The sequence below is a fragment of the Xenopus laevis genome, chromosome 8S (assembly GCF_017654675.1).
Source record: "Xenopus laevis strain J_2021 chromosome 8S, Xenopus_laevis_v10.1, whole genome shotgun sequence".
In the NCBI taxonomy this organism is placed as follows: domain Eukaryota; kingdom Metazoa; phylum Chordata; class Amphibia; order Anura; family Pipidae; genus Xenopus; species Xenopus laevis.
Window position 1 is genome coordinate 66,820,584 of NC_054386.1, and position 121,896 is coordinate 66,942,479.

The 121,896-nt window shown below is 37.4% G+C and overlaps 1 protein-coding gene across 1 annotated transcript; it reads left to right on the forward strand.

Annotated features, from left to right (window-relative positions):
- Positions 1-54,953: 54,953 nt before the first annotated feature.
- pasd1.S (PAS domain containing 1 S homeolog) lies at positions 54,954-121,060 on the forward strand. Its single transcript, XM_041574986.1, has 20 exons — positions 54,954-55,466; positions 83,088-83,144; positions 85,604-85,758; positions 85,950-86,041; positions 91,975-92,064; positions 93,785-93,905; positions 94,323-94,436; positions 97,105-97,223; positions 97,514-97,596; positions 105,598-105,704; positions 107,350-107,497; positions 108,436-108,517; positions 110,995-111,112; positions 111,269-111,375; positions 111,531-111,617; positions 112,999-113,163; positions 115,122-115,313; positions 115,947-116,443; positions 118,302-118,512; positions 120,086-121,060. Exons 2-20 carry the CDS (start codon positions 83,113-83,115, stop codon positions 120,239-120,241), a joined length of 2,676 nt encoding a protein of 891 aa, XP_041430920.1. The 5' UTR covers positions 54,954-55,466; positions 83,088-83,112; the 3' UTR covers positions 120,242-121,060.
- Positions 121,061-121,896: the final 836 nt, after the last annotated feature.

Here is a 121,896-nt window from a genome sequence, read left to right on the forward strand (position 1 = left end):
TTTCAGGTGGCGCTGTGACATCCAGGAGGAGACAGCAGAGAGACAGTCTGTGACTTGGGAAAGGACAGAATTAGAAAGATCAGGAGTAGACAAGTAGAGTTGGGTGTCATCAGCATAAAGGTGATACTGAAGTCCAAATGACTGAATGAGTTTTCCTAATGAAGTTGTATAGAGCGAGAACAGCAGGGGGCCAAGAACAGAGCCTTGAGGAACTCCAACAGAGAGTGAGAAAGTAGTAGAAGTAGAGTTAGAGAAGGAAACTTTAAAGGAACGGTCAGACAGATAAGATGTAAACAATGAAAGAGCAGTGTCCCGAATGCCAGATGAGTGTAGAATGTCAAGGAGGAGTGTGTGGTCAACTGTGTCAAAGGCTGCAGAGAGATCTAGAAGGATTAGAATGGAATAATGACCTTTAGACTTTGCCAATAGAAGATCATTGGTTACTTTGGTGAGTGCAGTTTCAGTCGAGTGTGATGGGCGGAAGCCAGTTTGCAAGGGGTCGAGGAGGGAGTTGTGAGTGAGATGCTGGATCAGGCGTTTGTAAACAAGCCTTTCTAGTAATTTGGATGTGAATGGAAGAAGGGAGACCGGTCGATAATTAGTGGGAGAGCTGGGATCAAGGGAAGGTTTTTTGAGGATAGGAGTGATTAGTGCTTGTTTGTATAATGATGGAAAGGTACCAGTAGAGAGTGAAAGATTGAATAGGTGGGTAAGTGCAGGAGATAGTGTATCAGAGATTGGGTGGAGAAGGCGAGAGGGTATGGGGTCAAGGGAGCAGGTGGTGGGTTTTGAGCTAGCTAGAAGTTTGCTAACTTCATCTAGAGTTGCAGGGGTGAAGGAGTGCAAAGTAGATGTGAGTGGACTGCACGTTGGTCTGAGATTGTTGTCGGACGGTATGCTCAGCCTAATGAGATTGATTTTTTCATTAAAGAAATGAGCAAGGTCTTGGGCGGTAACATTAATAGGTGGAGGAGGTGGAGGGGGGCATAGAAGTGAGTTAAATGTGGCAAACAGCTGCTGTGGTTTGGAGGACATAGTAGATATTAGATAAGAGAAGTAATGTTCTTTGGCTAATGATAGAGCTTGGTTATAGCAGGAGAGCATGAATTTGAAGTGGATGAAGTCAGGATCAGTTCGTGACTTTCTCCACCGTCGTTCAGCTGATCTACTACATCTTCTGAGGTACCGTGTTACACTAGTGTGCCAGGGTTGGGGTTTAGCTGGCCGGCTGTGACGGGTGCTGTTGAAAGGGCATCGTTGTAGCGAGAAGCTGCCATATTGGGACAGGAGAGAGTATTAATATGAAATATGGATTGTGCTGATACTGTTGATAATTGTTGTGGTTCAAAGGCATTAAGGTTTCTGTATGTGTGGGTAGAGAGAGATGGTTGTGAAGGTGCAGGTGAAAGCAGTATCTGAAAGGAGAGTAGATGATGGTCAGACAGAGGGTAGGGAGAGTTAATTAAGTTGGATGGGCAGCATGATATTTTACTCTACTTTACAAAGATCAGAAAAGCATCCCAGCAGAGGAGTTATATGGTACCTTGCCATGCACAAAATATTCTTCCATAATCATTATTTCAGACTTGCCAGTGTTCTGTTCCATTAAAGTAAAATCTGTACATTGTAACGAAGAAAGTCAGAGCTGTTTTGTTTTGCAGTAGGCCTATCACCTTTCTCTTTAAATCTATATCATTGCTTTCTTTGTCCTGTTTTTCCCTACAACCATTTACATTTTTACATTATCTATTAAAAACCTCTTGTTCCTAGCTTGGGTACATCCCATCTCTGTCAATCTAGTGCAACACTATAAAACTCCACATTGTTTTAAAAAATGCCCCCTACTGTTCAAGCACTCTAGTCTCCCATATATATATGGTATATATAAATATATATATATATAACAAACAAGGGAAATGGGATGACTTTGACGTAGTTGGCCAGCTTAAATATATTGCAATATATGGACAAACAATCCCTGTTTTGTTTAAAGGGTAAGGCATTTTTAAGTAGCAGTATGCACAAAATGTCGCTGTCTTAAATATATTGATAATGGGTTGAGTGCAGAGGACTCTTGTATTTGACTATATATATATATATATCATTAAGGTCCAATTAATCATTAAGGTCCACGTGTGGTTCAGTTAGATACTCTTTGGCCCGGTTGCCTCATGAGCCGGACCCCTCGTTTGAATCTTGAAGTCGGCACTAGTGATGAGCGAATTTATTAGCCAGGCGCGAATTTGCGGTGAATTCCCGCGATTCATGAAACCGTGTGAAAATTCACCGGCATCAAAAAAAATGGACGAGGGCGTTGAAAAACCAGACGTCGGCGCCAAAACCGGATGCCGGTGTCAAAAACGAGATGCCAGCACTGTTTCGTGAATTTTTTGCCGTTTCGCAGGAAATTCAGGAGTTTTTTGGCAAAGTGAAACGTCCCACCATCACTAGTCGGCACAGTGTCCCCGATCTCCCCACATACAGGTATGTATATAAAGAGGTATACAGATCAAAAAAAGTCTTACCCCGATATTGCTGTGACCCGGGTGCTGCCGCCCGAGTCTGTCACTAAGAAGAACGTAATCAGCACATCAATTGTTTGAGCAGCGCAATCAAAATAAAGACTGTCTGCTTTTACAGGTGATCTGAAGTAGTTTGATTCTTCAAAGCGGTTCCGGGGTGCGCTACTCAAACAATTGATGTCCTACTGTGCCGCCGTGTTGGCAGGACAGCTATTCTAGAAAAGTGCATGGCAAGGTACCATATAACTCCTCTGCTGGGATGCTTTTCTGATCTTTGTAAAGTAGAGTAAAATATCAGTTAAATATAATATTGTAGGATGGAAATGAGAGATAATGGAAGCGAATATGGATGTAGAAAAGATAATAACAAGGAAAAATGCATGATGTGTCAGTGGCATCTTGTGCCAAGCAAGGTCACATTTTGAAGACACTTCACACATAAAAGCAGCTTTAATGTAAATATGACAGAAGATAGGAAATTAATGACTCATGAGAAGGCAGGATCCATCTCAGCTGACAAATAGACAGGGATCCTTAGATGTCAGACTAATAGTGGAATGAACATGAATTTTTTAAGGAGGAATAATAAGGGGTGCCTTTTTAATAATAGAATAAATAAGGGTTATCTGCATAATGAAGGAATTGAAATCCATAAATGATATTCTCCTATCAAGGAAAGATGGGATAGCATCATACTAAGCTATACATTTTTAAAATAAGTAAATGTTTAAAGGATTTTTAGCTGACATAAAATATGGTGATCCAGTTTACAGAAAGATCCTTTACCTGAAACACCTGGTCCTAAACATTCCAGAAAATAAATCATATATAACTGTAACAACTGTATATTCGCCAGGGTGCCCCAGAGAAGGACAAGTCAAAGGTTGAAATGCACAATTTATATTGTTACTGACACAGGAGCAGTTTTATATGCACCTAAATTAAGCCTATACGTGATTTGTGCATGCCCAGTACTATTCATTTATGTAATTAGCAACTTTAACAGCTGCAGAATTTTGAGCACCCGTCACCCATGTGTTGTCAACCATGTGCATTACAGTTTCACTTGTCTGTGCTTTCAAATGCAAGTTACACACTAAATGGCGTGTGTTGGGAGTTTCCTTAAATGAGAAGGATCTAGGGGTTGTTGTGGATAACAAGTTTTTTAATTCTCGCCTCGTCTTTCTGGCGACTAATCTCCCGGAATGCCTTCCCTCTGTCTTGCGCCGGCTATAATGAAAAGTTGCCTGCGGCATGGCACACGCGGCGCTTCGTGTTCCGAAGTCGCCCGAAGTTTCCTCGTGAGGCAACTGATGATCTGTAAGCTGCATGTACTGAGGAAGTATTCGTTTAAAGGGGATCCATCACCTAAAACAATTATTCCAAATCCAATTTTATCACATTAGTCAAGCAAAATGAACTTTAATTACATAATATAAATTATTTGAATCCTGTTTCCTTCAGTCTGGAAATTCATAATTATAGCTGTTATTCAGGCAAACTTTGCATCATCTCAGAATCTTGCTTGTGCGCCAGAATAGGGGACCCCATGTTTATCCCCATGCCCTGGTTACACAATTAAATGGTAAAGAGAACTGGGGGAATGTAGGGAGAGCAGTGACATCTAGGAAGTGCTAAATGGAAAGTGAAAGTAATTGTTTGCCCCACCTCTATGCCTAAGGCATAAAGGAGGGACAGACAATATTTGATTGACAGCTGTGATATTCTAATGAATGTACAACAGCTAAGAATGCTTTAATAAAAAATAGAAATTGAATTTAATTTTACTTTTATTATACAGATTTTTGTCTGGGTGACAGGTCCACCTTAAAAAACCAGTAAATATAATGTCAAGTTAATGACAGGTTATTAAGCACTAGCAGACTATCACCAAGAGAATATATATTTCCCCGAATCATATTTATACAAATTACTCAAAACCACAAAAAATACAAAACTTCACCATCTAAAAGCTGACGAGGTCATGTAGAAGTCAATGGGAGCTGTCTTTTTCCAGCTGTAAAACCTTACTTTGCTTCATTGTTTTAGAGGTTTTTGTTATTTTGATGTTTGTAATAATATGGAAATTCTTAGAGGTATTTGTATTCACATTTTATATTAGGATCATTTATTAAATTACAACGTTTGTGTTTTTTTAAAAAGTTATTTTGTGGTTTCAAAAACCAGATAGATATGAATTTTGATGAATGGGCCTTTTTCTGAACTGCCAAAAATAAATGTATATTGTTTCAAGGAAATATATTATTACAAAGATTAACAGACAAATTTTAATAGTCCGCCTGCTTAATACTGTTCTGAGTACTCTGGTTTCCTCTTAGGGTCCCACAGCAGACAGGAAGCTTAAATGGCTACTGATGAAATTGACCACTGTGTGAATGTCAAGGACCACATGGGGAAATGTAATAACAGATGCAAAGTTTGCTCTAGTACCGCAACAGGTGACCAAAAATGCTGCATTCTGATTGGTTGCTTTGGGTTACAGACTTGGTGCAAACTTTGCCACATTTTAACATTAAACCAATAGACTGTACGCTTCAATGGGGCATGACTGTTGTGAATAATAAACACTCTCTTTGCAGTGCAACATAAAAAATATAAAAATATTAAAAAAAGCATGATAATTATAAAATAAACATTTTTATAGTCTATTCCCCTAGGCTTTAAAATCAGTTGTGAAACTTGACCTCTGCCTATCCACTAACCTGTCTGAAATATCTGGATTGAAGCTTAATCCCATCTTTTCTTTTTAAGGAAGGCCATTAATGGGATTCAGTACAAATTTAAATGACACCAAAAAACGCACTCACCCCTTCAGGCACAGCTTTGTACCTTACACCTGAGTGTCAGCTTTTAAATGCAAACACTAAAGTTTACATGTAGAGTAAACTGAAAGGGGTTGTTCACCTTCAAACACCTTTTTCAGTTCCGTTGGTTTCAGATAGATCACAAGAAATAAAGACTTTTCCCAATAACTTTCTATTTTCTATTTGTGACTGTTTTTTTAATATTGAAGTGTAAAGTTTAATTTCTTACCTTCTAAAACAGTTCTGGGAGGGGGGTCGCTGACTCTTTAACTGTTTTAAATTGATTTGGTTGATACATTTGTTATTATATATTATATCTTTGTCCCTGCTGAGCAGAATCCCTGAGTTTCATTAAAGACAGCTATTCGAATTGATACAATAGTTGCTAATATTCCACAGATACTGCTAAGAAATGTATCAACTAAATGTCTCAACTAAATGTAGCAAATTGTAATAATTCAGAATGCTGCTGGCTCACTAAGCTGCCAGTCTAAAACACTAGCGACACAAACATAAGGGGCAGATTTATCAAAGGTCGAGGTGAATTTTCGAATGAAAAAAAATTTGAATTTCAAGCTATTTTTAGTGGACTTCGACTAGGGAATAGTCCAAATTCGATTCGAAATGGAAAAAAAAATTCTACAATTCGAACATCGAAATTTATCATGTACTGTCTCTTTAAAAATTAGACTTCGACTATCCGCCATCTAAAAGCCGAATTGCTGTTTTAGCCTATGGGGGACCTCCTAGAACCTATATGGAGTCAATTGGTGGACTTTGAAAAATCAAATTCGATCGAATGTGCTATTTCCTTGGCAGAATACGGACCTATTTGACCCAAAAAACACTTCGACTTCATTTTGGTTGGTTTTTTTGAATTCGAATTTTGAAGTTTTTTCAATTCGAAATTCAACCCTTGATAAATATGCCCCCAGACTTCAATTTCAGTAAAACTGTAAAAAAATAAAAGATGCAAAGCAATTGAAAAAAAGTCTTTGTTTATGATGAACAATCTGAAAACAACTGGACTGAATAAAGTGTTTAGAAGGTGAACAACCCTTTTAAATAATTCCAACTCATTGGATTAAATTGTAATAACAAAGCATATAATAAATAATCAAATAAAATTCATTAGAAAAAAACAGGGGATAAACAAATCCATATAGTGTGCAGATAATAAGCAGTACATTAAAATATGGTAAGTAGCTGGCAGGGTTAATGCAGAGGGGCTACTGACCTACCAATAGAGAAAAATGAGCATAGATAAGACATCTGCTACTATTTCTCACAAGGTGATTGCAACAAAACAAATATAGATGGCGCTCTTTCCTCATTTTACAACTTTGTACCTTGCCAGCAAAGCACAAGAAGCCTTTAAATTAGCTGAGTCTTGTTGTGCTTGGAGACATTTTATTTTAAAAATTATTTATTTTTCTCTGTAATAATAAAACAGTTGATTGTACTTAATCCAAACCAAGATATAATTAATTCGTATTGGAAGCAATACCATCTTATTGGGTTTATTTAATGTTTACATGATTTTCCAGTAGACTTAAGATCAAAAGATCCGTTATCCAGAAAATCACAAGTCCTGAGCATTCTGGATAACAGGTCCCATACCTGTATTATAACATTGTATTTGCATGAGCTGTATCATTTTGCTATAAAAAATACTTCCTGATGCTTTTTCTTTAGTGAGGGGCTGTGTTAGAAATTCAAACTGACAGGTTGAAAAGAGACAGCCAGGTTGGAAAAACAGTTTGGTTTAGGAACTTTAAGTGACAATTACTTATTAAAGTAGACCTATTGTCAGAAAATAATCAACATGACCTATAGGTAGCATTTTATGCAGGAAATAGATCCACTCTATCAGATCCTCCAGGTAAAGTCAACAGTTCTATAGAGAAACACATAAAAACAAGCCATATCTTCAATGAAGTAAATAAAAGTGCAGATGTGCCTATATTATTGCTTCATTTCCTTAAAAGTGTAATGGCTCAAATGTTTTCAATACAAACATGTGTAGGTATAAGGTGATCTAAATACCACACTCTGGCTGAATAACCTACTCACCAGATGCATGTATAGCCAGGCCAAACATCAATCATGTCATCATCAGCGCCGATTCAGACCTAAGCGCCGCCTGAGGCGGCTCCTGCAATGCCGCCCCCCCTCGCTGACTTACTTGTCGGGAGGGGAGGCAGGAACACTAATGCGGAGAGCGCAATTGCGCTCTCTCGCATTAGTAAAGCCGAATTTCCGGTTTAAAAACCGGAAATTCGGCTCTTAAAGGTGCAGGAGCGGCTTTTTGCCGCCCCTGGAAACCGCTTTGGCGTTGCCGCCTGAGGCGAGCGTCTCAGCTCGCCTCATTGGCGGCGCGCCCCTGGTCATCATCACCTGATAAGGGGGAACGCCCCCGAAATGTTGTGACGCAATAAACGCACAAGGGGCTAGTCCCCTGTTTGAATAACCTTCTGTGCTGTTCCTATCTTCTTGCTCTGGTGCTGTGATCCATTTCATGGAAAAAAGATCTCCCACTATCTGTCTATTATACCCTCTAATGTACTTATAAAGAGTAAATAGGTATTCATAATAAACCCCCGGTGTGGTTAAAAGTACAACTATGCCACTCTATCAGTGCTATTTGAGTAGGTACAGTACATTCAGCCTCGCATGCACAGGCAATACATTAGAATTTAAGTTATTGTGATAAGGGCCTTATTTACCAACTACATTGTTTGTCTTTCGGTTAATTGTTAAGTTGTTATGTACAGCACTCAGGAATATGTTGCCAATTTATAATGACTATAATAAGAATCATTCCTGGGTGACTCAGCAGGGGCAGAACATGCATTCCTGTGTATATAGTTTCTGTACCTTTACCCTATTAGCACAGCCACAGTCCTAATTCAGTGCAGCATAGCAAGAGTTTATTTATCCTTTATAAAATGTATGGTTACAATGCACTGAACTGAGCAAATGTATAGTACTGAACTCAACTCACTTCTTTCTCCCACTCTTTTCTTGTTCTTTTTTATATAGCACCATGGTCAGAACAGAGGATTTAGGAAATGTATTAATTTATTTAACAGAAACAAAAATAAAGATTTATGTTGCTTTACTCTACTAAGGAAAATGGCGGATTACCTTACAAGGAGTGTCTGCTAAATTACCTAGGCATAATTTCATCTTTCTGAACAAGGCAGACTTAAATATGAACTTTTACAAATAACTAAACAAACGTTAAACTGTAATTACATCCAAACTGCTGGGTGCAAGTCTGTAGCGCATATTGACACAAGTTAAAATGCAGAAGTAAGCGGTTTAGTTTCTTCTGCATTCAAAATTTTTATAAGTCTTTGTGGGTACTTATATGAGAATATGTAGGACAATGAAAAAGTGTGGAATACTCATCTTATAATACATAATAATAATACATAAACTTAAGAGGCACTAGAGGTGCTGTTATTCGTTTTTCTACCTTGCAGCACTGGATTCCTGGGTTTGACTTTAGAAAGCTCACTGTCTGCCATGGGTTTATATATACTTTCTGCTTCTGATGCGCCAAAAATATGCAGCCAGCTAACTGTCTCCAGATGACATCTACCCTGGTGTGTTTTGCACATGCTGTAGGGACGTTACATGAAATAGATGACTAACATGCTTTTCCATAAAAGTAAACCTGTTAACAATTTCAGAAGAAGTTCATCAGAGGTAGAATGGTTTCATGGCCAGAGAAGTCAGGTAGTCCCACTGGAAAACTATACAATGCAACTTAAAGCTGACAACAGGGTGTATTAGTTGATTTTTTCTCAGCTAGATAACAAATATCCAGTATATTGTAAAAAATAATTGATAAATTGTGCACATGCAGATAGCTAAATATTTAATAACCTTACTGTTGTAAAATGTAGTAGTAGTTTAGACTAGCAGCACACATGATGTTTTGTCACCTGCGCTAAAGTGTCTCTATCATGGGCAACAAAATAGCCAAAAATACCTTTGTATTGAAGTGGAATTATAGCATGTATTGGCTTCAATACAAAAATTTATCCTATGTGACATTAACCTTCTTATATAGTTATTTATCCAAAGGTGTAACCTATAAAGGCTGGAGTGACCGAATGTCTAACATAATAGCCAGAACCATCTTCCTGCTTTTCAGCTCTAAGTCAGCAACTTTAAAGGGGGCCATATTGGACATAATTGTTCAGTGAGTTTACTATTTACGATCCTTAGCATGCAGCTCAGATTCAAAAGCAAACGGATATGACCCATATGGCTCCCGAAAATCATTGATTGGTTACTCACTGGTAAACAATAAGAGAGCTAAAAAGCAGGAAGTAGTATTCTGGCTATTATGTTAGACATCCAGTCACTCCAGCCTTTATACATTACATTTTTGGCAAACTAACTATATTAGTAACATGTTTTATTTTGCACAGCCTATTTATATACCCAGTTTTTATTTTTTACACTGAACAATTCATTGAAAAGAAACACTTCTATTGGAATGTGGTGCTACTGTACGTATGGTGCTTTAAACACTGCATTTTCTTCTACCACCAAAATGTGGCAACAAAATGCCCAAAACAGCCCCCATAGACTTGAATGGAATCCACTTGACTAGCTCTTGCATGAGCAACTGTTGGGCAAAAGTAACTTGGATAAGTGTAATGGTGCTTTGCAGGTTACTATCACCTGACAAATGTTGGCATGTTTTCTATTTTTTTTTTAACACAGCAAGTTGCAGTGCAGCACAGAAAATCTCATGGGTGCAAGTGTTCTGTACTTGGAGGGTTCCAGCAAGTAGTATAACTAACATACAGAAGACCCTGGGACATAGGGTTTGGTAGTGCCCCTCCTAGGGTTGCCATCTGGCTGATATTTTACTGGCCTGGTCGGTAAAAATGATGGTTGATGCCAATGTTATTAATAGGGAAAAAAAGATAAATATATAGGAAGGCCGGTTGTAACCCTAGCCCCTTCCCTTTATGGGCATCCAGGATTTTTTTTAGAGGACTGACCAGTAACATTTCTGCAATCCTAAAAGGTGAACCTAAGATTAGGGGGGGTTACTGTATCTTTGTACTGATACCTTGTCTGATAAGTGTAGATTCTAGAAAAGTCCAGCAGTCTCTAATCTAATCACAGCTGTTACAGAGCAAAAGGTTGGTTTCAGGGCCAGAGCTAGGGGTAGGCAGAAGAGGCACGTGCCTAGGGTGTTTAGTCAAAGGGGCGCCAGGCACAGTACCTCTTCTGCTGAATTCCCCCTAGTTCAAAACCCTTTCCTTAAAGGTGCACATGCCTGCAGAAAGAACCTGCAGAGATTTAATACACTTGGTATGGGCTGTCTAATGTATTAGCATCCCCCAGTAAATGTGCCTTTCCTTGTCTTTTAATTACAGATGGAAGAGGATAGCCAAATGTGAGTCATTCACACCAGCATTACATTGATTTCAGTGCAGTAACTGCGACGAGATAAAACTGAATTAAGTTCAGAAGGGTGGTGCATCTTCTTGCATCAGTTAGGCCACTGTCTTTAAAGGAGTTTAAAACCAGTTATAGTATTGCTTTATGAATTAATCTCCGGTTGTTTCATCATATATTAACTTTAATATACCTGAAGTTATAGTACAGCAACAGTTAGATTGTGCATGACTGGTATGGAAGGTATATGTCCTCTTTTAAACTGGCGAAACTTAAGTGTATTTCACATACAAGCAAGAATACACTTTCATACTTGGTTCATATTTCTAAAATAGGAGATGATGTGACCATTTGTGCACATAAAAAAGAAAATATAGTTTTCCATTAAAAAAGAGTGAAGATATTTAAAATGTATTTAACCAGGCCAAACATATTCTAACAAAGGGGTCCCCATCCTATTTTACCCATGAGCCAGATTCAAATGTAAAAAGAGTTGGGGAGCAACACTAGCATGAAAAAAGTATCTGGGGATTGCGAATAAGGGCTGTGATTGGCTATTTAGAAGTCCCCATGTGTCCTGGCAGCCTGTTTGGTAGTGCACCTGGTATTTATGAAACCAAAGCTTTCCTGCAAGCCAATACTTTAAAAATAAGCACCTGCTTTGAGGTCACTGAGAGCAACATCCATCATGTTGCTCATGAGCCACTGGTTGGGTGGGGATGACTGTTCCTACCCTATGAGTGTATCATAAATCTTAATTGAATGCTTCATTTTAATGTTGTTTTTTGTGTTTGCACAAAAAAATGAAGGTTCATTGGTGGCTTCTTTAAAGACTCTTCTCTTCTTTACCGTCTTAATGATAATGGTGCCAATAGGCCTCTACTTTTCATCAAAGGTCTATGTGTTTGAAAGTCAGTGTACTGGAAGCAGATTTTTCTGTGGTAACTTAAAATCCTCTCTTGGATCTAACTTGACATCAGTCAGTAATATGGTGCGCCCCCTATATTTTTAGAAAACTACAATTCCCAGCATCCCCATTGGTTAATGTTAGAGGGCCACAGGTTGTTCATGCCACTTTAAAAGTGGTACGCTCACTGAAAAATCTCATAAAGTGGATAGTGTATTTTCTACTAGTTATGGTAGTGCTAGATATGGTACCTCCACACTAGCGTGTATAAAAGTACTGCTCTCAAAGGACTTAAAAAATAATTCCTAAAAAAATATTTTGTCTGGAATCTTTTTTGTCTTTCTCAACTTGGGAAAGTCAGTTCTTCCTCCAATAAATATTTTTTCACACTTTAAGTCTTGTGAGAGCAGCACTTTTACTCTGGATATATATTATTAACATGTCTTATTCATTAATTGACTCATCGCAAACCACTGCTAGCATGTATAAATGGAATATGGGCCTTATACTGTTATTTCTGCTGGGACAGGGGCTGATGTGATAGTTGAGCAAATTATATATATTATTAACAAAACAATGTGGGATACATAAAAAATATTGGTTATAGTGCCCATGAAAATGCCTTTTCCATAGCCATTATGGTCTTCTTCCCTCTTACTCAATGCCCTGCTACTGGTATCAAATTTGATCTGTTAACAGTCAGTGAATTATACATTTCAAAGGTATTTCTATACATTTTACCCAATATGTTTACTGTGCAGTAATTCTGTATATAAAAGGAACAGCATCATGAAAATGTTGTAGTGACGTCCAGCATTTGCTGGGGCATATATTTTTTCCATCTTTTCTTTAATTTGCAGTATTTCTTTATCTATTGAACTTTGAAAAGTGTAAAAATGAATTCTCTACAAAAGTCAATTTATTCATTATTCGGTTTTTTTCCATCTTAGGTACATATGGCATGTCTAACAGAGACAGTTTTTATGCAGCAATTGTGGCAGTGGTGGGCGTGCACGTGGCCTTGGCTATGTTTGTATATGTGGCATGGTATGATGGCTCTTAACAGTGGCGTGAAGGAAAACAAGACTAATGTCTCCTTCTTCACAGAAAACTTGGAAGTTTTCACATTTTTCAGGTAATGCTATGACGTTCATTATTATATGTTCTGGAGTTGTACACACTGTGAAAAGGGACTTTGTTGTGCATATTTTTTTGCGATATGCATTCTTTTACTTTCCTAAAATATTACTGTGTAGAAACATTCTTATAAATTGTCTGAATATCGGTTATTGTTGTTGGTACTATTTCAGAGTTTTGCTTTATTAGCAAGCACTGCCTAGCTAAAGTCATTCCTAGAGTATGAGCCCTGTCCATACTTGTCAGTATGTAAAGCAGAAAAATGTTGGTCTATATACAGGCAACTGTAATATGTTGGTGCCTAATTTGCTGTAGTTATTTTATTCACTGAAGTTGGAAATGTTAGAACAATATTCCTAAATACAGTTTTTCATGTTTTAAAGCTTTCCTTTTAACCCAGCAGGGCCATAGGTTTCCCCATTGATGATTTTCTCTTTTCATTTACCCAGTATAAAAAATAATGAGGGGTATGTGCTTTATATTTTGCTTTTTTGTAGTTTTCCCTTCTTACTCCTATGAAGGTATTACTGGCTTACAATTTTACCCTACCTAAATTGCTGCTGCTACAAATGCCATGCCATTCAATAATGGAGGGTTACTCACTGCTCCAGATCCCTGGTGCAGCGCCCCAAACCTGCATTTTTGAATGCATTTGAACTGAATGCATTTGGATGTCTAGTGTTAAAAGAGACTGGTTTGGGGCATTCGCACCCAGATCCACCTTAGTTAAGGGTGATCATGTGGGGTATAAAGCTTGCAAATTGAATATTAGATTATAAGCTAAGTAGGGTTTGAGCGCACCCAATTTGGTTCGGAATTTTAATTGATATTAAAGCTGCAGGAGTGTGCCCACCCATAAACTATTACAATGGAGTCTAGTCTTGATAATTACACCCAAGAAATAGTGAGGGTAAGTACTGAGAGGGATCCTTTGGGTAGTATGATATTGAAACAGAGAGACTAAAACGGCTCCAGGTTTTAATTCATCTACTTTTCAACAACCATTACATAAAATTTTCCAAACACTGGAAAGGTTGCTAGTTAAAGGGATCCTGTCATCGGAAAACATGTTTTTTTCAAAACGCATCAGTTAAGAGCTACTCCAGCAGAATTCTGCACTGAAATTCATTTATCAAAAGAGCAAACAGACTTTTTTATATTCAATTTTGAAATCTGACATGGGGCTAGACATTTTGTCAATTTCCCAGCTGCCCCTGGTCATGTGTTAAACACGTATTACTTATTTATTTATTTACACTGATTATGTAAAGGAGTCTAAACGGCAATTAGGAGAAGTGGAGTCATATCAAGTTCTAACTAAAGACCTTACCCCTATGTACAAGAAAGAATTGATCGGAATAGTGGAAAAGGGCTATCAAATGGGAATCTATAGTGCTGAGATAAAATCAGTGTTAGTACCAGAATTTTGTGGTGTTTATACAAATGACCTGCAGGTGTCACTGTTCACATGAGTTATACTTAGTGACTTACTGAAACAGCCAAAAATTTGCAATACACGAATTTTGACGCCAGTGACAATTCCGACGCCGACGACAATTTAGACACTGACGACAATTCTGACGCCCATTAAAGTCAATGGGCGCCTAGAATTGTCGCCGGCATCAGAATTGTCTGTCTTCAGCGTCAAATATATTTTGACACCACAGAATTTTCGCAAATCTTTGATAAATTTAAATGGGAATCTGTATATATTTGGGCAACTGCCAATGTGACAAGCCTTTACTTCCCTCATTCAAAAGGATTGCATGCAGTAAAATATCATTTGGAGACATATAGCAATTATGACATGAACACAAAGTTGTTTATACTGAATGCAATTAAATTTTTAATGGAGCAAAATTTTTCTCAATTTGATTCCATTTTCTACCTCCAGAGATGTGGTACCTCAATGAGTGTGAAATTTCATGCCCACCTACGCAAACCTGTACATGGGTTGGTGGGAGGAAATGCACATATATGGAGGTACATAGAAAATCAATTTTAAAGGGTGTTTTAATAAATTATAAAATTCATAAATTCATAATTTATAATTAATAACTAATAATGCACTTTTAAATTAATTTTAACAAGTTAATAATACATTGATTAATGTAATAAGGTCCCATACCAATTTAAGTGAATACATGCATTGTGCTGTGAGTTACAGTTGCAGTTAATGCTGCAGGCAAAAGATTTGTTGCACCCAAAAAATGTTGCAGCCAAAAAAGACAAATGAGGCAGCTTCTTTCTCTAACTAAACTCAATTCAAATGTCTGTAAATGTCATCTATTGTTACACGAAAGCTATTTTGTTTGTCATTAATGATTATCTGATGTTATACAATGTTATACCTATTGGATATACAACTAGCAATGTGAAAATTCCAAACAGGGTTAACAATGGGAAGAAACACGTCAGCAGTGACAGTAGCACCCAATGCTTTTTAATACATTTTTGTGTAACCTATACTTATGCCTATGAGTACGTGCGGGATCACACGAAACGCGTTAGGAGTGATGTTCAGGAGGTAAAGATTGCTTCTTAACATTTCACCAATTCCTGCTGATCCGTTGAGTGCGTGCTGATTTCGAAGTGTACGGTTCTAATAAAAAAATTAAAAGATTAAAAAATGTTTAAAGGACTAAAACTTGCTATAGATAAGACCCATGACTTGTCAACCCATATCGGAAAGTCCTGCAGGTTGCCTGATATTTTTCAGCAACCCACTGTACCCTACACACTGCATGACTCTATCATGTTGTTTGCTGATAGCACTATACTATCATTAGTCTAGTCAGCATTTGGTGACTGTGTGTTACACATTTTACGGAATGATATCTAGAGTTCAGTAACAGACTACGCTACAGAAACTGAAGGTCTTGGTATGTTCTACGTACCTACATTATAGCGCTATGGTACTAATGCAGAGGTACAGCAGCCCTTTGACAGGAAAGCATGCCCACTCTTTGCTGGGCTACTGTGAAATTCTGTCTGGCAAGCAAAGTTGTGTCAGGGCAAGTGGTCATGCAAAGTAGAACAAGGGTGTGGGCTCTGAGCAATGTCGTACTGGGGAATCTGGGCCCACCTGAGCTGCTGCATCAGGGGCCCACACACAACCCCTCCTCTGCCCTCTCCTCCCAGTCAGTGTGTAACTTCTTTTCTTGATCGGGGCAGGGAGAGGTCAGGGACAACACAGTTTTAGCTGTGGGGAGCAGATCCGACCTGGCAGGCCCACCATATTTTTTCTATTTTTTCCTACTGACCCAGTCCAACCCTGGCTCTGACCATATTGTCAAAGGGCTTCTTAAATATCTTACGGCTAATTTAATATAAGAGTTCAAAAAACTCCCAGCATTCTCCAGCATATTGTTATTTTATGTGATGGCCGAATTTCTCCCACGTCAAATATAGGATGCACATTCGAAAAGTCACTCTCGTCAATTTTGACGCTGGCGTTAAAGTCAATGGGCTTCCGAAAAGTGTTGAAGCGTGTCGGTTTTGGCATGATCTGCTTTTTTGACGCAGGCGATTTTTCGCAGGAGATTCCCGGCGGTGGAATTCGGAAATTCGCCGGGGATTCGTCACTATCCAGCAACCATAAAGATAGTTTTTAAAGCAACTCAAGTCCCCAATAAATGCCATTCAGAATTCTGCCTACTGTATTTACACTTTGTTATGATCAATGCAAATTTACAGTTTGTTTCTTATTGGTGCTGAGCATGCCTAAATCAAACTACATCCCCTTCTAATGTTTCATATGAAAGTTGCACCTGATTTGGTTCAAAATGCAAGTGCAGTTTTTAAATGTATTGGGGGCATTAGGCTGGAATTAAAGGAAAAAATATTTCATTATGGTATAAACATGCAGTTTGTGTAGAAAATTGCACTTTGCACATTGCACTTGCGTTTGTAAATAGTCCATACATTACTGAAATTTATGCAGTGTCATATTGGGGTACCTGTGGTCCACCAGACTTCACCTCTGTACCCCATCAAACACATAAGTGAATAGGCTGCCTAGTTACTTCTCATCTGTTGCCACTGCCTACCCTGCACTAAATACACAGCGCCGTATTTAGTGGGCGGGTGCCCTGACGCTGCGCAGTCAGGCGTCAGTGGTTCTAGGGCCCGCTCACATACCCCCCTTCCGGTGCGAGTGCACATGCGCGCCTCCACCGGAGCGCTGGGGAGCTGTGCCCCTATTCTGCCACCCTAGGCCAGGGCCTTTGTGGCCTCGCGACAAATCCGGGCCAGTATATACACAGACAAGCAGGATCATCTAAGCATATGGGGGCTAAAAAGAAAATGAAGGTTGGGGTCCCAAAAAACACACCAAGCAAAGAGAAGTGTTGGAAATTTTAGACAACTCCCATTTTGCACTCCCATAGACATAATTGCCAGAATAATGCCAACAAAAAATGGAAAATGAGCACATTCACCATAGATGTGCCAGTATAATCACAATAAAACACACACAATGACTAGTCCCATATTAATATTAATCCCATACTTGCCAGTATAATCACTAAAGAAAATGGCTAATAAGCATATTAACCCCAGATTTTTCAGTATAATTACTACAGAAAATTGTTAAACATATGAACCCCAGACATGCCAATAATAACAATGTAGAAATGACCAATGAGAACTCCATTAACCCCAAACATGCCAGTTATATCACTGCAAAAATGGCCAATGAACACTACATTAACCCCACACATGCCAGTAAGATCAGTGCAGAAATTGATAGATTAAATGCATTATCGTACCTTGCACAGGCATAATACCACAAACTTTCTTTTTTGCCAGTGTTTCCATGATGCTTCTCAATCTCAATCCAGGGCCTGGGCCAATCAAACCAAAACAGGACGATTAAATAATATAAGGTGGTGGTGGGATAATTTGTTATCCAGTGGCTTATCTAACCCTACTATATACTTGTTTCAAGAACAGCTTGTATTTTATTGGCTGAGAATGTAATAATAACATGACACACCTGATGTGGTTCCTGTGAGTTACTAGAACAAGGCATACTTTGTTTTGCTGTAAATACACAGTCCCATTTTATTAGTTCCAAATGACACAGTTCTGCTCTAAGCTTTTCTTTATACACTGTTTGTTACATGCACACCCTTAGTGGCCCCTAGAGTAGGTGAGAAAAAGATCAGGGTGCACAGTACCCACTATATCCAATACAGTCTGAATCATTGTCTGAAAAGCTAATCCACACATTTGGCCCAGTTAACTCTATCAAATTGTGCAAAACGCCCAGTGTGTGTCGCGTGATGCAATGAGATTCATTTAATAGCAGGCGCCATCATTTTCAGCACCTGAACAATACAAATCTTGTTGTAAAAATGATTTTATAGCAATTGTCATCTATATTAAAGATATCCTCGCATTAAATCTTACAACAGTTTGTCATGAATGGGATATAATGGATGTTGAAAACAGAACATACAGTACTAATAATGTATTGTTATAGCCAGGGCTGGATTTATGCGACAGAGAAGCTCTGATTAATAAAATAAAATGAAATTACAGGAGTTTATCAGCATCAGCAGATGGATTAAAAATATTATACACTGTATATACACACAGGTCCACATGTGGTTGGAAACAGCAGCCCACAGTACAATTCTTTCAGAATGGGGTTAAATTCTCAGATACGTGCCAGTTGCCTGGGCAGGCAGTTTCTCTCTCTAATCGTAGAATTTCTTAGTACTAGACAAGTGTGCCACATTTATAACCTACATAGACTGAGCATAAGATTAACAAGAAAGCAAGAACCTTCCGTCTTACACACAAGTTACAGTATTGGATGCCACTGGCAAGCTAACACTGCCATGCCATAGGGTATTTTGCCCTAATTTAACTTGGTCTTGGCATCATATATTACTTAGAATAAGGTGCTCATATCCCAGTGTAGTAATCTGCATAAAGCAATTTACAGAGATCTGTTTTACCATTGAAATAAAAATGTATATTTATGTTCTATGATAACAACGCATTAAAACATTAATGCATTAAAAGGTTAAAAACATTAAAAGGTATAAATACCTTGGCTCACTTGCTAGGGTTTTTGCACCCTCTAGAGATCAGTTTAGTACAATGCTCCAGGTGGAGCACACCTATTTAGGTTTCAGGTAACAATGTCTGTAGCTTCCACTGCAAATTTGCTGCAATTAAACTAGAGTTTGTGCTTCAAAGAAAACAAATGGACATTTTGTCTAATTTCACAACCTGGCAGAATATATGCACAGAGGTTCAATGCCTCTCTTTAATTGCAAATTGTAGTACTCTTGAAATATCCAGCACTGTGAAAAAAAACAAAGGGAAGATATTATTTTTTAATTAAGGCATATAATTTAAAAGAGCTCAGTGGTCCATTACGCAACCTCATGGAAAAAGAGAATACTACAGCACTTACAAAAGCAGCCTCAAGTGCTGAAATAATACACTTTAATACACTCTTTCATTTTTTTGGACGGGGGTGGCAGTGTTTCATGTTGTTTAAGATCAATTCTCCATTATATTTTCTGCTGGGTGAATACAGCAAGATGCACATGTAGTTATTGATGTAACCTTATTGATACTTGGACTAATCCTTTTCTCTCTCAGTTTAAATCAGTTTCTCTCTCGCTCAGAGGGAACCCTCAAATGTATGGGGGGTGTAGGATTCACTGCTTAAATCACTCAATGGGGCATATATGGGGAAAAAGTTACCAAAAATAAAAATTCTACATGACACTGGAAATGTAATAAATGGAATGTACAAGTTTTCTCATATTAACTTTGCACTGACAAACATTGTAAACTTTTCGGCAGGTGACATTTATCCTGTGTGAAACTTTGAAAAATCGTTAATTTACCAAGAGCACAAGAACAAATTTTCACCAAGAGAAATGTCTCCAAGTTCAGGCTAGTGAAAGGCTAGGCATTTCTGCACTTTTGTGCGTTCCCTTGCAAGGGTAGAGGAAGAAAAATAGCCCATATTTTCAATTGACTTCATAATCAGGCAAGTGCAGAATGCAGACAGATTTCCCATGCTCTAATTGGCTGATTCCAGCATAAGAAAGCTGTTTATAATGAACTAAAAACAGCATGGTTGGGTTGCTTGCAGAAATAAAAAAATATGAAGTTGAGAAAGTACAGTAATAAACCAAATATATATATATATATATATATATATATATATATATATATCAGCAAGTATAAGACAAAAATAATAAACCCTATTTATGAAAAAGAATAATGATGCCTCCAATACATTTGGGTGCATGTTTAATTCAATGGCAGTTGTTTTTAACGCTTTCATGTAAGTTTAGTTTTTACCAGTCTTTGCTTTAAGTTGGGGGTCCCCAACTTTTTTACTCATGTGCCACATTCAAATGTTAAAAGAGTTGGGAACACAGCCATCCAAAATGTTCCTGGGGATGCCAAATAAGGGCTGTGATTGACTATTTGGTAGCCACTATGTGGTCTGGCAGCCTACAGGTGGCTCTGTTTAGAAACACAACTGGTTTTATACAACTAAACTTGCCACCAAGCCAGGAATTCAAAAATAAGCACCTGCATTGAGGCCACAAGGAGCAACATCCAAGGGGTTGGTGACCAACAAATTGCTCACAAGTCACTGGTTGGGGATCAGTGCTCTAAATAATTGGGTGTCTTTAGGTGATCAAGGCTTTATTACATGTATTTGTAGATATTGTCCATTAAAATGAATACACTGTGTGCATTTAGCATTTGTAGATATTATGTTAAAATTATGTAGGGGACCAGGAAGTCCAGGTATTGTTAAAATATGCTAAGCTATGCCCTGGGGAGGGTTATATTCCCACAGGCCCAGGGGTAAGGTTATCAATTCCTGCCAGTTTAAGTAAAGCACAAGCATAGCGTAAAACCAATAAACCAATGGAGACGAAATACTAGTAGTACCTGCATTCTTTGCCACAGTGTCTTCATGCTGCAAGATAATAAATCTAAAATCATCTGCTCCCAGAGCTGCCATTTTACCATTTGATGACTATATCTGCTGAGTGTCGTGACACTGGCCCTCTTTTTGGCAGCAAGTATATACAGGATATATGGATGAGGCAGCGTACATTTGTGTCATTTTCTAGCTATTGTCCCACCCACAGCAGCTTAGAGTGAATGGAGAAGGCAGGAAATCTGTGTGGGTGGCTTACTGCAGATATACACATAAGGACTGAAGCTAATGGCACCTGTGTTGTAGAATGAAAGTTGCAGCCCATTTCTATTTAAACTTGCAAACATTATCGCTCCATATAAAGACATCATTTATGTTTTACAGGTACAGAGATTACATAAAATACAACTAAAGAATTTCCTAGTCCTTTTAGGAGTAGAAGCACTTAGTTTTTCTTCTTTACACTCCACCTGCTGCCCTGGGTGGACGTGCTTTGGAGGCTCAAGAAAGAAGGTTTCTGATCTAAAGGAACTAACCCTTAGTGAATTTAAGAAAAAGGATCCCTTGAATGAGGTGTACAAAGCAGGGCTGCTCTTACCATGAGGCCAGATTTGAACAGATTTGAAAAAGCTGCCTCACTTATGTTAAGAGCCCATTTGTGTTTTTAACATAAGCAGCAGCCACAGAAAAGCTACTGGTACAATGTGGGTAGCAACTGTTGTCATAACATGCTCCTAGTTCATGTGGGTAAGACTCAGGGCATATGTAATCCCTTGGACAACCCTTGGAACCAGCATTGGACTAGTCCACCGGGGCACTGGGAAAAAACCCAGTGGACCCTGGTCCTACCATTTCCTATTGGCATGTCTGGGGTTAACATGTTCATTGTCTATTTCATACTTGCATTTCTGCAGTTAACATTTATTGTCCATTTCTGCAGTGATCTTACTTGCATGTCTATGTAACTATGCTACAGGGTGTAACAAAGAAAAATCTTCGCAAAACGCTACAAGTGCAGAATATTTTTTGAGGTTCCAAGCTTCGTTTTTTCCCTTAAGCCACATCATTTTTGAGACAGGCCTGTTGTAAATGTGTACATAGCAGTGTTGGAGTGATGGTTGCAATTGCACTTATGTGTTTGGGTGAGATTCTCTGGTGGGCCCGAGGTACCCCAGTCCGACATTGCTTGGAACACTGGGAGCAAATACCGCTGGTTGGTGTGTAAAACCTAGGTGTGTGTTGCACCATTGTATAATTATTATATGTGCTTAGGAAATACCTTCCCTTATAAAATACTGTAAATAATGTATTTAGTTAAGAACCACTGGCACCAATTTTTTGTTTTAAGTACAGTTTAAAAGTTACAGTCCAGCAACATTCTACCCTGCTGCACCTATTGCGAGGGCTAAAAGAGAGGGTTGCAAATATAAAGCAGTTAGACAACGGTAATATGGCCAAGAAAGGGTTATAATTATAAAGCACAAACCTAAGCCTTTTTGTAGTATAAAGGATAACACTCATTCATAGATGTGTAAATGCAATTTATATTTTTTCCATAATAGCACAAATGGCACCAGCCATCCACAAATGCTTCCTATCTGTAAAGTGTTAAGGGGTCATTCCATAAATTGGATGTCCATACTGGAAGTCTACTAAAAAATAATTTAAATATAAAACCAAAAGGACTGTTTTTCTTCCAGAAAGGGTTATTTATATATTAGGATCAAGTAAAAGGTACTTTTTTATTATTACAGAGAAAAAGTACATATAAAACACATTTTTGATTAAAATGGGGTCTATGGGGGGTGGCCTTCCCTTCCTTTAGGGAATGGGTTTTCAGATAATTCCATACCTGTAATACAAAATCAAATAAATAGGAACCATGGTCTTTGCAGTAAAATTAAGCCAACAGCAATATTTTATTGCATTCTTTTTATATTTTACATTTTTTCTAAATTGATGACAATTGCCTTTACTCCCTGTGGGTAATTGTTCCCATGTGTTTATGCACGTAAAAGAAGCTTCTTTTCAGTAATACTGTATATATAAAGACTTTCCACCTGCTGTCAGATGACACACAAAAGCATCTTGTATCCTGCCCCACTGCTTCCTATTTCATGGTGATTTTCGAAGAGAATGAGAGCAGCATTTAAATCAATCAATACAAGCCCCACGTATATGTCATCCTCATTTCCCTTAAGATGTGTGCCAGTTATGTAACTGTCTGTTTAACTAATAGACCAAGTATTTGCTTCCGCCCTCCAAAGGTCTGTTTGCTGATATAACACAGCTCTGCAGGATTAAATGGGATTCATCAGTAGAACGGCCAGGACTGTGTAATTATGTTTGCTGTGCAAATGCATGTTATATTGCAAGGGTTAATAAGAAAATCGTTGCACTCAAAGCACTGTGAAAAAATAAAACTCACAATGCAGTAGTATATATGACATAAAAGCCAGAAAGTCAGCGAAGGAAGGAATTTTCCTCCAGATTCAGCTCCCATCTCTGACTGTATACCAGTGCTACCTAGAGATAAAGGGGGAACTTAAGACTATTACTGAACCATACTTTGCTTAAATATTGCTTAACTAAAGGTTCCAGGATTTTTCAACATTTTATCAAGGGTTAAAGCATGCTGGGAGCTGTAGTCCAGAACAATCAGGAACATGCCCTTAAAACAACATCACTCAACTTTTCTCCAACTTTCCCAGTTTTAATGAATTCAAGCAAATCCTCCAATGAGAAGTGTACCTGATCCGTGTAAATGTGTCTCTGGGTTCTTTTTTCCTGCAATTATTCCTGCATTATAATGAAAAATGACAGACACGAAAGTGTTTTAAATTACTGGCTATATGCATAGCAATAGGTGCCATTAAAAATATTAAATTGGAGTGCTTAAAGGTGTTATTTAAGATGAATACAGTTGAAATGAAAATTATAATTGTTAGACTAATTTGTATATTATAAATTTTGGATATTATAAATGTACCGGAAGGGCCCAAACTGTAATGATAAATGGTATTATACAGTTTATGTTGGTGATCAAAACTCCCAGAATGAGGGTGTTGTACAGTAATATAGTGTGATCATTAAACAGGCAGAGATGGCTTTGTGATTTGAGAAATGCTTTGCCTTCTCACTAGGAACTTGCAAAATGACTGATTCGAGCTGCAGAGTAACCTAGTCTGTATGAAGTGAGCTATACAACTGAATTACAAGACAAACCTGTTAGACACGTTTATATAATGGAAATTACATTTTATGCTTCTGTTGCTTACAGAACATTTCCATAGAAAATCTGAAAAAATTGCAATAATTTTTCACACTGTGGGAAAGATGGTAATTGGTCTAAGAAATACTGAAGTTCTAAAAAAACAAATGTTCTGTAAAGCTACAAATATATTTTTTTTTCTAACAATTACTCATCTTTCTATTCAGGCCCTCTCCTATTCATATTCCAGTCTCTCATTCAAATCAATACATGGTTGCAAGGAAAATGATGGGCCCTTGCAACCATTTTGCTGAAATTGCAAATTGTGGCACTTCTGAATAAAAAGCTAAATAAATCAAACAACACAAATAAAAAAAAAAACAGAAAACCAGTTGCAACTTGTCTCAGAATATCACTCTCTATATCATACTAAAAGTTAATTTAAAGGCAAACAACCCATTTAAAGGGAATTTAAACCATGTTGATCAGCCACTCTTTACTCAAATTTTGCTCAGCAGCCACCACAAAAGCTCAAGTCCTTGTGCTCCAATTTGGCAAATTGTAACCGTTTTATGCACTTTGCACCCTGCCCCATCAAAGTGTAAATTACCCCTCATATTTGAATATGGGCAGGTAGGGAGTGCAATGAGTTAAGATGCCTATGTGCTTTTTCCAACCTGGCCCATATGGATTCTGTCCTATATTTATTTTAAAAGTGCAGGTATTTGCATTATGGAGCAGCAAAATTACCCTTGAATGATGTCATTTTTATCTCTCAATTACACTGTATACATTATAAATAATTATAAATTTACCATCTAAAGTTGTATTCCTGAACCAACAAGTGTATTGTTTTATCTGTAAAATTGGTGTGTAGGCAGACATCTCAAGTCATTGTCTCTGATCCTGCATTTTCAGAGAGCCAGCACTCAGAATGGAACTGCTTTTAGATAAGTTATTGTTTCTCCTACTCAATGTAACTGAAGGAGTCGCAGTGGGACTTGAATTTTTACTATTAATTGCTGGTCTCATATCTACCAGGGAGCTGTTAGCTTGTTTCAGGGAGCTGTTAACTTGCTACATTCCCATTGCTCTGTTGTAAGACTGCTTGGGGGAAAGGCAGGGGCGTGATATCACTCCAGTTGTGAAGTGCAGCAGTAAGGAGTGTCTGAAGTTTATCAGAGCACAAGCCACATGACTGAGGGCACACAGTAAACTAAACCCATGTCAGATTTCAGCATTAAATATTTAACAAAAACTGTTTGCTCGTTTGAAAAATGGATTTCAGTGCAGGATTCCGATGGAGCACAGGGCCAGAACTAGGGGTAGGAAGAGTAGGCACATGCCTAGGGCGCAAAGCTAGGGGGGGCACCTTCCCTGCCTCCTGCCCCCTAGTCTGGTCCCCATTTGCTGCTCTGGCCGGCATGTGCGTTCTTTTGCACGCATGCACACGCGTGCCTATTGGGTGCTGCGACCAGCCAGGTTGCCTAGGGCGCCTGGCGGACCTGGCCTGGTGCTGCTGGAGCAGCACTATTAACTTATGCATTTTGAAAAATAATATTTTCCCCATGGCAGAAACTGTTTAAAGCATTGCACCCAATAATGGCTGCACAAAAACAATTTCCCAAAGTCAATTCTGTAATGTGTTTGGTCCAAACCACTGGGGATTTATTATACATAAAGTGCAGTAAAACCCAATCCCCATTTTGTTGGGGGTGGGAGTAAATCAAGTAAACTACTAAAGGGAGTGATTGCACCCTGTGTGTGGAACTAAAGGGACACCACATTTAGGTAAAATTTCACTAAAATTATAGTATTATTTAACTCTTCCGAAATTATGAGCAGCAAATCTAATTCATTTTTAAAAAGCTTCCTTCCTAGTTTAGCAGAAAGGATTTTTGATGCAAAGCTGAGTAGAACAAGTGGTTTGAACGACTGCATACAGCAGCACCATTAATCAGATCTTTTATGTTATATTAAAACTTTAAAAGTTGCTTGTGCAATTAGGAAGACAAATGCGAGATTTCCATGACTGCTTTCTGCTTCCAGATAGGAGTTAAGTAAGATATAACGTTGCAGTCTAAGCAGAGGGCAGCCGATAATGTTATGGTGGCATTTAGAAAGTAGGTCACTAGGTCAAGTACTGTACAGCAGGTCCTCACTGCGTGCCAGTTATAGCTTTTATTCACACACTGTTAATAACAGTGACCTGCCATGCCAAAATGAGCCAACACATTAAGCTTCATTCGAACTGAGCTATTATTACTGACAATGCTATATGCTCACTTTCTGAACTTTGGTTTATGTTATTAATAATTATAATAATAGGAAATTGGACTTGCAATGAGAAGAAAAGTGAGGAAAACTAAGCAAAATTATCTTTTAGGGGAAGAGTAATCGAAATGTAAAAGTGTTTGTTAAATTTTGTGGGGGGGGGGGGTGAGTTCATTCTTGGATATTTTTCTTTTTTCGCTTGAATTTTCTCATTTATAAAATCACCAGTAGTGGTTAATTGTAAAGCAACTACAATATTTCTCAAGTAAGTGGAAAGAGCGAAAGATTTTTGTTCATGCAAAAGATGGTATTCCCATTGGTTTGAATGGATATCGGAAGGTTTTAACTCCCAATTTATGCATAAAAAAAGTTTCACAAAACTTCACCCAAAAAAAAAAAAATCATAAAAAGATGTTAGAAAATTCAATAGAAAAAATGTGTAATCTCTTGAGAAAGTGATACAGTATTTTTGTAACAAGAACAAATAACATCTGCCTCTAAATTTAACTGGGCAATGTGTCTTCAGTATAAAAACTTTCAAAATACCGTATATACTCGTGTATAAGCCGACCCGTGTATAAGCCGAGGTACCTAATTTACCTAAGAAAACTGGAAAAATTTATTGACTCGTGTATGAGCCTAGGGGCTGATTGAAAATCAATCTGTACCTGCACCCACTGAATAACAATGAAAGGTAGGCCTGCCCACAGTTTAAAAAAAAAAAAATTGTAAGCACACCAGTCACAGTAAAATAACTTATAACTCAACCAGGGGCAGAGAGATGGAAAGATGCAGCAACTACATACGAGGCTCCTTCTGCGGCCCCAACAGTGTGCAGGACACATGTAAATGTTTACAATCCGCAGCACGTGGGTAGCGGCGCCGGCGCCTCTACCCACGTGGCGGCCATGGGCGCCGCCATTTTGGAAGGACGCCGGCAGGGAAGGACGCGCCGCCCGGAGCTCCTGGACCTGCTCCGGGCGGCGATCGTGACAGTCAGTCACAGAGTCCTGATGCGCTATGGGAGAGGGAGGTGAGGGATCCGGTGAGGGATTGGCGTATATACGGAGTATATATGGGAGAGGGAGGTGAGGGATCCGGTGAGGGATTGGCGTATGACCCGCGTATAAGCCGAGGTCGAGTTTTTCAGCACATTTTGGGTGCTGAAAAACTCGGCTTATACGCGAGTATATACGGTAGTTTTGATTTATATTAAACAGATTGCAAAAACAACGGTAAACGAATACATTTAGATGCCATTGGGTTTTTTCAATGTACAGCTAAGAGGTAGTATAGTAAGCAATTTACAGAGTATTTAATAAGCAGCTGTGCAAGTTATTATGTAATAGGACATGGGAAGGATCACAAGTGAATCTGGCAGGATTACATACATGTAATACATGAGACAAGCAGATATATATAAAATATGTCTGCTTCAGGTAGATGGAAACATAACCTTGTTTATGAGAATCCCAATACTGTATATACTCATCCAGCATTGCCAATGGTTGTAATATAACATTATGTTTCCCCTGTATGTATGGTATAGCTCTTCCATGTTTGCTTGTGAGTTAACTCTTTATATTCTAGTTGGAACTGTGTCTGGATTTAATTGGTTGCAATTACAACTTCTACATACTGAGACACAACGTGCACAATTACTAGCTAATGTGTCTTATCTGGACATCGTTTGATTGTGGGTGTCTGGACTGGACATATTATGAGAAATTAACTTATTTTTAAAGTGCAGTTAAGATAAGTTAATATAAGCTTACCTGTTTTCTACATATAAAAAAAAAAGCTTGGATGCTGGTGTGACAATTTGTATTTAGTGTGCGATGGGAGCTCCCACTATAGATTTTATTGATGGTAAAGTTATTATGTGTTTAGTGTGGTGAGTTTATGCTTCAAATGCACCTTATGAATAAAAAGTAGATTTTAAATGCACAGTGTAGAGTGCTGTATTTATGGCTTCTGTGTTTGGTTTCTGGTGAAAAAAAGTTTAATTTCTACTCTTTTTATTACATCTTGGTTTTGTGGGAGAGAAGATTTCCAGTGTCTGGCTACTGTGAAGAATATGGGATATTACAACTCTAGTACTGTGTAGAATGTTTTCAGTGCTTACATTTAACAATGCTAAAGTTGGAGTAGAGGATATCCATGGACATGGTTATTGTCTAAATAAGAGACAGTTTTCCACCAGATACTGTATGGAGAGTATCAAAGTTTTGCCCACATCCTCCCCAGCCGTCAGCTGTAATGGTAGGGTTCCTTTTTGCCAACATAGATAGTGTTACATGCCATCTTAAAAGTCTTTCTGCTTAACTGAAAGTGATTGATGCACTTTGTGGCTTTGTTGGGATTAATCGTTGATCAGGGTCTTTTAGGAGTGGTTGAACAATTTTGCATAGTTGTGAGCTATTGTCTTATATCACCAATTTTCATGATGCCCTTTTCAATCCATTTCAGAAAACCAGTGTTCTAATTATATTAAGAGGACTGTTTCACAATGTTTTAAGAAGAGAGTTATTTGCGATTGTTTTTATTTAATTTTGCAAAATATACAGCCGGGTGCTCAGTTTCTGCAGGCAGTTTGCATAAATAAATGTCCTCTGCAAACACCACCCCACCTCTCCACATTGGCATTGTTTGGCAAATGTAAACCCTATTCCCAGAATAACTGCACATCACTAATTAAGGCTAGCTATGGTCCTATTGGTCCATGATATCTCCTAAGCATGACACTACACATTCCATTTTGTAAATGTATTTAAATGGAGTCTTACTACCCAAGACAAAACAAGCTATATGCCCTCTCCTTGTCTTCACCACATTGTCGGGAAGAGATAGACAAAGACTAGGTGAAATAGAAAGGGCGAGGAAAGACAATGATATGGTCTAATGATTTCCCTGTGAAATAGTGTGCTGCTGTGCATACTGCAATAAACCAAGAAACATTGCTCGTCCTTTTCAAAAAATACTTGCTCATAGGCAGGTTTATCTGTTGCCATAGTTCAATCAGACTCACAAGTACAAGTAATTATTTTTGTATATATTTTATACAGTGTAAAAATGTTAAATACTTTAAGTGAGTGTGAAAGCCACAACCACACCAATTGCTGACAGGGTGGTAAGCATTAGGAGTATTTTTACTTGTGAATACTAAAAGGTCCCACCAATGTAGAGGCATATCTTACACATTGAGGAGACGATATATATTCGTAGTCCATCTATGAATACATGTTGAGTTGACATTTATGATGCATTCAATATATTGCTTTACAGGTTTTTACATAAATCCTATAGCAAAATGTACAATTTACCCAGAAAATAAATCAAATAAAATAGCTTTATAAATGTCATGAAAAACTATAAATGGAGCAATATTCCTCCTGCCCTCTGTCATTAAGATTTCATTTAATCCTGTTTGGGAAAGTGGATCTATTTATTCCTCCATCTTCAAGATATGAAGAGGAAAAGTCATATGCACAATTTCCATTATGGGGTCCCTACAGGCCACATACTTATGCATTGATATTGGGCATCAAAATGTTCATTAGCAAGAAATATCAAACTAAAAATAGCATAATGGATTTACTTTAAAGGGGCAAATTCAGTAAAGCGCAAAGCGGCTAACACTAGTGCAAATTCGCAAATTTCATTACTTCTCCGGGTGCTTGCTTAAATTCGCTAGCGTAGTGGACCTACTCTAGCGCTACTTCGCACCCTTACGCCAGGCGAATTTGCGCTATGGCAAAGGGACGTAACTACGCTAATTCGCTAACATGGGCATTTTACTGAACGTTACCTCTTGCGCCAGACTTGCCTTCGCCACCTCAGACCAGGTGAAGTGCAATAGAGTAGATAGGGCTTGCTTCAAAAAAAGTTTACGTTTTTTCTAAGTCCCAAAAAACTCTGGCGTCTTTTACTTTTTTAAGGGTGATAGGCTGAAAAAGATCGTAAATTTTTTTGGGGCTACCCTCCTTCCCCCCTACATTTCCTAACATATGGCACCTAAACTATACAGTGGACACATGTATAGGGAAAAATAACAACTCTATTTTATTTTATAAAGTTTTCCCAGGCTTGTGTAGTGTAATGTATTTGCTGCTAGATATACGTCCATTGTACTTTAACTTGGCGCCATATGCAAATTAGGTATCGCTAACGTAACTTTGCTTTGCTTGACGAATTAATGCTAGCGCAACTTCGCTACCTTTCGCCTCCCTGAGCGCAACTTCGGATTTTAGTGAATTAGTGGAGCCCTGACGTTGCTAGCATATTTTTAGTGCTTAGTGAATTTGCCCCAAAATGTCTAAAAGTGTGGGTGAGGTTTATTAAAATAGTAGGTGTGGTTTATAATTGTGGGAGTGGCTTATTTTTAGCACTGTACTACACATGGCACCCATAGAATTCCTAAATTAAATCTCTGCTTTTTTTACCCCAATTCAAGCACTGAAGTTGGGTTTAAAAAAAGACCATCAAAGTTCACACCCCCAATGAACCCTAGTGAAAATACTGTATATACACATACTTATACAGACCCATATATATATAAACGATATGTATTGTACACCAATACCTATACTAACTAACTCTAGATCTTAATATCACAATAACCTTGGGTATTATGCTTGCTCAAGAAATCGCTAAGCCACTCTTTCATCACCCTGGAGGGTATTCCACATCGTTGCCTGGCCTACGGTGCTTCAAACGAAAGTTCTATTGCTATAGTCTAAAGGGGTACCTTTGGTGTGTTGATCTTTTCTTTGGCCTAAAAGCCCCCACACTATCTGTCTATAATGTTCTCTAATGTATTTGTAAAGAGTACTCATGTTCCCTTTTCTTCAGAGAGAACAACTACAACCTTGACAGTCTACACTCATAGTTTAAATCCTCCATCTCTTTTGCCAGTTTAGTTGCACATCCTCCAGCTCATTTATATCCTTTTTAAGGACTGGAACTCAAAACTGCACTGGTGAACTCATCACCCTGGAGGGTATTCCACATCGTTGCCTGGCCTACGGTGCTTCAAACGAAAGTTCTATTGCTATAGTCTAAAGGGGTACCTTTGGTGTGTTGATCTTTTCTTTGGCCTAAAAGCCCCCACACTATCTGTCTATAATGTTCTCTAATGTATTTGTAAAGAGTACTCATGTTCCCTTTTCTTCAGAGAGAACAACTACAACCTTGACAGTCTACACTCATAGTTTAAATCCTCCATCTCTTTTGCCAGTTTAGTTGCACATCCTCCAGCTCATTTATATCCTTTTTAAGGACTGGAACTCAAAACTGCACTGCATACTCACAGTGACATATTTCTCAGGATAGACAACTCCCTCTGCAAATTGGCAGCATCCTGCATGGATATTTTAGTTTTTCACAATTTAACACAGGTTTCATAAACAAAAATAGAGACAGTACTTTCAATGCCCACCTCCAGGTCATAAATAAACACGTTATAAAGCAAATGTCAAGGACAGACTCCTGCAATACTCCATTAACCACACTGGCCCAATTAGAAAATGCTCAATTTACCTCCACTCATTGTAATCTATCAGTTCTCTATCCAAACACAAATATTATGTTCTAGGCCAATATTCCTTAATTTACCAAGTAACTTTCCTGTGCGGTACTATATGCAAAGTTTAAGTAGTTCACATCCACTGCCATCCCATAGGTTAGGTTCCTGCTCACCTCCACATATAGTAGAACACAATCAAATTAGTCTGACAAGATTTTTGAATCCCAGTGCTACACAAAAAGACTGTGTTTAATGATTTTAGCTCCAGCTGAAGGAACAAAGAATTACTTAGATCAGATCCTGCAATTTTCATTTGAGAATTCTATTTCATTCTTCTCATCATTGACCCTGTAGATTAGAGAACATTTTTGATGAGCAATATTTACAACCACAATGTTGGTTAAGGAAAAATATTTTATGTGCCCTATAGCAAAAGTATAGCATTCATTTGTCTGTGTTCTGAATCAGGATCAGAATAATTTGTAATATATTTACTGCAGCCACAAATTCCCCAGACTGAATATTAACCTTCACCTGTAACTCAGCATAAGGTTACTGTTAGTAGACAGATGGGCTTAGCTTTCCATGAGATTTCCTTAATTGACATCCCTGCGTTTCTATCTTGTGACATCACAACTAAGCCCAAGCTAAAGGTAAGCTTCTAAACAAAGCAGATAAGCCAGTGCAAGACTGAATATTGTACACACAGTTAAATATAATGTTCAGTGGGAGCTAGTACATCATGTTTTTCTTAAAACGAATATATTAGGTATAAATGTTTATTGTTATGCATAATGTGAAACCAGCCTGCACCCTTAGTAAAATCTGCATTTGTTCAGATAATAGTTATGATATATATCCACAACAGGCCTTCATATACAGGTATGGGACGAGTTATTTAGAATACTCGGGACCTAGGATTTTCAAAAATTTGGTTCTACATACATTAATTCTGCTAAAAATAATTTAAACATTTAATTGAACCAAATTGGATTGTTTTATCATAATTATGGATTAATTATATCTTAGTCTGGATCAAGTACTAGGTATTGTTTTATTTTACAGACAGAAAGGAAATCATTTTAAAAAATGTGCATTATTTGCTTAAAATGGAGTCTGTGGGAGATGGAAATCTCGTAATTCTGAACTTTCTCAATAACACATTTTAACACTTGCACTATAATAAGCTTAACTATATTAATCTAAGAAACATTCTCAGTGCCAACCCCTGCCATATATAAAAGCTACATAGATAGCTAGAGACATGGATATAACATAAATATAGTAATTTGAAAATGCCGCTGTTTTTTATTTTGTAGGACTCTTTAGTCTTGGAAGTCTTGAAAGTGTATGGGAAACAGCATACTTGGATCATCTGTGCCATTAAAAATGCAGCAATATGCATTATAAAACAGAGAACAAAATCACCACAAATTATATGCTATTATATGGAAATTTTGCTGCCTATGTCACCCAAAAAATCCAACATTTTATGCTTCAAACATCACAATTCTCACATCCTCTACTTCCTTGAACCTTCTTATTTATTTTTGATCTCTCTTTGAAACTCTGTTATGTCTCAAAATGGTTCTTAGTCAATTTATCATCTAATGTGGAACCTTTACAAGTTATTATCCTAGGGCTTCCTGCCCATCTTCTGTATAAATGCATACAACATTCCAGTGTTTCTTTAAAATCTGTATCATTATCTGCCATTTCTAACAATTAATTAACTATACATGTTTTTTGCAACTATTTCTTTTTGTTTCTGATGCATCATTTGATCATGATGCATCACTTCTTTGGCCCTTCTATAAGCTGTTTTAATAAAAGTACCCCCTATTGTAAAATATAAGGATACTATAAGTCATGGAGGAGTTCCATGACCATATACCGGTCATGGAACTCCAAGGTTACTTCTAATATCCTCATATGTAGGGACCCATAAAGTTAATGTCCCCTATGACTAGGCTTCTGGCCTCCATCTTCTGACCAAGGTAAATATTTGTTGGGGTGTATGGGAAAACAAGAACTCCAGCCCTAATGGAACCAAGCCCTTAGATAATTTGGGGAGTTTGACCCCTTTAGTGAGGTTAGACAGGAATAGGATATCTGTGTAGTAATTTCTAGGAATGTAAGTCAGAGAGTTTAGCTAGAAAGAGCAACTTGTGCTCCGACTGATAGCTGGAGGAAACTCTCTGTTAAGACCTATGAAGAAAAGTGGGATTCATGCTAGTGTTTACTCCCTGTACATTTCCCTGTACAACCTGCCAGATCATCTGCAGAGTGGTGCCATTGCTTTGTTCTGCATATGTTTTACTGAGACTAACCGTCACAAAGTAAAGCAGTCACATGTGGGTTTAATAAAGGTCGAATTTTGAGTTATGTGAATTTTTTAACTCTAATAAATTCAAATGTACTCACAGCTCGAATCGGAGGATATGTATGAAAAAACGTGAACGTCTAACATTTGATCTACTATGGACGACCCGAAAAACTGAATCAAATCAGATTTTTTCCACTGAAAAAAAGCTTGAATGTCAGGAAGGCTATGAACATCTTTAAATGGTTCAAATGACCTCTGCCATTGACTTCTACATGAACTCGGTAGGTTCTAGGTGGCAAAGTATCGAGTTTGAACTGTTTCCAGGGTCAAGGTATGAAAATTCTCACATTCTAATTCAATTTCGATTTGGTGGTTTTAAATTTGAAATTGTGAGTTTTGACCAAAAAAAAAAGACTTAAAAATTCGAATTTACCATTTGAACCTTAGTAAATCTGCCCTTTAGTCTGATTATCACAGAGAACATACCTCACAGGAGGGGACTTGCATTCACACATGGCCATACTGCACAGAAGACGAGACTGGCATTCTCAAAATTACTTTTTTCTGCCAGCAGCATCCTTGCACATAATAGTACATTTTCTCTCCTGAAGCCTTTTCTTCTGTCAATTGTGGGAATTATTACATCTCTTGCAGCAAAGCAGGTTAAAACAGATTGTGCCAACTTAACTCTCTTAATGGCAGCACCAAAGGCTTATTTCTCTGACTTTGCTTCTACTTCTGTTACACTTGCTGTGTTATATTACACACCAGGTTGAAAAGAAGCTGCAACAAGACCATGTCTGTTACAATACAATTAATTCATCTTTTAGTGCCAACATTTATCACAAGGGGGAAACAAATACTAGGAATCTCTTGTGAAGTGGGGTTGTGTGTGGCTTCAGCTGAAGTACGGAAACAAGTATCACGTTTCTAAAGTGTGGAACTACAGGTTTAAACAGGACAGGAAATTATTATGAAATTTGACCCATACAGCATTTTATAATCAAATGAAGGGGGAACTTTATGAAGAATGTGAATTTTTTATTGCAATTAGTTACACAATAATTATATTTTGAGTTCTCTTTGTTCCACTCTAAACATACTCTGCTACTGGGGTTTTGTCAGATTTTTAAACCAGAGATTACTGTGTTTGGTGTGAAAGGTTTTAGAGACTAGTTCCCTTTTACTGTACTGTTCAGACTTTGATATTAGTATTGATCCTAATTTACAAAAAGTAAAGCACCACGGGGTTTATGTAGTAAAAGGCACTAAGTTTTCCCATGGGCACTAACCCATAGCAACCAATCAGCAGGTAGCATTTATTGGTCATCTGTTTTAAAGCAGCCATCTTATTGGTTGCTATAGGTTACTGCTCCTGGGCAAACTTAGTGCCTTTTATTATTTAATTCCCAAGATCTTACATACAGTGGCATAACTAGATATTACTGGGCCCACAGCAAATTATTTTTCAGCCCCCAAAATGTCTAGAGATTGACCTGTTTGACCAATATTTATTGAAATTGTATATGAATTAGGGCCTCGTGGGGCCCCTGTACTGCCTGGGCCCCCCTGCAACCGCTGGGTCTACTTCCTTTGTAGTTACGCCGGTGCATATATATATATATATATATATATATATATATATATATATATATATATTCAGTGAAAAAAGACCGCACTACCATGACTTTGTATGAAAAAAAAGCCACAAGGGCTGTGATTTTATTCCTCAACGTTTCGGCTATCAAACTCTAGCTGTCCTCAGGAGGTGAAACATAACACAAAATGAGGTCATATTTAACATGTAGAAAGTGGCGCCAAAATTGGTGTGTGTGACGTCATCAGAGAGCGTCCACATGTGTATAAGTAATTATTCAGAACAACACGTATTTAAAGGGTTAATCCAATGTCCCCTTAGGCTAATCAAATCCAAGTGCCCATGTGCTATACACAAACAGTCCATCAAGGGTGCCAAGTGAATAGTGAAAATATATATATACTGTATATTTTAAGCAAAGTTAATTTAATGTGTGATGAGAGACTAGATGAAAATTTAATCCATATGGAATTAGTGCAAATTGCGCTATGCTCCTTGCCAGGGAAATGATTATGTAGCAGTTTTAGCAGATTGTGATTAAGCAGGGTCAGAACAATAGGGGGAAGCAGACCCAAAATAATATTTTAGGGAGGGACCACTAGTTATGTCTCTGTATAAAATGTGTCCCCTCTTCTTATCAGGACATGCCCCTTCATCAAGTGCTCTTACAAAGTCAGTAAAGGGAAAGGTATAGGGTAACATAAACTCCACCCATGACCAAAGTGATGATATCACAATACATAGCAAATACATTTTTTTCTATTGTTTCAATACATTTTAAAGCCTGCTTACTAGGGTAACATATTCCATTTTTTTTTTCCAAGATCACAATTGTCAATTGACCTTTTGTGCTCAACAATCCTTACCTGGACCTGCCTTTTTGCTTTGATAACATATGATTTGCCACATGGACATTTGAGCAGATAGATCACTCCCATTGAATTACAAGTGGCAAAATACAGTATTTTAACTTAATGTTATATCAATAAAAAATATAAAAACCCTTGGATGGTTAAACTCTGCTCCTTTTATAATGCTATTACAGCAAGATAGGCAGGGATAGGTTCCCTTCTGTGGCATGCCAGAAAGGTTGGTTGCTGACTACTTCTTGCTGTCTTGTGACAAGAAGAGGAAGGTTATTTTACTGGTTTGAGAATACACACCTTCAATCCCCAAGGTCCTATTGAGGATAAATTTTAGTGTAAAAATAGTAGATAGAAGGTGGATTACGAAACCAGTAAATTAAAATGTACAATTTTTTAGTTATACAAATCTCAAAAACACTGGCCGGCCAGAAAACTCTGCATACCTCATTGCTTCACCATATTGGGAGAAAGAAATCTTGGTCACAACCCCAATTGAAATAACTTTTTCATCTTGCTGAACTATAACTCACAACCTTTTTCCTGTTTCTTAAATTACAAGCATACACCACAACCAAGGAACAATTACTTGATTTTTTCTTTACAGGAAAAGTGATTACCCACCTGGATTTAATCTACAATTGTTTTTGATGTATATTTATTCCTAATTTATTCATTGTGTTTCCTGGCCAGCCAGTGTTTTAGAGATTTGTATAGCTAATAAATTGTACATTTTAATTTACTGGTTTCGTAATCCACCTTCTATCTACTATGATTACTTCTTGCTGCCAGATCCACTCTGACCAATCAATCACCTATACTTCTGGCCTGCTTGTAGAAAAACAGTGGTTTCTTACTAAATATGTTCCCAAACTGTTTATCTTTTTCCAAAATTTCCCAGTGTCAGTGGACAATGGACTTGAGGCCATCCAAATATACATCATAAGTAGTTAACAATGGTGTTCTTTGCACCTTACACTTTTTACTTTTTTATAGTACATGCACCTCTTTAGTAGGCTGTCTGTCTCTTTACACAGTGTTCTGTATCTTTTCAGCAAGGTACTTCTGCTTATACCCTCTGTCCTCAAATTTCTAAAATCTATTAAGGGTGGAGTGACTGGATGTATAACATAATAGAACAGAACACTACTTCCTGCTTTGCAGCTCTCTTGTTGTCCACATTATGTTAGACATCTGTTCACTCCAGCCTTTATACATTACATTTTTGGCTAACTAGCTTTATTAGAAACATTTTTTATTTTATGCAGCCTATCTATTTAGCCAGTTTTTATTTTTACACTGAACTGTTCCTTTAAGGTTGAGGAGGCCCAGTGGGATTGTATGTTTAAGATGCAAGGTGTACATTATAATAGCACTAGTAGAGTAGTAGATTTCCCACTGGCTAGCTAATATTGTGTTCATTAATATAAATTATGCTGTGGCCCAAATCACTTTTGTACTCCTGTGACTCTAACTTTACAATGAAGAGCAGTATCATAGTAACAAAGGCTTGGTATCAGATAGCTTTTTATTTCTTGCAGAAGATATTGAGTCCAACATTGTGTTTGTGTAGCAGTTCTTCCTTCATATTTTCACAATATAATGGAATAATTGCTTTGTTCATTTCACTGGAGTGATGCAATAGACAAATTACTTCTGTACAACAACCATGGTTCTCAGTGCAATAAATGGCATTAAGAGCTAAATGAAGAATGTAATTGGGTGCGTGCACTATAATAATGTGCTGCTATTGAGCTCCATTATATCTCCTTACTCTAGCTTCATGAATAATTGGTTTCCTGTTTTACATCACAGATCTATTGTGTGCAGTAGTTGCTTGGCTATAGTCCTATATAATGTGGAGAGAAGACATTGAAATAAACTTACAATACTGCGCAGCTGGATGCTAAACACAAGTTTATATTTATATATGTATTTTATGTTTTTTATAAATAACTGACCTATAGATTCACACAATATTAGGCTTCCCGGCTTTGGTAAAGGGAACCTTGTGACAAAATAACCACTATACATATGAATATTATTATTATATTCTGATTTTTATCTTTGTATGTATTAATTTACAAAACACCAGAAATGTTCACAATGTTTTACAAGGTGTAGTTTTAATGGATAAGACTGTGAAAAAAAAATGTGTTTCGGTACAGTTTGTGTGAGGTCCCTGTCTGAAAGAGCTTACAATCTATTAGAAAAAGATGGCAGAAAAATGAAAGGAGGTAAGAAATAAGTGCATAGGTCTAGGGTTTGTTACTGCAGAGAAAGACTAGCTCCAATCCCTCTTCCCATTGCAGTCATTTTATATATTGTTCTTACGATGCATAAGTATATAGGTAATGACAATGGACAGTTCGGGGTAAGTTTCGGGTCAGGATAGGGAGGGTTACGGCAGACTTTTTTTTCAAAACATGCATCACTACTGTGAATAGAAACATAAGTAATAAAACCTAAAGCAACACAACTGAAGCCTCAGTATTCATTTGCTTTCTCCCAGCGCATTGACAACCAAAAAGCATATTATAATTCATCCGGGAGAGATTCCACTGAAAGCTCCAACCACAGTTCTGTTTAGTAGCAATAGAGGATAGGCTGCTAACTGATAGTTATTTTGGCTACCCCTTCACCACTGCCCATGCCAGAATCTGCAAAGCAATATCATAGAAAGAACTCCCACACATGGACATTGAGTTCTGGGGGCAAATTCACTAAGATCCGAAGTTGCGCCAGCGATAGCTTCGCCGCACTTCGCCAGATGTAGTTTCACTAAAATGTGAAGTTGCGCTCAGGGAGGCGAACGGTAGCGAAGTTGCGATACCGTTACTTCGTCAGGCAAAGTGAAGTAACGCTAGAAATGCCTAATATTCATACGGCGCGAAGTTAAAATATAATGGACGTATAGGCTGCAGCAACTATATTACACTACACAAGTCCAGGAAACCTTTAAAAAAATAAAATAAAGGTGTTCTATTGCCCTACACATGTGCCCACTGTATCGTTGAGTTGCCATATGTTAGGAAATGTAGGGGGGAAGGAGGGTACCCCCAAAAAAAATTTACTCTATTTTTCATACTATCACCCTTAAAAAGTAAAAGACGCCAGCGTTTCTTGGGACTTTTCAAAAATTTCAACTATTTTTGGACAAACTCCTATCTATTGTACTGACCTTCGCCTGGTCTGACCTGGCAAAGTAAAGTCTGGCGCAAGAGGTAATGTTCAGTAAAATGTGCAAGTTAGTGAATTAGCGTAGTTACGTCCCTTCACCATAGCGCAACTTCGTTTGGCGTAAGGGTGCAAAGTACCGCTAGAGTAGGTCCACTTCGGTAGCGAATTTACATCAGCACCCGTTAGTAAATCGGCGAAGTAACGAAATTACATCATGCTGGCGAATTTGCGCTAGTGTTAGCCACTTCGCACTTTTCCCACTCGTGGTGGATGATGCTGTATATTTGCAAAAGGTTAAAGGGGAAATGTATTCAAATTCGAGATTGGGAATTTTACATTATTCAGGTTCACAAACGAGTTTTTCATGCTTAAGATTTATCATATTGCAAGTGTAAAAAATGAGAAATTTGACACCTGTCGACATGCCATATAAGTCAAAGGGTATTTTCATCATTTAACCAAGTTCTTAATGCAATTTGTGATTGCTTTGATTTTTTACCAGGAATTGTAATTTGTCAACATGACAAAACGAACAATTGCAGCAAAAACTTCCTATTTCCCCTTGATTCTCTCCTGTCTGTAATTGCCTCGTGTTGGCTGGAGGAGTCGGCACCTCTCCCGACAATATGAAAGAAGAAATTTGCCAGACACAGAAGGCTAGTGTAGCGGGGAAATCCCCTGCACGTTTATTTTGTCATATGATGTAACGTTTCGGGGGACGCTACACTAGCCTTCTGTGTCTGGCAAATTTCTTCTTTCAAAACGAACAATTGGCCAATTCAAAAGTTCATGAAATATAAATATCATAAGAAGATACAATCATAGGAAAAATCATAATTATGTTTTGTCAAAATTACACGCACTGCTTAAACTCAGAGATTCAATTTTTAATACCTATGCCCCCTAGTACCCTGCTAATGAGACTATAATCTCTTCTCTTCATTATACTCTTCAGTATAACGGGTACATTTATGTCTACTTCCAGTTGATATAAAGGGGCCAATATCGTGAAGAAATTAAAAAAGTGCACAATTAAGCTATGTGTCAGTGTTAAGGCCTTAAAGGAGAACCAAACCATTGCTAATAAAAACCCCTATGCTACATAGGAGCAGGGAGGGGGGTCTTTGTAGGGTAGGGTGGTAGGGGGTTTTATTAGCATAGGTTTGGTTCTCATTTAAAAATGCTTCCATAATAATACATTCTTTAAAAGGGCAGACTAAATGGACCAATCTTAAACTAGACTAAAATGGGCTACTACCTAGCAAGCGCACTGCCTACTGCCTACAGTTTTCATTTTTCAAATGGATATTTCTAATAGATTCACAATGGTTTTTTTCTTGTTGAAGAGGCTCATGCTACTGGTTTATTTTTGTACTGACATTTTGCTCACCTATTTACTTTCTTAGTATCCTGCCGGAAATGATCTCCGTACAGGTTACCATTAAGCATAAATGGTACATGTCATGATCTGTGCATGTCAGTGAAGCTTGATTCAGCACAGGGATAATGGATAGGTGCTAGGGGGTCACTGTAGTGTGCATGATTGCCTTTGTGACCTATATATTGTGTGAATGTTGTTGTCAAATGTGTTAGCCATAAGGATAAAAAACAAGTGTTTGATACATTTTCACTGATTAGGAGTGGATGGAAAGTGTATTTCTGTATGTTATTAGGCCATGCAGGATGTAGAATGAATCACTGTGGATTAATAACCTCATCATCCATTATGTATCTGCTTTGACATTGTATGAAAAAATAGCATGCAAAACAACAGAAAGCAGTAACACTTTCACAGCCTTCATAATACAATCGACAGCAAGGTTTACTTGGTGTTTTCTTTTATAATCTTGATTAAAACCAGATTCTATCCCAAACAATTGCAGATTTAGGACTATATTTCTTACAAAAACACATAGGCTGTTCTAAGGAAATAAAAGTCTATTAGATGCAAAAGAGTGTTTTAATTATATTGAAATAAAGTGACATTAGCAAATTTCCATTATGCTCACTTATGTTGATGCAGTTGGCCATCTTAAATATATTGCAATATATGGACAAACATGTTTTGTTTAAAGGGAAGGGCATTTTTTAGCAGCATAATGCACAAAATGTCCTTAATATATTGAAAATGGGTTGAATGCTGGTATTTTGCTGGCCTGGCCAGATTTAAAGATTAAAATTACCAGGAGCAGATTCTTTGCCCTGTCTGGAGACATTTAGGCTTGGTCATGGGTGGAATAAGGCCAATATTTCACTCTTGAGGCAGTGTTTGTAAAAATAGAATTATATCCTCATACCCTTGTCATATTTTCTATCAAAAAAATTAAAAATGCAAAGTACCTTTAATGCCAATAATTAGCTTGTCTTGGCCTGAGAGGAAATGGATGCTCATCCAAATAAATCCATAATAATACTGTACACAAACTGGGCTGAAATTAGAACTACACTGAAAATGATGCCTATCTAAGAACCTATCAAGCCCAAGAGAGTGTACCATTCCACACATATGCCTTAATCTCTTACATATTTTTCAAGGTGGTTTGGGGAGTTCCTGGGGGTGTTTTAGACTATCAATTGTGCAAGTTTCCCACAAAGAGAAAAATTCCCTTTTATTAAAAAAATGTCCTTTTACTGTAATCATGTAATCATAGCTGAGTTTCCATGGTGTATTGGAGCTGTTAGAAGCATACGTGTGTCACCTTTATATATATATATATAGTAGTTCCCCAAGATTGACGCACTCCAGGACTTCATAATGCTGACGTCACACAGGGATTTTTGGCGCAATCTCTGCCCCTTAGATTATGTGCAATAATTTATCCTCAATGGTGGAATAAAGACCTGCCTCTCTCTCTTTTTCCCTCATTCCCTTTAGTCAGCCCTGCTGGCTAAATGGTTAGATTTCCTTATCACATTTCATTGCCTGCACTTGTGCTAAAGATCAAAGTTGCAGCTGCTATTAGTGGCATGAAAACAGGGTGAGCATAGTGTTCCACTGCAGTGTTACTCAAGGGGAAAAGCGCCTGGCGGCCTCACCCCTCATGCACCCACATCATTAGAATGAGTCTTCCTGTGTGAAGTGTCAGGGTCGGACTGGAGCCTTGCGGGCCACTGGGGCAAAACAAGGGCCCTCCTGGCATTCCCCAGGGGCCCCCTCGCAACCTTAAAACTGTTGGCTTCAGTGCGCACATGCGCAAAAGACATTTCGCCGCGGTTTAGGTCTTTATGGGGCAGTCAGGGGAGCAGGTCTGGGCCGGCCCAGTCCGATCCTGGTCGGGGTACAGAAATAGTTTCTGCTGGTCCATGATGGTAAAGTTACAGCTCTGGATGTCCTTTAAAGTTAAGCAAGCCCTGATAGTTCAAAGTCTGAGCTATACTTTTTTGGTAACACAGCCTTCTTTGCCATAGCCTGCACGGATGCAGCTTTTATGTCAGATTAAGCTCAGATAATTGTTCTACTTTCTCCTAATTTATTAGCCACGCCTAGAAATAAGTATATACATTTGCCAGGATATGTAGAATAGACTATGCCTTTTTATAATCTTCATACTGTAGATCAACTTGCTCTGCTCACCTGCCCTTTTTTGCATGCTAACTTGCCTTAAAATAATGTTATTTTCTGTTTCCTTGCTCTAAAGCAAATGAGAAAATAAGAGCAAATAAGAAATCTGTCTTGTGCAGTAATTCCAAATCATGATGTCAATACACTGAAAAGTAAACAAGGGAAAGTTGTGCTCACCACTAATTTTTAAAAACATTAGGCGGGGGTGCGATGAGGCTGTGACCACAAAATACATACAACGCATGGGTTGAGTGCTGAGGACTCTTGTATTTGTCTAAATACACTGAAAAGTTCCATGTACAGGTTTGGTCTTTTTGTGAAGGATCCCAACCGAAGAATGTACCTGCTTAAATCGCCCCACTAAAGGGACATCCTCAGATTCTTTGTGTGCCCTTAGCAAGGTAATATGCTGTAGGGGTATGGCATCATTTTGTAGTAGTAGGGCACAATAATGAAGATTTAGGGAATAACTCATATATTTATACATAATTACTTTTTTACTTCAAGTAAAGGTCTTCTGTTGGTATCCTCTCTAAACAAAAATTCTCCCCTTGGGTAATATCATTCAGTAAAATAAATTGGCTTAGAAACTGCGATGCACCTTATTATAATCACGATTTCTCCTTATTGTAATCACAATTTCTATTGTAGAAAGAAACTTCCCATACATCAATGTTTCCCATATTTCAGTGCCTCAAATGTTTGTCAACGACGGTTTTAACTTAATCGTTGTTGGACTTACAACCAGTATTAACATACTTATTAACGTATGTTAAAATGCAAAAGCATTTTTAAACAGAGAACATGTACAAGTACTTTATGTCCTCCCTCTCCAAATGTAATTATAGTGTAATCTAACAAAGCCAAAGTGACATAATAATATCTTATATAAGATAACAGCAAGGTGACTGACCACATGCTGGTAAGCAGCATTCTGACTGGTGAATTTGTCATGCCTTCTTAATCTTTGGTAAAGTTCTTTAGAAAACTAGCTACATTGTTGTAGAGCATTTTAAATGGAATCATGGAGACTCGTTTTAGATGCAGGCCTCTCAGCTAAGAGTCCCTGCCTTAAAATGTATCTAAACATAAAAAGGTGCAAAAAACAGTTATAATAAGCCTCACTGAAATCTATCTAAGCAGATTGGTTGGAAATAAAAAATTTAGTGCATCTCCCAAAAGGGTTTCAGAGGAGGCTTTTAGTTTAACCCATTGCCTGTGTTCACAAGTTACGAATTACAATAACTTTTCAGACTCTTAGTAGGACACGAGAGAAAGTATCAGCATTTTTTTTATTCTGCATTAATACATTACCTCAACAGATTTTTAATCTTAATTAACTTTATCTTTAATTAGTTTATTTTGCCAAAGCACATGAGGATTTTTTTTTGAAGTCAAGGTTTACAGTATGTAAATACTTATTTACATACGATTTCAATAACCAGCATCAGGGAGCATGAACATAGCTGAATAAAATAAATGAAGTTGTCACAATAAATTCTTATTTTAGGTTCATATATTTATTCATTATTTGTTATTAGAACCACAGAGCTTCTTTGTTACCTTATATGAACTGTAACGTTTACGCCTGTCTCACTATAATCTTTTATTTAAATCTGATTCCTTGTCAGCCACACCCTTCCCGGAAATGGCATACCTCTTGAAATTCCAGTTTCAATTTAAAAAAAAAGTGCTACTTAAAGAAACAAATTAATATATTTTTTTAATAACAATCTGACATAAAGCATCACAGTAAAAAAGTGTTTTAGTAAGGTTTGGAGGACACTGTGGGTGTATTTTACTTGATATTGAAATTACTACACTATATAAACTTTCTGTTATCTCCCCCCTCCTCTCTGAGGGATACAGCAACATTGGTTATCTCTGTGAAGCTTTTGTTTGGGCAGAGGAGGGCTATAAAAGAAGTTGCTGGATTTTGGGGGAACTTCAATCCCGGATTCGTTTTTTTACATTAAGAGATAAAAGCAATCATAAAGAAGATCAATTGCAAATTGCTTCAGAATGTCAGTAATTATAAAAAAATAAACTTCCCCTTTAAGGGAGATACAGTGTTATCCATATGAAAGGAATTTCCAAGACTTCAGAGTGAGGTTCTTTAAAAGGAATTCCCTTTAATGGCGACAAGTTAACTGCAGTAAAATACTCCATGCTAAGACTAGTATCCCTTTAAACTCTGAGTAAGCATGTTATTCTATGACTAAAGGATCAACATTCCAGGTTTTGTCTGTGGTTAAAATAAAATAGCCTTAAAGATGCCTCTAACTAAAAAAATATGAAGACCAGAATAATCATAAGGTTGGTATTTGGTGAAGATGTGAGCAGATGTCTTACACTAGAGGGAGTTTATTTCTCTACTATTAAAAGCCTAGAATCTCTTGTTTTACCAATTACTAGAAACCAGTTTCCCTGAAAGGTACTCTTCAGAATTGCACCATAAATAATTACATAAAAATCAGCAAGCCATTTACCTGCTAGTTTCACTCTTTGCAAAGTTGCAAGTTGCTCAAGACTTTCTAATATATATGTGTGTATATATATATATATATATATATATATATATATATATATATATATATATATATATATATATATATATATATATATATATATATACACACTTAATAGTTAGCATGGTGTTTAACATAATGCTATGTTTGAAAAATCTGCATGAAATAAATTATAATGCTACTGTATATAGATTTATGAGTACAGCTTGAGAAATATGTTCAAGGAATTGCGTAGTAACTGTAGGTTATGTAGTTACAGTTGGATTCAATAAGTATAATGTATGACAATTTACACTACAAAAGCATCCAACCCATTCTGAAACCCACTAATAAAATACTTTTTTACTACAAATTGTGTGCGCGCTTCTTACTGTAGTGTTGCATGAAAGCTAAGTTAATTAGACAACTGTTTATTATGACCTTTTATATTTTTGTACTGTACATGTTGATTGTACATGCCCTCTATAAGTATTTTATGTGCCATAACTTGAGCAATTGTAAGTGATAATTTTGTTTTTGAGAATTTGTTTTAATAAACTAAAGCTGGCCATTGTGTTGTGCCTACACAACCAATCATGCTCCCCCCCCCTGTGATTGGCATCAAGTTTTCCTTGGCCAATGCAAGCTAAAGCAACAGCCATTCATTAACCATGGGTTGTGTAAGATGTCCTACTCTATCACTAGCCAGCGTTAATGTTTTTGTGTGATAATGCCAAGGAGTTATGGACCCCATATATATTCTCTTAAAACTTTGTTTTTATTTAGCCAACCAATTTTACATGATTACCTTAGATTGCTGTATCTTTTCTAATTCCTGTTATAAATAAATAAAATAAAATAGTTTTGTCTGCACAATTCCTGTCATCCTGTTGTGTCTTACGTTCGGCCATAACCTGATCTGCTTTAAAGGACCAGTAACATCAAATTATTAAAAAAAATTTTTTTTATAAGAAACAAGAAACGCGTGAGGTGAGATATGATTATATTAATAAAGTATTCATTTTTTATCTACAAACTTTTCTCTGATAAATACGTGAGTTACCAGTGAGCCCTGCACCAACATTTACGATTTGTATAGGTGCTGCGCTATCCACAGGGGAGGACGATTTAAGGTTATGTTTTAATATGCGCATAGGTAGATGCAGCCAGCGGCGATTCTGGTGAAGAAGCCGCCTGAGGCAGCTCCTCAAAATGCCACCCCCCCCTCGCCGGCTTACCCATTACCCATTGTTAATCTTAAAAGTACAGGAGCGGCTTTTAGCCGCCCCTGGGAATGCATCTGGCTGCCGCCTGAGGCGAGTGCCTCAGCCCGCCTCATTGGCCGAGCGCCCCTGCAGCTCAATTCTGAACACCCTTTGTAAAAGCGGGTTATTACACCATCTTATTTGTATTCTATTAGAAAATTCTACAGCAAATAAATATAGCAGTTAAACCCCTAAACTCAGACCGCTCACTGTGAACTGGGTGTGAAGACCCCAGGTCCCATGCTTGTATATTAACCAGCTCCTTAGCAATGCTTAAACTTGAAGGGAAATGCACTTATCAAATAAATCGAGTGCCCCGGGTGCATCGCTCCAAACCCGTAGCAGGAGGTGAGTGTGCAAATGAAGAAAGAATCGGCAAGCACTCCAGACGCCACTCGTGAAGTAAAAGGCAACTTTATTTCAGCAGATTAAAATCATCAAATCCTGATGCCGTTTCGTAGGGGTTGTTCACCTTTGAGTTAAACTTTAGCATGATGTAGAGAGTAATATTCTGAGGCAATTTGCAATTGGTTTTTATTTTTTATTATTTGTGGTGTTTGAGTTAAGAGGCCTGAATAGAAAGGTGAGTAATAAAAAGTAGCAATAACAATAAAGTTTGTAGTCTGGCAGAGCATTTTTAGATGGGGTCAGTGACCCCCATTTGAAAGCTGGGAAGAGTCATAAGAAAAAGGCAAACGATTAAAAAACAATTTAAAAGAAAAAATGAATACCAATTAAAAAGTTGCTTAGAAGAGCCATACTATTACATACTAAAAGTTAACTTGAAGGTGAACCACCCATTTAAGATATGTAGTCATAGGCATAGTTAACGCTAACATCTAACAGTTATTTAAATCGCAAGTAGGGAAATGACATCATTAATTATTTATAAAACAATAAAAAACAAACATAGGATTAGCCCTTTAGAATGTCTCTCCCCTGCCGTTCCTTTTCAGTCTCTCAGCTGCATACAGAAATGTTGCATATAAAAAAATATTGCATATAAAAAATATTGCATATAAAAAAATATTGCATATAAAAAAAAATATTGCATATAAAAAATATATAACAATATTTTCTTGCGGAACAGCGCCTAAAGCAAACAGAGAAAGTAGAAAAAACAGGGACAAAATATGGTGTAGTATTTTCAGTTATTCTTAAAGCACCATGTGCTGGAAAAACAAAAATTCACTAGTGTGAGTTCCACATTAAAGAGACTTTTCTTTTTATCCCAGATTTGTGTATAGTTGAATTCGGTGTTCTCTTGAGCCTTCAAATTTAGTAGAAATGCCTACTTACAAGATAATAGTAATTTTATCGCATGTAATAAAATTCCGTCCCTCGGTACCACAGAAGTTGGACAGCACTGTATAGGGAACTGATGCCTGTATTTGCTTCTGTGACTGCAGGACTGCAGGCTATGCCACTTCCTACTGTGCTTCTGGCAGGGACTGTTGGAACATGCCCAGCACTCTTTTTAAACACAAACAGGGAACATAGCAGATTATTTGTGTTAATTTGTGGTTCCTGAATTATTAAAAGGGCAACAAAAGGCCTGTATAAAGGCTGATATAACATCAAATGCCATATTTTATATTCTGAACTTATTGCACCAGCCTAAAGTTTCAGCTTCTCAATAGCAGCAATGATCCAAGACTTCAAACTTGTCACAGGGGGGTCACCATCTTGGAAAGTGTCTGCGGCACTCACATGCTCAGTGGACTCTGAGCAGCTGTTGAGAAGCTAAGCTTAGGGGTTGCTAGACATTGTCAGAAAAATTAATTTTTTTGAGGTATTTGTAATTTTTATCGCATCATTCAGCATAATTTTCCATTCATAGTTTCTATTCGGATTTTTAAAGCTCATTTGTAGTTTTAGAGTACAGAAGCCCAAAACATAATGCACAATATTTCTAGCCTACTTTTTTTTAGCTAAGGTTTAGTTCTTCTTTAGAGGATAAGTAAACCTTAAAAATAAGTGCATGTAAAATTGACGAGGGGGCTATGCTAAGCATTTTTGCAATTTACATTCATTATTTTTTCTTTTTAAATTCCAAGATATTATGGGATACATGTACTGTTAATATGAATGAAATGTGTTGCAACAGCACCACCTGCTGGTCATTTCCCACCAGTCTGACCACCAAATAGTCAAGGAAGTTGTCAGGAGAAAGAAAGAGGCTGCTCTGATGTTCTTCTGCTTAGGAAATATTTGAGAAAGGTTTCTAATTGTTTTCCTAAGCAGAAGAAAATCAGAGCAGCCTCTTTATTTCTCCTGACAACTTTCTTGACTACTTGGTGGTCAGACTGGTGGGAAAATGACCAGCAGGTGGCGCTGTTATAACAAAATTCATTCATATTAACAGCATATGTAACCTTTAATATTTTGGAATAAAAAGAAAATAAATAAGGAATGTAAATTGCAAAAGTGCTTAGAATAGCCCCCTTGTCAATTTTACATTCACTTCTTTTTAAGGTTTACTTATCCTTTAAGAACAATGGCAAAATACAGTGATTTTCAAAAAATCAGCGCGGGAAATATGCTATGTAATATACCACAGTTTAAAATATCAACATGGTACTGGTATGGCATCTGTTATCCAGAAACCCATCATCCAGAAAACAGGAAGGCCATCTCCCATATACTCCATTTTAATTTAACAATTACATTTTTTATAAATTGGGAAGGCCATCTCTCATAGACATTTTAACTAAAAATGATTTCCTTTTTCTACGTAATAATAAAACAGAACCTTGTTCTCAATCTCAACTAAGAAGTAATGAATCCTTATTGGAAGGAAAACAATTGTATTGGGTTTATGTAATCTTTAAATATTTTAGTAGACTTAGGTATAGAGATCCAAATTACAGAAGATGCCTTATCCAGGAAATGCCAAGCCCCAAGCATTCTGGATAACAGGTCCTATTCCTGTATACACAGTCGTGTAACTATCACTGTTCCAGTGATCCAGGAATCCATGTGCTTTGGTGGGTCATCCTTATTGGAATATATAATGGCTATCTAATGTGATTTGCCTATGGGAACCCATTATACATAGTTTTCAGATATTAACACTGCAAGTGTGCATGCAATGAATGCCTCTACAATTCGGATTGATGGGGAGCTTGTAATTTACTTTACAAGTGCCAAGTTGTTCTATGTATTTTATCTTGCTATGGATTTAAGAAAAAGTTCTTAGTACACACCCTGAATAATAATTATATGAATAATCTTGTATAATTCAGAGATGAGTGATTTCTACGAAAACAACCTCAATTTATTTGTGCTGTGTGTGCATGTTTGAAGGTAATATGGAAAAATTTGGGTTTTAACCATATTCAGGACAGGACACATCTTAGGTGTTTATAAATGTGATTGTTTTATATTATTCATCTATAAATGTGCATCAGCAATTAAGGTAATGACAGCTTTCAGTATGCTAAGTGTAACAATATGGCAGTTGAAGAAATAAAAACACTGATGTAAAAGGAGTTGCCTGGTTTCTCAGGATATCCCCAAATATATCTCTCAGTTCAGTCTGCTAAGCTATACTTGCATTTGTTATTAGTTAGATGGCTTAAGATAAGCCATATATCAGCTGTGGCATTAGTACTTTTTCTGAGGAGGCGAGGCGGTGTATCATCACAGACACTGTTGCAACCGTATCATGTTGGTCCACTTTGATACTGATATTTAAAGGAAACTCTGCTTGATTTTACAGGTATCACTCAATCAATGTGTCAACAAACATTCAGTAAAATGTTTTCTGTGGTGGCTTTATTTACCTAAAGGTATAGTTCCTTTAAATTTTCACTAAACTTATCTCAGCTATGGGAGCATCCATGTTGTACTCATTAAGAAAAAAAGTAGTTTTTTCAAACACTGCCTTTTTTAAAATGTCTTTTTAACAAGAAATTGAGGCAAGATGATAGAAGAGAAATAAGGACTGTATATTTAATGATAGCAGGATGGTTCTATTTCACAATCCAGAGTGGAATTAATCTAAAGTTGGCAACACAATTCTTCATCCAAATACAGGAGGCAAACCTTGGGGTTTAGCACAAAAGGAAACAGACAGTATGTTCCATTGCTATATAGCATCTCCAAATGTCACTTTAGAACTATAGCATTATATACAGCATCTATTGCAGATAAAACAATGGTTTCGTATATCTCTAACACTGGTATAAGCTAAAGGGGTCTGACCTGCAAGGGGTAGGCTGAACCAAAAAGTCAGAAGGCTTCTATTGACCTTTCATTTTACAATCTTTAACTCAAAATGTGGATTCCCACACCCCCAGTTTGAATACTGAACACTGAACTTCATAAAAGATATGAATGCTCTGACATTCAAAAGAAATGGGGTTCTCACCCCTGCAACAAACAATTATTTTATCAACAGTTTTTGATTAGAGGGCTATAAATACAACATGGTGGGAAAAGACAATACTAGACAATTCCCCTGAATTTAAAAGGCCAATTCCCAGAAAATATAATGACCTAATCAGTGAAAACGAAAGTATAAACCCAATTAATCAGGAAATGAAGGCGGAGGAAAGAAGTTCAACATTTACAAATCTATACATATACCATCAATTGAATATTAAATCACAACATAAATGTGAAACTGTTAACAAGATGATATTATGCCTCCCATGAGATACAACAGATATAGCTGGCATAATAGATCACAAGCAGTTAAACGCATCCTTGATGGTAAACTTGAGATCTGTGACAAGACAAATCCCACTGCAGCTTTGCTTGCAGAAAAGATTCCCAAATGTTTTCCATTCTGCATTCCTGATTGTAAACTCATACCACTTGTTTCTCTTATTTTCAGCATTGGTGCTGTTTTCCATCATAATCCTTTGGTGTTGCTTGCCAATTGCCATTTCTACTCTCCTCCAAACTCCCCCACTGCCACCTCCCTAAATCTTCAACATTATTTCTCAGTGTCTGCTTCTGTCTAATAACAGAGACCCTTGCCACTGACCCATCCTGTTATTGTAACTGAAATATTATCCCTTCTATGTCAACTGCTCACCTTTGTCTAGTCTATTGCCCATTTTGTGCCAAAGGTCTTTCTCATTATTACTTTTTATTTATTTCTCTATCACCACTGTAAGTTTACCACTACAGAATGTGTATATGCTGGGTATTATATTTAATAACAGTCATTTATTCATATTATCTGGTTAGCTGAATCTGTGATGATCGATGCATTAGGATTAGCTTTGCGAATCTAACAGTTTCCTATTCCTTCCAGTCATTTCTGGTGTTCAAAATACAATAACAGTACAATAATATACTTTTCTCTAATGATGCACATGGGTGAGAAAGGAATTGGTATATAACACACCAGAGAAGTCAGTAGCTGATATATATAGTAGGCTAGCGTACAACATATAAAATATTACTCTTGCCTAGCAATATATCACCACTGTGCCATTGTTACATTTGCAACATGCTTGCTCTTAGTCAATTTGAGGGTCAATGTTGAACTGGCTATAACTTTAACAACTGCTGGACATTAAATATATATATATATTGGAAGATGAAAGATGTAGTTGGCTTATGCTATAGATTTCCACAAATGAAAATTTTCAAAAATAGATCCTACATGTCAGCATAACCCTTGCCCATCTCCAGCCTCACATGGGGTAAAGGTTGCTATACACAGGCAGATTTATGCAGCCACTTTTTGTTTTTTAAATGGATTCAGCTTTTTATAAGCCCTTGTATAGGGCCCTCAGAGAGGCTTCCCTGACCAATGTCAGATTAACCATCAGCCAGATGTCGATCAGACTAGTTTGTTTTTTCCATCCCATTGAGGACTGAGTTGGCTAGTTGATGCAGTCCTTCAGGCTGGACTGGCAGTCTGTGGGTTTTGAATAATGCCATAGACGCCATAGACCAGTGATCCCCAACCAGTAGCTCGTGAGCAACATGTGCTCTCTAACCCCTTGGATGTTGCTCAGGGTCCTCAAAGCAGGAGCTTATTTTTTGAATTCCAGGCTTGGAAGCAAGTTTTAATCACATAAATTGCCAAGTAGAGCCTCTTGTAGGCTGCCAGTCCACATAGGGGCTACCAAATAGCCAATCACAGCCCTTATTTAGCACCCCAAGGAACGTTGTCATGCTTGTGTTGCTCCCCAACTCTTTTTACATTTGAATGTGGCTCACAGGTAAAAAGGGTTGGTGACCCCTGCCATAGACAATTACTACTTAGTGAGCTGGTGCGGGTGTTTGGGCCTCTGTGTACTTGGAATGCCAGGGCCTGTTTGACTACCAGTCTAGACTTGCTGTCCTTGTCTCGACTGTGCCTATTCATTGTAACTCAATCTTTTGGCCCAATATCACCCTTTGGTGGGAAAATTTGGGGGGAAGAACTTATAGCAGGAGTGCCCATACTTTACTAATGCGGGTTCTACTTCTGGCGATGTTGTCCCATTATGATCTACTTCCATAATAGCATTTTTAGCATTCTGTACCATGGAAAATATTACTTAAATAGTATATTCATTTATGAAAGAATTTATATTGGTATATTTATTAAACAACTATTTCTTATGTAACCTTAAAGGGGTTGTTCACCTTTGAGACACCTGTTAGTATGATGTAGAGTGTGATATTCTGAGACAATTTGCAATTGGTTTTCATTCTTTATTATTGAAGGTTTTTTAGTTATTTAGCTTTTTATTCAGCGGGTCTTCAATTTGCATCTTAACCAATCTGGTAACTAGGGTCCAAATTACCCTAGCAACTATGCATTGATTTGAATAAGAGACTGGAATATAAATAGGAGAGGGCCTGACTAGAAGGATCAGTAATAAAAAGTAACAATAACAATACATTTGTAACTTACAGAGCATTTGTTTTTTAGAAGGGAGTTTTTAGAAAGGAGATCCAGATCTACCTTTTGGGCACCCTTGTCTTATAGTATATGGCCACCGTTAGTCTTGAGCTGTAGAACCCTCCTTCCTTGAGAAAGCTGAAACTCTATTTATTGTTGAGAAAGGGGCACACATTGGTCCACTAGCTGTATTTGTGGGCATCCCAAACCAGGCGGCTGCCTGACTCCTCCTGACAACATGTTATCTTACCAACAAAGGTTACCTGTGTGGTCCTTTTAAAACTGTCAATAAATGAAACAATAACTTGTCATTAATAATTATCTAGTTATTTTTAAATTTGATTTAATGTTTTTTCTTATACTGGATCCTTCTGATATAAACACAGTTCCCCACATGTAGAACTATACACAATATCACTGTAAAAAAAAGGAATATTTTTCTGTAAATAAATGGTACATCTAACAACAGGAACACTATATGAAAAAAGAAGTACATAAATAACTATATATATTTTTATATGTATGTATGTGTGTTTTATTATTTTCTAAAAGAAGTAGTATTGCTGGTAAAATGATAACATGGCAGCTACTTTTTCTTCTGTACCCCATACTAGTGGCTTAACTACTTGGGGTGAGACCCCAAGAAGACAGAGGGACCCCAGGGGTCAAGAATAGTGTTATTGTACCCATTAGAGCTTTATGAAGAATACAATAGGAATATATAGGAAACTGTTAGTGACAAGTGTAGCATTGGAGATAAGAGTGACAAGGAAAGGTACAGTAAGGCCTAAAGTCTGAGGGGTTTCTAACTGGGCCCTATACCAATGCACCATTTAGGGCAGACTTTAATATTGTGTCTAGTAAGAAATAGCGATTTCCAGAACTGTGCTGGTAACCCTGGTAAGGCCTGCCAATCCATTTTGAGAGAAGGCTAGGCTTAGTATACTTGCTTCATGTCTCTTGCCTTGTTTATGGGGAAATGTATTACTGTGCTATTGCCTCCCGCCCCCAATCAGCACAAGGAGAGAGAGAGTGGAGTGACCGGTCAGATTTGGGGGTAAGTGAAGCAGCATGAGGCAGACAGGAAGGAAGGAGCCATCAGCTGTCATGGAGGCTGGAGCCCTCCTTCGGCCGGTTGCTAATAATGTTGTTAGGCGCTGCTCCTGAGTGACCTAGTTTCTGTTGTGCGGCTCAGCGCTATGTCTGTCTCACTCCCATCCAGAGGCCGTAGGAGGAGAAGGAGGAGGAGCAGCAGCCGCCAGACTGAGCACAGCTGCGAGTTACACAAGTGCCGGCGGACGCCTCTCCCGCACTGAATGTGACATTGGAGTTGCAGGTGCGCTCGCTGCTCCCGCTCTGGTCGTTGCTGCCTCCTCCTCACACCGCTGCCCGCCTCCCCGGATACTTTTTTGGGGGGCTCCTGGATCAAGATGTCATGTTGAGATTGAGAATTGTGGCTCCCTGCCTCTTGGATTTATTCCTCGGACTGAGAGAAGAAGCCGGGGTCGTGGCATGGCACAGCGCCCCTCTAACTCATCCTGCTGACCAGGGTAGGTACCAAGTGCCAGTTTTTCTGCTGCCAGCGAGTGCCATGGGGCAGCGGCATTAGAATAGGGGACTGCCAGTCTTGCACTCAACTTACTAGCGATAACTACATCCATCTAATGCTATGTCCTTTCTGCTCTGGCTGCAATTGGGATGCCTTATTTTGGGTACCAGGGATAAAGACAAACTTTCAGAGTCTCTCACAAAGTCCTGCGTTGTATTTAGATCCAAAACGAGAAAGAAAATGCTCGGGCATGAGAAGATGTGGGGGTGACTGTATTTTAAAGTATGATTTTTGCATATTTTTGATATATATGTTTTTATAGTTTTCCTACCCTGATTCTGCAAGAGTTTTATAAAAGTTGCCCATGTTTCTTACAGATTTGGGCTACAGTAGGCCAATAGGAGAGTGGGTACTAATCTTGATGTTGCTTATGCCACAGGGAAAGTTCTGGGCATCCCCACTGCTCATGTGTGTATACTGTTCAGATCAAACTTGTATCTAACTACATTGTTAGGGATACACAGATGAAAATATTTACAATTTTCTTTTCAGGTGTAGTTCACCTTAAAATGTATTTCTAGTATGTTGCAGCCAATAGTAGCCCTGGCAATTTGCAATTGATTTTTTTGTGATTATTTTACTTTTTGTCCTGTAACTCTCGAGTTTGGAATATCTGGATGCTGGGGTCTCACATGCCTTAAAGTATTGTCTAGAAAGCCAGAAGGGAAGATGGTTTGGATGGGATATCTACAGAAAGATTAATAAAAAGTAACAATTAAAACATTGCTTTACAGAGCATTCATTTTATGGTTCCCAGGATCAGTAACCCTAAAATCCATGGCGTTTTGAAAGTGCAATATGAAAAACGGAGAAGAGGAAGGCACCATTAGTAAAGGTGTTAAGAATAGGCCAGTCTATATAGTAAAATGTATTCAAAGGATAACTTATCTTTTCAGGTGGGTGACATGGTGTACAAGATTCCTACCAACAACTTTTTAATGTTTAAAAAAATAAATGAAACTTGTTGTGTGTGACGTTAATCTGCCCAAGTAGGCAGAATCCTACTGCAGTGCCGGGGAGTCAAACCCCATAACTTGTTGTGTTGGTTTTGTTGGTTGATGTCCCCCAGTCATCTTACTTTTCTTTTGATTAAAAGTATGAGGAGAAGAAATTTGGCAAGTTATTAAATTACATTTGTTCTGTGCTTGGAAATCATGTGGCTTTAACTCTCAGGTAATGATAAACTGATGTATATTATGGCAGTTAACATATTCTATGTTGTCTGCTGTCTCTGTACCTTCAGTCTGTACTTAGATATTTGTGTAGTGTGGCACTCTTTGGATTGTGTTTGTTGCAGAAAGATACACACAGGTTTATATTTGCTTTGCTGACTGTACAAGTGTGAGACATTATTATTGTATTATTGTTTAGGCTGATGGCAGGAAATTTTTGATCTTTCCAGATTCCTGCAACCTACATTCATATCTCACCCCACTCAATAATAAATACTTGTGAATATTTTCACAAGTGTACCTGACCGCATTTAGTCAGAGTTGCTAAACTTTGGGTTCCAAAATGTTGTAGAGCCATTAGCAAAGCATTATTTAGTCATCATCTGTGCACAAATTTAGGGGCAGATTTACTAAGCTCGAGTGAAAGTTAAAAAAGTTCGAATTTGAAGTATTTTTTTGGGTACTTCGACCATCGAATAGGCTACTACGACCTTCGACTTTGATTCGAACGATTCATTCGAACTAAAAATCGTTCGACTATTCGACCATTCGATAGTCGAAGTACTGTCTCTTTAAAAATCCTTTGAATTCAATACTTCGCCAAGTTAAACCTACCAAATTGCATTATAAGCCTATGGGGACCTTCTACAAGCATTTTCTAAGTTTTTGGCATCGAGTAAAAATCATTCGATCGATCGCGGAAAATTTAAATTTTTTAAATTTTCGATCGAACAATGCTTATTTTAGCGCTAAATCCTTTGAATTCGATATTCAAATTCGAAGGATTTAAATTCGATGGTCGGATTTCGAAGTATTTTCAACTTCGAAATTCGATCCTTGATAAATCTGCCCCATAATAAACTGTTTAGCGACCACTTCCGACAGTGGAAGAAGGTTTGCGAACTTTATAGTTGGTGCCAGTCCGCAGTGAATGCAATAAAACTTCTTACTGAAAAAGTTGTTATATTTGCTCCAAAGGATTATGAAAACTTCGAGCACTGTTTAAAAGTGGGCAATGAATAATGAAAATTTGCAATGCAATAACAGTTTAAGAAAGAGTATTACATTGCATAATGTGAAATTTTATTCTTCTCTGTGCAAATTGTTTTTCTTTTTGCGACTTTTATTAATTCCCCCATAAGTGCCTTAATGATACCTGACTGTTAGTGATGTGCGGGTCAGGACAAGCAGGCGTGTGGCTATAAAGCCGGAAGCCAGGCTCAGGCGGGTATACGAGGTTGGCCCAAACCTGACCCGGGTCCTGTGGTTATTGGGCCGGCCCACACATCACTACTGCCTCTTCTAAAGATTAGTTCACCGGCAGGCTAATTGTTATTGTTGACTCACTAACGGGCATTTGTACAAGACTCAACCAGAACTCGTGATTGAGTTTTTAAGCATTTATCTAAACAAGTTGAGCCCTTACTCTTAGTATAGCTGTCTTTACTCAGTGACAAGGTGTGGAAAAGGAGAGTAGACAACATTGTGTAGCCTACTGAAAACAACACAGTTAATTTATTTCTGTAACTTTTGCTTTGCAGTATTAAATGATACATATAAAACCACTTAGTCTGAGAGCAACTTGTTTGTATGCCTTACTGACCTACTAATGCCATGAAACAATAAGTTGCATGTATAACGGGTAGGAACAGAACTTGTCACTCCTTTTTCTTCCTGGCTGTCATTAAAGAGGAACTTGGAAGTTTGGGATGCATGTTTAGGAATAAAGTTTGCTGCCCATGGTTTGGGATGACACAGCAGGGTGTAACAGGCCTATCCTAAGGTGTGATCTGCTTACTACAATCAAGCTAAATAACAGCCTTCTTCTTCAATTCTTCTATAAAGCTAAAAATACCCGAGAGCTCTAAAGCCACTTTAGTGATGTAGTTTTTATTTAACCCTTAGACAGTTGATATTTTTTAGACTCTTGATATTGCATTGACCCTCTGGTTAACTAAAGTAAAGCTATATTATCTGTATACCTTAAAAGGAGAATGGAAGGCTGCTTCAGTGGGGGTTCTCACCAGTGAATTAAACTAATTATTTTTTTGGTCAGGCCAGTGCTCCTTTTAGGAAAGAAACACACCATTCTGGGAACAAAAAACAGTGCATCCATCTGCCACTTTGATTTGTGCATGTACAGTAGCGTAATAACCTCAAAACTTTACTGCACATGAACAAGTTAAAGTCTGCAGCAAGGTGCTGTGTTCATTTTGTTGTTTGCGTTTGCATTTTTTTCCATAAAATTTTATAAAAGCCATTGTTCCTTTGTGCATATTTAATTTCAAGATATTTAACGTCCTTATCCATCAGTGGAAAATAGATTGTAGGGGACCCTAGGCAAGTTGTAAAACTCACCTTGGGTGGTAACACTCCGTCAATTACCAGCTGTGGCAAAAAGCAGTTCCTTGTAACTTTAAGAGTGGAATTTCCAGCTATTAAACTGAAAATTTCAATTTCTGGGGAAAGAGGGGGCGGCATTGTAAGAGGCGGCAAGAAGGGGAGACTCGCCCTTGCTTTGGCATCTGTATGACACAGAATTATGGTGGATGGATGGGCATGTGGTGGAAGAGAGAGACTGTACATGTCTCCATCCCTCCCACCTCTTGTGAAGACAATGCTACCAAACACAGGCAGCACTGTATTCATGGGGCAAATGTAGGTCTCTGCAGAGATCTGCATCAGGGGAGCAAAGTGCAAAAAATTTGGGGGATGGTGGCATGGATCAGTAAAGGGCTGCTGAACTTCTAGGCTGGTAGAGTTAGTTCAATAAAATATAGCATTTCTAGCCATACATTATTTTAGGATTTAGTTGTCCTTTAATAGTCTGCTGGAGTGCATAGTGTGTGTAATGGCACACAGATAATGTTGGGCATTTACAATTTACAATTTGTAGTAGCATCCAACAATGTTTCCAACAGGGCTTTTTGGAATTGCTCTTCTTAGACAGTAGGGGGGAATTTCAGTCAATTTGGCTCCATGAGCTAGTTTGAATTTTGGGCACCAAAGCACCTGAAATCATCCTGTGAGTCCACTGACCATATGGAAAGATATAATTTTTACACCAAAAACATATACCACCTTTACAAGTGTGCAACATGTAAAATCACAGTGTAATGATCATGCTTTGAAGAATATTACACTGCAAATGTGATATTTTTTCAGACACACATATTTTAATGTTCCATCTAAACCCTGCACAAACAACTTTCAAGGCCAGCATGCAAAAAAAATTGTGTGCACAAAGAATTTGTTATAATTACATATATTTGTACACAGCACTCTTCATATTCAGACCAACTCTAGTTGACTTCCACAGTTTTTATAAAGCATGTACAAGGAGTTTTTTTACCCACACACCAAACATAAATTTCAATATACAACTTTTATTAGATTCTCCCAAAAAAGATTGCATTTTTTGTGTGGCCCTTGTTTGATTTTTTTTATTATAGCCCTGATTTCATATAATTATGATCTTTTGCATTCAGTTATGTGTCCTGTCTCTATTCCAATAAACACTTTGTTATAAACTATAGAATCCTTAAATGAATTGTTCAATGTAAAATAAAAACCGGGTAAATAGATAGGCTTTGCAAAATAAAAAATATAGTTAGTTAGCCAAAAATGTAATGTATAAAGGCTGGAGTGATTTGATGTATAACATGTCAGTCTGAACACTACTTCCTGCTTTTCAGCTCTCTTGGTTTACACGGACTGGTTACCAGGCAGTAACCAATCAGAGACTTGATGGGGGGGGGCACATGGGTCATATCTGTTGCATTTGAACCTGAGCTGAATGCTGAGGATCAATTGCAAACTCACTGAACAGATATGTCCCATGTGGCCCTCGTTCAAGTCGCTGACTAACTCATAGCTGAAAAGCAGGAAGTAGTGTTCTGGCTATTATGTTATACATCCAGTCACTCCAGCCTTTATACATTACATTTTTGCCTAACTAACTATATTAGATACATTTTTTATTTCTCGTTTTCACAAAGTTTTTATTTTCACATTGAACTGTTCCTTTAAAGGATGACTCATCATAAAGTTCACGTTTAGTAGGTTATAGAATGGCTAATTCAACTTTCCAATTAGCCTTAATTTTTTAATTTTTTATTGTTTTTTAATGTTTTGCCTTCTTCTTCTGACCCTTTCCAGCTATTAAATGCAACTAGGAGTTATTGACCCCATCTAAAACAAATACTACGTAAGGCTACACATTTATTGTTATTGCTGCTTTTCATCACTCATCTTTCTATTTAGGCTCTCTCCCTTTCATATTTTATTCAAATCAATGCATAGTTGTTGGGTAATGTGTGGCCCTAGCAACCAGTTTGCTGAAATTGTAAACTTTAGAACTTCTGAATAAAAAGCTAAATAAATCAAACACCACAAATAAATAAATTAAAACCATTTGCAACTTGTCTCAGAATATCACTCTCTATATCATACTAAAAGTTAACATAAAGGTGAACATCCCCTTAAACTAAGAGAGAAGACGGGATATTGCATTCAAAGCTGATGATAGTGGAATTGGCTGTGTTTAGATGGTAAGGAAGTAGTTACAGGATGTTTAATTATCTTGGATTATATATATTTCCTTCTGGAGAGAGTCAATTTTGGGCAGTAATCTCACCATGTGTTTTTAATGTAGCAATATCAGACATAAATAATTAGAGATCATACAGCATATTTCCTTCCAGAGAGAGTCTGTATGAAGTGGTCATCTCATGTGTTTTCCATGTAACAATATTAGACTTACAATCTTCGCTCCTGTTGTAGGTTCACATATATCCATTATCAGATACAATGCATCAGTACTGATTGTTCAAAAGCTTCCAAAGGCCCTTTCAAGTTGCTTTGTTGCCCACATGCCAAAGAATCAGATCAGTGCTATCTGGCCATCCACACGTGTGTCTACTGCACTCAATTCAACAGGTATTCTCATAGTCAAACAGAGGCAATCACCTAATACATAGTCCATGTTTTTTGTATTTCCCTGAAAAACATCTTAGTACAATCTCCCCTCCTGCAGAAGAAGATCAATAAAATGTATTTTCACCTAATAAATAGGCTGAATGCTTGCTAACACATAAAAGTTACATTTCAAAAACTTCTATAACAATCAGCCAATGTACTTTTTGCAGTCATAACAAGATGAACATATTAAGGTAGTTCTAGATCCACTCACTTCAAAGCTGCTTACATACAGGCAATTGGCAAACATAAATATAGTAGGCTCTCACACCCCAATGAAACACGTCTCTGCCCTTCCTTCACCTAGTAAAATAATTGTGTCACGTTTCTTGTTGTGAATACATAGGGAACTAATAATTATCTAAGTCTTCACAACAAAAGTTGTTGTGGCATTGTAGAAAATAAAATGGCTTCAAGCTTTTTGAGTGATAAAGAATGTCCTTAATAAAATATTGACATTGATATATATATATTTTAAATTATGGATTGTGCATTTCATTGTTTAAAGAGATACTGACACCAGAAATAAAACCTTTTTTACATCTATCGTAGCATTGTCTTTGAGACTTTTAAACTTTCTGATTTATAATTTTGCCATAAAAGTATTTTCTCAATGAGGGGGCTGCCATATTTGTGCAGCAGCAGCCAGTTAGCATTAGAGGTAAAAAGGGACAGTCAGGTTGGCAAAAGAGTCAGGTTTAGGAACTTCAGGTAACAATTACTTACAAAAGAAGGTCTATCAGTGAAAAAGATCAACCTGACCTATAGGTAACTTTTAGGGGGTTGTTTACTAATGTCCGATTGTTTCTGGTCTGACTTTTAAAGGGAAAAACACCATTTCTTTCTAGAAGAATTTTTTTTTTTTGTGATTTATTAAACTCCGATGGTGTAAAAGTCTGAATAAAAAAAGTACTCCATCTCAGACCTGCCAAGTTCTTGTAAAAGTCAATGGCAGATGTCCCATTTACAATAGGAAGATATCTTAATCTGCACTGGGTTTAGTTCAATAATCCGAAGATTTTGTGGTTTTCAGGCAATAATTCGAAAAAGTCAGAGGTTTTGAACAACAAATTCGAAAATTTCACAGTTTTTGGCAGCAAATTAAAAAAAATTGTAATATTCCATTTTTTGTGATTTTATTGAGTCTTTTACCACACAAGAAATTTTCATTAAAATCTATTGATAAATAGGAGGGGAAGTCAGTGTGTATTTGGTCAGAATGGTTTTCAGAAAATAGTGAGAATATTTTGGATTTTGATAAATAACTCCCTTAATGTACATTGAAATTTTTTGAGTATTTTTTTCGTGTCAGTATCACTTTAAGAAGTATTTTTAGGCAATCCTTGGCTCTGTTAGACTGTTGAGTTTTCCTGAAGAAGAATGGTTATTAAACATGGTAATATGTTTATATTAGTTGTATCCAAACTGATATTCCGTCTTCATTATCCATTATTATACTGTTCATTAGTTCTGTGCAGTGAATGAATCAGTTTTTTGTGAATTTGAGAAATGGCAAAACATTCCCAAAACACATTGAAGTCAGTGGGTGTTTTTGCTGCATCAAAGTGAATGGGCATATATATCTCAAGTTTCTTTCTCATGCTAAATGCACTGAAATCACTGCACAGGGTTTCCTCTCTTCAAAAACAGTCAACAGGTGTTTTTTTTCTCCTGTGCAGCGGTTTCTCACTCACCAGTTCTGTAAGCAAAAGGATGTGGGGGTTTCGTAGGTATTAGCAGTGAGAAAACACGTATTGAATAATAAAAAAACCTCACCAAAATAGCTCACTTCCTTTGTCGCCTTGCTAATTGGAATATATGGATCTAGCCCAGAGATTTATGGCATTTTAACACTATGATTCTATATTTTGGACAGTGCATTGTATTCAGTCTCTGAAATACTTTTCATAAAGATGCGCTTGTAAATGGGGTTTTTGCTTTGTTGTAGTTGATGCAAGGAACTTCATAATTGTACTGTAATTATAGTGGTCATGCTAATTGTATTTTTTCCATTTTATGGATATATGCTTAATGCATTAGATCAGTAAAGAAGCTCTGACATCATTTTGAATCAGTTTATTTGTGGTGATAAGAAACTTGTAATGTAATTATGCACAAGTTACCTTTTAAAATGAAATTTAAAATGTCTCAAATTTATTAACAAAAAATTATTTAACAAAAGACAATACCTCAAGTTGGTTAGCCCATCCATCTGTACATTCACATTTACATCTTGTATATTAAGAAATGATAATAATGACTTCTTCCTGCTTTAGGGAATGCTTATGTGTTGTTAAAGGGCCAGCATTTCCCTTCTTCAACAAGAGTTTGTTGAATAAGGGCTTACTCCAAAAATACTATTTGCCTGTTGTTTTAATCACAAAAAAGTAGGTTGTAGTCATATATTGCATCCCATAAGGGAGCCTTTATGGGCTCCATCAACCTTATGCATTTAACCTTTGTGGTGGGGACCTGCAGAATCTGTAGGGTGGCACTTTTTCCAGTTGCCACTTTTCTAGCCAGCTAGAAAACAGGTTATTAGGTGCTTTTGGGCTAAACTTTTTAGCTCTAGAGCAACTTCAGGTTTATATGGTCTATGTTGAAAGTATGTGTAAAATTGATCACAGGAGTTAAACAGTATGATCCACTGACTGAGCTTCTGATTCCTAAGCAGGGATATCCTTAAAACCTAGACTTATGGATTGCTCTGAATAAAATTGCATCTTTTGCTTCTTTCCGTTTACCCGGAGAGTCTCATTCTAATTACTTAGATAACTAGTGGGTACCAACTTGGCTAAATATAGAAAACAATTTAAATAAGATCATCTGATGCAAGCTGGAAAGGATTTTGAAGCCTAAACTAGACCAGCAGACTGGTGTGCCACTGACTATTTTTTGCTGCCAACAAAACAGCTGATCTTTACAAACAACTGATCTTAAATGTAAAATCACCCTAAAAGGCCAGGCCTGGATTTGTTGAAAGGCCACCTTTCAGGATTTTCAGGGTTTTAGGAGGAGGCATGCTGCCCAACCACGCCCACATTGGTTCAAAAACAATGGGGATGCGCTGGAGGTACAATAATTTTTTAAACTTCCCATGCGCCAATCCCCATTGCTCCTGTCCAGATGAAAATTTGCATGAATAAAGGGGAGGGGACAGGGGCAATGAACGGCAGTGGGCCTAGGGGCGCCCACTATGTAAATCCAGCCCTGTAACAGGCAGATGCCTTGTTATAGTCTCCTCCTCTTTTGAAAATGTGTTTTAGTAGATTTTAAAAAGACCCAAAATATCACAGTGCACTTTTCTTATATAAGTGGAAGAAATTATTGTTTTTAATTATATGCAGTGCAATGTGACTGTTCCCTGTTGCTGCGTGATTTGTTGGATCTTTTCATTATTTATTGCTACATAAATTAAGCTATCCCCATCTCATTTTCTGCATTTAGAGCTTTTTATTTGGATGGCAAAAGTTTGACTGTGTTGAGTGTTTAAGCAGTTTGTTGCGATCAGTATCTCTTTTTCCGAGACTATGGATTATTAACCTATAGGACGTAAACTGTGGCTAAAATACAGCTCCCATCATTTAAACTGCAGATGCAATTTAGGGCTTAGGATGTGGTCACTAGGGATGTAGCGAACCGCCGTTTTGGTGTTCGCGAACGCCGTTCGCGAACACCGGCAAAAAATGCGAACGGTTCGCGAACCGTTCGCGAGCTTCGAACACCAGCAAAATCGTTCGATTCGAACGTTCGAGGGATTTTTCGTTCGATTCGAATGTTTGAAGGATTTTCATCGTTCGATCGAAGGATTTTCATTCGAATCGAACGGTCGAGGGATTTTAATCGTTCGAACGAATGGAAATCGTTCGAACGAATGGAAATCGTTCGATTTTAGCGGTCGAATGGTCGCGAACTCAAATTGCGAACGTTCCCAAACGTTCGCGAACATTAGGCGGACACGAACGGTCGAAGTTCGCGCGAACAAGTTCGCAGGCGAACTGTTCGCTACATCCCTAGTGGTCACTATAACTGAAACAAAAGTATCCATGTTACATTACAGCCCCACTATGCTGGAATTTTTGTTGTCCAGATTTCACTGGATTTCCAAACAAGTTACTGCAACATTGTGTAGAGAATGTGACCAAGAAATGGGATGAAGGGATATTTAGTGTTGCTCTACTTCATTGCTAACGAAGGCTAAAGGTATCCAATATAATACATATTTTAAATCCATTCTTTATTTTCTTTTAAATGTTAAAAAATACTTGGTCATTATTTGTGGTAAACTGTTGAAGGTAAAATTATATTCTAATGATGATGGTGGAATGGGGTGTCAATATTTTTTTTGTATTAAAAGGGGTATTGTGCTATCACTATCATGAAATAATATGTTTGCCATTTTAGAGTATTCTAGGACAACATGTGTTATGCTCCAAATGGTAGTGTTTTTGTCTAAAAATGTATGCCCCAAATTATTTTATAACAATGTGCATTCTTTAGCATAAATTTAGATAAATGGCTTTGGCTTTTAGAGATCGGGTAGACAGAAGTTCAGCCCATAACTGAGTCCAGCTGGTTCCTTTTCTCTAACTTATTAGCCACTCACTTGCCCAGTTGGCAGGATGGTTAGCTTCTGCTCTGTTGATCATATGACTTAGGTCCATGGACAGTCACCCCTATATGAATCAATTTAAGACAGCTCTGGTAACAAATCACAGGTTCACCCATGGCAGTGTACTGCTTCTACACAGTATTTCTCCTGCTTTTACATGTTTTATAGATTTCTTTCTTCTTGGAATTTACCCCATCAAATTCAAAATAAGTGACTGTGGTTTGGCACAAGTACTGGAGAAACAGGAATAAGGCGTTAAGCAATAAGGAAACCTGACTGACATGGGAAGAAATAATAAGTAGGGCGGCAAAGGAAAACAAATTGAAAGAAATCTGTTGTCTTCTGCTATGGGAGTGGTGTGCAGGGGGTGGGAATGATAATGGAGTTGTGTGTCTGGGCAGGATTTCTTTTATTGGAATAACTGGCTAACATGTACGCTGGGGGAGTAAAACCATAATTACTTGATTATTTAAATCAAATAGTCTCATATTTCACTAATATTTAGGGTCAGTCCACACGAGCAGATTCGGGGAGATTAGTCACCCCAGCAACAAATCGCTTCTTCTTTGGGGCACAATCTCCCCAAACTGCCTTCCCTCTGCCCTCCATGGGCTAAAATGAAAATCTCCTGCGGCAATTCACATACGGCGCTTTGTTTTCCAAAGTTTCCATTAGTTACTTCTCAGTCTTTTTTAGTAATTAACAGACAAGTCAACCCCAAAATAAAAAACTGCCTAATAAAAGAAAACATAATTCTAAACAACTTTCTAAAATTTTTCAGTGCCTTTAAAGTTACTTGGAAAAACAATTGCTATAGAAAGTAGATAGTTGCTTAATGCCCGATTGTGGCTTTTAAAGGACATGTAAAGCCTACATTTTCCACATATCTTCCCCACCCAAGCCACATCATTTGTACTGCATATACCCCCTCCTTTTGCCAGCTCTATCACATTTTCCTAAAACAAATAGCAGCTTTCTCCCGTCTGCCATTTTCCCTCTGACATATCATGAGTAACATTGAGACATATATGCTGTAATGTTCATGCAATGCAGAATGCAACTTTACACAGGCACAATATACTTTGATAAAAATTTCTGCTGGGGTTGGCCACTGTAATGGTTAAGCTGAGCACAGGAGAGGTGGTTATGAGAAAAAATAGGATCAGACAGCTAGAGCAGAGTTTCTATGGGAACCAGTAATGTTATCTCTTCATTGGCTGTTAGAATGGAGGGTGTGTTTAGTAATCTAATCGGAGAAGAACTGAGCATGCTCATAAGTCAACAGCCAAAGCAAATTCCTGAGGGAGGGGGCCAAGTGGGTTAGAGGAGGAGAAGGATTTCTAAGTGATTAAGGGGATTCTGCAGCCTTACTGTTAGCCTTTTAACAACCAGAGTTGCAGTTATCTAAGGATTTCAAAGAAGCAGCTTACTGATTACATTTTTGTAGAGGGGGTTTACATGTCCTTTAAAATAAATTTGTCTTAGTCTTAGTTCCCCAGCAAAGACAGGTCTGTTAATCACCTGCCTTGTTTAACATTGTTTCAATAGTCTGTGCCATCAGGGCAGATAATAGAAAGGAAAAGATAAACACTGCTTCTAATAGCAATACATATACATGTAAAAACCATTGGAAATGTATAATTAATGAATGAATATTGCAAAGTTGCTTAAAATTATATATATATATATATATATATATATATATATATATATATATATATATATATATATATATATATATATATATATATATATATATATATATATATTTGGGTTGGCATTCCCTTTAAGCTTTTCTTAGATAGCTTTGCTGTGATCAAACCATAGTCCTTAAACTACATCTAAATTACAACTCTTGTCTCTGTTAGTTGGCCAGCCAAGGGTCTCAGTTGGATAGCCAAGGGTTGAGTTTAGCAATAGCACCATAGGCAAGGCTTGGACAACCCTGTTCATTGCCTCCATGAGATTTGATCTACTGTATTTTTTGTAGGCATGATGAGAAAGTATGAATGTGATGTAGGATTCCACATTATCCTTTTATTCTTTACATTTGAAGATGAGCTGCAGGAGTTAAATGTAAAAGGTCATGAATATCATTGAAAATATGTTTTACTTCTTAGTCTGGAGCTGTTATGAAGATTCAGTGTGTGATAAAATCCAAGCGACCATTTTTACTCATCGCAAGTTATGGCACTTTTTCTGGCCAATCACAATCATTCCAAAGTATATTTGTAGTAGTAGGAGTCTTCGCCATCAAGAGTTTTAAGTTTAAATGTAATTGCATATGTGCCAGCATTGCTAGGACTGTATACACAAGTTCACTTTGGACCTTTTACCTGCCCTTCCTCACATCCTGTTTATGTTAAATCCTACTAGCATTAGGGCTAAGGTAATACACCTACCTTACTCCACAACTTAACAAGTCACTGAATAAGAACAATAAACTCTACTTGTATTGACCCTAAATTGCATCTTATTCTTTGATTTTTATGTAAGGTAAGGGTGAAAAAAGAGTTGGAGATCTGCAAGAAGAATATGTGGCTAGAATTCAGTATTGATTGTGGAGAGTCATTGTAGTAGAAAGGCTGCAGAGTAACAATAGAACAAAGAATCAAAGATAGAAAAGAAACACGTGGGTGCATTTTGCAAGTCTTAATGCAGGTTGTGTGCTACTTTCTTTGTTTGTTGCTATAGCCAAAATAGTCTGAGGAAAATTGGCAGAGTCGAACAGGCCTCGAGTGCCATCCATCAAAGTGTGTCAGTGTGTGAAGAGTGTATGGCCTTGGGCTATTTCAAGTGCATGCAATATTAGTGAAGGGTGTAGCATTTGATCATTGCAAAGTTTAGGTTTAAGATTTTGCAATCTTACTTTCTCTTTTTTTTTAATGATTTCTATTAAGTGATAGTGGAAAAACCCTCAGTAGCATGGCTATCTGAGCACTAGTGGAGCTAGCTGAAAATTAAGCTTCAAACCACGTTTATAGCAATCCTATCATTTCCTTTGTTTCACTATAGATTTTATAAGCAATACAAAGTCTAATAAGCCAAATTATAAGCAATACAAGGTCACAACTCTGGAACCTACACAGAGGTTTTGCTCATAATAAAGAAATGTATATAGCTGAGGGATTAAACCAGACTTTGGATCAAGTTCAGAGCCAAAACTGAAAGTGCCACTGCTGGAGTGTAAGGTGGTACAATGATAAATAGTTGATGTGGGTAGTCTCCTAGTATGACTAATCATTCACTTGTTCAGTGTATATATAGTAGGTAATTATGGAATCTTATGAGCCTAACTAGTTTTATCTGGAGTCCAGTGCCTGTTAAAACAGAACTAAAGCCATGAATACGGCTAGAATGGCTGTATTTTTATACAAAACTTTTGGCACTAGTCCAAAGATTCAGTAGCCTTTTAATGTAGGCATTCAAAGTTGTCCACATGATGGAGATCTCAGTAAGCTTTGGTTAGCTGTATGTGTCTTATAGAAGCTCGTTTTACAGGACTAATTATTACATTTGTATGCAAAAAAACCCTGGTTTCTGAAAATCTGAATTAATTACTAACTAGTGTTTTGCTGCCACGTTTCTATAAGACATCTAATTACAGTTTTTGTGCCCAGAATATGTGCTGTAAATTGGCATAAATGAACATGGAGTTCTCCTGAGGACATTTTAAGGTACATATATTCAGTCCTAAAGGGCTTTGGTTAAACTTGGATAATAAAGGAGCCCAAAACATAGTGTGTGACATTTCTAGACTTCTTTATTTCAACTCTGCAGAAATTGATCGTTCTATACTATTTGGTCAAAGTTGTACAAATAGAAGGTTAAATTAACAGGTTTGCTGTAGTTTATTGCACTGATATTGCACAAATAGATGGCGCAGAATACCAAGCAAACATTTCTTGTTTATTAACTAATGCATGTAGAATTTTAAACAGGTTTCAAAAAGTATTCAGACTAGATCAGTCATTTTGCTGATTAACAAATCCTACACCGAAATAGTGATATTTTTAGTTCAAAGCACTGATTATTTCTTTAATGTGACATTATTTTATGTTACAAAACAATTTGTACCTGTACATACTACTAAAGTAATCCCCTAATGTGACTACATACATATGTACAAATTGCCACTTTTCATACCTCCCAACTGTCCAGTTTTCAGCAGGAAAGTCCCGATTTTGACAGCTCAACCCGCAGTCCATGCTTGTTATTGAAATGTCCCAACATTCTCTTTGATCTCCTGCACTGAACAGCCAGAAAAATATACAAAGTTTCTAACTTTATTGGCTCTTGGCAGAGAGCCCAGACCAGCCACCAAGTGCACTTACTTATACTTTTATAAGAATTTAAAATAAGTAAAAAAGTCTCTTGGGGAAACTGTGACTAGCAATTCACCTTCATTAGCAAAACTGTAATGACACATAAAAACCACAGAAATGTGTTCAAACTTTCATAACTTGCCTAAGTTTATAAAATGAACATGGTTATTAGGAGGTGTGGCCACAAAAGTGGGCATGGTCAAAAATTGCCTCGCTACACGCTGCAAATCTTTTTGTCCCTTTTTCTATTTTAAAAATGTAGGGAGGTATGACTTGTCCATGCATGACAGGAATCCCCAGTCTGTAAAAGTACATTGTACAAGTGCTAAAGACTTGGAGGTCTATCTATCATGCTATGTAAAAAAACAGTGACAAAATACACCGCATATGACCGTGCATCACTGTGTTGATTCACTAAAAATTTGGATTACACAAGGGCTGAAGTGATGTGCAATACCAGTGTCAATCCTGGCAAATCGGGCAGAGTTAAACCCATGATAAATTCGCCACTTCTAACTGTATCCTGTTGCTATTGTGAGTTTCCAATTTGAATTGTTCCCTGGGTATCGGTTTGATAAATCTCGAATTCAAATTTACTATTCGACCCTTAATAAATCTGCCCCCTAATGTAGAGTTACTTTTTTTCCTTTTAAGCTTGCTGCATTTTTGGAAAATCTATAATAAAAGAAAAAAGTAAACGAAATGTGCTAAAAATGTAATTAAAGCCACATGTTGTGTGACTCAGACTTTACTCAGATGAGTAATGCATTGTGTTTATTTTAGTTATGTTGTTTTTAAGCCATCTATCAAACTGATTTGTAAAAGGCTAATTTTCTTGCTAATAGTTTATTTGCTTCAGAGGGCTTTTTATTTAGAGTCACAAACAGAAAAATTAATTGTAATATAAAATGTGTATTTTAAGCTGGATTTATTATATGTCATCAACACAATAGCAGAGGAGAAAAGAATATTCACAGTAACTAGCAGTAAATAACAGTGGGATATGTGTGGTATTGATGTTCTTTTTCTGTGTGCATATTTTGTGATCTTAACTGTATCAAAACTTGAAGGTTTTCTTTGTACTAAAAACGAAACGCTTTTCTATATTTCAGTAGTTTTCATAATTATGTTACAGTAATTGGGGGCCGATTCACTAACTTCGAGTGAAGGATTCGAAGTAAAAAAACTTCGAATTTCGAAGTGTTTTTTGGGCTACTTCGACCATCGAATGGGCTACTTCGACCTTCGACTACGACTTCGAATCGAAGGATTCGAACAAAAAATCGTTCGACTATTCGACCATTCGATAGTCAAAGTACTGTCTCTTTAAAAAAAACTTCGACCCCCTAGTTCGGCAGATAAAAGCTACCGAAGTCAATGTTAGCCTATGGGGAAGGTCCCCATAGGCTTGCCTAAGTTTTTTTGATCGAAGGATATTCCTTCGATCGTTGGATTTAAATCCTTCGAAACGTTCGATTCGAAGGATTTAATCGTTCGATCGAAGGAATAATCCTTCGATCATATGATCCCAGAATTTGCGCTAAATCCTTCGACTTCGATATTCGAAGTCGAAGGATTTCAATTCCTAGTCGAATATCGAGGGTTAATTAACCCTCGATATTCGACCCTTGATGAATCGGCCCCCTAATGTAATGTAATTTTTCAAACACACAAATTTCAAGTCCCCATTAACAAGTATGAGCACTGGAGGAAGTTAAGGGGTTGTTCACCTTTGAATTAACTTTTAGTATGGGGTGGAGAGTGATATTCTGACACAAGTTGCTATTGGATTTCACTTTGTATTATTTGTGGTTTTCAAGTTATTTAGCTTTTTATTTAGTAGCTCTCCAGTTAGAAATGTCAGCAATGTGGTGCAACCATGCATCGATTTGAATAAGAGATTGGAATATTAATAGGAGAGGGCTCAAATTGAAATATGAGTAATAAAAAGTAGCAACAACAATAAATTTGCAGCTTTACAGAGCATTTGTTTTTAGATAGGGTCAGTGACCCCCATTTGAAAGCTGAAAAGAGTTAGAAGAAGAAGGCAATTCATTTTTAAAAAAACTATAAAAAATAATAATAATAAAGACCAATTGTAGAATGGACTATTCTATAACATGCTAAAGGTAACTTTAAGATCACCCATCCCTTTAAGATATATATATATATATATATATATAAACACTGTATAAGCCGAGTTTTTCAGCATCCAAAATGTGCTGAAAAAGTCTACCTCGCCTTATACTCGGGTCAGCAGGCAGTAGCTGAGATTGCAGTCACTTTTAATCATTCCTATACCAACAGTTCACTTGGGGAGAGACTGCAATATCACACAGCGCCCTCTGTTGGTTATATGGAAGAATAACAGTGCGCCCTCTGTTGGTTATATGAAAGATTAACAGTGACTGCAATATCACACAGCACCCTCTGTTGGTTATATGAAAGAATAACAGTGACTGCAATATCACACAGCGCCCTCTGTTGGTTATATGAAGGATTAACAGTGATGGCAATATCACACAGCACCCTCTGTTGGTTATACAAAAGATTAACAGTGATGGCAATATCAAACAGCACCCTCTGCACATGGTAGTGGGACAGTGGGACAATGCTCACAGTAATCCATTTGGCAATTCTCTGTCACCATCAACTTTGCAAAGAAGTCCGGTTGATCGCTGGGGGGTCGCTTTGGTGGAATGTGCGCTGCTGGGAGACAGGGCTGTAGTTGTGTCTAGGCTTATACTTGAGTCAATACGTTTTCCCAGTTTTCGTAGGTAAAATTAAGTACCTCGGCTTATACTCGGGTCGGCTTATACTCGAGTATATACGGTATACACATACACACACACCAACTGATCAATAGAATAGCTGTTATAAACTGGCCATGATATTCTTAGAAACTGGTGAGGATAAAAAAAAAAAAAAGATGCCTTGTATGCTTAACTGAAGTTCTGATAAAGAAAATGTGTTGTATGTCAATATTTGGATTGATAATTGGATTTCATTCAGGCTTTTGACACAGTGTCAAAGAAGAGGCTTGCATGTCAATTTTGGAAATAGGAGAGGAAACGTGTTTATGAATGGCTAGAAAGCTTACTGAAGGATAGATTCCAGAGGTCAACTTTTGGATGGATATGTGTTGCAAGTGAAATACATTAGCGTTACTTGAAGTTTATTCTAAAAATGACATATTTTGTATACTGAAATTATTGCACCAGCCTAAAGTTTCGGCATCTCAATAGAAACAGTGACCTAGGACTCCAAACTTGTCACAGGGGCTCACCATCTTGGAAAGTGTCTGACACTCACATTCTCAGTGGGCTCTGAGCAGCTGATGAGACGCTAAACTTAGGGGTCATCACAAATTATCAAGCAGAAAATGGGTTGGTCTGTAATATAAGCTGATGCTACTAGGCTGATTATTAAATTGTGATGCTAATTGTGCTGGTTTCTGTGCTGCCATGTAGTAATGATCAGGATGAATTACTAATCAGCCTTATATTGTGACATTTATATTCTATGTGTACTGTATATTGTGAGTGGGTCCCTAAGCTCAGTAAGTGACAGCAGCACAGAGCATGTGCAGTGAATCAGCAGAAAAGAAGATGGGAAGCTACAGTTGCATGTTTGGAGACACAGATCTTCCCTGCTAAAGGTTGTGGTTCCCTTGTTAAAATTGCAGATTCCATATGCGAATATTAACTGCACATACTATTAGTATATGTAAATAATATGTTTTTATAAATGTTTGAAAAGTTTAGAAACAGTGTAGAAGTATAACCCATGCGAAAAGAGTGCAGCAGTTAATTTTGCCAACAACCATTTTGGAAGGAAAGCAACACGGTTTATTTCTTTCTACCATAGCTCCATAATGGCCATACCATTCACATCATATGTGGCATCCAGGCCATTCCTTGCTCTGGTGCCAACATCTGCGCAGCAGCCCAGTACTGTTTTTTATTTTGAGCTTACATGTTTGCATGAAACAGATGCAGTCTGAAACAGTCTGATTCTGCCACTGGTGGTGCAATGCTGCATTTCCATATACTTTGGCTTTGGAACACCTTGGCGCCAAACAGACGACTGGTGTATGAGAGATATATTTCAATTTTCATTTTCACCCATTAATAAATGTTATTTTTTAAAAATCCCATAGAAATGAATGGAGAGTGACGGAATTTCACTTTAACAGATTGCAGCCATCTCTAACTTCACTCTTTGATAAATATACCCCTTAGTGAGAAAAATACAAAAGTAAATCCCTTTGCATGTTATATGGGCTTGCAGTACAAGTTACTATTGTAACATCAATGTTTTAATGGTAAACAATTTTAGAACCAAGTGTTTTGTCCCGTTTTTTTCATTGAATGTTATATTACTTTGGAACCAGATATAGTTTCTATCTTCTTGTCTCTTTCCCTTGAGTCATTAAAAATGTATCATATGCTTAAAAGTGTGCTGTAAACAAAAAATTCTGTTCTTTATATACTGTAAATTCATAAATGTACTGTATGTATATATTTGAAAATAAAAGTGTCTTCACTATAGCTCTGTGCTTTGTGTTTGAGGTACCTAATATATATATTTATAAATACAGCTTTGCAGGTAGGACCAAGTAGGGATGGGAAATTTTTTTGCCTTGTTTCGCCGCGGAAATGATGCCCATAGACTTGTATGGCGGTGTGCGTCAAAAAAAGACCTGCGTCAAAATAATTTCGGCGTGCAACAGAAAAATCTTGACGCCCATAGACTTTAATGGGCATCAGCGACATTTCGCCGGCGGCAAATTTTTGGCGAAACGAAACAGGTCAAATTCGCCCATCCCTAAAATTAAAAAAATATTTATGTCCAATGTTTCGGTCCTCATTAGGACCTTTATCACAAAGGTTTGCTATCCTTGATAAAGCTCCTAATGAGGACTGAAATGTTGGACATAAATGGTTTGTGAATAAATATTTTTTTTACTTATCTAGAGTGTGCTGGCCTTACCTGCAAAACGATAGTGTATATATATATATATATATATATATATATATATATATATATATAATATATATATATATATATATATATATATATATATATATATCGATTCTGGGAAAAAATGCAGGATGTCTGCTTCTACTCATTTATAAGCAATTTGAGTGAGAATTTTCTTTTCATGCAATTTCCGTTTGCATTATACTTTATTTGCTTTTCTTTCCTATTAAACAGACAATTAAAGGAAATACTTTCTCATTCAATGTTTGAATCTTATAAGAAGAAAATAGATCACTGCAGGTTTGATTAATGGCAATACTTAGTGAACCCTTGCTAGTTAGTGGAACAGGGCACTTTATTTCTGTTGCATTTCACTGATGTATTGCTTGTGCATATACAGTGACCTGAGTGACTTCTACCAGTACTATACAGGCAATTACATAAACTTCTGTGTAATATTGCCAGGTAAGATACTGTTACATAAAAATAGACTTGTATCAATATTGCAGATTTGTATCTGACTCACGATCACTCTGATCACATTACTCATAGTACAGTCATGAAATAGTTTGGGAACCCCTCTCAGCCTGCATAATAATTTACTTCACTTTCTACAAAAAAAATAACAGTGGTATGTTTTTCATTTCCCAGGAACATCTGAGTACTGGGGTGTTTTCTGAACAAAGATTTTTAGTGAAACAGTGTGTATGGAATTAAATCAAATGTGAAAAACTGGCTGTGCAAAAATGTGTATTTTTGCTAATTTGAATGCATGTAACTGCTCAATACTGATTACTGGCAACACTGGTTGGATTAGCTTGTTAAGTCTTGAACTTCATAGGCAGTTGTGTCCAATCACGAGAAAAGGTATTTAAGGTGGCCAATTGCAAGTTGTGCTTCTGTTTGACTTTAGTCTGAAGAGTGACAGCATGGGATCCTCAAAGCAACTCTCAAAAGACTGAAAACAAAGATTCTTCAGTATCATGGTTTAGTGGAAGGCTACAAAAAAACTATCTCAGAGGTTTAAACTGTCAGTTTCAACTGTAACGAATGTAATCAGGAAATGGAAGGCCACAGGCACAGTTGCTGTAAAACCCAGGTCTGGCAGGACAAGAAAAATACAGGAGCGGCATATGCAGAGGATTGTGAGAATGGTTACAGCCAACCGAGAGATCACCTCCAAAGACCTGCATGAACATCTTGCTGCAGATGGTGTATCTGTACATCGTTCTAGAATTCAGCGCAATTTGCACAAAGAACATCTGTATGGCATGAGAAAGAAGAGATGAGAAAGAAGCCCTTTTTGCACTCACGCTACAAACAGAGTTGCCTGTTGTATGCAAAAGCTCATTTAGACAAGCCACAGTCATTTTATAACAAAGTTCTTTGGACTGATGAGACAAAAATTTAGTTATTTGGTCAACAAAAAGCACTTTGCATGGCAGAAGAAGAACACTATTCAATAAAAGCTCCTGCTACCAACTGTCAAATTTCCATCATGCTGTGGAGCTATGTGGGACTGGGGCTCTTGTCGAGGGTCAGCTGAATTCAACCCATTATCAACAAATTCTTCAGGATAATGTTCAAGCATCAGTCACAAAGTTGAAGTTATGCAGGGGTTTGATATTCCAACCAGACAATCACCCTAAACACTACAAAGGAATTTATGCAGAGGTATGTTGTATGGACGAATGGTCAAAAATACCGCCATCCAGAATCCAGACACTCATCAAAGGCTATAGGAGGCTCATCTAAGTATTGATGTAATATCTCTGTTGGGGTGCCCAAATTTATGCATCTTATTTTGTTATGATGCATATTGCATATTTTCTGTTAATCCAATAAACTTTAGTACTGCTGAAATACTACTGTTTCCATAAGGCATGTTATATAGTAAAAGGAAGTTGCTACTTTGAAAGCTCAGCCAATGATAAACAAAACTCCAAAGACTTAAGAGGGGTTCCCAAACTTTTTCATAGTCCTCTATATAAGTATGCCAGTATCAGTAAATGTAACCTAGATTTCTTTGCCAGGTGGGTGACTATAAAACAAGCTAGCATTCAGCATCCTGATTATTCATAATGTGTCACATTTTGTCATGTACAAAGACCTGTTTGGGCCTCAATAGCCTTCCCACTGTGTTTTAGTGGCCCAACAGAACAAAAGGTCTGACTACATAAGATTAAAATAGGATCCCATGTGTATTCAGTGGTGTATAATGGCTCACAGGACAAAAAGGTCAGAACAGAGGAACGTACGCTATAAATACTCCTATTATACTCAGGAATGAGAAGCCAACTACTGACACATCCAATGTATGTTACAAATAATTTTATTCTTTTTCCACCTTTTTTGTATCACAGTTTGTCTTTATTAGCTGTCAGAGGAAGAACAGATGTTTTCTTATATGCTTTTTTATTGTTAACGTTAGCGTTCTTAATTAATTCTGTGTCATAAAATGAATCATATACATCATGATAAATATAGTACTTATGAAATAATACCATAATAACAGCACCTGTGTTATTGCTGCATTTTTGCTATAGAATAATCTTATTCTAGGATCTGGATATTTTGGGATAATTTATTAAATAAGTGGATGATATAAAGGGGGAATGTAATTAAAGTCACAAAGAGAAAAACAATTTGCACTAATTAGAATTAAAATCCACATCTCGCAATGTAATATTGTTCCCTAAACTGTTATTACATTGCGAATTGCGCACTCTTAAGAAGTGTTTGAAGGTGACGTAATCTTTTGGAGCAAACATAACGACTTTTTCAATAAGAAGTTTTATTACATTTACTGCGTACTGGCGCAAGCTATAAAATTCGCAAAACGGTCTTCCACTGTGAGAAGTGGTCGCTAAACATTTTCTGGGTTCACAAAAGCTATATTAAATTTGCGCAAAGCAAAATTTGTTCGCACAAAGGCATAACTTTTCGCATTGTGAATAGTTTTTCTATTACTGACTTTTATCACATTCCCCCGAAAGTGTCTTGTTTTGCCTCCTTCAGGGTTTTTACTGAGCCTGCACTTGACTAGTAACTAGAATAAAAATGGTGCTTTTGACCCTGGGCCTCTACTTCTATGACTCCCTGTATGGCCAAGAGGGGTGTCTGGGGCAGGGGGAATTCTCATGATTGGGTCTGGATTCGTGAAGATTTTTTTAAATGTACGCAAATATTTTTTTTGATTTGTGAAGATTTTTTTTAAATGTATGCAAATATTTATTCTTATACTTCTAAGTATTGCAAACAATAGCATGAGTACATTCAAATAAGCTGAATAGTGTTTACTGATAGGACAATTATAGTATATTGGTCATTAGCTGGACAGAGAAAATAGGTAGATTCAAGTAGATTCAATGAATGGACTGGTTTATTACTAGCAAAATATACTACCATGCAGCTAAAATGTATTTCATTGATTAACCATGATATAGTATGTTACTTTATGGGCAAGGTCACATGGGGAGTTTTTACATTATGTTTTTAAAAACGTTTAGTTGAGCGTAAATACTCAAGAAATGAAGCCCTATTGAAAATAATGGAAAACACAGTATAACAATTACCACTGTTTGTTTGCGAGCCAACATCTTCCACAAGACACCACTATTTGCCTTTTTCAGCAGGAACGCCAATATGCCAAGGAAACACCATATTATTGAACTCTATTGTATCCGCAGTTCATCATCATCATCATGTATTTATATAGCACTGTCAAGATACGCAGTGATTTAACGCAGTTGTGGAAATATGGCGGGCAAACTCTTGCGAGATGGAATGCGCATATATGTATTTGTGGCATTGTCTGCTGGTGACGTAGTTACGCTGCGTACTGACGCATGTAAATTGCTTTTCCGCTTTTTTGCACAAAAGTTTAATAAAATTCTTCCTAGCATGATTGGAGGGAATGAGAAAAAACGCACATCACCATGGGCATGTGGTTTCATTTCCGTATTTACACTCAACCGTGTGTTTTTAAAAACGTCACGTAAAAACGCCCTGTGTGACCTCATCCTTATGAGTACAAATAAAAAAATTTGAAGTTCTGGATATACCTTTATTGATGGCACGTTTGAAACACATTGCAGTATTGCTTTCTAATTTAAGGGTCAACTCCCTTACTTTGTGTAAAGCAAATTGATTTGGTTGAAATCATTTACTGTGTAGTTTTCCAAGATAAATTATGCAGGATCATTCATACAGAAGGAGAAGACTACTTTGCATGACTCAGTAGAAGGTCTTTGCATAGATTTAAGTAAAACATTTTGAGATTTAGGGGGCTGATTCACTAACTTCGAGTGAAGGATTCGAAGTAAATAAAACGTCGAATTTCGTAGTTTTTTTTGGCTACTTCGACCATCGAATGGGCTACTTCGACCTTCGACTACGACTTTGAATCGAAGGATTTGAAGTAAAAATCGTACGACTATTCGACCATTCGATAGTCAAAGTACTGTCTCTTTAAAAAAAACTTCGACCCCCTAGTTCAGAATCTAAAAGCTACCGAAGTCAATGTTAGCCTATGGGGAAGGTCCCTATAGGCTTGGCTAACTTTTTTGATCGAAGGATATTCCTTCGATCGTTGGATTTAAATCCTTCGAATCGTTCGATTTAATTGTTCGATCGAAGGAATAATCCTTCGATCATGCGATCGCACTATTTGCGCTAAATCCTTCGACTTCGATATTCGAAGTCGAAGGATTTCAATTCCCAGTCGAATATCGAGGGTTAATTAACCCTCGATATTCGACCCTAAGTGAATCAGCCCCTTAGATTTGAAAGATTTGAGGCAGTATAGCAGCTCCAATAAATACTTATAGTAGATATGCAGAAAAAAGAGGTTTAATTTTAACAATGCAGTGTGTCCTTACTTTACTATTTATTAAAGGGTAATTAACACCATGTATAAAAATCTATAAAAAAAATATACATTATCATTATATTGAATTAAATGTATTTGGCCAAATTATTAGTGAAGGATTGAGTATTCGACCAAATCCAAAAAATTGTGGATTCTTTGCATCCCTACTACCTTTATAAAGTAAGGATCCTCCTGCAGGATAACGTTTCAAGACAGTTGTAATGCCTGGGTATTTTGCATTCAGCCTTTTCCCACTATCATAGTAACATAGTAACATAGTAAGTTAGGTTGAAAAAAGACACTTCCATCAAGTTCAACCTTTTAGCTTTTTTTAACCTGCCTAACTGCCAGTTTATCCAGAGGAAGGCAAAAAACCCATCTGAAGCCTCTTCAATTTGCCTCAGAGGGGGAAAAATTCTTTCCTGACTCCAAAATGGCAATCCGACTAGACCCTGGATCAACTTGTACTATGAGCTATCTCTCATAACCCTGTATTCCCTCACTTGCTAAAAAGCCATCCAATCCCTTCTTAAAGCTATCTAATGTATCAGCCTGTACAACTGATTCAGGGAGAGAATTCCACATCTTCACAGCTCTCACTGTAAAAAACCCCTTCTGAATATTTAGGCGGAACCTTCTTTCTTTTAATTGGAATGAGTGACCTTGTGTCAGCTGGAAAGACCTACTGGTAAATAAAGCATTGGAGAGATTATTATATGATCTGCTGCAATTCTATAAATCGTTAGAGTATAGCTTTGGACTTTCAATAGAAGGGATGGGCTGAATGTTGGAGTCTCTTCAGCTGAATCCCCCAGCTTTTTGAAGGATTTGGAGATGAAGGAATCCTAACCTCTAAGCCAAATCAAGACCACTGAATGTGACAGATGATGCTATTTTATTTGTCTTAGGGCCGAACTCCACAGAATGATAACAAACGATTTGTCGTACGGCGACGAAATGCAAGCGAAAAGTCCGAGGCGCCGAATTTAATGGGAGTGATAGAAACATTGTAGGTACAAAATACACACAAACCGACTGTCAGATGAAGACGCAGCGTGCAGCGTTCACATCTGACAGTCATGCGGGATACATGTAGTTTGTACCTGCAATATTATGAATTTGTAAAGTAGGCTTTGGATTCTGTCTGGTATTCTGCAGAATCTTTTGCTGAGAAATGGTCCATCATCAAAAATAATGGATTCAATGCATCTGTTTAGGAAGTTTTGTTTTTCTCTCCAGCTGCAGTGTATAAATAATACAATTTAAACCTAACACTAATTTTCATTGTTTGGGTCTGTGTCTTCATTTTTAATCCTAAAATATATGCTGTTGTGACAAGTTAAAAAAATATGAAATCTAAAGCATTCTAGTCATATATTTATTAGGGATTCAGCCTTTTTCATCAGGTTTTGGCTAAATCCAGCTGCCTGGCCAAGCAGAATCACGTGGCTATTCAGCACATAAAAAAGATTTTTTTCCCACACTCTGTGTGTTTGCGATTCTTTTGACCCTTTCAAACCCAAATAAGCATATGCAAAATACTATTCGGATTTAGTTCAGGACTCACCCCTTATATTCATCCCTAATATTTATGCTCAGTATTTCATAAATGTACCCAGTGGAGAGAGGAATGGGGAGCATTCAGTAAGTGATTCAATGATAGGAGGGATTTAGTGAAAAGCAAAAGTTTTGTTGTTTAAAGGAGAAGGAAAGGCATCCTGCACTTGGGGGTGCCAAATGTTAGGCACTCCCAAGTGATTGTATTGACTTACCTGAAACCCTGGGCCAGTGCTCCTATCAGCAGAAAACTGCACCGGCCCAGGGTTATACCAGTGAGCACCAAGGAGTGATCCTCTTCCATCTTCTTCTTTCTTCAAATTTCCCGGGGCAAACGCATGTGCAGTTGAACGAAATAGCCGACTTATAGTTAAAGTTCGGCCTTTCATTTTACTGCGCAGCCGTGCAAAGAAAGCGGAAGACAGAAGAGAAGTGCTCCGTGGTGCTCACTGGTAAAACCCCCGGTGCAGTTTTCTGCTGATAGGAGCACTGGCCCCGGGTTTCAGGTAAGTCAATACAATCACTTGGGGTGCCTAACATTTTTGACCCCAAGTGCAGGATGCCTTTCCTTCTCCTTTAATGTTTTGTTCTTCATTTTCTATTTAACATAGATACAGTTCAGGTGACAAAGATTTCAGTCCATTGGCCACAAAAGGACCCTGATGTATAAGTAGAATTAAATTAACATTATTGCATGCTGGATTTATGCATACTAAAGGATTTACTGTTTTTCATAGAATCCTGCCTTTATCACTTTGTAGATACTTACAAAAATATTATGTGTAATCTGTTATATACATTAGATACTGTGAAATACATGAATATCAGAAGCCACAAAAGTGATTAATGACCATATAACCATGCACTTTATGCTAATCATATATACTGGAGCTGTTGCTACAATGAAATTAAATATAAATCATACTAGCAAAAAATGTGTCCACGGCCAACAAACAAAGCCACGGCAAAACCTATTTTTTTGAGCATTAGCTGCAAATTTATATGGATGTTTCATTTTAGTGTTTAAATCTTTACAACTTTACAAATGGTTTAATTTCTCTTTTAGAATCCTGTGTTGAATAAACGAGCTGATGGATGAAGATGAGAAAGAGAGAACAAAGAGGTTAGCAATCTCTCTACATGTCTGTGTTGGGTATAAATGCTATGCTAGAACACATTTTAGCCTAAAATGTCGAAAGGGAAAAGTAGGAACTTTGCACATATTAGGACACAAAGAGAAGCAGAAAGCTTTAAAACTGGTTTAAGATTTGCAAGCTCATGGCTCATGAGGAGTTTATATACAGTATACACTGTATAGAAGTAAAGCAGGGATAACTAGAAACCACTAGTCTGCTGCTCACTTGACAAAAGTGTGTTTTCTGAAAACTGGCATAGATTGGTCCCCATTTTATTGGGTGCATATGAATGTCTGTACTGACAATGAGGGCACGTTGGAACATTTACATGCTAATGCAGATATTGCTATTGAAAAATGTCACATATTGATTAAATTCAGTCCTTCTCCACAGTAATGCTCTTAAGCTTTGATAAGAAACCCAAAATCACCAATTAGACTTGAAGTAGTAGAAAATCAATTTGCAAGGCTGGCATAGTACAGCCTATTGTGCTTTCTAATTTGCTTAAGGGCTAGTCCACACGGGGAGATAGCGACGCGTTTGCGGTCGCGGCGACAAAGCGCCGCGAAAGTCGCCGCGACCGGCGCAGGCGACAGTTTTGTATGGGCGCCTATGTAAAAACGCCTGTGCTAACCACACGAGGCGATGCGCTTTTCAACAGTCGCCTGAAAAAGCCTGGCGAGGCATTTTCAGGCGACTGTTGAAAAGCGCATCGCCTCGTGTGGTTAGCACAGGCGTTTTTACATAGGCGCCCATACAAAACTGTCGCCTGCGCCGGTCGCGGCGACTGTCGCGGCGCTTTGTCGCCGCGACCGCAAACGCGTCGCTATCTCCCCGTGTGGAATAGCCCTAAAAGCCATCAAAAACCTTTATAAAATTATGAAGATTTTGTTACTATGGTCTTGTCATTCAGTATACTTGGGTATGCTAGGCACCTATTTAAATGGTTTGTACAATTGCCTTTTACAGAAACTGCTTTCTGCTAATTGTTTTCCCCTTTATAAATATAGTGTGCTTACCATAATTCTCTCTAGCTTCTTAATGGATTAAACCCAACCGTGCCCTGTAGCGCTGCAGAAAAGAAAATGAAGTGACTGTAAAATTGCACATAAAATGAAGATCTTAGATTACTATTGTTTAAAGGGAATGTCAACCAAAATATAATTTTTGCCTAATAAAATAAAACATAATTCTAAGCAACTTTGCAATATATATTCATTACATCATCACAACAAACAGGAGTTGTTGTTTTCAATAGCAATTGTTTCTACAAATAACTTTAAAAGCTCAGAATGTTTTAAAAAAAGGTATATTGGAAAGTTGATTAAAATTATGTTTTCTTTTATGAGGCAAATTTTTATTTAATCTAACTAAATGTGTATGTTATATTGTAGTCAAACGGTTCTGAAATTACACCATCATTTTAAATTATATCTTTAATGTGTATACAAGGGAATGCTTTCTATTTTATGCCTCAGATCTATAGTTAATGGGTATAGAATTAAACAATTAAAAAGCAAAGGCACTGCCTTCCAAAGTGTTTATTTTTATGTTAGCCTTCTGTCATTGACAATGTCCAACACCATCCAATGTTGACAACAACCATTGCACAACAGTTCTCTTTTATTGAGGTTAATTCCATTCTGCAGGAAAGCAGCAGATCAACCTAGTATCACAGTGAACTACTTTAAGAAGACTAAGCAGATAAACATGTTAATAATAGCTAGTGCTAATTATAGTAGTGGAGCGTGATCTGTTAAGAAGAAAGAATTTCACTGCGGGACATAGTCTTATTCATGTTTAATCCCTATTAATTTAATGTTTAAATGTAAAATACTTATCATAGTTGCACTCCTTTGCATCACAAACACTATGAAGCAAAAATGTATAGCCATCCATCAAGACTTCATACTTAGCAGTTGTAGGCTAACAGGAAGCAAAAAAAACCAAAAAGTCTCTTTTGCAAAAGTAGGATATTGGTTAATGTTTCGTTCATTATAGGCCACAATCTAGAAAGTAATTTATTTAAAATGCAAATGTTTCCTGGCAAAGAACATACAGTACATACGGTATACTGATATGAAATATTTCATATCAGCATATCTTATGTAAACACAAGCAGAATTACATAAAGTAACTATTTTTGCTTTTTATGGGCTTTTGGTTTAAAAAAGTATTTGCTTTATAATTACCTCTGAATATCAAATTTCTGTATCTTTTTTTAAATAAAATGAGTTCCCAATGGATCAGTGAAATGCTAAACCATTTTCATTGAGAACTAAGGAAGGTCTCCAGTGCAATCAGCTGAGAGCTGAGTAACATCAAGAATATATAAATCTTTCCTTTGCCTGGGATCGAACAGATAGATCTATATACTTTGTAAGTAGTGGAAGCTTGTTTTTGCTGGTGCTGTCATTGTGATTGTCTGAATATTTATATATTTTAGGGCATCACGCAACAAATCTGAGAAGAAGAGAAGAGACCAGTTTAATGTCCTCATCAAAGAACTCTGTACCATGTTACAGGGCCATGGACAGCCACTTAAGATGGTCAAGACCACAATATTGCAAAAGACAATCGATTTCTTACAAAAGCAGAAAGGTATCTTGGACTGACCTATAAATATAAGAATATCAGGATTGTTAAATCATACATATATATATATATATATATATATATATATATATCATATTTAGTTTTCCTTCATATGGACTTATATATGAAATAGATAATGTGTTTATAATATACTGTATATAAATGTGTTTCAGGTAATCAACTGATTTTTTTTTCAGAAATCACAGCACAGACTGAAGCCTGTGAGATTCGACAAGACTGGAAACCTTCTTTTCTTAGCAATGAGGAGTTTACTCAGTTGATGTTAGAGGTAATAAAGAAGTCTGTGCTTTGCAACCATAGCATGTCTTACTATTTATAATGCAAATTATAATATGTATTCTAATACTAATTTAAAATGCAAATTTACAAATGATAAACATGTCTATGTTAGTGGTATAAAATCCTCATTTTTAAATTTACATGACCATTCGTTTACATATATGGGACCTGCAGAATACTTGGGATCTAGGGTGTTATGGACAATGGATCTTTCCCTAATTTGGATTGTCATACCTTAACTCTACTAAAAAACATTTTAACATTAAATACACCCAATATGATTGTATTGCCAGAAATACAGATGTATGCAGCTCAGTTAGGATCAAGTGCAAGCTACTTTTATTATTTTAATTATTTTAAGAAAACGGAGTCTATGGGAGATGGCCTTCCCTTAATTCAAAGATTTAATGATAACTGGTTACCGATAAGGTATCCCATACCTGCATTGTTTTTTTTTCTTTCTTTTTTTCATGGCATGAGTAGCGCTCTGCCACTTTTACATATTTCCACACTGCCTTTGTTTGTCTGGATACAGAAATGCTAAGAAAAATAACTCCTCAGTGGCACTGATATGAATAATAAGTTGTCAAAACTGCAATAAAGAAAGGTCGGTGGCAAACAAGGCAGAGTAGATTATTTATGAGTTTTACCAGTGTTGTTAATAAACACAAGCATATATAGTTTCAGTGGCTTTACAAACACTATGAATTCCCATGTTTCTTATACACTCCCTCCCTTTTATCTGTCCTCCTGCTGCCGGCCTGGAGTAGTAGAATTGCTAATCTAAAGAGGAAGTTTGACTCAAATAATGACACGTGCTCCATAGAGGGCACAGTTACAGAAACTTTACTTGCAGGCATCTTGGTACAGAATACAAATTTAACCAAATAAACGAGTGATGCTTACTTCTCCACAAAACAAACAGCAGTTGTGTTGGTAGATGGAAATACAGAGTTTGGAAAACATTGTAAAAGCATTGTCAAATGAAGTGCTCATATGTAAGTATGACCTTTACTGATTCAAATATACCCTACCTTTGTACAGATTTATGTTTTGAGTGGTGGGAGCCTGTATGAGTATACAACAACATTGATTAGGAGCTGAATACAGAAAACTCAACTTAAAGGCACATACACACACCCCATAAGTGCAATCCAGTTCAGGTTGGACAGTTTGTATCACTAGTCAGATTGTAGTTGCATTAATTCAGTCAGTAGAAATTAAGGAAATACAGTTGCACAGTGAACTGTCTGGGAAGCTGCGTGTCCATCCTATTTTGAACTGGGTGGCAGCACCAATATATTCCCCTGCTGATAAAACATTTATCTTATTCTGTAGACTTAGGGCAGGAGCTTCTTATTCTTTGTACATGCTTACACTGGGAAGAAGAGTGAAAATAAAAACCTTTACCTGTCTTCCCTGAAAGGCTTGGGGCATTCAATGTAAAAGCAAAATGTTGCTTAACATAAAAAATGTGAGTTTTGCAATATAAGATGTAAAACAAGTAAATCATCATTCACTCAAGTAAATAACTCAATATACAGTATGTGATGTTTTAGAGTATGGGTAGTTTACTTTATTAACCCCTACTCGAAATACACATCACATTTATACAATGCAAGTGTCACGTACGGCTCCCTGAATTCAGAATAAGAGCTAAGTTCTTGGTCACGACTCAGTGCGCGCCGCAACCAGGGTAAGACTTTATGGTAAGTATATACTACTATGTTCCTCCTTCTACTTATGCAAAATCATGCCTTGGACAAGGACATAAGATATTTGGAGTGTCAATAAAATTGTGAGCTGACCCCTGTTTATGTAATATACCCCACTCTGCCTAATGCCATATGTTATACTTACTATGGCGGGATGCACCTACGATCTGTTGTTTTTAACATGGACAACTGAATGCAAGAGGTGAAATATTCATGCAGCAATTGTGTACACAGATTAAAGGGAATATATAGCTTCCATAGCAGTGTTACTCTACCAAAACATTGTCCAGCAAGCATAGCGATGAATTCCTAAAGCAACAATGCAAGCTAAAATTGATTTCAATGTCCTTGAGGGCCAATGTCCAAACTGATGCCATGAGAACCTCCAGTGAGAATCCAGCCTGCACTGTGTACATTAACTTTCTTTTTTTGGCTCCATATTATCATCATTGATGATGATGTTTTCTAGTTTTGAACACCTAACTTGTACATCTACCCTTTTTAAATTTGATTTATTGGCAAGTAACCATTGGAAAGTAACCCCTTCTACTGGATCATCATTATCATCATTATTATTACTATATTTGTAATTAATCATGAGATTTGTACTTAGGGAAGACTGCACACACAACCTACCTGCATATTCTGTTGCCTTCACTTTACTTCTAACATGCCAAAAGCAATTTATGCATGGTATTAGGGATATGTGCATATTTGTATGACTTACTGTGCGGGTAGGTTTATAGTTCATACCTCAGAAGAGTCACAGAGAATTGGTAGAGGCTTTTAGGTACATTGTAGAGTGTAGCCTATTTTTCTTTAGAAATAGAGTAAGGAATGTTCATTATTCATATACAGTTATGGGATCCATTATCCGAAATGCTCCGAATTAAAGAAATGCCATTTCCCATTTTACTGGAATAATTCAGTTTTTTTTAAATTGATTCCTTTTTTCTCTGTAATAATAAAACAGGTCCTTGTACTTTATCCCAATTAAAAGATAATTACTCCTTGCTGAAAGCAGAGCCAGCCTATTGTGTTTATTTAATAGTTACATAATTATCTAGTAGATTTAAGAGAAGATCCAAATTACGGGAAGATACGTTATCAGGAAAGCCGCAAGTCCCGAGCATTCAGATAACAGGTCCCAGACCTGTACAATGCAGTTCTAACACATGAAAAATGTTTTTATTAAAGAAGCAGATAACACAATTTGTTTGCTCCTTTAAAATAATATATTCAGAGAAAGCAGATCCTTGTACTTTCTCTGGTCTTGGGCAAGTGGAGGCACAAATGTCATAGAGAAGAAACTTGTTTTTTACTGTAAATAAAGGAGTGGGTAGAGCTGACTTTATTAACACTATAATTAAATAATTGACGAAGCTGTTTTGCTGGTGCAGTTAGCCTGCAGGACCAGCTTGGCAGTACCTAAATTAAGAAAAGGAAATTATTAAGGGAAATTATAGAGAGAAAGGAAGAATACAGATTATATCCAGAAACAACTGTAGTACCAAAAGATGAGGAACATACTTCCATTTTAAGACGTTTAAGATATGTATTTTTAAATTGGTGGTTCACCTTCAAACAACTAGTTGTTTTCAGGTAGATCACCAAAAATAACGACTTTTTCCTATGACTTTCTATTTCTGTGTCACTGTTTTTCTAATATTGAAGTGTAAAGTGTAATTTTTCATGTTCTAAAGCAGCTGTGGTAGGGGGGTCACCGACCCTGTGAACTGTTTTAAATTGATACATTTAGTTGATACATTATCTTTGTCCCTTCTGAGAAGAATCCCTGAGTTTCATTAAAGGCAGCTGTTAGAATTGATACAATAGTTGCTAATACTCCAGAGATACTGCTGAGAAATGTATCAACTAAATGTTGCAAAATCATAACAGTTTAGAGTCTGCACCTGAATTACTGAGCTGCCAGACTCAAGCACCACAGACAGGGATATTAAACATTTAAACTTAGATTTTGGAAAAACAGTAAAAAATAAATAATTTTCTGGGGAACAATCTAAAAACAACTGAATTGAAAAAAGTGTTTGGAAGGTGAACAACCCCTTTATTAAATAAGCATCTTCTGCATCGTAGTAAGACGTGCTATATTCACATTGATCTGTTTGCAAAGGAAAGTAGTTAAAATTTAAATTTAACTGAAGTTGCTAAGAAATCTAGGTTATTGTCAGTGAAATATGAGATATCTTAAGTGAGGCTTTTCATATGCTGATCAGAAAAAGCAAAATGTTTCTTAAAGGGGAACGCCAAACAAACATAACTTAAGCTTTTTGCAAAGTAAATATAATTTCAATCAACTTTGCAATATACATCAATTAAAAAATATGCAGCCTTTTCATGATTTTTTAATGGTTTGGTACAATTCCCTAAGCCTAGCCCCCTGCTCTCCTTCTGATCTGTCTGACTACTTTGCTGAGCTGGAGGACTACTGTTACTTTGTATCAACAGCCAACTGTCCTCAGCCGCATCCTCCAAACCCCACAATTCCCTGCACACGTGATTTTAATAAGGAACAGAACATCACAGTGCAATGCATTGTGGGTTATGTAGTTCCTGCATGCTGTTTATAAACTGTGGAGTTATACAATTTGTAACTGTTTAGTCCCTCCTTCCCTGCCAGGATTTCAAATGATGCAGAAAGAGAAGAACTTTTAAACAGCTGGATTTCAGCATAGAAAAAGAAGAAACAGGGAACTGTGATGGGTATATTAGGGGTTTCTATCTTATGTGGGCCTCTTTATCAGATTTTGGTTTGCAAGCCGGAGTTCCTCTTTAATACAAAAAAAATATGGGACTTTTGAAATATAAGAAATCAAGGAAATCCTCATTCACTCAAGTAAATAAATCAATATATAAGATGTTTTAGAGTATGGGTAGTTTACTCTTAACCCCTGCTCTAAATAGACGTTACTTTTATACTTGTGCAAGCTTAATTCATGCTTAGACACCATGGATATAATATTCTTGGAGTGTCAGTAAAATTGTGAGCTGGCCCATGTATTATATGTAATTATGTTGGTTTGAAGAAAAAAAACCATACCGTAACATACTGCACACCTTGGGCTACAACTTTGACTTTTGGTGAGATGCTGGGAAACGTCCTTGTGGAGGACCATAGACTAGACCTCAGTAATGTATATAGCGAAGATGTATAACCATTGTTACATTATAGAAATCTTTTGTATATCTCACAAGACTTTTATCAATGGTTCCCCTCTATTTCTGGTGACTTGGCGTAAATATCCTATCTCAAAACTAATCCTGAAACAAACAGAAATCTCTGAAAAGCAATGTCTGCAATCGAAACAGAATGCAAACAAGCTGTGATAGTCAATGCAGTGTTACTTTAGAGAGGCAATATTAAGAGGACATGTTTTTTTTTGTCTATTCTTGTTTTTGCCTGTGTCTTATGCATTAAACAGGGAAGACGGAAACTGAAATGCTTTAATTTTCAAATTTCTGGTTCTTTGGAGGAATTGTGTCATGCAGTAGCATGCAACTTTTTGTTAAAGTTAAGCTTCTCATGAAGGTAGAAGCATAAAGACGATCACACTGTGATCACACACTTTGTGTACTACAGGATATAGATTTGGGATAGGCCTAATTTCAACTCAAGTCCTATTTATTTTTCTCATATTGAAGGTGTATATATCTGTATATGGTCCCTTTATGTCTAGTTTTGCTGAACTGCAGCCAGGTTGGTTACAAAAGGGGCAGTTAAAGTAATATATGTGTTTAGTGTAAGAATAAGCAAGTTATATAGATGGTTACAGTGGTGACAGCAGTGATGAAGATCACAAAAGAGTAACACAGAGCTTACAGCAAGGATATGTAACTGTGGGGGCTGACATTCACCAAACTAGCAGAATGACGTCAGCCCTGACTCAAGTGATAAACTTTGCAGCTACGCACGGAGCCAGCCAGAATGGCACAGAACTAATTATGTCCCTCGAGTTTAATTAATGAATAGAAATGTCTCACATTTCCAGTAATTACTGACGCTGAATAATTGCGCACAATTTTTTCGGATATTATTTTGTTAATGGCTAAAAATATGAGCCATTAAAAATAGCATCTTGTCTGTGTATGTCTATAAATATTCAGTGGCGGGCACCATGGAGAAAATCAATCCCTTTTCTGGTTTAATGCATTAACATCCAATTGTGTGTCTGTTTGTTTTCATTAGGCTTTGGATGGCTTTCTGATAGCGCTTAACACTGATGGGATTATAATTTATGTGTCAGACAGTGTTTCATCCCTTCTCGGTCATTTACCGGTAAGTTACATCTCTCCCTTGCTTATTTTGCAGCTCTCTGTAAAATTGTGACATGCTGTATAAATGCTCATGGCTTGTGTTCAACCATTTGTGATAATTGGGCAATCATTTGTAACACCAGTGAAAAAGTGCACACACTTTCACAAGCATATCTTGCAACATATACCATTGGTCCCTCTTTCTTGTCCCTCTTTCTTGTCCTCCCTTGGTGACTGTGAATGTGGTTTAAAGTAGAATTAAAGCCAACACACAAGGCATGCTCGTCTCAAAGGTCTGTTTAAAGTGCTCCACATGCATAAAAGTGTGGGTCTCATCTCTGGCATTGAAAATAAAACAATGTCAGTTCTGGTTTCATTTTCATCAGCTTGATCATGTGCAGCAGTGCCAGCCATATGTTGGATTTCTCATTTCATTTCTGCTTTGGACTTCATTTGCTAGAGTCAGAATCAAGCAATTTAGGTTCCTGTTAGGTGAGCAGCACTGGTACTTCATCACTGAGATAAACAGGATGAAATTATAGTATGTTAAAAGTATAGACACTAATAGAATGAAATATCCCATTATACACGGATAGAACAGACCTTGTTGCATGCACCATATTCCTCAATCTCTTGTCACATTAATGGTGCACCCCATTTACCATAGATTATATGCAATATAGACATGATTGTTACAGTCCTATAGTGAAGTAAACCTTTCCGCTCTTTAAAAACAAATGTTTTTTTGGTTGCTGTTGTTACAAGACCTGGTCACACGTTGCTCCTTTATTACTTTACCTTGAATGATCTGCTGTCTCCCATAGACAAACAAAAGTATCATGCATGTATTATTATGAGGGGAGTTTCGGACCAACAGACATATAGAATAATATGGCTACCATTCATATTCATAAACAAAAATAGGCAGAGTAAAAGAATATGAAAATATGCTACTGTTTACAAGAAACAATTGAAAGAATATAAATACTTCTGTAAGAATCATTTTTGATTTTAGCTAAAAGTGAAAAGTCTTAGGGGCACATTTACTTAAGAGGGAATTTTATATTCATCTAATTTCACCAAAGTTCACCTCACGTCGCCAGGTGTATTTTCACAACACATCTCCATATTTACTGAAAATCAGAAGTTCACTTTTTCAAGAGAAATCTGGTGAATTTTCTCCTGGCGTACACGCTCTGTGAAAATATGGCAGTATATTTCCCCATACAGTAGTAGTTGGGAAAATTCTCTAGAGAAGTTTCTCTAGAGAATTTTCACCATGCAGAAAATTAGCATGGAAAGAGCGACGATAATTGGAATTTAAGAGTGACTGCTCTATCTTTATTATGGGAGTTCACCAGCCTGAACCTGGCAAAGTAGACCTTGGCAAAAAGGATAACAAATAGAAACTTTTGCATTTTGATGAATTACCAGATTTTCGTTTCTTCGCCAGAGCGAAAATTCGACTGGCAAAACATAGAGCGAAAGTTCTTTAGCGCTGAGGTTTTTCGCTAGGGAATTGACTAGCTCTCCTTTTCAAAAAATAGGCGATGTCACTGCAAATTGTCTTTTTAACAAAAGTTCATCAAAAAAACACAATTCGCCCCTAAAATATGTAAATGTGCCACTTAGTCTGAATGTGGCTTAGGCAGAACTTCTAGCTGAGCTCCAATTGATTATTAGGAATTGCCAGAGCAGCCCATTGCTCCTCCAGAACATGACAAAGCATTCTTTTGTACCAGTCAGATATGGTGGACCAAAATATATTAAATTTTCTGCCGGAGCGGGAACAGGCGGAGGTGCTGAAACTTTTGGCATCACACATTCTCATGACAGAGCCGATCATTCCTGAATATTTCAACAGTAAGTATTTGCTTGACAGTTTGTCAGACAAAAGTTGATTTTCTTTTGTATATTGTAGTTGTATATTCTTTTGATGAGAAGGAATATACACAGGGGAAAATAATGTGGAAATAAAGAATATAGATAAAGTGCCAAGTGGTAAATACCACTGGTCTGTATTGCCTATGTATTCTAAAGAAAAAGTGCTTTTAAAATGCACAGTCAGTAAAAATCCAAAGGAAAATAGTTCCAGTGTTCATTAACATTCTGTATAACAAAAACTAAGGGGTTAAGGGTTTTAGGGGAGGTTCCTCGGGGACATATCCAGATAACTTTCTCTTCCACTTATTAGCAAGTTTGCATGTGCCTCTAGGATTGTCTCATTACATATTACATTTGTAATCCAGTTCCAAGTAAAAGCTCTTTTTACCTTTATAGATGAGAAACAAGTGGAATTTTGCTGTCATTTAGCAAGAGGAAGCCTGAATCCCAATGAGCCCCGGATGTATGAGTTTGTCAAATTCGTTGTAGATTTTAAATTCTGTAATAATGGTAAGTAGTCTTTATATTATTTTATTTGCCTTATCTGCAGTCAGTGTTGGACTGGGCCTCCTAGGGCCCACCAGAGAACCTGACATACAGGGCCCACTCTCACTAAATGAAAGATTAATTAACAGACTGTAACATAGTGTCTTTTGCTCCCTTGGGATATTGGTAACAGGAGATATTAGGAGTAACACACTCCAAGATCCCCTTGCCACAGTCTTCCAGCAGAGGCATCAGCCTTATGCTCCAGGTACACAAGGCCCTACATAGCCTGGTCCCTATCTCTCTGGGTCCCTAACAGGGTAAGTAATGCAGGGACACTGGTCTCTCACTTTCTCCTTGTTTGAGCCTCAGCTGCTCATCTCTCTACCCTACCCACCTACAGTGAGCTCCAACCAAATCTTCCCTACCGTTATCTCATCTGCTCACTCCTACCAATTACCTTTCTCTTCCACTTATTAGCATCAGGTTGCCTAACATCATGCACTATTCCTTTCCTTATTGGCCAAAGACGAAGTTGCTCACTATAGTTTATAGCCTCTCCTAGGGCATTCCCCTCCCCAGCATCACCACCTGATGGCTGAACTGAAAATAATAGTAATTATAATAAAGACATTTTCCTACTCCTTATACGTTTGGGAAATCTTTTAGCAGGCCTGGCTGAAAGCTTCTGTAGAAATCTCTATTTTCTTAATTTATGCCATTAGTCTTTACTGTTTTTTCAATAAAATGTTAATGGGTGCTGCTATTATTTACAGGACAAGAAAACAAATTCACTAGGGGGTTGCTGCCAATGTGAGACACTTTTTAGTGAATTTAATCATTCATTCTTTCCCTGTGCTGGTCTTTTTTATGAAAAATATTTGTATTGGCATGGGGATAAAAGTAGAGCTGCTAGTGTTAGTCTATAGGCACAGACTTAATGGTAAAGGAAAGGTTAAAACTAAGTAAGCCTTAACAGAAAGGTCTACCTAAATATACCAGTAAACCCTCAAAGTAATTCTTCTCTGAGTCCTCTATCAAAAGAAACACAGCATTTCTTTCCTTCTATTGTGTACACATGGGCTTCTTTATCAGACTTCCTGCCTTCATCTTAAACCCTTTGCCCAGGGCACGAGCATACTCAGTTCGCTCCTCTTTCCCCCCTCCCTTAACTGCTGTAATCTGAGCCCAGAGGTATAAGTGAGCAGGGGGAGACTCAGGCAGGAAATGATGTCACACAAAGCTAATACTGCAGCTCCTATCCTAAACAAACAGAGAGCTTCTAGAGCTTTTTACTCAGGTATGGTAAAACATTCAGAATAAACATAACATTCTAGCTTGCACTAATGCAGCTAATCTATTGGCAATAAAATGCCTCTGTAGCTTTCCTTCTCCTTTAAGCACGTATTCACTCATGTGCATTAAAGTAGGAATATGAAAAAATATGAAAACGTTTACTCCACTACACTTCCGAGACAACACATCACTCACATGAATATTGCATATTCAATTGTAGTTTGGGGTTTTGAAATTTTAATACTAAAAATACTAAAATACTAAAAAAATCTGGTCATATTGGATAGATCCAAATGAGATGTGTAGCAAATTCTGATCCTTTTCTTGACAGATGATGTAGTTTTTATTTCTAAACTACACTGTTTTCACTGCAAATAATACACTCTACCATGTACAACAAGTTTTTTTTTTAGTTGTTATATTGGTGTGCAGTCATCTTTTGCCTGGTCATGTGCTTTTAGAAAGAGTGATGGAACTGCTTTCAGTCAGGTTATTGTTTATCTTACTCAATGTAACTAAAGGTGTCTCAGTGGGACCTGGATTTTTACTATTGAGTGCTGTTCTTAAATCTAGCATGGAGCTGTCATCTGGTCTATTATCTGCCCATTGTTCTGCTAATGGGCTGCTGGGGGGGGGGAAGAGAGGGGTTGATATCACTCCAACTTGCAGTACAGCAGTAAAGAGTAACTGAAGTTTATCAGAGGACAAGTCACATGACTGGGGCACCTGGGAAACTGACAATATATCTAGCCCCATGCAGCACTATTATCTGATGCATTTTTTTTTTTTAAAAAAAACATGTTTTCCTATGACAGTATCCCTTTAAGCAACTTAACTTAACTGAACACGCCAGGCCCTGTTCTTCTGAAGTTTTTTTTCTCGCGGGATGGGTCGGGTGGTCCATGGTAGTTATTCACTACTGTGTGTTTTTTAGTTAGTGATTTCTATAAAGTCATATTTGAAGTGGTAGTCCATCCTATAATTTCACTCATTCTAAACACTGATACTCAACTGCATTTTACACTGGACTGAAAGTCTGTGCAAATTGTAACATATCATTAAGGGTTAAACCGTGCTAGGCACTGTAATCCTTATTTAATATTTCAAAACAGTGTAATAGCATGAAGCCAACAGAATAGTTTTGATACGCAGAATAACAGCAAGGTGACTGGGATAGTGCTGTTAAGCAGGATTCTCATTATTGTATTGTCCTTCAGCTATAATTAGGTTTTTCGGTCAGTAGCATTCTCCAGAACAGAGATCATTTATTGTTGAGTGGCTGCGCAACAGTGAGAGTCCCTTTAATGTTTGAGAGAAGTACATATGTGTCAGGCTCAGCATATGAAATCTAATCTTGAGATCTGCTAATGTGGGTGTCTGTCACATTGCATCGCAGTGCCTACATCCTCCTATAATGGGTTTGAGTCAGCTGTGGCAAGGGCATTCCGGTCAGGCAATGAGGAACAGATATGCCTGGTGGCCACTGTACGGTTGGTGACACCGCAATTTCTAAAGGTGAGTTCTGTATCATTGTAGGATTAACACCACTACCAGAAATTCCACAGGGTTCTGAATTATTATTATACCTTATTTATATAGCACCTCTCTATAGTGTGGAAAAAATAGCTTACAGCGCTACTGACACATAACATAGGCTTTATTTCTGCAGACATTTAATACATGTTCTGCATTCTGTTTTAAACCAGCAGTATACTGCCTCTATGCCTGTTGCAAGCCATTAGCTACAGTATGTGTATTCTTTACTGGTACTGTATTTATTATTCTCATTGGCTTGGTTTATGCAGGAGCTTTGCAATATAGAAGAACCTTGCGAAGAATTTACATCACGACACAGCCTGGAGTGGAAATTCCTCTTCCTGGACCACAGGTAACATGGGCTATTCCATATTATCTTATAAAAGGCAGCAACTTTCCATAGCAGAATGACTGACCTATAATTTAATGTGTGTTTTGCCAGCTAATCAGTAGCATCATGTTCTATCCATATACACAAAAACAAAAATGTTTATCTTTCACAAAAAACTCACATGGCGTACCATCAATATATATCCCTTGTATTAAAAGGATGTGTTTTGTGCCAAGGGCTTCCAAAGGGTACTATCTTTCTATTAAACTCAATGTATTTTGCCTGTATATTAAGGTTTTCCAACCAAACAGCAAGGGTAAGTAGAGCTCTGTAACACAATGAATTATCAATATACGGTAGTCCTTTGCTCAAGTAGCCCTTCTCCATAAGAAAAAATATTTGATATAATGTATTTAATATTGTTTTTGCAAACCTGTAGCAGAAATGGGACTGTGCATTTTACAGGTTTCATCAGTGTGCAATGTATGTAATAGAAGAATGTAGAATATTATGTTGACTTCCAATATTACAGTAATTATATAAAGTAGGACTGTCCAACAGAGTAGTCATATATTGATGTTGTATTGCACCTCTCAGCGGCCCCTGCTTTCTGCTGTACTGTATATATTAGTTGTGTCCTTTTGTAGTTGCCTTTATATTGATTTATTTCATATATAATGGCACTTATGGCAATACATATTACCAAAATAAGAAAATGTATTCTAATGTGGCCTTTTGCATAAATTAATTATACCAAATATTGTGATCTGCTCATTAGGTGCACAGCGCCTTGTTATCCTTTTTGAAATGGAAAAAAAGCTTTTACATCTTTGTAATATTAAATACATTTTTGGGGTGTAGATCACCTGTAAATCTTGATAATCTGTGCGCATCTTACTGATCATTCCTGTTTTGCATAAGGAAGGAGATACAAACTGCACAGAAAGCACATAGAAATGAAAGAAACATAGTGTATAAAAAGGGATAATGTCATGGGAAAACATGTTTTTTTTTCAAAATGTATCTGCTCCAGCAGAATTCTGCACTGAAATCCATTTCTCAAAAGAGCAAACAGATTTTGAAATCTGACATGGGGCTAGACATATTTTCAGTTTCCCAGCTGCCCCAGTCATGTGACCCTGATAAACTTCAGTCACTCTCCCCCCAGCAGCCTAACAACAGAACAAAGGGAAGGTAACCAAATAGCAGCTCCTTAACACAAGATTACAGCTCCCTGGTAGATCTAATAACAGCACTCAATAGAAAAATCCGTGTCCCACTGCAACATATTCAGTTACATTGAGTAGGAGAAATAACAGCCTGCCAGAAAGCAATTCCATCCAGGCAAAATGACCTGAGATGGCTGCCCACACACCAATATTGCAAATAAAAAAAAATACACTTGCTGGCTCAGGAATGAAAATTTATATTGTAGAGTGAATTATTTGCAGTGTAGACAGTGGAATTTAGAAATAAAAAATACATCATAAAAATCATGACAGAATCCCTTTAAGGTGCCACACTGCAGGTATAATCGTAACCATTCCTTGGAAAGTGCACAGTGCAAATCAATATTTCCCCCACCATTCACACAGTAGGGAGCATATTTATCAAAGGTCGAAGTTCGAAGTTAAAAAAACGTTGAATTCACAAAGACCAACCGAATGGTGGTCAAATTTTTTTGGGGGTCGAAGTAGCGCTACTTCGATCTACTTTGATTCGAAGTTTTTTTACTTCAACCTTCGATCTCTCAAACTCCCCCAATTGCCTCCATACAGGTTCTAGGAGGTCCCCCTTAGGCTAAAACAGCACTTTGGCAGCTTTTAGGTGGCGAACTTTTAATGAGACAGTACTTCAAAAGATGGACTATTCCCTAGTCGAAGTACACAAAAAATAGCTCGAAATTCGACGTTTTTCAATTGGAAACTTCACCTCGACCTTTGATAAATCTGCCCCTAAGTATGCCTACTCACCAGATCAATAAGAGGTAATAGTCCAGACTAAAACTATGGACTTTCTCATAGCTGCTGTTTGTATTTTCGAACCCAATCAAATGGGTGGAAAAGAAGGGAGCTACAATCAATTATTCTTATCCACTAATGGACCATGCATAGTGCCGATTGAACTTCAACTTGCTAGAAAGAAGGAGTCAGTTATTAAAGAATTGCCCCACCTTCTTACACAATGCCATGTCCTGGCAGTGGAGAGATTTTGGGAACTGGCTAGAGAGGTGTGGCTGGTTGGAAAATCCTGAGTTAAATATTGTAATGGTGGAATAATGTTGTTGTGAATTCATTCATTATTATTAACTATATTAGAGGCCTAATAGATACAATGTGTGAGTTTTAGGGAGGGTTGAATTACATCCCCTTTTAGACATCTCCTTTCGTGGTAGTAGCAGAAAACTCTCTTTCTATAAAACTGATGCTTCTATATTTTATATTTTTATATTTTATATTTACATTATGTATGTATGTCATGTAAACAAATTGTTTGTAGTTTGTAATTTGTTTTTAGACCACCCCCATACCCATTAATTGAAACTGAAGGTTTTACAGGCATGGGATCTAATATGCCAACATCTTTTATCTAGGTTGCTAAAACAAAAACCATTGTCAATTGTGACAACTTTTGACTAGTTTGATTTTGACTGATTTAGTACATTTAATTTATTATTTTTACTATTTATATGAGCTGTCACTGACAGCAAGATCAGTGGGCCCATAACATTTGGGAACAGGACATTGCCTATGAACATATATTGCAGCTACTTACCAGTCCCACTGGGCCCCCTATAGCTCCTGGGCCCCTCAGCAGTTACAAGGGGTGTTTCCTCTATAGTTTACACCCCTGCTTTTCAGTGCAATGATTGGTGGGTTTGTATCATAGTAGTTATGATTGAAAAATACATCCAACAAGGTCAACCTTTTGCGCTAGCAAAATTTACATATCTGCTGGTTGGGGCATAGATAAAAATTCTGGTATTACGTTCTTGTGCTTGTGCGGGACCACATATAGTTTCTTGGTGAACCTTGTAAAAATGGAAAGTGATAATTTCTATATATATACTGTATTATTCATAAACTCTGATTTGCTGTTTGTTGACTTCTGGGCTCTTTATTATTACTCCTGCCACTACTGTTAGTAGTATCAAATAGTAAGATTGAGTTTTTTGTTTTATTGTGGGATCCCTGTAGGCCCACAGCAGGGGATGTGAGGAAATGCCATATAATAATAATGGGGAATATAACGCTGATTTACTTCAAAACTACCAACTAAACTGAAGACTTAACTGTGAATGCCCTGTTTCACCACAAAGCTGTGCCATGTGCCTGTGTAGGGAGTGCATATCATCTTTTAGCCCTCATGAGAATCTGGAAAAGAATGGGATTTATTTTTGCAATTAATTCATATGTCAGGTTGTTTCAGGAGAAAAAAAATATTAGTATTCTCATATTTCCACACTTACAGCATCCAACATTTCAACCTGAAGCCCTACAGATTATAACTGAATTGATAAGTAAGAAATAATGCTATGTGAAATTGATTTCTTTGACCTCATCTCAAGTCATTGACTTTCTGAGTGGGACTGAGTTATGAGTCATAATAAACATTGGCAGAGGAGTGGAAATGGGGCTTTTGTCTGTTTTTTTTTAATGAACTGCTGCCTCTCAAACTCGGCTGTTTTTTATTCCTGCAGCTGCGGATAAATCCTATTAATTAATACACTTGAATGGTTTTTGCATAGTTCACCTGACGGATGCTGCAGAGTTTTTCAGGCCTCCAGTGATTACTGGAAACTGTTTAAGATAAATACTGTAGCTAAATACCAATGACAATTCTAACCTATAAATCTGTCATTGTTCCCTTTAGGGTTATAGAGTAAAGATGCAAGAATCTTGCTTAGCACTCCAGCATTTGTGCCTTGTTCGTTTAGAAAGTGAGCCCTAACATCCCTTCTTAGGCAGTATGTTGCTCCATAAACAAAACTGTGTTCAGAGTTTGTGCTGTCCCCATAATCAGTAGGCTGTGCAGGAATTTCCATTCAATGTACATAATTCTATGAGGTTTTAAGCATAGTTTTTCCCTGTTGTGTATGTTTGGCTGAAAACATGTTAATATTGTAACCAAGTTGATAACAGCTAAAAATGTATAATTGCACAGCCAAGACACGATATGCCATAACTATCTAGCTTTAATGGTTTCACACTGCCATTGCCACTCAGGTTGTCTGGGAATAATTTACTTTATCAGTCCACCCTTATACTTAAAGGGGAAGTAAAGTCTAAAATAGAATAAGGCTAGAAATGCTGTATTTTGTATACTAAACATAAACATGAACTTACTGCACCATAAGCCTAATCAAACAAATGATTTATGCTTTCAAAGTTGGCCACAGGGGGTGACCATCTTGTAACTTTGTTAAACATCTTTGCAAGACCAAAAGTCAAATAATATCTGCCAGAAGCCGATATAGCAAGACTGATTAATAATCAGAATATGCAGACTGCACTGTGTCCTGAGTTGTCATGTAATCTAATGTGGATTTTATACATTTTGTATTGTTCAATACAAACTTTCTCCAACTCTGCAGAACCAGTGGATGCAGCAAAATAATCCTCTAAATAGAATTCCAGTTTATCTGTTTAAATCTGGCCCCATGATCTGTGTCCATGCATCTGAAGTTGGAAACAGTAAGGGCAGAGACACATGCTGCAATTTCGGGAGATTAGTCGTCCAGCGACAAATCGTTTCTTGTTCGGGCGACCAATCTCCCTGAACTGCCTTCCCGCTGGCTAGAATGTAAATCGGCGGAGGGATGGCACTCGGAACGCTTCATTTTCTGAATTGGCTTGATGTTGCCTCACAAGGAGACTTTGGGCGATTTCGGAAAGCTGAAGCAATCCAAGTGGCATCCCGCCTGCGATTTACATTCTAGCCAGCGGGAAGGCAGTTTGGGGAGATTAGTTGCCCAAAATAGCAGCGTGTGTCTCTGCCCTAAAGGGGTTGTAAAGCCAAAATAAAATCCAATACAAATCTCTACACAGTCGCCAACTGCTCTACAGGGAAACAAACCTGCAGGGGCTCCCCCTGCTGTTCATAAGTATGATTGTTAGGGACCGTCTGACAATTCCTATACACAGCAGTAAATGAAGGGAGAATTTCACTGCATACAGTCAGGTTTCTTATAAAAATGATACACATTTTTTAATTAAAGTATGTCGGAGTTTCTTTTTCATTAAAGAAATTAAAAATTGGATTTAATTTTTTTGCCTTTGCATGCCCTTTAAGTGTTATTATACCCTTGCAGGGAGCTACAGTGAAAAAGATATGCTTTTCATAGCATGGCCAATACCTTAGTATCTATCTAGGTTTTCTTGTAGCTTGCACAGAGAGATTCCATAAAACTTTGCCAGTACATATACTAAGCACAATTACACAGCAAGGAGTATGTTCTTCCCATGCCCACATGGTCTTCCTCTGGGTGCTCCACTTTCCTCTTACACTACAAAAACATAGGCATGCCAGTTGACTCCTAATAAAATTGGCCCAACTGTGCGTCAATGTGATTGTCAGCCCATTAGTGCAGGAGCTGATGTGAATGATGTATGAAATGCTGAAGAACATGTTATAAATAAAGAATAGTAATAATACTAGTAAATCTAAATTTACCATAACTCTTTAACTGTGCAACAAGCTTAACAGGACACACCAGTTTTCATTTGCGGTAACTAGCTTTTCTGTGCTACACATTCCACTGTGTTGATGTATAAAGTCCTATAAAGCTTGCCTTATCATCAGAAATAAAAATAGAGACTTTACTTAAGCTCTGAAAGCCATAAAAACTGTTACAGTGACATTTCCCACCATACTGCAGCTCAGAGGCTACTGTAGCCTGGTGTTTATTTTACCTGTGAGTGCTAAGAAAATATGATATTATACACATACCAATGACAGCACAAGACAAGCAATATCATCTATAAACTCACTTTAGAGACAATTTTATGAAACAGTGGCCTTCAGTGGTCCATTTTGCATTGTAAAGCTATATAGACATTACTTTTATATACTGAGCAATACATTTTTAACTAACCACCTCTTGTTTTGTTTAGCAAGAAAAGTCACAAAAATACTCCTGCAAAGGCCATACTTCCTCAGTATACTTAAGCTTAAGATACTCACTCCTAATCCAGCCCTGGGTCTGTCCAAGGGAATGGCATAGAACTGAGAATGGAGATCACACAGCCATCCACATGAAGACATTTGTGCATTAAACAATCATTTTACTAAATAATTTAATTTAGAAAAGAAAATGACTTTTTCATTGGCTTGTCCATGAGCAATTGGCAGAGCTTTTACTATTACAGCATGGGTGTTCTTGCAAGCATATGCCAATATTAATATGGAAAGGAAAATGTCATTCTTAGGTTTCATGGCAGACAGGCAATGGAAGTGGAACAACAATTGCAGATAATTAGAAACACCTTATTGTAGATTTTCATTAGAACAGCCCATAAAGCAGAATTTGTCCTAATATTAAATAATTGCATGGGGGGAGATAGATATTCAGCTTCATAATGGGTGATGCGTTTTTAAATTATTATGTTTTACTTGTAAATCAAATCACGATTACATAGAAGTCAAGTATTTAAGTTTGATCGAATGCCATTCATGTCTCTCTACAGAACTCTCTACAGAACTTTAGAGTAAAACAGTTTTCCCTTCAATTAAACAGGACATTTGTAGCCAATAAATAGTTTATTTGTAGGCACTGAATTAAGCAATACAAACTTAAAGAGTAAAAATAATAATTTTCATTTTATGCTATTACTGTTCCTTTAATCCCAGGTAGATGTGCAGGTTGAATTTCCCCTGAATGATATACTGGAGCCCCAATTACTTGATAACGTTGCTGCATGTCTAAGTCTGAAACAACAAACCATTGTTTTCTAGCATATCCTTTCTTCAGTAACCCTCAGAAGATTTGTACTTCAAAAATCAGGGAGAATAATCAGCACAATCAGGAAAGGACATTTTAAGCAATGCAAATGTCTCCCCAATGACTGAATGCTTAATAGTCAAACAGGACTGATATACCATCAATTATACAACTTCTAAATCTCTCCTCACATAGGGACACAGCAAAACAATATTCAGAGGTAGAGACTACAATGGAGATTTCAATGAATCTAGAACTTGTGCAAGATCAAACTTCTCTCACATATTGAAATGTAGAATTGCCTTCTACACTTTTAATGTGCAAGATTTGTCTCAGAGAAAACCTTGATCCAAAGCGACGCGTCTGCATCCGACAGTCTTGTCGCGTCGCATCAACGCTGCAATTTCATCCAACAATGCATTCATTTACCTTATTTCCATCACTTCCGATTTGATGCCTGCATTTTTGTGCAGCGCGTCGGATCACTCCAAACTGTCTTTGTAGTCCTACCCTTAAGCTGCCAATCTGAACCCTCCAGTTTATGGACCTTCCGGAAAAAAAGTGTCTCCTATGGCGAACAGAGCACGCATTCACAGATATGCTTAATCTGGCACTGCACATGTGTAGCAGATACTACAACTAATAATCAGCAAGATTTTTTGCAGGCTTGTTTGCAAATAAACGCCCACAGACTCCATTGTATTGTGCATTGAAAAAGTAGCCACAGAAAAAAAAGCCCCCCCCGCAAAAAAGAAAGTCCATTGCCTTCAATGTGTTTTGCTATTTTTGCAGTTTCACATATTTACCAATGACGCAAAAAGGGGCAGATTTACACAATGTTAACTACATCTTCTAGCAACTCTTGGTTGTTGAAATTATGGTAGTAGTTGCAGTTCTTCTGCTAGTTCAAAGGTTGAAACTGCAGCCATGAACTTTAAATCAGAATTATTTTCTCTAAAAGCCTATTGATGGCTCCTCCTGATTTTCCCTCTGTTCCATTCCACAAATGGTTGCTTTTATGTAAACGCCGTGGTCCATCGTTAGCTGCTGTGATTGTTACCTTTTCTCTCTTATTTTTCCAGGGCTCCACCTATAATTGGCTACTTACCTTTCGAAGTGCTTGGGACATCAGGGTATGATTATTACCATGCAGAAGACCTGGAGCTCTTAGCAAAGTGCCATGAACAATGTAAATTCATTTTTTCTCATTACTTGCCTGCAAATGACAATGTTTAGTATTCAAAATGTACCCTTATTATAAAGACTTAACACTTTTAGAAGAGATTTGGACTGTGCTTTCGAAAGAGCAACGTGTATTAAGCTAACACAAGTACAAAATAACACTAAGCAGAAAAACACCACCATCCATAATCCAGGGTCATGTTGACATAATAAACTGGCTAAATGGTTGATTATGGATAATAGAGAATTTAACTGAACACAATTACCATGAGAAAGGGCCTTATTAAACAAAACAATTCTGTAATGCATTTAAGGGGGAAATAACTGCTGCTGCAATGGAATCCCACTGAGGCCTTCAGATATTATAAAATTTAGTCTGTGTGCTCTTTGCTTCAAGTTGAGGCATAGCTTCAGCTTCCCTGTTTGCCCTGTTTAGCTCAAGAAATAACACAGGAAAAATCTAAATAATTAAAACTGAAGGCAAAGAAGTATGTTTAGGCAAGCCCTATTCAATGAGCTGATGTTGAACAAGGGTGTACACTGCCCATATAAAACTGGAAACGATATTTTTGTGAATTCAATAATTATTTTAGCAGTGTATGCACCATGTTTGGGCAATTGTAAATCCCTTTAAAGTCAATGGAGGGGCAATTCCCAGCATTTTGCACCTACCAGCTGGAAATCTTGCAGGCAGACGGCTAAATGCTTGAAATTGCCTTTCCATAGACTTTGATTGTCGCAATTGGGCCCTGCCTGTGCACTTTTACGTAAGAAGATTGTGGCTTGGAAACATGGCACTGAGAGTTTCCACTCATGCCATTTGCAAGTGGTAAGGACAAGGCTCAGAGGCAAGATAGAAAAGGTGATTTTTATCGAATTTCCATGTGATTATAGTCCCTCTTGAGACACAGGGTAAACTAATAAAGCCTGCTTTAATTTGCAACACAATGAATAAACTGCCCTGGTAAATTAATCACATTGGTCTTTGTCTAGTCTCATGTGGTATGTGATAGTGGCTGTAATATTTTATGGGATTATTCATTTCATTTGTATTGTATATTCAGGAGACAGTGTTGGATTAATGCACCAATATCTTGTATTCAGGAAGCACCCTCACAATTATACCTTAGCTGGAAGACAAACCATAGCTAAAATGGGGTATATATAACCCTTTCAGATTACAATTCAGACACAATTCTGTAGTGGAAATGGACTACTTAAAATACTTAAAACTATTCTCTGTCAACGCAGTTCATTACACAATGGGAAACATGCCGCTTGTTTGATTTCTTTTTTTTTAAAGTTCTGGTTGCCATAAGTGAAAGTTTTCACTGTCTGTACGTATATCGTAGTTATTAAAAATATATGTGAAGCAGATGCAAGCTGTATTGGGGTGAGCTCTAATTGCTCATAGCCTATCAGTATGAATACTGCTTTGCACATGCAGGGACTTTCTAAGCACCATATATTAGAAGTTTTACATCAGAGGCTCCAATGTTCTATATAACCAGACAAAATGAATGATAAGTCACTCTTTCATACATGAATCATTTATATAATAACATTCAGAGTGGTGTGCAGCAATACTTTCTGAGAATTACTTCCTTGGGAAACGGATACTGATTGTTTTATATTACTTTATTTGAAACCAGTGATACAGTGCGGGAAGGGCAAGTCCTGTTATTATAGGTTTCTAACCAAGGGCCAACAGTGGATCTGGCTCCAGACTCACTACTTCATCACGTACCACCAGTGGAATTCCAAGCCTGAGTTTATTGTTTGTACACACACTGTCGTCAGGTAATATGTCTTGCCTTTTATTGAAATATGTCCACCTTGCAAATAACATGCCAGCCCCCCAACATGTATATATATAGTATTATATAGCTGCCTGGTAGTGGTGGCAATTTTTTTTTGTTTATTTTAAACACATGAAAGAACATAATAAAAAGTTTAGTTAATGGTTATAGAGATGCTAAGTTCTAACATTGGGATCCTAAGCATATTAGTTAATTGTAGTCCAACAATATCTGGGGAACCAAGGTTAAGAAACGGGCCATGGAGAAATGTTATTCTTCACCTGTCTATCTGCAGTCAGCAGCTCCATCTAGAGGCATGTAAGAAAATTTGCAAGTAACTTCTCTTTGTATTCTTGGTTTCCGAGTCTTTGTTCTTGCAAACATAGTGTTATTAAAAACAAAAACATTCAACCTCCAAACAGGCATGATGTCTGGTTGAAAGGTAATATCAGCAAGCCAAAACTGCCCAGTTCATATGATACATCTTTATATGATACATAACTGCCAGATGACCAACTGGAGAATATTTGAGAATTCTCATTCTTCTGTAATCAGAACTGCCTGCTGTGGAGAGCTCAGGAATGAATTCAATAATTATAGAATCATTTTTCAGTTTTAAATACTACACTGGAGAGATGCAGGATCACAAAATATTACTTAATTGCTCACTTTACATTTATACTGCTGTATCCTTCAGGCCAATACATTCCCTCAACAAAATTGGAAAAAAAAACAATATTATCTCAATTTCATAACAACACCCTATTTGTGAAAGCAGCTTTGGCCTGTGCTTCAAGCAGGGACAATACAGCACTCCCAACATGACACAAACACACACAAGTCTTATATGGTCACTGCAATGTACTATAATAATTTTAAAGGTGAATTCTTTTTGCTTGTTTGAATTTCCCAGTAACTTCCTGATTTGTGTTTCCCCAGCTATGCTGAAGTTCGAGCAGAGAAAAGGAGAGACCTTGGGTTGGAGGAATCAGCTCTTGAGTTATCAGAAACTTCAATGAAGGTACATAGCATAAATTATTAGGCACACCTGCCTTTTTTAGCACGTGCATACCCCATATATTTTAACATTAGGATCTAGGTATGTTGTTGCTTGTAGTACAACAATATCTTGGGACCCAAGGTTAAGAAACAGGGACATGGAGAGATTTTAGTCTTTACTTAAGTCTATTTACTTAACTTTACTTAACTATCATTGTCTATTGCAAACTCAGTGTCACTTACCAAAATGCTTGCTTAGTGATAGCATGAAACTGCTTTATCACAAAAGATGGAAGCACTCATAAAGTATGCCTAGCCTAGCAAACAAACACAATTATGTAAATATTCCCATCAGCCCCATATCCCAATAGGGGACTGAAGCATGGTGCACCAACGACTTCAGTTATACAAATTCAAATTATAATTTCCAAAATATCTGAAAACCTATTAAAAAAACCTGCATATCATATATATATATATATATATATATATATATATATATATATATATATATATATATATATTTATTATGCCATTTCAGTTCTGAAATTTAGTGCAAATGAAATCACTCAAACATGGGTAGCTTCTAACCTCAAGCTTTACTTACAGTAATATTCCTCATATAGCCAAAAAAAAAAACACATCTTTTCTTGTGTGTTAAAACTGGAGCAGCCTAATGAGAAATGCTGCTATAATACCTATATTGAGTTCAAGCTTAATAAGGCACCCTACTGCACATTAAAACCATTAGAAAAACAAGTATAATTAGGCACCCTACTGTACATGAACAGTATTAGATAGCAAATGCAATAGGCACCATGCTGCACAATAAAATCACCAGCAGAGTTGGACTGGCCTGCAGAAGTACCAGAGGATCTCCTGATGAACCCCATCCAAGGACAGTTCCCATCAGCTACAGCTTATTTTGTGATAGATCTAAAAATCAGGCTTCCTGGTGGGCCTAGAAGATCCAGTCCAATACTGATCACTAGAAAGCTAATATAATAAGGTACTGTGCTGCACGCTACAATTTCTATAGTGCCAGTGTTATTAAAGTTATAATGACTCTAAGCACAGAAAAAGCACTTGAATAGTTTGTGCTGCTAGCATCAAACCATGTGACTGCACACCATGGGAGCTATCAGTTGAGCAAATAGAAAATGTGTGCAGAATCTTTGAACAAGCCCAGCTTAAAATTACCCTTGTAAAGGGTATCCCTGTTTGCCAGTATCCCTTGTGAGATACAGTAACACTGTAGATATAAGGAATATGTTGGTGCTATTGCTGTTTGTCATAGATATAGAAGAAAGATGTGAGCACTTATATCACATCCATCTGTAGTGAAATGTAGAAAAACAGGACTATGACCACAGAGTCATATGTTGCATCACATTCTGGTGTCTCTGCTACCCCAAGATCTTGACTTAAAACAATACCAGCTGAGCTAAGACAGATACAAGTCTGTGTGTGTGTACCCCGGTGCTAGCGTATTTTTAAACCTTGCTTTTTAAACCTTGTTCAATGTGTTAGTAATTCCAGAGATCCTTCAGTATACTGCAGTATACTATACTGCGTCACACATAGTAACATAGTCAGTTAGGTTGAAAAAAGACACACGCCCATCAAGTACAACCTTTGAACTCTATTTTAACCTTCCTAACTGCTAGTTGATCCAGAGGAAGGCAAAAAAAAATGGCTCCAAAATGGCAATCGGACTAGTCCCTGGATTAACTTCTACTATGAGCTATCTTCCATAACTCTGTATTCCCTCACTTTCTAAAAAGCCATCCAACCCTTTCTTAAAGCTATCTTATGTATCAGCCAGTACAACTGATTCAGGGAGAGAATTCCACATCTTCACAGCTCTCACTGTAAAAAACCCCTTCCAAATATTTAGGCGGAACCTCTTTTCTTCTAATGGGTGAACTGGAACGACCTACTGGTAAATAAAGCATTAGAGAGATTATTATATGATCCTTATATTTTTATACCTAGTTTTCATATCGCCCCTTAAGCGCCTCTTCTCCAGCGTGAAAAACCCCAATTTGGCCAGTCTTTCCTCATAGCTAATATTTTCCATACCTTTTACCAGCTTAGTTGCCCTTCTCTGTACCCTCTCTAATACAATAATGTCCTGTTTGAGTGATGGAGACCAAAACTATACGGCATAGTCCAGATGGGGCCTTACCAGTGCTCTATAAAGTGGAAGAATGACCCCCTCCTCCCTTGAATCTATGCCCCTTTTAATACAGTTGAAGACCTTGACCTAATTGCTGCAAAGATGCTGGAATTGTGGGTAGAAACACTGCATTGTAAAAAAAACATGGCAACTTGTAAACTGCAAAAATGACCCCTACCATGCACTTGTGTACAGTATACGTATGTACCGCTATTTAACTGAATTGTGTATTATTGTGATGTTCTACCCAATCACAGCCAGTGATCATCAACGCCCTTCAACAATTCACTGCTAATAATAATTTATTTACTGTTTTTCAGCCCCAAAATACTTACTTAGCGATCAAACACACAAATCAAGAAGCCAGCAGAGAAATGATGTCTGTCTCATCCCACAGCTCTCGAATATCCTCCCGCACAGCACTATCCGACTCCGCCTGTAAGTATGAGAAACATATGGGCACTGCTTATGATATTATACTAGAAAAATCAAAATGGTGCCAGTGACCATCATCTGACAGAGAAAGGCCAGCCATGTTTATCCAGCTTGTGTGTATAACAGCTTTCTGTACTATTATGTTCCTTGCTATTCTAGCCACATCGTCCATGCGAATTACAGAAGCCAGTACATCATCCCGGCGCTCTCTGTCTGTGAACCAGCAAGAGAATCCCCAGAACAGAATGGCTCCCAATTCAAACCAGGTAATTCAATGTACTGTTCTCTTTGCATTGCAATAGTCTGTGTCTTTTGGAAATTATTGCTAATGTTAATAAGATGGAATTTTAAGAAGTTTTCCAGGACTTGGCTCAGATTTTGTAATTCATGGATGTTTCATTTTTCTGCTACTTCTCGATAGTCAATAGGAACGACTCAAGTCTCATCAGGAAATCTGTCTCAACATCATGTTGTTCATTCTACAGTTCCAACTCAACAGGCAATTATGGTAAATATACTCACAGTGGGAATAGGGGTGTGGGAATGGGAACCAGGCTTTGTCTTGTGGCTTTATGGATAATTCTGCAGGCAGCAAGAGGGTAAGAGGGCAGATAGCAGCACTAAAGCATAAAGGGCCAGTAGCACTTAAAGGAACACCAAAAAATTAAAGTGTTTTAAAGCAATGAAAATATCATGTACTTTTGCCCTGCACTGGTAAAACTGATGTGTTTGCTTCAGAAACACTAATATAGTTCATATAAACAAGCTGCTGTGTAGCAATGGGGGAAATTGAAAAAAGGCTATATGGCACAGGTTAAATAGTGGATAACAGAAAACACCATTATGTTCTACAGAGCTTATCAGCTATCTGCTGTGTAACCTGAGCCTATTCTCCTTTGAATGGCTGCCCCCATTGCTACACAGCAGTTTATTTATATAAACAATAATAGTATTTATGAAGCAAACACAGCAGTTTTACCAGTGCACGGCAACACTGCATTATATTTGTATTACTTTAAAACATTTTTTATTTTTTGATGTTAATGTTCCTTTAAATCTAATACTGTTCTACATTATATACCGTTTTAGACACTATTTGTCTATCCCAGTAGTGCAAATCAAATACCTACTGGCAGTAACAGTCTTACATTGTATAGAAAAGTGTTCCAACTGTGAGTGTTTGGAAACCCAGTAATCGCAATTGAACCCGTTTTTATAAGCAACCAATACCAAATCCATTGTATTTTAAACAGTTTATTTTGCTACAAAGGTAATATATTCCTCTGTGGCTGCCTCCAACATTTATATAAATGGTATAAGACCTATGACCCAGAGATTTCAGGGGGTTTGCTCGCTGTTTTTTTCTAGTCAGCTGTTTTTTTCTAGCCAGTATATAGAATATAAAATAAAGCATTTTCTCACATGATTCTCTTCTTTAAAGGGGCAGTATATCCCCTTGTTTGAAGATGAGTGCAATGAATAGAGCTTGTGTTTAACATACTTTTTGCAGGAAATGTTTGTTTTTTTGTTAGCCCTTGTGCTAAACAGTGCAAACAGGGAAACGGATGCTTCTCTATGACTTGACTATTTTGTTAGTGAAAATTTATTTTGCAGGGAGATTATCTGGGGGTCTATTGGTAACTGGTATGCTAGTCCTGGAAGATGTTATTTTTGCTGTGTTGCTTTAAGAATCTGTATGATTGCTGGACTGCAACTCACATAATGCTTTACCCTTAATCATAATTAAGCTGGAGAACCCTGGAAGTTGTAGTCCAGCACCCTTTGGGTGCAGTAACACTGCTATGGATGGCATATGTCACCTTTAATGGAAATGCAAGAGTGTTTCTGAATTTATGTTTATTAATGAGATGTTTCCATTTGTGTGCCAGCCTGTTTACCATTATCCAAGTCCGGCCCAGTTTGAGATAGAAGAACATATGAAGGAGCAGCTACAAGAGAGAACTCGGATGTTACAGGATGACATCCGAACCCAGCAGATGGAGCTGGATGTGATCAAGGAGCAGCTTCAGAGAATAGATGATTCTAATCAGCAGGTAAACCCATTGTATTTCTATAGGACAGAGCCAGAGATGGCATACATGGTGCGCTCTACCAGTTACCAAGGCATTTAAAACCATCAGTTACCACGCCCTAACCACCACCATAAACCTTATACAGTATGTTATAGTATTGGCAATATAAGAATACATTGTAAAGACTAGTGAAGAACCAGTCACATGTAACAATAACATCAACGAGAGAAAGAATTATTTTACCATAATTCACAGTGCCATAACACCTTCAAATATCAGGTACACACAGGAGAGATAATAGTTATCAAATGAAACAGTACCATATTTGCCCAAACATAAGTAGGTAAAACCAGCCTCTCAAATAGGTGAGGTCCACAAAACTCAGCATGGGCACATGACAATAAATGCAGTTGCAGGGCAGCGTTTTCGGGGCTTGAGCAAGGGACAAGTGGTGGGCAGGAGTGCAACTACCCAACACAGTCCTTTTGTCCTATAGAGTATAAGTTCAGAATCCATATCTATGATTGCTGGACTTTTATGCTAAGTGGTGTAACTTGGTAGTGTCAGGCTCCCCCCTCTCCGCCAAAAAATCTAGTGAGGCGACCTAGTGTGAGCAGTTTTCCTTCCCTGCCCCCCTCCAGACTCACACCGCACCTATTGGGCCTGCACCACGCCCCTATTTTAATATAATATTAAGGTAAAATATGGGTTGGGAGGGGGACTATGATACAGCAGACCCTGCTGTCTGGGCCCCCTGTTGTCCGGGGCCCCCGTGGGGTCTGCTGTATAGGTATTTGTGCAGTTGTTTTTTGCTTTAAAGGAAAAAAAAAGCTTAACTAAAGAAGTATATACTTAAATAATTCTCCAAGGCATGCTGACAAGTTAAAAAATATAGTTTATTTACATCAAATATTAAAATACATGAGAAATAACCCCTTTAGCGCCTAACGCGTTTTATGCTTACCTAGCACTAAAATTTATGCCTATGACTAGTGCTAGGTAAGCATGAAACGCGTTAGGCGCTTAAGGGGTTATTTCGCATGTATTTTAATATTTGATGTAAATAAACTATATTTTTTAACTTGTCAGCATGCCTTGGAGAATTATTTAAGTATATGGTTGTACCTCTGTTTGGTCACTAGAGGACTCCGGCATGCTTACCATTAATGTTTACTGGCCTCTACTTCCAATTTGATTAAAATAGAACTAAAGAAGTAGGCTAGAAATGTTGTACAATATGTTTTCTGCATCTGTACCAGCCCAAGGCAACCACAACCGTTTAGCAGTAAAGATCTGTGTCTCCAAAGATGCCCCAGTAGCTTTCCATCTTCTTTTCTGCTGATTCACTGCACATGCTCTGTGCTGCTGTCACTTACTGAGTTTAGGGACCCAATCCCAATATACAGTACACATAGAATAGAAATCTCACAATATAAGGCTGATTAGTAATTAGTACGAATAATTATTACATGGCATCACAGAAACCAGTGCAATTAGCATCAGAATTTAATAATCAGCCCTGTGGCATCATCTTATATTACAGGCCATTTCCTGTTTGATAATTTGTGACGACCCCTAAGCTCAGCTTCTCAACAGCTGCTCAGAGCCCACTGAGCATGTGAGTGTCACAGACACTTTCCAAGATGGTGACCCCCTGTGACAAGTTTGAAGTCCTGGATCATTGCTGCTATTGAGAAGCTGAAACTTTAGGCTGGTGCAATAAGTTCAGTATATAAAATATGGTGTTTTTAAGCACATTCATTTTTTATTGTTTAGTTCTCATTTAACCCTTGATAATATGCTGGAGAATTTTAGGTGTTATAGTGCACAAACAGGGGTGGAGGAACACTGCTATATATAACAAAAAAAAGAAAAAGAAATTCTACATCTGGTATTTACCCCCAGTGTTTACAGCCTAGGATTAGACCTTTAATTAATGCTGAACCTAATTTCAAATGATATGAATATGTTCCTTAAAGCTGCCGCAACCAATCCCTATGGGATACAGCAATTTAGAACACCAACCAGATCCTAGGAGGGTGTCTCATCAGCCATCTGGGGAGCCCAGGCACAGTGTGGACTCAACAAAGAAGTCTCAGAGCATGATGGCAGCTAAACGTTTCTGTGTGTCCAGTGTAGCTGTTCAGCACCAGTATCGGACTACTGCACAGGTAACAGATGGAGAATATGTATCTGTTTGTATTCAATGTTAATATTCATTTATGATATTGCGATTTGAACTGTGGCTAGCTACTTCCTGTGGTCTTCACCCTTCAAGCATCTTGAAAGTTCCATCATGTGTAAGAGATTGATCCTCTCTATGGACCTGAGTACAGCTAGGTCAAACCAAATCAGGGGAGAAACAATGCAAAATGGGCTGAAATCTCCAATCCAATGGCTTCCAGAACTTGCCATATGTTCATCTCTAAAAACAAACTTTCTGTTAGCCGGTCAACAACAGAAAATGTAATTTAAAGCTAGTAAATGCAATGGGACTTGGTATCCAGAATGCTCTGCACCTGTGGTTTCTGGTTATGGAATCTTTCCATAATTTCTCCATACGTTAAGTCAACTAAAAGAATCATTACATACCATTAAATAACCCCAATAGCATTTGTTTTGCCTCCAATAGTCATTAATTATATATTATATATATATATAGGAGATTACCTTCCTGTAACTTGGAGCTTTCTGGATAACGGCTCCTATATCTGTATAAGTAGGCTCAATGGTCATATTTTGTCAACTGTATCATTATTTAGTGGTGCTTGTACTAAATGTGTATATGTGTTTTGTGCACTCAGAATACACAGCATCAGCAAACTCAGCAGCCGCCACTACAGCAGCATTTACAGCAGAGTCCTCTGCAGCAACAACAGAATGCTTTACAGCAACAACAGGATGCTCTGCAGCAACAACAGAATGATCTGCAGCAACAACAGGATGATCTGCAGCAACAACAGGATGCTCTGCAGCAACGGCGGCAGCAACAGTTACAGCAAAAACAGCAGCTGCAGCTACAAAAACAACAGCTACAAAAACAGCAACAGCAACTACATAAGCAGCAGCAGCTACAGAAGCAAAACCAAATTCAGATACATCAGCAACAAAGGCTAATAAGAGGCAATCAGTCACAGCAGACAGTGACTCTGCCTGTCCAGACTTCTAATAACATTGTAATGCCACTTTACAGCAACGCAATGTTCTCTCAGGCACATCCCACTGTTGTCACTTCAAGGGTTCCAGCTGAGACCAGGGATCGGCAACAAGCAACTGAGTACAAACAAGACAGGCACTTAAGGTTGTAAGATATATTTACTTTAGCTTGTAATGTATATTTCAGGTATATAGGGGATTGTTTGCCATGTGGATAATTTGGAGTTTGTATATGCAGCAAAACTAGGAAAACAGGTTTCCAAGCTTGGGGCAAGACATCAGTGACTGGCTGCACCTTTATGCCTAGCATTGTGCCAAGTGATTCTAAATAAGCCCTCAGAACTGTGATAGGCATGGGAACATTAAAGTGAATTTTTAGTATGGGCTAGACAGAAGTATATCAAGGCAGTTTTTGATTAATGTTCTTTCTGTAGCTCTCAAGCTTGGACTTGGACTGCTGGGCGGTTGCTAGGGCTTTATTGCCCCAGGAACCAGGTTGTGACCTAAATAGAAAGATAAGCAATATACAGTAAATATTAGTAACAATGAATTGAAAGTCACACAGAGGGGCTTAATGCAGAATGATTTTGCACAGTGAATATATTTGCCCTGCGCATGGTTATATTTATAAAGCTAAATAAGAGTGGTGTATTTGAATTACAGACAGAATTAAGAATTTTTTGCACACTGCAAATGTCCATAAGAGCTTTTTTACATATGGCAAAAATCACAAATTGCACATATTTATGTGCACACATACGCCAGGACTTTGGTGGAGGAGAAAATATGAGCAAAATAGTTTTGTAAATTGCAAATTTAAATTGCCTCAATGCTCTCATGCAAACACCCGTCTCATTTGCGACAATTTGTTCGCAATGTAAATTCGTTAAAACCAGAAAGATCGGCACAGCAGTGCAATATTTTAGAGCTTAGGAAAAAACATGGGCAATACAACCATTTGCGAATAAATATCCGCTGCGCAAACTTTATAAATAAGTGTGTTTTGTCGCCCGTGCAATTCCTTGCTTTAGGACAGGTGACAAAATTATAACTGATGACATCACTAGGCACTATTTATATAGATTTAATATATATAATATTTCTAATTTACAGGATTTTCTCGTCTCTTGTATATCTAAAGGGGATAATGTACACCTTATTGTAAAATATAAGGATATTTTAAGTTACTGAGGAGTTCCATGACCATATAAAGACACAGGGCTAAAGGCCTAGTGATTTTAAACACTTCATAAATATGGAACTCCATGGTAACTTCTAATATCCTCAAATTTAACAACAGGGAATACATTAGTTGTTATAAAACACAAGTTTCAGTGAGTCATGTGACACAAATGACATCACAATCATTATAAGAGATCACATCAGTAAGCATTTATATAGTGAATAAAGTACCCCCCCCCTTGTAAAATATAAGGATATTATAAGTTACCGAGGAGTTTCATGACCATATAAAAGCACGAGGCCGAAGGTGGAGTAACTTGTGATATCCTCATAGTTTGCAATAGGGGTACTTTATTTATTATAATACCTTTAAGTTAACTTTTAGTATTATATCAAATTTCCTATTCATTGCAACTTTTCAGCTGGTCTTCATTTTTAATTTTTTTCTGTTTTTTGCCTCTTTCTAGCTTTTAAAGGGAGGGTCACTGACTCTGGTAACCAAACATCTATATCTATGTGAGGCTTTAATGTTATTGTCACTTTTATTACTTATCTTTCTTTTAAGCCCTTTCCTATTGATATTCCAATCTTTCATTTATAGCACTGCCTGGTTGCTAGGGTAAATTTTAACCAAGAAACAAGATTGCTGCCAAACAGAAAGCTAAATATTAATAAAACTATTGAAAATACAAATTTTCTTAGCTTATAACTGTCATATTTAAATTTAATTTAAAGGTGAACTACTTTAATTTTTCTCGTTTTAAATTCAGTCTGATTTCCTACAATTATTTCACTTTGTTTATTTGTTTGTTAATTTGTAGGTTTGACCAGGAGCAGCAACTGCAGCCTCCCTCATTACACATGCAGCCAATCACATGCAGTACTGTGATTGCAGTGCAACCTCCTCCAGCCTATACACCATCGGTCATGATCCCGCATTCCAGTTTCAGCACTCAGCAAAGCCATCTGTCAGTCCATGTGCACAAATGCCAGCAGCAGCAACAGGTCCAGCCACAGCATCTGTATCTTCAGGTAGTTCTGACAAGAAAGGCCCTTCTCAGCTGTAGTAACTACTGACAATATGTACCTAATTCCATGTGCCACAGCTGCTTTGCAATATACTCAGCTTTGATGGTACTTTTAAATACTCCAAAGCATCAAAGCACTTATCTTGACGTATCTTGACAGCGCTATATAAATAAATGATGATGATCATGTGTGCGAGGCTGAACATAAATGTCATCCATTTTTTTTTTCAGCCCCTTTGCACCAAGCATTAGATAAGTGAGGCCAATAATTCCCTTGCTATTGATGCTAAAGCCTTCTGGCTTTTCCAGCTACTCAGAGTAATAGGGCTTCTTTATAAATAGTTCATCTGAACTGCACAGATCCACATTAGCATTAAAACAATCCTATTTGGATTTTTCATGTTTAAATGCTATACTTATTTCCTGGTATACTGATGGGCCACTCCAACATTGCCCCCTATGACATTATTGGGTATTTAAAGTGGACCTGTCACCCAGACACAAAAATCTGTATAATAAAAGTCCTTTTCAAATTAAACATGAAATCCAATTTCTATTTTTAATTAAAGCATTTGTAGCAGTTGTAAGCTCATTTAAACATCTCAGCTGTCAATCAAATATTGTCTGCCACTTCTCTATGCCATAGGCATAGAGACAGGGCAGAAATTATTTCACTTTCCATTCAGCACTTCCCAGATGTCACTACTCTCTCCACATATTCCCCAGTTCTCTTTACCATTTAAATGTGTAGCCAGGGCATGGGGATGGACATCGGGTCCCCCATTCTGGTGCACAAACAAGATTCTGAGATGATGCAAGACTTGCCTTAATAAGAATGTGCACAAAATGGCTGCTGCCTGCTTGCTATAATTTTAAAATCCTAGACTGAAGGAAACAAGATTCAATTAATTTATATAGTGTAATTAAAGTTCATTTTGCTTGACTAATGTGATAAAATAGGATTTTGAATATTTTTTTTGGGTGACGGATCCCCTTTAAGGTTACCAAAAAATGCTTATCTAGAAAACCCCTGGCCCCAGGTATTACAGATAATTGATCCTGTACTTGCATTACTTTTAGATGCCAATGTCCTTTTATTGGCATTTCCTCCTGTTACCCTGACTAGTTTCCCATAACGATATTCAGTATAATATAGGGCATGTGCCTAAACACATCCATTTGCAGGCATAGTCCTTACATTGCAGTGTCGCTAAAGACAAATATGAAAGGTTAAAGTTTATAAGCAACAATAGAGGTGGATTCATAAAGCAAAACTGCATGATGATTTATTTCCCCTGCATCCTCCATTGCCCAAGTGATGAAAGTCGGTCCTCCAATGAGAATTCTGCCTGCCCTGTTTCCAGTTAATTCTTTATTTACGTGTTTAATTACTTCAATTGGAACCATGTGGAAGTGCAGATGTGAGCCCTGCTAGAGAAAAGAGCTGTCATCCACACTTCTGCTCAGCTCCTAATAAAGGCCACTGGAGGAGCTACATGGAAAATTTCCATAAAGCAACATACCTTTCCTCACACTAGTTTGTGTACTAACTAATACTAAGACTTTCTGAATTACAGATGCAGACGTCGGAGACTGTACAAACTGCACATGCTCAACACATTTTCCAGCAGCCACACATGTCGCAGCAAAGCACGATGGGGTATTTTTTACATCCTCAGCAACAAAACCAATCTGGGAACATGGCTGACCTACCTGAGATGCAGCTCCCATGATGCATCAACAAGAAGTGACAATCAGACCTCAGGGACAGCAGATGTGTCAGAAAGAGAAAGGCCTCCCAAAATTTCTTGCATAGAGAAAGCTCTTCCGTCCCACAGCTACAGAGGACACTAAGACAGATGAGTGAATTCACTGGACAGAAACTACACATTGAAGGCCAAAATGTTACTACTGCTTGACACAGGGCATGGAATTTGAAGCCAACCCCTTCACCCTACATCCCAGCTGCAGTTGGGCACAATGAGAATGTGTGTTCCAGTGTTACAATCATATACACAACTGATAAGTCAGGGGCTTTTATTGGTGTTGTCTGCCAAAGCTACTCAAGCATGTGACTATTTTATTGATACCCTATTACTGACTTACTGCAAATGATAATACTTGGTAGTAACATTGTATTTCTTCCTACTGGTTTTTGTTTGACTCATTGCAGAGCAATGCATTGTAAGTCATACTGGCCAAAAAACCCTACATTTATTTAATGAAGTGCACAGAATTGCAGCAGCACTGGAATTGTTCCTACTCGGTCCTGCATTGATATGTGCCCCATATATTTATGTATACATATGTAGAACAATGAGCAGCACCCTTTTCCTTCCACCAAATACTTATTCAAACATTGCTACACGTTTAAAGGACAAGGAAAACAAATTCACTTAGGGGTGCTGATATATTAGAATCCCCTTGCCAGCAAATTGAAAAGTAGTTGCGCAACACTCTTCACAATTGTAAGTTGTAAAAGTTGGCCATAGACTAACAGATAATATCGTACGAAACAAATTTTCGTACGATATTCTGTGCGTGTATTGTGGGGAAAGAGCCGACCGATATCGGCAGATATCGGCACCCAAACATCACCCATTGTTAGTGCTGAATTGTCAGATACAGGTAAAATTCTATTGTTTCTACCTGTATACCTACCTGTATATCTGACGAGTCAGCTCTACACGTGTGTATTGAAACGAACGATCTTTCTTGGAAAGATCTTTTCCAAGAAAGATCGTAATTGTTACATCTATGGCCACCTTTAGCACATGCACAGTAAATTAAATACAAAAAATGTACTCTATTGTGCTTGGGCGAATCTTGTAAAAAGTCCATAGAACAGTAACTGGGAGAAGTAGGTTGGTGTCTCTGTGTGACTAGTTTTCCTAAGCAGATGCATTTTTCCCTAAAAAGAGCACCAGATCAATTTGCTGGTAAGTGGGGTTTGGCACCTTCCAGTAAATTTGCCTTTATTTTGTCCATTTTGTGCACTCAGGTCTGTACTAGGAGATTTGACACTATTGTGATCTTGACATGTGACCCCTGTGTACTAGGTCATGATAACTTTGACTTTGTTATCCTTTGACTTGGACAAAGGAAGACTTGCCGATCTATAGATATTGAAAGCTGAACTTGGAAAAATCACAGCATTTTACCCATAACAGGTAAGCATTAACTCTGCTGTGTTTACAGTATAGGGAACAATGTGCACACTATTGGAAAATGTAAGCTTATTAGGTTTAACTAAAGAAGCCCACTGTGATATACGGATCGCCAACTGCAAGGTGATGTCTGCCATCTTATTGCACAACAGGGTATACATTATTTATTTTTGTAATGCACGGGTCATGTTACATCATTAAGAGAAATATAGAGATCGAGA

Bases quoted from the DNA above. Each gene is read 5' to 3' on its own strand.
- pasd1.S (XM_041574986.1), top strand. From the start codon at position 83,113: ATGGATGAAGATGAGAAAGAGAGAACAAAGAG. The intron at 111,113-111,268 runs GTAAGTATGAGA...TTGCTATTCTAG, and splicing joins AGCACTATCCGACTCCGCCT to CCACATCGTCCATGCGAATT. The intron at 118,513-120,085 runs GTAGTTCTGACA...TCTGAATTACAG, and splicing joins CACAGCATCTGTATCTTCAG to ATGCAGACGTCGGAGACTGT.